This window comes from Oryza glaberrima, chromosome 8 (assembly GCF_000147395.1).
Source record: "Oryza glaberrima chromosome 8, OglaRS2, whole genome shotgun sequence".
Lineage (NCBI taxonomy): Eukaryota > Viridiplantae > Streptophyta > Magnoliopsida > Poales > Poaceae > Oryza > Oryza glaberrima.
Window position 1 is genome coordinate 17752685 of NC_068333.1, and position 121059 is coordinate 17873743.

General features: G+C 41.1%; 14 protein-coding genes and 1 pseudogene across 16 annotated transcripts; 10 read left to right on the plus strand and 5 right to left on the minus strand.

Annotated features, from left to right (window-relative positions):
- The first annotated feature begins 926 nt into the window (after window positions 1-926).
- Window positions 927-2083, plus strand: LOC127781605 (uncharacterized). The gene is made up of 3 exons (XM_052308587.1): window positions 927-1380; window positions 1496-1635; window positions 1736-2083. The coding sequence occupies exons 1-3, from the start codon at window positions 1062-1064 to the stop codon at window positions 1853-1855; spliced, it is 579 nt and encodes a 192-aa protein (XP_052164547.1). The 5' UTR covers window positions 927-1061; the 3' UTR covers window positions 1856-2083.
- An 8598-nt stretch (window positions 2084-10681) lies between these two features.
- Window positions 10682-17406, minus strand: LOC127781547 (cyclin-D1-2). Of its 2 annotated transcripts, none has more exons than XM_052308512.1 (6): window positions 16901-17401; window positions 16438-16524; window positions 12838-12933; window positions 12098-12296; window positions 11695-11828; window positions 10682-11556 (listed from the first exon to the last, which is right to left on the minus strand). In XM_052308512.1, the coding sequence occupies exons 1-6, from the start codon at window positions 17240-17242 to the stop codon at window positions 11374-11376; spliced, it is 1041 nt and encodes a 346-aa protein (XP_052164472.1). In that variant the 5' UTR covers window positions 17243-17401; the 3' UTR covers window positions 10682-11373. The 2 variants fall into 2 exon arrangements, with proteins under 2 accessions (XP_052164472.1, XP_052164473.1); XM_052308513.1 differs by having other exon boundaries at window positions 11402-11556; window positions 12120-12296; window positions 16901-17406.
- A 1347-nt stretch (window positions 17407-18753) lies between these two features.
- Window positions 18754-19599, plus strand: LOC127781068 (uncharacterized). Its single transcript, XM_052307972.1, has one exon. The coding sequence runs from the start codon at window positions 18824-18826 to the stop codon at window positions 19490-19492; it is 669 nt and encodes a 222-aa protein (XP_052163932.1). The 5' UTR covers window positions 18754-18823; the 3' UTR covers window positions 19493-19599.
- A 1017-nt stretch (window positions 19600-20616) lies between these two features.
- Window positions 20617-21704, plus strand: LOC127781391 (uncharacterized). The gene is made up of 2 exons (XM_052308336.1): window positions 20617-20694; window positions 20805-21704. The coding sequence occupies exon 2, from the start codon at window positions 20827-20829 to the stop codon at window positions 21481-21483; it is 657 nt and encodes a 218-aa protein (XP_052164296.1). The 5' UTR covers window positions 20617-20694; window positions 20805-20826; the 3' UTR covers window positions 21484-21704.
- Window positions 21705-27045: 5341 nt separating this feature from the next.
- On the plus strand, window positions 27046-27923 carry LOC127783090 (uncharacterized; the record flags this gene model as incomplete). The annotated part of the gene is made up of 1 exon (XM_052310351.1): window positions 27046-27923. A coding segment is annotated over one exon (723 nt), but the record flags the coding sequence as incomplete, so codon positions are not given.
- Window positions 27924-31781: 3858 nt separating this feature from the next.
- On the plus strand, window positions 31782-33404 carry LOC127782700 (uncharacterized; annotated as a pseudogene).
- A 429-nt stretch (window positions 33405-33833) lies between these two features.
- Window positions 33834-39327, minus strand: LOC127781079 (mitogen-activated protein kinase kinase kinase NPK1-like). Its single transcript, XM_052307987.1, has 17 exons — window positions 38649-39327; window positions 38512-38553; window positions 38321-38386; window positions 38129-38239; window positions 37961-38041; window positions 37779-37856; window positions 37426-37502; window positions 36974-37055; window positions 36803-36903; window positions 36040-36079; window positions 35862-35921; window positions 35744-35787; window positions 35537-35669; window positions 35211-35411; window positions 34795-35123; window positions 34550-34617; window positions 33834-34456 (listed from the first exon to the last, which is right to left on the minus strand). Exons 1-17 carry the CDS (start codon window positions 39123-39125, stop codon window positions 34377-34379), a joined length of 2070 nt encoding a protein of 689 aa, XP_052163947.1. The 5' UTR covers window positions 39126-39327; the 3' UTR covers window positions 33834-34376.
- Window positions 39328-42500: 3173 nt separating this feature from the next.
- On the minus strand, window positions 42501-44621 carry LOC127781146 (U-box domain-containing protein 39-like). Its single transcript, XM_052308056.1, has one exon. It carries the CDS (start codon window positions 44587-44589, stop codon window positions 42829-42831), a length of 1761 nt encoding a protein of 586 aa, XP_052164016.1. The 5' UTR covers window positions 44590-44621; the 3' UTR covers window positions 42501-42828.
- Window positions 44622-51654: 7033 nt separating this feature from the next.
- Window positions 51655-55230, plus strand: LOC127781398 (chromatin remodeling protein EBS-like). Its single transcript, XM_052308345.1, has 5 exons — window positions 51655-51870; window positions 51986-52328; window positions 52459-52527; window positions 53622-53760; window positions 54660-55230. The coding sequence occupies exons 1-5, from the start codon at window positions 51798-51800 to the stop codon at window positions 54684-54686; spliced, it is 651 nt and encodes a 216-aa protein (XP_052164305.1). The 5' UTR covers window positions 51655-51797; the 3' UTR covers window positions 54687-55230.
- A 395-nt stretch (window positions 55231-55625) lies between these two features.
- LOC127781397 (uncharacterized) lies at window positions 55626-65461 on the plus strand. Of its 2 annotated transcripts, none has more exons than XM_052308344.1 (18): window positions 55626-55991; window positions 59474-59591; window positions 60225-60406; window positions 60495-60607; window positions 60707-60771; window positions 61199-61257; window positions 61592-61675; window positions 62142-62288; window positions 62547-62675; window positions 62987-63054; window positions 63532-63565; window positions 63654-63738; window positions 64260-64327; window positions 64404-64517; window positions 64595-64630; window positions 64721-64807; window positions 64918-65009; window positions 65095-65461. In XM_052308344.1, exons 1-18 carry the CDS (start codon window positions 55779-55781, stop codon window positions 65195-65197), a joined length of 1797 nt encoding a protein of 598 aa, XP_052164304.1. In that variant the 5' UTR covers window positions 55626-55778; the 3' UTR covers window positions 65198-65461. The 2 variants fall into 2 exon arrangements, with proteins under 2 accessions (XP_052164304.1, XP_052164303.1); XM_052308343.1 differs by having other exon boundaries at window positions 60495-60602; window positions 61152-61257.
- A 599-nt stretch (window positions 65462-66060) lies between these two features.
- Window positions 66061-68494, minus strand: LOC127781396 (uncharacterized). Its single transcript, XM_052308342.1, has one exon. It carries the CDS (start codon window positions 68464-68466, stop codon window positions 66079-66081), a length of 2388 nt encoding a protein of 795 aa, XP_052164302.1. The 5' UTR covers window positions 68467-68494; the 3' UTR covers window positions 66061-66078.
- A 15703-nt stretch (window positions 68495-84197) lies between these two features.
- LOC127783359 (mediator-associated protein 2-like) lies at window positions 84198-89591 on the minus strand. Its single transcript, XM_052310615.1, has 6 exons — window positions 89281-89591; window positions 87599-87704; window positions 87428-87512; window positions 86690-86773; window positions 85844-85948; window positions 84198-85298 (listed from the first exon to the last, which is right to left on the minus strand). The coding sequence occupies exons 1-6, from the start codon at window positions 89286-89288 to the stop codon at window positions 85021-85023; spliced, it is 666 nt and encodes a 221-aa protein (XP_052166575.1). The 5' UTR covers window positions 89289-89591; the 3' UTR covers window positions 84198-85020.
- A 4000-nt stretch (window positions 89592-93591) lies between these two features.
- LOC127782674 (dioscorin DB3S-like) lies at window positions 93592-96119 on the plus strand. Its single transcript, XM_052309942.1, has 4 exons — window positions 93592-94110; window positions 94494-94664; window positions 95454-95507; window positions 95596-96119. Exons 1-4 carry the CDS (start codon window positions 93592-93594, stop codon window positions 95680-95682), a joined length of 831 nt encoding a protein of 276 aa, XP_052165902.1. The 3' UTR covers window positions 95683-96119.
- Window positions 96120-107064: 10945 nt separating this feature from the next.
- Window positions 107065-109547, plus strand: LOC127782673 (dioscorin DB3S-like). The gene is made up of 4 exons (XM_052309941.1): window positions 107065-107597; window positions 108028-108198; window positions 108734-108787; window positions 109129-109547. Exons 1-4 carry the CDS (start codon window positions 107079-107081, stop codon window positions 109213-109215), a joined length of 831 nt encoding a protein of 276 aa, XP_052165901.1. The 5' UTR covers window positions 107065-107078; the 3' UTR covers window positions 109216-109547.
- Window positions 109548-116301: 6754 nt separating this feature from the next.
- On the plus strand, window positions 116302-119273 carry LOC127783242 (alpha carbonic anhydrase 7-like). Its single transcript, XM_052310483.1, has 4 exons — window positions 116302-116823; window positions 117366-117536; window positions 118371-118424; window positions 119180-119273. Exons 1-4 carry the CDS (start codon window positions 116302-116304, stop codon window positions 119264-119266), a joined length of 834 nt encoding a protein of 277 aa, XP_052166443.1. The 3' UTR covers window positions 119267-119273.
- Window positions 119274-121059: the final 1786 nt, after the last annotated feature.

The window sequence follows — 121059 nt, forward strand, 5'->3', positions numbered from 1 at the left end:
ATCCTAAATTCATTTTTTAGAATGAGTACAATAGTAGGCTACAAGTCAGCTGCAAACACATGTAGAGGAGAGAAGAGAAGAGAGAAGAAAAGCGGGCTACAGATTTGTAGCCAGCTGCAGCACGAACTACAATACGTTGTGTGTGTGTGCGAGATGTGGGACCATATATTAATGGTTTATAGATAACTATTATATGAATGAGCTATTAAATTAGCTATAGATGATTTGGAGTTAGTAGATGGCTATACTATCAAACTTGCTCTTATGGGACGGAGGGAGTACTCCTCCTTTGTCCTTCCCAAAATAAATTCGTTTTTCATCCATTTCACACATATAAACATAAAATCAAAATAGTTAAAATACATCTGCTCTATCAAATCTAAATACAATTATTCTTTACTTTATCTACCAAAATAATACAATTATTTTCTATTTCTACAAACTTCAACGTAATGATTATTTAAAAATAAACTTATTATAGAATACACATGGAAGGAGAAAAAAAATTACTCTATCCGTTCCAAAATATAATAACTTTTAGCCCTTAGGATTTGTCCTAAAATATAACAACTTTTCTATCAACATTCTCTTCCGAATCAATCACAACCATCCACCATTCACTTTCCCACCTACCTCCACTATTTATCCAATCACAACCCTAGAACATTCACTTAACTATTTAATCGTGTCTAACCTTAAAACATCTTATATTTTGGGACGGGGACTACAACTTGTGGATGGAGAAGTACTACCCTAATTAACACGTTGACCCCTTCGTTAATCACGTCGCTAACAGCCAACCATTATGATTAAACAAAGGCTAATTTAATTTAATTACCTCCCTAATCACTCTCGCTCGCTTGCTCTGCTCCCCTACCTCCCGCCCCGATATAAACCACCCACCCCCCGTCTTCCCCGACCGCCGCAACCACAAGCTCAGCTGCAGCTCCCACGCCGCCGGCGACGACGACCTCCTCCTCCTCCTCCTCCTCTTCGTCGAAGGGAGCCATTGGTGACGCCGGCGAGGTGGTGGGCTGTGGGTACGGGCGGCGGCGGCGGCGATGGGGAATTGCCAGGCGGCGGAGGTGGCGGCGGTGGTGATCCAGCACCCGGGCGGCAAGGTGGAGCGGCTCTACTGGCCGGCCACCGCGGCGGACGTCATGCGCAGCAACCCAGGCCACTACGTCGCCCTCGTGTTGCTCCGTGTCTCCGCCTCCTCGTCCGGTGGTGGCGGTGGCGGCAAGGCCGAACACTCCGCCGTCGGAGCGGCCGTCGGCGACGAGTCCGGAGGGGCGGCGGCGAAGATCACCAAGATCAAGCTGCTCAAGCCCAAGGAGACGCTGCTCCTCGGCAAGGTCTACCGCCTCGTCACCTCCCAAGGTATCAAATCAATCAGAGATTATGTTCTTTCTTGGATTGCTCTGCTTCTTGCTCGATTTCCATCCATGGAGGCTTAGGCTAAAATCTAATCCGTGTCTGCTCCTTGTCCGCGCAGAGGTGACCAAGGCGCTGCAGGCGAGGCGGCAGGAGAAGATGCGGCGGTGCAAGGAGGTCACCGACCACCACCACCGGCAACCGCAGACCGGCGACTCCGCCGCCGCCGGAGAAGAACAGAGGCGACCCTCCGATCACCAGGTGATTACTCGCTCCGCCCAATTCTTGCTCTCTCCCTCTCTCTCTTCTTCTCCGATCAGCTGAATTTGTGTTCTGAATTCCCCTCTTCTTGGTGACTCAGGAGCGGAAGCCGGCGGAGAAAGACCGGCACCGGAGCAGCGGCGGCGGCGGCGGCGGCGGCGGCGGCAGAGGGCGGAATTGGCGGCCGTCGCTGCAGAGCATCTCGGAGTCGGCGAGCTGACATCGTACGGCCAGGATTAAACTACGATTAGTACAGGAGGGTTTGGTTTGGAAATTGGGGAGGTAGAAATCAGAAATGTAAATTAGGTGAAGAGTTCTCGGTTAGGTCAAGCGTAGCTGCTGGCTTGCACAGTGAAGAACTCGCAGCTTCAGAATTTTCAGAGTAGTTTTGCAACGAACAGCACAGGGTTGTTAATTAATAATTACTGCTATAGTTTACTGCTTGCTACTGCTAGGATGGTAGGATCATCAGTTCATCAGCTAGCTGCTTGCTGCTGATTCAAACATGAGTATAAAAAACGGGGGGGGGGGGGGGGGGGGGGGGGGGACTGTTCATAGTGTGATCTCTTTGTTGTTTGGATCCATGTGGTCTTGGGGGAAAAAAAAGGGAAAATGGTCAATCTATTATCTACTCAGAATGAAAATGGAATTTCAAGATGCTACAGGGCCATGCATCAGTTGAGCCCACAGTGGCATGTAACCATGCGAGATCTCTCTCCGAGCTAAACGGAGAGATAGCTCGGAGAGGGATCTTGCAAAACAGTGCTGCTTACGATTGCGCACCGGTCTTCTTCAGAACACATGAATCAGAATGCCTTCCGTAAATTTTCACCAAAAAACAACACTTTATGTAGAGTTCTTACGATTTTGCTGCTGGTTTCATGGATCGTTTCGAACCAATGGTTACCCCAACGATATCCATAAGGTCGCAGGCACATGTACATTGCAATTTGCAAACCAATTGGTGAACATTTCCAGTGCCATCCTAGGCCGAATTTAGTTCCAAACTTTTTTTTTCAAACTTTCAACTTTTCCATCACATCAAAACTTTGCTACACACACAAACTTTCCATATTTCCATCATATCGTTTCAATTTCAACCAAATTTTCAATTTTAGCGCGAACTAAACACATCCCTAGATCAACTCCTGCATGCTCAATGAGATGAGCTCGTCGGAGATTAGATTGGTGATGCATCCACCACAGTAAGGTGGTGTTTGGATCCAGGGACTTAACTTTAGTCTCTGTATTTAGACACTAATTTAGAGTATTAAATATAGACTACTTATAAAACTAATTACATAAATGAAAGCTAATTTGCGAGACAAATTTTTTAAGCCTAATAAATCCATAATTAGAGAATGTTTACTGTAGCATTACATAGATTAATCATGGATTAATTAGGCTCAATAGATTTGTCTCGCGAATTAGTTCAAAATTATAGATAGATTTTATTAATAATCTACATTTAATATTTATAATTACTGTACAAACATCGTCCCATCTAAACAGGATTTAGACACCCCAGCGGATTTTTCACTGCATATCCTGACGCGATGAAGTAACTGCACAGGATAGAGACGGCAAAAGAAACGGGAGAGAGATCCGGATCCAGAGGCTGTGGCAGCTGCAGAGAGGTCAGAGCGGCAGGCGATTTCATGTCATGTGGTGTGAACTGTGAACTGCTGCTCTGCATTGGGCAGAGTAAACAATTCTGATTTCTGAACACTTCGTTTTCTTTTCTCTTCTTTCTTTTCAGCAAGAGATTACGTATGCAGTAAAGTATGTGCATGCTGCAGCTAGTAATTAATTACTGCTGATGCGCATGTCTAATGTCTTGATAGTTTGGTTCTTCGGTTAATTTTACCTGCTCATATATGGCGGTGTTTAGTTTCCTCCTATTCCCAACTTTCCATCACATTATATCACATCAAAAACTTTTTTACACACATAAACTTTTAACTTTTTCTTCAAACTTTCAACTTTCTTCAAACTTTCAACTTTTTTCAGTAACTAAACAGACCTATATGTGCATATTAAGCAATCATGGGATGGCTAAAAGCCTGAAAAGACAGTGTTCATAGCTAGTGTGTTTTTTATGAAAGTAAAGTTTGAGCAATGCATCATGGTTGTGGAAAGGCTGAACTTTTCTGACCAGCAAAATCTATATAATGCAGGAATTAGGGAAAGAGGAAAAGACTGAACAAGGGAACATAGTTCATCTTCACTCCTTTTATTTTTCTTTTTGGAGAATAAGTAGGTTCCATTTTCACCTCTTTTTTTTAAAAAAAAAGTTCTGTTTTTTCACTATTGACAAACAGATGTTTGAAGGGCCTATTCATTGACGTGGAGGTTAAACCAGAAAATTTTGTTTTTATTCTTCTTTTTGGAGAATAATGGATTTCATAGTACTAGTGACTGGTCGGTTGCCACACATGCTTAATGTAGCGAAGCACCAAATCAATAATGTTCAAATGATGGGTACAACTCCAACAGTGCTTTGACTAGGCATACAGGTATGTTCAAGCAAAGACGGCATTTTTAAAAATTGTAATATAAAATGTTCTGTGGAAAAAAAGAACGCAATATAAAATGGCATCTTGCATTGATAATACATTGCATGTAGGATGTAGCATTACATGCTCCCAACAGCTCAAGACAACAACTGATTTGGCCGGCACGTTTCAAGATCATGATGAAAATGGGCAATATTTAATTCTTAACTTGGGCGGCTGATGAGTAGATGACTTGCATATATCCTGTTTATTATTTAATGGAAATTTGAGTATTTAATTGTCGAAAGACCATTTTGCCTCACTTTTTATGTATTGCACTTGTTCCCTTGAGAGGCAGAGAAAAGAAGAACAAACTCAGGGATCCTTTGGAACACAATGATTCTACGAAAATTTCATACAACTATTCCAATTTTCCGCAAGAATGCAGCAAATTTCTCAATTCCAAAGGAACCTCTAAGCACCAAAGTGGAGGTTTTCTAGTCATTTTTCTACACAATGTTCAGATAAAATTACACTTACAAAAACAATAACTATTATAACATGTATGCACCTGAGAAAGGTTGAGATGGATTGACACATCTGTTTCTGAAAGTTTGCTGATCACTGTCAGGGTTGTAGTTAGGGATGTCGACATGCAAAAAGTAAACCCTGAACTGCTGCCTGTTGGTGGTGCACAAACCACAAAGTAAACAAAAAATAATGATAAAACAGTGATAGTTCGTGTCACTAAAAAAAGTTGCTCACTTGGTGCTTCAAGAAGACCAGAGACAGAGAGATTTAATAACGTGACAATTTGCAAGATTGTGTGGTTGACTTGTGGTTAGGGCAGGTATTTTTTCTGTTGTCATGAAAGCTCTTGTTATGTACAAGGAATAAGCATCCTTACTCAATTACGTACCATCCTTGAGCCTGACGATAGTTTGATGGGAGTAATTATATCACCATAATTGATAACGATAATATCCTAGCCAAACAGAGTGAGAATTTTCAGGAAACTGATGTGTGTAAATCAAGCCAAGAGATCAACAATTTTTTTTTATTTTCTTCTTTTGCATCTGTTTGTGCAGTTCATCATCTCTTCAATGTGTTCTTAACGTTTCACTCAAATCAGCGAGGCCTCTTTCGGCAGAAAAATGAAGGCCTGAATCTGGCACAAAACAACACTGGCCCATATTGATCAAACCTATATGCATTTTGGGCTGGGCTGGCCCATAACCTAGGCTAGTCCAAGCCCACTATAACATTTTTGGGTTACGTAATGACGTGTATATGGGCTGGGACAAGAGTTGCAGAGTATTTTCGGCAAATCAGCTTATCTGCTGATTAGCTACTACTCATGTTAACAAATATACTACTCCCTCCTTCCCAAATTAATTATTATATAATGATATTTAAAATTTCTCAAATTAATCATCATATAACCGCATGGACACGGATTTTATCAGAATATAATTAATACAATATGGGAGAATATATGCATGCTAAGATGTAATTGGCATGGTGTTTTAATCGATGCATGCATTGTGAGAGAATGTGTGCATGGTATCTTGATTGATGTGATTTAAATTATTCTTGATCTTGGTATATAAACTTATATAATGATCAATTTGGTAAGGAGGGAGTACTATCGTTGTATTTAAATAGGAGTATATGATATCATTGATTTTTTGATCTTTGATGTGCGTCGTTGACCACTATTTTTTCTACTCCACATCTATAACAAGATTTTAGTATGCTATCCATATGTCTTTTATGTTTTCAAACTAAATTTTTTTAGAGTTATTGATGATCAAAGTTTTAAATTTAGTATCACATATTTAAGTACGAAGAAAGTAGCTCAGAAATCGAACTTTTAAAAGCATGGCATGAATAATCTATATGACTCGATAAGTCGATATGCTAAAAAGAACGGGGCAAGCATCCAAGAATCATATAATTTCTCAAAGATTTCACTTACTTTTTTTTTTGGAGACAGAAATACAGCATCAATTAGCAAAGCCTCTGAATGATGTAGTAGATCCAGAAAAACTGGCAAATGTCTCTTCCTGCTCGTCACACTAATCAGACCCAACCCAACAACTGCATCAGCACAGGATCGGCATTGATAACTAACTGATCATGGCATCCAAACTGGAATGTCTGCCTACTGCAACTTCCCAATCAGAGATTCAGAGGCACATGAGCCTACTAAACTGAATTACTGAAGCATACGACGCATGGTTATCATCCATGACTGCATCTCTGATTGGGATTCAGGCTATATAGCTGTCCGGGGCCATTTCACTGGAGGAGCTGAACGAAACATACATGTTGATCTTGCCGACAGCCGACATCACGGGACACCGTAGCTAGGCCGGTGTGGAATCTCTTCTTGATGAATCGGTAGACGAACCAAGAACGTAGACCAGATCATGGATTTCTTGGTCAGTCACTCTAAGTTTTTTCTTTCCTTTTTTTTAACCAACAGCACCAGACAGTGTATTGTTTCACTCTGAGTTATTCCTCCATGACATGTGTAAAGAACCAGAGATAGTGCGGGAGTCCATTCCTTTTTTTTTTGTTCTTGAAACCGGTAGGGTCCGGTTTTGTGTAGCCTTGCGGCCAACAGGAACCGGTTTTTACCTCGGAATCGGTAACCCTGGCCGCAAGGCTACGTGGCCATAGAGGATTGGAAGTGTAACACCGCACTCCATTTGAAATCTATATAGACTGCAGTAATAGTGTAGTTTAGTCCCATGTAGTTTCCAAGTGATGTAATAGTGGGTACTTAACGTGTAGAAAAGACTAGATAGTTCTTTCTTTGGTGGGTTGTTGGTAGTAACTAAAGAAGATTTTAACTCTTCCAATAATACAATTCAGCAAAGCAAACAATCAGTTCACTCCAGTGATGCAACATTGCACTTTTGGAATCATGAAAGAGCCCCAGAGGCCAAAGAGAAAAAAAAAAAGGGAAAACCTGCAATGTCAGAACACAATGCGTTTCAGATTCAGAGTTGCAGAATCAAAGAGAGGTATAGTAGGTGGTCATGCACACAAAAAAGATCAAATCAAAGCACAGCCTCACCTTTTCGTTGGTCCTGCAATACTTTGCTACGCTTTGGGGCTTACTAAAACACAAGTTCAGGCTGTCATGGCGTTGCCGGTGGTGGTGGTGGTGGCCGCCGCGTAGGTCCCCGGCCGGCTGGCTGGCTGGCGGGCCGGTGACCGGTCAAAAGATGAGATGATGGAGGAATGTGTTTGGAGCTGCGTGGTGCTCTGTTCTGCGCGCGTGGGGAGCGCCCGTGCCCCAGTTTGATCTGCAGCTCTGGCTGACAAATCAGTGTGCATCATTCTGGGACAAGAGAGTGTTTGTGTAACTTTGAGTTATGAGGCCTATTGCTGATTATAAGCCACACGGTTTATTAGCAATAAAAAAATCAAACTTTTATATATGTATTGCTATTATCGATTTAAAAGCCAATACTGGAAAATAAATTCAATAAAAAACTCCAAAAATCAAATTTTAAGACTTAAAATTTGGCACCAGCTTATAAATCAATATCCATAGCTGGATCCAAACTCGGATATGCCAAAATCCATCGAAGGGATAGGCGGCTATTGTCCCCCGGTGCACTTGTCGCCGTGTTGGGTTGCCGCCGCTTGGCAACACGGTGTCACCATGGAGCTGTCCCACGCAACCGCCGCCACCACACATCACCACCACCTTATCCTAGCGGTCGCTGGCTACCCACCTTGCCACGGCACCATGCCGCAACAACCAGCTGGCTTCACCACGACCACACGTCACCCGCGTACGAGATTAAGGGCACCACTGGTCATTCCTGTCGCCACCCTCCTTGCTCACCGCACGGTTTTTCCAGTGGCAGTAGGATAGATGGTGGGAAGGAGGCCAGGCAACGCTGGACCCGCAGTCGCCTCCGGATCGTCCACATGGAGGTTGTTACGTTTTCCTAATATAAATACCTTCATGTAATTATATTTTAATAGTTTTTGTAGATATATATTTAGAAATAGCAGTAATGAAATACCTACATTTGAGATCAGATAATAATGTGTCGTTGTCTAGAATGTCAGGTAAAAAGAACAGAACTCACAAGAAAAACAATTTTAAAGTCTCTCCATCACGGCAGATATGCAATTCATCGAAGGGAAGAAACATGCCATTCCGCCTCCCTGCTTGGCTGCCTCTGGCCCTTGTTGGGTCATGTCATCACCTTGTGAATTGGTTTGCTGCATGCTTCCTCCATTGTTCTTGAAGTACACAAGATGACACACAATACTACTAGCAATGTGACGGACCAGCAGACATGTTTCTTTGCTTTCGGCTATTCGATCCAATGATCACCAGGAGAAGTACTATTGGCATCCTCAGATTTGCAAATGTTTGAACAGTAATGCATTTGTGCGCAAATACTACGTACCCTATGGTTTAGCCACTGTTTGGTAGTGAAAATTACCAAACCCCATGCTTTAGCCACTGTTTGGTTTGGGTTGCACTTGGGATTTGGTCGTAACCAAAATCGGTATGTTAAATCTGATAGCAATCCAAACTGGTATTGTAAATTGGGAGTACTTGTCAAACTAGGGTAAATGTGGAAGGATTTTCAAAAAGTGCAAGATTAATCTTGACCTCCTTTATAAGACATGAACAAAAAGATACTTCATAAATGGTATTGTCCTCTGTTCATCAACCATTTTTTAAGTGAATTGCACATTGGTCTAGAGTACCTATTATTACCAAAGTTTTATCTTGGAGTAATCCTTTAACCAAGTTTTCTTTTTGGACTAGCTAGAATTGGACCACCCTCTCCATCCATTTCTTCTTCCCACACTTTGGCTGCTCAAATTGTTCATGCCCAACCTTTGCCTACACCACGATGTGGACACCACCAGCTCGCCAGTGAACTGCCAAAGCTCGATTTGGAGTTGTGGACACCAGCTAGCTAGAGCATGAGAAGAAGAAAGAGTTGGAGTGGGATGGGGTGGTCCAAATTGTAACAAAATGTAATTATTCCTAGTCCGAAGTGAAAACGTTGTTGAGAGGATCATCTAAGGAGAAAATTCCCTATATGCCACTAGAAATTGTCTCAGTCCCTTATATGCCACCGAAAAATGTTGTATCCCTTATATGCCAATGAGTTCAACTTTTTATCCCCTTTGTACCACTACCGTGAGCTAGCTGTTAGTTTGCTGTTAATTAGGGTAATAAAAGACAATATTGCCCTTCAAATCTCTCATGCGTTCTTTGGTTTCCTCTCCGTTATTTCTGCCTTGATGGGCATCCATTTTACCTTTGGTCTCTGTATGATTCGGCAACGATATGTATGCCCGACACGAATCCTATCAATACTTTTTCATCTCCAAATTTTGAGCTACATTACTGCTCCTGTACGAGAATAAAAAAAAATAGTTTTCAACTACTTGCATCGGATTTGTAGTTAACCGCCCTGCCCATCGTTGCTTGCTTTGCTGCCATTCATTTCATGGAAGCTTGCTGGAAATGGCTAAAGAAGGGTAGGGTGGGTATTTGGATAAAAACTTGACCAGCCAATGGATAATTTCTCCAACAGAGCTCACGGCAGTGGCACAAGAGGGATGGAAGAATTTTTTGGTTGGCATATAAGGAACTTGATGTTTTTCAGTGGCATATAAGGAACCAAGCGAATTTTCAATGGCATATAGGGAATTCTCTCTCTAAGAGAACGACCATTGATTAGAATGATCGAATTATCGTGCGTAGATCGTGTTGGGAGTCCATGTCAAATAAATCACACAATTGAAAGTAGCATACACTCTAATTTAATAATTCTGATTTGTAATTAATAAATACATTCTATATTGTATCCATCTTGGATCTCAATTTAATGCTCTATTAATTTAATTCTCAAATCTGAAATTAATAATTAGCAAGTTGTAATTGAATGGTCACATGGACTCCTTTTTTAATATAAGCACATATAATTTCAAGAGCAATTTTATAGTCGTTGAGAAGATAATATGAGGTATTACTTTTTCTATTGTAAATTTAGTACCTCTTGGTACCAACATACTAGGAGGTACAAAACTTTACTCTAAATACCTCATAATACTTAGTCAAGAACCGTAAAATTGCTCTGAGTACTTGAGTTTTCCACTCAATGAGTCCCTTAATAGGGATGGCGCCTAATCAAAATGGTGAGATGTTGTAAATTGGTGAAAAACCAAGTCTCGGAATTTTCAACAAAGAAGGTAAAACTAAAGGTCATAAGGGAGAAATGTGGTATCTGTATATCCATAAAGTAACTTCAAGATGAAACCTACTCATATTTCATAGTAAAATATAAAAACAGGAGTAAATTGCATATTCAGCTATCTATAGTTACCAAGTTTTCACTTTTCATCATGAGAGACAACATTTTTCAGTGGCATATAAGTGACTAAGACAATTTCTAGTGGCATATAGGGAATTTTCTCTTTTGTTAAAGTGAAAGCTATAGATGTAGGATTCTTATCGATGAATGTAATGATAACCAATAGAGAAAGTACAGATATCAAAAAATTATGGCAAGTCCCCCAAATGCCCTGATATCTTTGTTTGCACATAAATACACAATGAGCCAGCAGGAGATGGACAAAACCTTCTGGCTGCATGTGCCTCTCGCAGTACAGGCATTATGCCTCCCCTTTCAAGTTTGGAATCACTTGATAACACACAGGAGCAAGCCAAAAAAAAAAACTACACATCACTCATCAGGAGCAGACAAACTTTCCCTGATGAACATGAACAGATCTTGGCAGGGAGTAGCCAACAATGTAGTATCTGACCCCAAGCCTTGACTTTATGCCTGACCAGCTCAATTTCAGCTCACTCCAGTGCCCTTTCCAGAGTGCCTGATTCATTCACCAATCCATGTAAATATTCTGTGAATCAGAGCATGTCCTGCTGCACACATTGCTAGTACTACAATCCAGCAAGGACAAGCACAAATCTCTCTCATTTTGTTTCCTTCACAGACTGGCAGTTCAGAACCTGCAGCCACTGGCATGATGGCTCAACTGTACCAGTAGGGCTATCTACAAGAAGGTTAAAGGAAGGGCAAAAAAAAAAAAAAAAAGAAAAAGAAAAAGCAGGAACAGAACATCACAAAACCAAACTCTAGAAATTAAACTAGGACCCCTATGTATATCACAAACACAAATGCTGAATAATCACTGAAAATTAACAATGTTGCATCAAATTCTGTCATGTGCCTGGTGACATCTTCCTCCTCTTTGATGGGGGAGAAGAGGACACAACCTCCTCTGAGCTCACAGCAGTTGTCGCCGTCGTCGTCGTCGCCGCCATTGTTATCTCTGTCGATTCTCTCCCAACATTGTTACTAGATATCAATTGCTGCATTAGCCGGTAGCACCTGATGATTGCTTCCTACACGGACAAGACAGGCAAAAGGTTAATTTGAAGGTTATCAGGACACTACATTCCCATCTAGTGATGACCACGCGAGAATCTCACGATGATTAATTACTGAAACTCTGAAACCTCTGCAGGGGAAGCATGTACTACCTCGTCAAGGCCAATAATGCGCCAGCTAACCAGAGTTCCATGATCAATGGACACAAGTTGCATGATCTCACTGGAGGCGCATAGCACTGCTGCTGCTGCGATGGATGATGGGCAGTGATCCAAGAACTCAGTGTCTGTGACAATTTTGGATAATTAGATTTGTAGAATTCACATTGAAAACAATACTATGATCAGGGCTCATTTTGAACTAAGGGTTTTAAAATATTTTTGTAGGATTTCATATAAAGTACTTAGCTTTCGAAGAAAATTCTTGTGTTCTAAATGAGCCCTTATTTGGTACTCCCTCCGTCCCGAAAAAACCAATCTAGTACTAGATTGGTTTTTTTCGGGACGGAGGGAGTACATACATATAAGGTTGGATATACTATTTTGCACGGAATACCGTGAATTGTAGCTAATGTTACTTGAGTGGCTTGATGGATCAATTCCCTGATGTGCTTGCCATTTGGATCGACCTTGAAAGCAAACAAGTACATGAAAGTGAAGGGTGTTATCGATCGAAGCCTCCAATCTAGCGCATCAAGGACTAGAAGCTCCATCCGGAAAATTGTCCGCGGCTCAAATATGTATCTTGTATCGATCTGTAAATGTACAACAATGTGCATGTATGCATGTTGTAAGAAATAATTTTCGTAAAGGAAGTACTATCAGACCCTAGGATGAATTAATATTGACAGAAACAATGCAAATATACCATAAATGGAACAAATATTTGGTTAAGAGCACTTAGGCCACCTTTGGAACACAAGAATCGTAAACGGCAGGAATAGAAGAAAAAGGATTTTGGTAGAAATGCATATGCAAAATAGAGAAATAGAAAACACATGATGAATGGTTATTTGGAAAGACCATAAGAAATGCACAACAATTGAATGAGAGAGATAGACTCAAATGATTTTTTCATGAGGTTGAATCCCATGCTAACTTTTCTCCAACATCTTCATGCATTGAGCCATTAAAAAAAAATCATAGGTCCGGTCCTTTGTTTTGAAGGACCATTTTTGAAAAAAAAAAAAGCTATAGGATTAAAATGCTAAAAATAATTCTTCATTTTCCTTTGTTCCAAAGAGGATTTAATTGAGATCAAAACATCAATGTGATTGAGTGATTGGTTTAAATTGCCTGTAAATCTAGGATGGATGGCACTAGAGTTTCCTCCATCTTGGCGGCAAGGGAGAGGCAGGTTACTGCAAGCAGCTGCATTGCCCATCCATTACCCTGCAGTTTCACATGATAAAAACACAAAATGTACTGCATTAAAGACTAGGGCAAGGATCCAGAAATCAAGGGAATGATGTTTGTACTGTGTTCTTATAGTCATTGACACAACACCCTGCTAGCTAGCCATCTGTCAAGATGAATCATGATATATATACACTCCTATGTATATAACTGAACAAGATGAGTCATGCATCAATTGAATCATTGCATATATGGTCCTGGTGAGCACCTTTAATCTTGAAATGAAGTATGTGCAATTAATGGACCACCTTATAGCTGGGCTTTGTACTAGTGTACCATGTAGATTCAATTTCATGGATATTAATTGATTTCCACATGATCACCAGCACATATAGAATTGCATGATAGCTTCCAGAGCCTTTTTTTTTTGTTGGATTAATTGGTTTGTTATGAGAGCTAGCTTGAGAGGGTACTATCCGAGGAAATTAAGAGGGACATTAATTTGTTGCAGATCAGTTAATATTATGGTTCTGTCCTAGAAGAGCAGTTAATATTAGTGTTATGTGATCCAGGCCTTTATGATGATTAGAAAGAATGTCGCTTCGCAATATTTCATATACCACAGGGAGTGCAAGGATTTTATTAGGTTTTATATCTCTGATTAATGGTATGTCTGCTAGCATTAGTAATATTGCACTACATGGTTTTTGTTGGTTACTCCAGGTTCTCGGCTAAGAAGTTATATTCATGGGACTATATGTATTTTGGACATCAACACACAGCCTGTAAAGTGCATTTTTTGCGACATTTATATTGTAATATATTTATAAAACTTCATAATAATGCAATATTATTTATCCAAGCATAAAAATGTTCGTATGGTTATATTTTTGTTAAAGATAAAAAATAATTTATTATTATAAATCGAGTGTTGCTAGTGCAGCTAGTTGCTCTCTTGGTCCTAAAATTAGTAGGATAAAAAACTATAATGCCCCTCATTAATAGAAAAGCAATATTCATGAGTGAGTATGTGAGAGATAATTGAGGAATAAAATTTCTCGATTCATGAACCATATTTGGTAGGAATTAATTTATTTTGAGATAAAATTTAAATTCTAAAAATTAATTTATTTTGAAATGGAGGGAGTAGGATCCTTCATCCTTGTGGTTGTGGTGCATGGAACCAGTCCATCCCACAGGTTCTATCTCGTCCCTGATTCAGCATATGAATGTCCACATTTTCCTTGGGATTAAATCCTGAGAAGAAGCACATACATATGTTCGTGCATTCAATGATCAAAGTGTATGCCTGCCATGTAAACCTAAACCTCTAATTAATCAGATATTCAGAGTGCTAGAACACAACCATTTGAATTTTTAGTTTTAAAAATAAACCCATCCAAAATTTATTTTTAAAATCTGAACTTTTTGGCCACACCAGCCAAACTGGCGTGGCAAAATAATACTGACACGCTGCTCCTGCTGGCGTGATAGCGTTATTTGTCCACGGCATGGCAGCGTTATTTAGCCACGCCACTCTCGCTGACGTGGCATGACAAAAATGATATGTTCGCTGCAGGTGGCTTGCCAGTGTTGTTTTGTCGAGCTGGCGTGGCCAAAAGGTTCAAATTTATAAATAAATTTTGAAAGAGTTTAGTTTTAAAATAAAAAAAGTAAAAAGGTTCAACAAATAAAAAAATTCGTGCGTGCGCACGTGAAGTGCCCAAGTATACCTAAACTAGAAAAGAAAATGAACTCATGATTGGCCTAATCAAAGTACGGTCCGCAAGCTAATTAATCCAATTTCAATGTCCCGACTTTCGAGTGCTCACTCAACCAAAATTATCTTAACTGAGAATTGTTTAATTGACCTACCTAAGCAACTATCTCCAAACTTAAAAAGACATGCGTGGCGCGTACACATATATGAGCATGTACAACAACAAATAATAACAGGTTTTATACTCCAGTTGTTAATAAGGTAATTTGTTTTTTTTTTTGGGGAAAATAAGGTAAATTGTTGACATGAAGAGGAGAGGGAAAACGAGAGAGAAAAATCGATATTAAGCTGAACATCTTAATATGAACTTCTAACGTTTGTGAAAGAAAATTTTACTATATGGGAATAGGGAAAATGAAAGAAAGGTAATTAATACAAATTTATTTTAGTTAGAGCTTTTATCGTCTACACTAGTGTCTGAATGGAAGGCTTTACCTATGAACATGCTCTAAAGCCAATTAAACTTAGAATTTTCAGTAAAATTTATTAGTTCTTAGACCATTAAACTTAGACCAAATTTATTGCCGAACATCCTACTTCTATGACATTATATTCAACTTAATTACTTGTAGACAATAAACCACGCAAAATTGTATGTATGTATGTGTGTGTGTGTATATATATATATATATATATATATATATATATATATATATATATATATAACTTCGTTAACTTTTTTATATAATATTTGACAATTCGTCTTATTAACAAATTTAAAGTAAATTTCTATTATTTTGTTGTGGTTTGATTTATCGCTAACTGAACTTTAAGCATTATTCATATTTTTAAGATTTGCACAAAATTTTTGAATAAGACGAATGATCAAAGGCTATAACAAAATCAACGTCATATATTAAAAAAAACGGAGGGAGTATACTTTAAGATGGACGATACAGATGCAAGGTACGCACACCGCGCACGTACATACATACATATATACGACAGTCCAGCCAGGGGCGGTACCACCCATTAGGCGGGGTTGGGCAGCCGGCCCAGCTACGGCCCGTGCCGCCCCAACCCTCCATATCTTTTTTGGGCCGCCTACCACCACATCCAATTCATAATTGGCCCATAAATAAGCAGCTCAAGTATCCAATTTTAATCCTGCGTATGTGATGCTTTCCTGAGTCAATTCCTCGACACTGCTCACCCCCGTCCCCTACTATAGTTAGGTGCCTAATGTCTCTCTCTCTCTCCCTTCTAAGCAAAATAATAATCATCTTATTCTGGGTGTGCGATATCTTCTCATATATTTATTTTTTAAAAGATATCTATCAACCATTCTTTATAAATTGACTTATATTTGCAAATTGATATGTTTACTAGTATCTTTTTGAGAGAATCCATTATATGCCACTGACTTTGTCACACGTTTACGATTTTAATATCTATCTTTTTATGTATGATGAATTATGTATGGCGCAAAAATTATTACTTTATTTTAATATCATTTTTATTTTTTGTTTGCCTTAATTTATTGATTATACTATATATTTATATGATTACAACATAAATATGGTATTTTTTGCGTTTAGTTGTTCTTATGGAGACGAGCATCTTCGCCCCATCTTTATTTTAATCCTGCGTCCGCCACTGAGTCCAGCTGAACAAATCCATATGCATTTTTCTAGATAATGGATTATATTAACCCGGCCTCTACTTAGAAAGATGTACACAGCGCAAAACGAATCCATATGCATGGGTTTAAATTAATACAAAATGTACGTATATACGCACGTGGAGTATAAGATACGTACCGGGAGACGGTGGAGGGAGAGGAAGCGGTCCATGTAGCTGACGGCGAGGTAGGCCGTCACCGGAAGCATACCGTACAATTCTCTCACCTGCACACAAGTATTATTATTTTTACTGCTAATTAATATTTTCTCCTTCCCTAAATGTTTGACACCGTTGACTTTTTTAAATATGTTTGACCGTTTGTTTTATTTAAAAATTTTGTGAAATGTGTAAAACTATATTTATACATAAAAGTATATTTAATAATAAATCAAATGATAGAAAAAGAATTAATAATTATTTAAATTTTTTTGATAAAACGAACGGTCAAACACTTTTTAAAAAGTCAACAGCGGCAAATATTTTGGGATGGAAGGAGTAATTTGTGTTTTGTATTAATTAATCACCATACACTTTGTCCATTGGTTACTGAGGTTTAATTTAATTAGGATTATTAGTACTGCTAATTAGGTTTAAAATCACCTTTAGGATCCAGGCGACGGAGTCGGCGCGGGCGGCGAGGTCGGCGGGGCGGCCGGGGTAGTCCGCCCGCGGCGAGTGCGAGCGCTCGGCCTCGACGCCGATGAGCTCCGCGATGACGTCGACCGTCCACACCTCCTCCTCCTCCTCTCCGCAATCATCGCAGCTACCAGCAGCAGCCGGCGCCGTCGTCGTCGTTGACGGCGACAACGACACGGCGGGCGCCAGGCCCTGTAGCTGCTGGAAGGAGGACCCGGCCGAGGCGGCGTCCTCCTCCGTGCAAAGGAGGTACTCGAACACGACGTCTCTGTCGTCGTCGCCGCCGCCGGCGGCCGGCGCCCCCATGAGGCCGGGGCCGGCACCACCGTCGACACGCCTGACCGGACGTCGATCGATCGGTAGCTCTCTTATCTTGAATTGGTGTACGGGAAGAGAGAGTGAGAGAAGCTGGGGTATGGTTGTTAGTCCCAGTGGAGAAGGAGAAATAGCTGATAAGAATATGAAAAGCTAAGTTTTCTAGTTCTAGATTTTACAACTATATATTCTTAAAATCTAGGTAAAAATTTAGACTATTTGAGAGAGCTTCTTACAGCTGAAGATTTTAGAAGAAACTGCAGCTGCCAAAACCTCCCCCAAACAGATCCCATGTGTGCTAGCTATTCAGGGGCCAAGTAGGAAATTTATTAAGCTGGATATGAGAGTAGGGGCTCTCGATGTTATATCGATGTTTATTTATTAAGAGATGGTGATGCTTGAGCCTATACCGACTAGCCCATCAAATTACTGCCGATAGACTCGTTTGCACTGATTTTGTAAGTTTGGGGACGAATTGTATTTAGATTTTCAGTTCAAGGACAAAAATCAAACTGGGTGACAAATTGAGGGACCTAGTGTGAACTTATCCACAGTAAAAATGTTGGCCCGAAAAACTTTAAAACATTTAACTTCAATTTTGGCCCGAAAACGTAATGTCATTCCCGCCATCGTTGGGCCGGTTCCTCATTTGTGTAACCTTTTTTTTTTAGAACGCATTCGTATATAACATAAAAACCGGCAATTCTATTGGAACTTTTCATCCAAAATATTATGAAATTGTGTGAAACTTTTGCTTGAAACATTTTCAGAACTTTCACAACTCTCTCAGACCAGTTGAAATTTGCTGAAACCAGCCGCTCTGTTTCCAACATAAGCATACAACTTTGCTCATAATTATTCATTACAACAAGTTTATAATTTTGATAAATAACTAGCTGCGTTCGTTCCCCTGGGTTGGGAACCTCACCCTCCGGCACGGAAAACAGAACGGTCTATTAGCACGTAATTAATTAAGTATTTGCTAATTTTTTTTAAAAAATGAATCAATATGATTTTTTTAAGTAACTTTCACATAGAAACTTTTTGTAAAAAACGCACCGTTTAGTAGTTTGAAAAACGTGCTCGCGGAAAACGAGGAAGAGTGGTTGGAAACCTTGCGTATGGAACACAACCTTAATGAGACTATGAAAGTGCTTTTTACAAACAAATCGGCACATACCATCTTTTTTATGTTTTCCAAACTAAATATTTCAAACAAAAACTGTCACTATTTTGAACGTCCAAAATCGGCGGCGTTTTGAATCAATTTAAATCTACAATAAAATCGGCACACGATCAGTCTGGCCGAAAATTCGGCAGTGACCTGTTTTCAGAAAAAAGAACTGCCTATTTATCCCCTTCCTCCTCGCCAACAACTACGAACACACAGGTTCCCGATCAACATCGCCGTCGATCCGCATCGGAGTACAGCTCGTATGATCACCACCTGTTCGTGCAAATGCTCAAGAGGAACAAGAAACGCTTCCGCTTCGAGTCCCATGGTTTCTCTCACGCTGACGCCACGCTTGGTTTGCTCTTGTTGTCTCGTCAGGTGCGGATTTGATCGAGGCGATGGCGGCGGCGATCACCGTCAAGCCGCTGAACGGCGCCGAGGAGTACCTCCGGTGGAAGGAGTCGATGCTCCTCGTCCTCCACACCGCCGCCGTCGCCCACGTGCTCTCCGACGAGCCCCCGCCACCGCCGCCGCCGGCGGCGGCGGCCGGAGTCAAGGAGGAAGACGGCGAGGCCGAGGCCGAGGCCGAGGCCGCGGCCGCCGCGGCGAGGAGGAAGTGGGCGCGCGACGACGCGGTGTGCCGCGGCCACATCCTGGCGGCGCTCCACGACCGCATCTTCCCGGACTACGTCCGCCACGGCACGGCCAGGGCGGCGTGGGAGGCGGTGGCGCGCGCCTACGACGGCGCGGGCGCGCTCTCGGCCGGCGTGGCGCGCAGGGCGAACGCGCCGCTGCTGGAGCAGATCGCGCACGCCGAGGCGCTCAACGCCGCCACGAGGCTCCCGCTCGGCGACGAGGACCTGGCCGGCGCGCTGTGCGAGATGCTCCCGGAGAACGTGGGCGGGCCGGCCTCCGCGCGCTCCGGCGGCGGCGCCACCATGCGCGACGTCTGGCGCGTCGCCCGGCTCGTGGAGACGCGCCGCGTTTGCAGGGAAGACATGGAGCGCCATGGCAGGTGCTGGAGGTGCGGCAAGCCGGGACACCATACCAGCAACTGCATGGGTTGATCATGGTGCTTTTGGATCGATGCTGGAACGACGGCCGGCGACGAGCGACGTGGCTTCCTGATGGCTTAATTAATCTGCTGCAGTTAATTATAATTATAACTCCATTTGTTCCAGGTTTTAAGATAGTTTGATAAAGTCAAACTGCTTTAAGTTTAACTAAATTTATAGATAAATATAGTATAATTTATATTACTAAATTAGTTTTATTAAATTAATAATTAAATATATTTTTATAATAAATTTATCTTTGGTAAAAAATATTACTATTTTTTTCTATAAACTTGATTAAATTTGAAGCTCGATCAAAGTCAAAACATGTTATAACCTGAAACGGGCAGGGAGTAATAACTAGTAAAAAGGGAACTTTTATCCAAAACATAATTATGGTCAATTTATATGGAGTATATACGTTCTTTCAAAAATAAATTTGGGGTGCTCATAATTCTCTTAAAAAAAACTTTGCTATAATTATTCCCTACAACAGGTTTATCAACTTTCATGAGTTTATAAGATTACAAAAGTACTTTCACAGACAAATTGGCACGTTACATCTTTGAGCACTGCTCCGCGTAGTTAAAATTTGCTTCCAAAACTTTTACAAACAAAATTCTCAACTGTCAGATTTAGTTAGATACTCACGGAATTGTCACATCAGTGTTTGTAAATGAAAAATTTTGTACTTATAGCATTTTCCAACATCCTCGTATGTTTTCCAAACTGAACACTATACTACTCCGCACTAGCATTTGAAACAAACTGTCGCTACTCGCCCCGTCAATTTTAAGTGCAGCTGTCCTATGTTTTATTAAAAAGTTTATGAAAAGATTAAAAAATTAAGTCACACATAGAATATTATCCATTTTTTATTATCTAGTAACAATATAAAAATACTAATTATTAAAAAAATTGAAAAAGAGAACATAAACACATAAAGTACTAAGAGTACTCCCTCTATCTTAAAAAACGAGTGTCGAGATTCATAGTAATGTGTCACATTTCAATACTTTGTTTCGAATCAATCTAATCTACGATGAAGTCGGTGCTTGATCAATCTGGCAGAAAAATCGGGAGCTGCTTCTTTTTTTTGGGAGAAAAAAAGATCTCCCTATTTATCCCTTCCTCCTCGCCAACAACGCCCTCGCCCCTCGGGTTCTCAATCACCTGCACGAACATCGACGGCGATCGGTACCGGAGTCCAGCTCGTACGCGCACCACCTGTTCGTGCAAATGCTCGAGAGGAGCAAGAAGCGCCTCCGCTTCGAGTATCTCATTGTTTGCTGACGCCACGCCTGCTTTGGTTTGTCTCTGCCAGGTTCTCGGTTTGATCTAGGGCGATGGCGGCGGCGGCGACGAACGTCAACGTCAAGCCGCTCAACGGCGCCGAGGGGTACCTCCGGTGGAAGGAGTCGATGCTGCTCCGCCTCCACACCGTCGGCGTCGCCCACGTCCTCTCCGACGACCCGCCGCCGCCGGCCGGGGTCGAGGAGGAGGACGGCGATGCCGCCGCGAGGAGGAGAATGTGGGCGCGCGACGACGCGGTGTGCCGCGGCCACATCCTGGCGGCGCTCTCCGACCGCATCTTCCCGGACTACGTCCGCCACCGCACGGCCAGGGACGCGTGGGACGCCGTGGCGCGCACCTACGACAACGCGGACGCCGCCTCCGCCGTCGCGCAGAGGATGCTCTACGACGACCTCGCGCTCGACGGCGCGCCGCTGCTGGAGCGGATCGCGCGCGCGGAGGCGCTCAACGCCGCCACGAGGGTGACGCTGAGCCTGAGCGACGCCGAGCTCGCCGAGCTGCTGTGCCAGACGGTGCTCCCGGCGAACGCGGCCGCCGCCATCCGCTCGGGCGCGGCCACCATGCGCGACGTCTGGCGCGTCGCCCGGATCATGGAGGCGCAGCGCATTCGCAGAGAAGACGAGGCGCTCCATGGCAAGTGCAGGAAGTGCGGCAGGTCGAGATACCATGGCTGCAACTGCATGCGTTGAAAGTGGCACAGATGATATGCTGGAACGACGACGGCGACGAGCGGCTTGCTGGTGGCTTAATTAATTTCGTGCGGTTAATTAGTAACGTGAAGAATCTTATTTAGTTGAGTAGCAGTTATAATATGTGATATTAATCTTAATTACACGCAGTGTTAGTAGTGCTTAGTAACCTATATCAACTTAATATAAATATTTGGATTTTTCTGGTCGTCACATCTCAATTATCACGCGTTTTCGTCCGGTCATGCGTTTTCAATCCAAACACAGCCCAAACTGATTCCAATTTTATCAAAAAAAAAGGCGAAAAAAACATATAAAAAGAAAAAAAAGGCGAAAAAACATATAAAAAGAAAAAAAAAGGATAGTCCGATTCAATGACGCGGAAAAAAACCCCTCCCAGATCGCTGTGTTGCATTCAATCCGAGTCTGATTCCCCAAACACACGGAAAAATCGTAAAATCCCCCCAAATCCAATCTCAAAACACGAGACAAATCCTAAACTCCTCTCCAACAAATCCAATCCAATCTCAAAAAACAAATACTGAAATCCCATGAAAAAAAATTCAATCTCGCTGTGGGAAGCCGTCGACGCCGCCAGATCAGTTGCGTGAAGCCGCCAACGCCACCGTCGCCATCGGATCCACCGGGGGAAGCCATTGACGCCGCCGCCGCTGCCACTCGTGGTGGGAGAGGGCGCCGCCGCCGGCGCCGCTGCTCACGGTGGAGGGCGCCGTCGCTGCCCTCCCCCCTTCGGCCAGATCTGGGAGGGAGGGAGGGAAGGGAGCGCCGCCTCCGCCACTATCGCTCCTTCCTCCATCTGGATCTGGGAGCTAGGGAGGGAGGAGCGCCACCTCCGTCGCCTGCGGTGGCCGCCCCCACCATCTCTCCCCTCCTACAGCCTGATCCAGGAGCGGGGAGAAGAGAAAGGAAGGGGAGGGGAGCGCCGTCTCCACGCCGCTGCCCTCCTCTCATTCAGTCGGATCAGGGAGGGAGGGAGTGGATGGCGCCTGCAGTCGCTGGGCGAGGGAGAAGCGCGCCGTTGGGGAGTGGCGAAGGAGAGACGGGATAACGGGAAGACGGAGAGAACGACGAGAGAGAAAAGCGGCGCGGAGGATTCTAGAGAAGGAGAGAAGGTTCGAGACTCGAGAGGAGGTGGGGTCCACACTGATATTTTTCTTTACCGTGCGCTCCTGCATCGGATACGGGGTGGACACAACAAAACTCAGCTGAATGTTTAAATTTTCAAAATGTAGCTGCATCGCATTTGGTTAGCCTGTGAAACATGTGATCGATAGGTCACGGGATTCCCATCATCTTTTTGGTTTTTTTGGTGGTTATCCTCTACTGTTCTTTTCCCTTTCCTTTCCTAACCTTTTTTTTTTTGAAAAATTTCCTGCTGTATTTTTTTCAACACTTTATCACATGTTCTAATTAACAAAACCGGCACATGCTACATCTGTTTTTTAAATAGATCACGTTATTAGCCGCTAGACACACGTTTGATCATTCATCGTATTAAAAAAAATTATGTAATTATCATTTTTTAGTTGTTTTATCACTAAAAGTATTTTAAGCACGATTTATATCTTATGCATTTGCATAAATTTTTTTTGTAAGACAAATGATCAAACATGTGTCTAAAAGTCAACGACATCATGTATTATATAATATAAGCCATTTTTTTTATAAACCGGCACTTATATACTACTATAGGTGCCGATTCTTTCAGCCACGGGGCGTTCGAGTGAAAAAAAAAATGACACAAATCTAAAACCTAGCCAAACGTCGATATAACTGCACCGCAAGTGTCTCCTACGCCTCGATCTGTTTCACAAAATCGGAAGAAACTCAATTCGAGCATGCTCTGTCCAAATCATTTATTGATGCCTCAATCAATACCCACAACATGCCAGATCGATGCCTAGGTCAATAAAATCCACGACATGTTGAAGTCACAGATGCCACCGTTGCTTGCCCGAGGCCGAGGCAGCTGCACATCAGGGTCATCGCCACCTGTCCCGATGCCGTTGCCTCTCACACCGCTCGACGAGGCCGAGGTCACTACTCGCCGTGGTGAGGCCCTCTGCCGCTGCTCGACGAGGCCACTGCTTGTCGCCGGTGCGGAGGCCGTCGCTTCTCCCGCTGCTCGACGAGGCCGATGTCTCTGCTCGCCAGTCGGGGCCACCAGCGCTATTGATGTTTCTTGCTCTGTGCTGCTCGTGTGTGGATGTAGGAGAGATCGGCTGTGGGAGAGAGGAGAAAGAGATAAGAGGAGAAGTGTTGCGTGGTTGCGGGAGAGAGAAGAATAGATAAGGACGAAGAGAAAGAGATAAAGTTGGATATATCCGTCTATGACGTATGGTGCTATGACTAAATAGATATTAGTGTTACCGGATGGCTGAATGCATGGAAATCTTGAAAGCTACATAATAGAATATCTTTTACTGTTCAATCTCTTTTACCAGAATTGCTATTGTTTTATCATGCCTTGGCACCAACAAAATAAAATAATATTGAATTAATGAAGCCAGCTACTACACATATATATTGCTAGGAATATAAATAAAAAAAATCGTATTTGCCCGTATATAATTTTGAACTTTAATTTATTTTTAAAACATAATTTTGAAGTTTTCTTAATGTAGTTTGTTGTTCAGCATTGGCTTTTACATGTATATAAAAGTTTTATCCGCAAAATAAATTTTGGTCGTTAATGAGTCGTTATGGCTTATAATTAGATTTGACCAACGTCCAATGACGACCACCATGTATAGAATACAAGAAAATATAATTTCGATGTACCACGAATTAGATGTGTCGATCAGCTCAATCTCAGGCACTTTCATCATGTAGCAACGCATGAGTATAGAAAATACAATTTCTATATGTCGCGATTCAGATGTGTCGTCTGCTCAATTCGTCTTATTTTTTGTTACACTTATCTACTTTAAGAAAATATCGATTTTTTCGTTCATCACACAGATTTCCATCTGTCGTCTACTGTACAAAAGCAATCGCATTGTGCACCCATTTGTGTCATGAGCATCATCCATATCCCGTAAAATGTAAAATAAATTAACTGTTCGAGAACAAACTTGACTTTTTTGTCATTATACACATCATCGATGCTTATGATCATGCTTGGGGTGCTTCAATAAATAATTGAAATCAAACTTCAGCCACCCACCATTACCCGTGCAACGCACGGGCATTTTGCTAGTACTATAAACAAAGAGAGTTGGTTTTTTATATGCCCGGAAGAAAATGTACATGGGATGATCACATTAAGGAACTACGTATTCATCTTATGATCTCTCGACAGATTTAGAGTTTTAAATCTTGCAGAATTTTTAACCAACGAATATGGCCCGTTCAAATTAAATAAAAAAAGGACACAAGCATATCAAAAATCGTAAATCTAGAGAAAAATTGTTGTAAAAATATAATTTTCGTACACTGTAACTGAGTGTAACTTCAAACTGTAACTGAGTGTAACTTCAAGTTAGATCTAGAGAAACATAAATCCTACGGACAAAAAATTCAAAATATAGAAGCCCAAAAGATCTAGAGAAATATAAATCCTATGAAAAAAAATCGAAACATAGAAAGCCCAAAAGATCTAGAGAAATATAAATCCTATGGAAAAAAGAACCGAAACATAGAAAGCCCAAAAAAATCTGTCACAAGTGAAATAGCAAAACTGTTTGTAAAAAGAAAAAAAAACAAATCCATATTGGCCCATCACTCGATTCGGTACGAATCAAAAGTGGTACTATATCATTACCGCCTCACTTTTGTCTTCTACCCAAATTAAAGCAAACCTATAGTGCTATATCATTATTGGTTTATGTCTTAATCTGACAGTAATGTAACGCTAGCAATCTATGGCTTTAGCCACTAGTCGCCTTGCCCTCAGGTTCATCAGCGCAATACCGTGCCACCGTCGTCGTATTGGCCACCCAACAAGTGAATCTAGTTGGCTGAAATAAGATTATAGGCCGTCACTACCCTCTCTTCTCATTTCCCTCCAACATGCCACAACCTATCTCTCTTGCTCTCTTCCTTTTCAACATGCACTGATCCATTTACTCTCTACACTCTTGTGCAGCATTGAATATGGTGCCCTAGGTTGAGAGCCTATTGGAGGTGAGGGAAATTGAATCTAGCAGCGGTGGCAAAGATGGAAGTGGGGGAGGGGGGTTGGGGGTAACGATGATAACATCGGCAAAGGTACCTCGCCCACAAGAGGTGCAGTTCGGTGACAATAAAGTCCAATGTCGCCAATAACCCTGGTCCTGTGGCACGTTAGTTATAACCTTAAGAAATCAACACATACCACCAAAATATAAAAATATGTGTGGTTTAGTGGGACGTCTATTTATCACTCCTAGGTAGTTAAGATTGAATCTTCTAGATGCAATGCTCGTTTCTTTTTTTTTTTCGATAGAGCAACATAGGTTTTTCTCTAAGTGGCATTGTGACCAACAGTTAAGAGAATACTTAATAACACCGCTAATTACTAAAAATAATGTTAAGAAAATAGTTTGACCGTATGTAATGAGCTAAAGGCTACTCCCTCCGTTCCTTAATATAGGGCGTGACTGTTGTAATTGCAAAGACCAATAAAACCGTTTAAATAACAATTACAGTGATTAATTCACTCCTTTCGACGTGCGACGTTTTGGTAGATATACCGTTAAATACGCTAGCATTAACCGCCATGCGGCATGCGCTCGACTTCTGTACTTTCCGCGCGAATAGCCAGCATGTATATGCATTTTTGCTCAAGCGAACATCGATTCATCAATCTTTCTCTAGCTATGGTTTGACCGTTTGAAATGCAGATGGTTAGAGTTAGACGCAACACTAATTAAACACGGAAACACCTATATGTTACACCCCACATATAGCTTTGCTAAGAATAGTGTGCTCAGTGCTAACATATGATAGCTTCATAGCTCGCGTGCTAGGTTTTTCATGCTAGTGCTGACGACGCTGGGACGTTGAACGTCATTGCTAACATGATGCTGAGATTCAGGTCCATAAGTTTTGTTTAAAGAATATATTTACAAAATATTTCGTGAGTATTGAAAAAGGGCTAGATTATCGAAAATATATGGGCATGGGCCCATGGCAACCATGGCCGAAACCGGATGGCCAACATGCAGAAGCATATGGCCTATTCACTTTGATGCTATTTTCAACTATATCATTTTTTTATAAAATTGCTAAAATTTTGGCTACATTTTGTTTGCTGCTAAATTTTAGTAAGTAAATATAAAATTTTACCAAAATTTGGCAATCATATCAAAATTTTGACAACCTTATCAAAATTTGACAATACCAAAACTTTGTTAAGATTGAAAATGGTACCCATAACCTCCTTATTTTCACCAAGGTGAGTACCACGGTCTGACTGTTTTCACCAACGCGTGGTCAGAGTCGATCGTAAGTTGAACAGTTCGTATGCCCACAGCTGTTCGTGCAAATGCTCCCGAAGAGCAAGAAGCACCTACGCTTCGAGTCCCATAGTTTCTTTGCTAACTCCTGCTCTGGTTGTCTCGTCAGGTGCTGGTTTTGATCACGGCGACGACGGTCAGGCCGCTGAACGGCGCCGACGGGTACCTCCGGTGGAAGGAGTCGATGCTCCTCCGCCTCCACATCGTCGGCGTCGCGTACGTCCTCTTCGACGATCCCCCACCGGCACCGGCGCCGGGGCCGGCCAGCGGCGAGGAGGAAAGCGCGGCGGCGGCGTCGGTGGCAGCGGCGGCGAGGAGGAAGAGGGCGCGCGACGACGCGGTGTGCCGTGGCCACATCCTCACCGCGCTCTCTGACCGCATCTTCCCGGACTACGTCCGCCACGGCACGGCCAGGGCGGCGTGGGAGGCCGTGGCGCGCACCTACGACGGCGCGGGCGCGTCGGACGTCGCGCGCAGGATGCTCGACGACCTCGAGTTCTTCGACGACGACGGCGGCGGCGGCGGCGCGCCGGCGACGCTGCTGGAGCAGATCGCGCACGCGGAGGCCCTCGCCGCCGCCATGGACAGCCCGCCGAGCGACGGCGCACTGGCCCACGCGCTGTGCAAGAAGCTCCCGCAGGAGGTGGCCATCGCGGCCATCATGCGGTCGAGCGGCGGCGGCGGCGGCGCGACCATGGGCGACGTCTGGCACGTCGCCCGCATCATGGAGGGATTCCGCGTCTGCAGGGAGGGCATGGAGGAGCTCCACGGCAAGTGCGGCAACTGCGGCGAGCCGGGACACCACGCCGGCGACTGCATGGGTTGATCGGCTCGGCAGCGAGGCGATGGCATCCGACGGCGATGTCCGTTCTTCTGGCTTTGTGATGGCTTTCGAGCATGCAGTTAGGATAATTAAGTGCTAGTAGGAATAACGCGATGCTAATCGTTTTTAGCAGTTGTAAATGTAAACTTCATCCTAATTACTCCGTGTGGTAATTATAGTTGTGAAGTTGGATGAAGTGAGTTAAGTATGGTGTACTTCCTTAGTAAAAAAAAAAAAAAAGAAAAGACAAACCCTAGTTTCTGTGACCAACGTTTTGACCGTCCGTCTTATTTAAAAAATTTATAAAAAATTTTAAAAAGACAAGTCACACATAAAATATTAATCATGTAAAAAATTTAAAAAGACAAGTCACACATAAAATATTAATCATGTTTTACCATGTAACAACAATGAAAATATGAATTATAAAAAAATTTTATATAAGACAGACAGTCAAAGTTGGACACGGAAACCCAGGGTTTGTTTTTTTTTTTTTGGACGGAGGGAGTAGTAAATGGTGACTCCGATCAGTCACATGACTCACATCGGGTCTGTGTGATGGGATGGCGTATTGTCAGGTCAGCATGACGACTGGCGGGATGTGGGTCGGCGAGTCACGGTTTACGTGGCGACCATGCAGTGACGTGTCAGTCAGGCGTTTGCGTGGATTACGGTCTTTGCATTTGCACTGAGGTGGTGTTTGGGTTGAAGAGACTCACTAAAATATAAGGGGGTGTTTGGGTGTTAAGTCTCTCTCACTAGGGACTTACTCCTTCCGTACCACAATATAAGGGATAAGGGATTTTGAGTTTTTGCTTCTAACGTTTGATCACTCATTTTATTTAATTTTTTTTTGCAAATATAAAAAATGAAAAGTTGTGCTTAAAGTATTGTAGATATAAAGTAAGTCATAAATAAAATAAATAATAATTTCAAAAAATTTTGAATAAGACGAGTGGTCAAATGTTGCAAGCAAAAACTCAAAATCCCTTATATTATGGGACAGATGGAGTATTTACTAGAGACTTATTTTTTAGAGGGACTTTTTTTTTTGAGAGGGACTACCTAAACACCTCCTAAGTTTACGCTAAAATTGAAAGTTTGATTGAAAGTGAAACGATGTGACGGAAAAGTTGAAAGTTTATGTGTGTAGGAAAGTTTTAATGTGATGGAAAAGTTAAAAGTTTAAAGAAAAAGTTGGGAACTAAATCAGGCCTAAGTCCTATAGGGACTCCCTCCCACACAAACACCACCTGAGTCATTGATGTGGCATTTAGCTCGAGCAAGGCCTAGTTTAGTTCTTAACTTTTTCTTCAAACTTTCAACTTTTTCATCACATCAAAACTTTCCTACACACAGAAACTTCCAACTTTTTCATCACATCATTCCAATTTCAATTAAACTTCCAATTTTGGCGTGAACTAAACACACCCCAAGTCGCGTCGAATATTTCACTCAATTTCTGCCTATTCCATTGCTTCACAAGGACCGCGGAGCCAAATGTTGTCACAAGTTTTTCCCAAACAAAATTTTTCACGGTCACATCGAATGTTTGGTCACATGCATAGAGTATTAAATGTAGAAAAAAATCAATTACACAGTTCGCTAGGAAATTGTGAGACGAATCTTTGAAGCCTAATTGCACTACGGTAAACATTTGCTAATAATGGATTAATTAGGCTTAATAAATTCATCTCGTAGTTTCCTGGTGGAATCTGTAATTTGTTTTGTTATTAGACTACATTTAATATTTCAAATGTGTGTCCGTATATCCGATGTGACATGTAAGGGCAAATTTTTTTGCCAATTAAACAGGCCCTTCGTGTCCCACTGTCCATACCTTCGTGTCCCGCACCACCTACTTCACCTACAAGGGAGAGAGAGGACCGGAGGAGAGACGAGGAGGAGAACAGGAAGGGAGTGGCTAGATCTGACCGGAGGAGGCCGCATTGATCGCTGCCGAGGAGCTCAACGGCGGTGGTAGCCTCCCGCGACCCTTCCTTCGGCGCTCAATCCACCCATCGATTCCGGCGAGAGTGGAGACTGGACCAAGAAAAGCAGAGACAGGAGGAAAGGCACATGCACCGCAACCCTTGTCGGAGCTCATCTCAACCGTCGGATTTGAGACCAGGGGCGAAGGTTGTCGGCATATTAGGCCCGTGCTCGCCGCCTCCTAATGAGACACGGGCGCCACCACCCGAGGCAAACTTAGCGGTGCCGTCGTCCGCGGCTTGGGCTTGGCGGCGCCATTGTACGGAGAGGTGGTACCACCCACAGCACAGCCGCTTCATTCCCCGCCCAACACGTCACTGCTTGGGCAGCCCACTTTCTCCATCGGTGGTCGGTGGGGAAAGGCAAAGGGAAGAGAGAGAGAGGAGAAGATGAAAAGTGAGAAGGAAGAGAAGGGTGGGATCCACTATAATAAGTAAGAAAGACCTTTATTTAAGACCACATGTATTGTGGAGGATGTTTCTTACACCGTTCCTGATCTAGTTGGTGGCTTTGGTTTCTCAAATACGGTACATGCACTGCTATTGCCCTTATGCGAGGAAGGAAGCTCAACTTATGCCTATACCTTGGGCAATCATGAAACCATCTATTATTTTCATATTCTTTATATTATAAAATGTAGGCAATGTATTTTTCTATTACGGTTTGGATGTTACGTATTTCTAATTTTATATTATAATAGTTGATATTTAATTGATCATGCTCTAATAGCTCTTCTCATTTCAAACGCTAATTCAAATGAGCCATTAGATTAAGTTCTAAACTATATAGGTCCAAACTATAATTTAGCAACACGTACAACATGATAATTCGTTAATGCATGATTTTTTTAATTATTAACTATTATAAATTTAGAAAATTGATTTATTTAATTTTTTAAAGAGACTTTTCTATAGAATTTTTTTTATAAAAAGTACTCCATCTGTTACATAATATGAGGATTTTAAGGATATGCGCGGTTATTAAAAATGGCTAGAATTAAATAGAGAAATATTGTGATTGGATAAGAATTGAATGTATGTGTGGAAATTTAATGGTGAAGGATTGTAATTAGTTGGGAAGAGAATATTAGAGGAAAAATTGTTATACTTTGAGACAAATTTTGAAGGCTAAAATTGTTATATTTTGAAATGAATGGAGTACTATTTAATGGTTCGGGAAACGTGTTAATGGAAAATGAGAAATATATCGTTTAGAGTTGTAGTCCGAGTTCCTATACCACGTCAGATACATCTGTCAATAATATTATCAACATGCATAGAGGTATATATTTATAAAATTGAATTTGAATAATTTTACAGTTTAGCATGAGTAGAAATTTATGATTTGGCGATGCAGAATACAGATGAAAGTTTCTTGAATTCAATTCAACATAATATTTTTTGTAAATTTAAAATCACGGAGGTGGCCTCCCATCATCTAGTGAAGCGAGAATTTTCAGAATATAACACCTAATACACACTGCTTCCAGGATTTGTCACCCAATTCACACTACTTTCAGAATACACCACTAGAGTGCGAATTTTCTTCGTTCCGTGACACTCCGTCCCCTAGCGTCAGTCCTCCGTCCTCCCGGCGCCACCGTTGTCAGTCCGCCGCCGCTCGTGCCCGCGTCAGCTCCGCCGTCGCCGGTCCGTCGCCGCCCGCGTCAGCCCCGCCGTCGCTCGTCCGTCGTCGCCCGCGTCAGCCCCGCCGTCGCTTGTCCGTCGCCGCGAGGGCCAGAGGAGAGGGGAGCAGCGGTGGAGGGCGGAGGGCGTCGAGCTCCGGCGGCGGAGGTTGAACCGGCGCCGGCTGAGCTCGGGGACGACACGAGCTAGCTCGCCAGATGCGTGCGGGAGGAGGAGCTCGCTAGTGTGGGGAGGACGAGCTCGCCGGCGTGGGGGAGGACGAGCTCACCGGCGGCCAGATTCGTGCGGGCAAACGGCGAGAGATGGATGAACTGACAACGGGCGTCTTTGGGTGGACGGAGTGTTACGGAACGAAAAAAATTAGTGGTGTATTCTGAAAGTAGTACGAATTGGGTGATAAATCCTATAAGCAGTACGTATTGGGTGTTATATTCTGAAAAATCTCCTAGTGAAGCACGTCACATTGGCATGTGATTCTTGGAAGAGAAGCCTCCTACCACCACCGATCCACATAGGTCAAGGAAGCCGCCTCCTCCCACCGCCGCCGACGAGGAAAGCCACCTCCAACCACCGCCGATCGACGGGAAGGCCGCCGCAGCGCCGCCGATATGCGAGACCTGAGGTACGTCACCGCGCCGCACCACCGTAGCTGACGACCAACTTGCTCTTTTTCTTTCGACCACCTGTTCGCAGTTGGACTGCACGCCAACTGTTTGTGAAAATGCTCACGAAAGCAAAAGGATCCCTCCTGTCCTGCCTGCCTGTCCAGGTGTTGCTGCGAGACCGCGAGCGATGATGTCGTCGCCGACTCCAGCGCCGCTGCTCCCCGTGGCCCCGCTCGACGGCGGCGGCGGGTTCCTCCGGTGGAAGGAGTCCGTGCTGCTCCGCCTCCGCACCCTCGACTTGGCCTACGTGCTGTCCGAGCACCAGCCAGAGGACGGGAGGAGTGATTCTGCCAAGAAGAAGTGGGCGCGCGATGACGAGCTCTGCCGCGGCCACATCCTCGCCACGCTCTCCGACCGCCTCCTGCCGGACTACGCGCACCACGCCACCGCCGCGGCCGCGTGGCGCGCACCTACGACATGGACGGCAAGTTGCCCAACTTGCCGCTGGACCGCTTCTTCGCATACAGGTTCGTGGACGGCGAGCCCGTCCTGGAGCAGCTCGCGCACCTGGAGGCCATGGGCGTCGCCGGCAAGCTCGATGACCGTACAATGTACGGCCTGGTGCACCAGAAGCTCCCGCCGGCTCTGGTGAAGGCCATCGCTCTCGCGTCGCCGCCTGTACCCGGACCCTCCATCCATGGACCACATCTGGGACACGGCTCGACTTGAAGAGAGGATGCGTTTGCGCGGTGAAATTCGCCGTGGCGAGCACACTCAGGACAAGGAAGACGACGACGACCAAGGAGGAGACTACCCAGATGAAGATCACCGGAGCCCGAAACGGAAGAGGCGCGATCGCGGGCCGTGCTACAACTGCGGCAAGACGGGGCACATCGCCAGGGACTGCAGAGGATGAGCTGGATCTCCTGAACTTTGCATTACCTAACTTCAGCTTATTTTGGATGTAGAAACCACAAGGGAATGCTCAAGGCTGATAGGCATGTTGGTAACTTAGTTGCTAAGGCAAATTAGGCTTATTTTGGTTGTCTAGTTAGGTTTCTCTTTGATGGCTTCTTTAGACATAGTAGTTATGGGCCATGGGAGCTATTCTTCTCTCGATTCTTAGTATGCCTCATGCTTTTGGCAAAGACATTGCAATTGCATGTTGGTCACGCTGTTGCAACCTTGTGTTCTGGGAATCTGGGAAGATGCTGGGTGCATGGAAGATATACTTTTGTTCAGTGATCTAGTTCGTCAGTTTGCAGATACCGTTGGTCCTGCATTTTTTACATTCGGCATTCCAGATCGAATTGTGAAGCAGATCCTAGTTCTTCAGTTTTCTCAATGATCTACTTCTTCAGTTTGCAGATACTGTAGGTCCTGCATTATTCTTCAGTTTTCTCAATGATCTATGTCTTCAGTTTGCAGATACCGTTAGCCTTGCATTTTTCTCATTATGCATTCCAGATCGAAGTGTGAAGCGATGAAGCTGTCATGTTGCATCCTATGGCTGTTGGTTGCATGATGCATCTTCATTCTTCATAGTGGTAATATGTGCAAGCAAATGAATAATTAGTGGCAATTTCTTGTAGATGCGATGCCCAACGATGTGTTGTGGATAATGAACTCTGTAGCAGCTAATGAAAAACAATAGCATTAGGACCTTTCATTGTTTGGATAATCTCCACTTAAATCTCATACTGCGGTAACTTCATGTACAGTTTCGCCTAGTTTGGAAGTGTAGCATCGCTTGTCAGCTGTTTCAAATAAATGCAACAGTATGATGAATACAATGCGTGTTGTTATTGTTGGGGGGGAAAAAATCAATTGCAGCATACTGTTATGTAGGTTGAGCGAAATATAAAACCCCCACAAATTTGAGTCAAGAACTGCAAAACGCATACTACATTCTCGATGATAACACACTCAGCATTACATTGCTTATTACATGCTCGCAAACGGCAAGCTCTTGGAGTATCTTTCTTACAAAAACAACGAAAAGAAAGGAAAAAAAATAAAAGTACAACAATTCCTTCTGCGCATAAGCCATCCTGCCACACTTGGAGGGCTCCCAAAATCGCCAAGGCATCGTTAACATAAAGCTGCATATTGTAGGCGGAACAGCCACCAAACTGTTCCCCTGGGGGCAAATCGTGACAGCCTGACTTCAAATCCAAATGCCCACCTGGAATAGCCTTCATATCAGACTCAAATGAGCACCAAAAGGATTTGGCAGCTATGAAAATTTTTGTTAGGTCACACGAGTGGCGAGGCAGTGCCCTGTACTGGTATGGCCACCAATCGCTGACATTGTACAGTTGTAGTCAAGTCACCATTAGTCCTGCCGGATGACAATTCTCGTTTCCATTCAGTAGACGCGATCCCGTTTCCTGGTCATGCCTCGGCTCTTTGGTGATGGCGCTTTACCGAAGCTACCCAACCTCATCACTATTGGAGTTCACAAATGGAATGAGCAAGATAAGCATCTGTAAGTCACTGATAATTCATGTTAATATTGAGAGGAAAATGCTTTTCATTTACCTCTCCCGATCTCAAGTTCTTGGTCTAACTCTTCTTTCCACTTCTTCTGTCTTTCAGAAAAGCTAATGCTGAAAAAAAAATAACGGGTAAATAACTCACATGAGTGAAAACAACATAATTAAATTGACCAAAAGGTGAGCACTTTTGCAAGAGAATAAGTGAATTCAGTCTTTTGTAGCATAACTGTAAAGTGATAGCTGTCTCATGTATAATTTCATATCCAAAGCAATCTACTCCAAACAAACCTGGGATTTTCTTGAATATCGTGGACCTTGTCCTCAAACTTATTGAGTTGAGGCGAAGCAATTTCTCTTAAAATTCGACCATTCTCCACACCGCTTCTTGAGAAACGCCTAGTGCAGCTCTTTGGACTGGCACTCTTCAGAACATCGCTGGTTGGTCCTACTGCTGCAACTCCCTCCATCTGAATTGGAGGTGATCTTCCTTGAAGGGGCAATTGCAAATCAGTAATGTTGTCTACTTGGCAAGTTTCACCAACTCCTTGAGAAAGTCCAGCATTTACTGTGTTGTAGAACTCATACAAAGGTGTCTGTAGTTTCTTTAGATCTATGGCCTGTTAAGTGCAAAAGTAAACAATAGTAGATTAAGAACAACTGGACATGCAGCAGAAGGGATTGCTGCCTCAAAGCATGAAAAATACCTTTTCATCCAGAAATTCCTTTATTTTTGATTCTGTGAGTTCATCATCCTCTTCACAGCCTCCCTCACATGGGAAAGTAAAATCATTTTCAGACATGTTATTTTCAACATGTTTGGCTAATCCTCCGAATTCCCTTGATTGACTAGATCTTTGTTCTGGGCTTTCCCAGTCATCAAATGGTTCAGACATAGGGTTGAAGCTCTGGAAATGACATTACGTAACTATAAGTATACCATGTAGGAATACAAAATACGCATTTCTTATGTGACTTGTGTACGAACTAAAACATAAGGCTAAAGTAGTCAGGACTAGGTACGGATACTTACCGATCCAATCATTACCACGTCATTGTCAGCAAACTGACACATGTCATCACTGCTGTGCCCATCCCATATTGGTCTCACGTCTGATGACTTATAGGAATTCAAGTTACTTGGGTTGCCAGAATGATTCAAGCCCCTACAAGTTGAAGAATTTGTTCAATCAAACTGAAGATGAACGATCTGCCTGGCTCAAGATTGCAAGGTACTTACAGGTCACCAGTTAGCATATCGTATGCCGGAAGCTCAGAGGTTTCCTGTGAGTACATCATTTTGTAAGAGTAACATTTTGGGATAAATAGACAAGTAAAAGGATTTATTGTAATCCAACCTTGTGTGCTGCATGATTAACCTGGTGAAGATCTTCCAATCCTCCTGTAACAAATGGGTGCTGGAAAAAAAATGTTTTAAGGTATTACTCTTCACAAAGTACATAACATATCCTTACAGCAAGAGGACTTCCCCAACAGCTAAAATGCCGAGAGAGAGAAAGAGAGAGTTTATTATACCAGCAATAAGTCTGATGCAGTAGATCTCAGTTCTGGTTCCCTGAAAGGAGTAACAAAATGCTGAAGGCAATGAAGTAACATTTACTAATTATAATATCCAAATGCAGGAAAATGTGCCATTTGAAGCTTGATTCTCATCATTTCTATATAAACTTTACATATGATAATTGCACAACAAATGCCACTGAATTGCAGCTGTTAATTGGAAACGCATACACAAAACTACACAGACAAAAATCACGCAGTGTGAAGAAGATAGGAATCAGGCAAACAGCACAAGTTACACATACAAATCTAGAATTCGTTACTCTTATTATGTAATCAGGTAATAACAATGGAAAGAAATGAAACTATTCATACTGAAATACATGGAGCACAAAGTTGTACATAAACATGGCTCACTGGAAGTAGGCTACCACAAGAATATATAAAGCTATCGCGCTGTTAGGATGCATGTAATGCAGTTCATTATCAGATGGATGCCACCTTCAATTTTCAAAACTTCGAATACAGAGAGAGTGATTTATTTCCACATATGTAATTCTAGGTATGACTCACAGCGCATAAGAGCGCTCAATGTTTAACAACAGCTATGCAAAAAAACTGAGTTAGCACAACCAAACTATTTCTCAGTTTCTCTTACTAGATTGTCTGAATCGATTTTTCCACTTCTTTGTGGTGAAAATTCTAAACTTTTATAGGTCCCATTGTCAATTTTGCTGCAATAATCAACATCTATTCAAAAGTGTGATTGTAGTCATACTTCTGTAAGCATTTTAACAGAAAATCCTTGGCTTCTGGGGAAAGATGCTCTGGTATCGGTGGATGTGACTTTGTTGTCCCAACATAATACAGAAGAGAAACCTGAAATAGTGATTGTCAAGAATAAGCAATGCTTATAAGTTTCTTGGTAAATGCTGATGCCAAAATTTACCTCTTGAATTTCCTGATTCCATGGAGTTTTCCCAGTTGCCATTTCAATTACAGTGCATCCGACACTCCAGATATCAGCTGAACTGCAAAGATAGTTAGATGACAAGGATTAATTCAAGAAACAAAACCATCATACAGTTTCTGGATATGGTATTGAACAGCAAGCTTGGTGAAATTTTTTCACCAATGAAAAGGCAACAATAAATGGGGCATTGGGACCAGAAAAGATAATAAGCTAATTGTACCATCCCTTTTTTTTCATAGGATTTTTTTTTTGTCCTTTAAGATATTTTTCACAAAATAAGTCATTTGGTGGCATGATTAGCCAAAACATTAGTTCACAGATATTCTTATTCTTAAAGAAATAAGAGAGCCAGAGGACCACAAGCATCACTAAGGATTGAGCAACGAGCAGTTAACTATAACGATGAGATAAAGAGCTTGTCCACTTACAAGTCATGCCCACTCCCAACAATTACTTCTGGGGCCATCCAATATGGTGTCCCTTTCATTGTCTTGGCAGTGGTCACCTGAAAAGGTAATAGCGTGTGAAAGAAAAATATAAAGTAACAGTAGGGATGATCCCGCATTTAAAACACACAAGAAGCAACAGAACCCTGTCCTATGCAGTGATGAAGTAAGTTCCAGTCTTCTACCTTTTCACTTTTAAGTGAAACACTAGCATTCTATGGATAAAAGGAAATGCAAGATAAACCTGGCATCTATAAAGTTAACTTTAGAGCTAAGCTAATACATAGTTGAACAAATGATCAAACGAAATTAAAACAATTAGTTCATCTACTCACCAACTTCTCCACTTGCTTAGATGCCCCAAAGTCTGCTAACTTAATGCATCCTTTATTATCAACAAGTATATTTGCTCCCTGAATATTGAAAAAAAAAACAGTAATGCCACATTAGAAATATATAACCCACACAACAAAAGGGTTCAAGGCAACAAAATTCGAAATTCGAATACTCTTCATGCCTTTATGTCCCTGTGTATGATTCCATTGCGATGTAAATACTCCAGGCCATGCAAAATCTGTTTAGTGTATTTCCTGATGACCTGATAAATAATGCATTCAATCAACACGATTCTTTTGTGATTAACCAAACTACCGAAGACAGGATGAACATAACAGTTAGTACTTACAGCCTCAGGGAATGATCCCAGCCTCCCAAGGAGTGACTGGATCGATCCTCCTGGCACAAACTCCAGCAGAATATTTAACGAGTTCTCCTCCCGCACCGTTCCAATATATCGCTGCTCAAAGCACACCAGATAGATCAAACACCACCACCGAATTGAAGAACAAAACATATGTGGTTATTTAGCATTACTCACAACAATGTTGGGGTGTGAGAGGTTCTTGAGTAGCTTCACTTCGTCCTCAAGCTCCCTTATGTGTCCCTAACAAAAAAAAAATCCAATTACAAACACTTAGAGCTTAGAGGAGGTTAAAGAAGACTATTTCAATGGCACAATTGGTCAGGAAAATAAAGATAGTAAACAAGTAATTGAGCAAAACCACTCACTTGGGCCTTCTCCCTCGTTGCGTTGCTGCTCCCGATCAAAACCTGCAACCAGAAAGAGCAGAAGGGTGATGAAACCAGACCAAATCGGCCGTCGCTGGAAACTTGAAGCATCAGCATCTTGGAAGAGGCCTCCTGACCTGCTTTACGGCGAGGAGCTCGCCGGAATCAAGATCCATGCCGAGGAAGACCGACCCGAACGCGCCGCTCCCGAGGAGATCGCCCTTCCGCCACCGGATCGGCGGGTTCTCCTCCTCTCCTCCGACTCCACCCGCACCGTCTCCCCCTTGGGACACCACCGCAGCCGCCGCCGCAGGCTGTGGCGACAGCGACTTCGTTGGCGCGGGGGGCGGCGAAGGCGGCGGGGGAAGGAGGCGGCGGCGCGGGGGCGAGGGGCTCTTGGAGGCCACCATCCCGAGCAGCCCCATCCCCCTGGACTTGCGGAGGCACGTGCTGATCCGCCCCCTGAACCCCCCACCGCCGGAAGCCGAGGCGGGCTCGTCGAGGGTGGCGGCCGCGGCGCTGCCCCCGGGGCGGAAGGAGATGGAGCGGCGCACCGAGTCGAACAGCTCCTGGAACCCCCCGCCGCCTCCGACAGCGGCGTCGTCCCGCCGCATCGCCGGTGGTAGTAGAGCCCCCTCGCGCGCGCGCGGTCGGTGGGATGGTCGTCGTCGGCGGCGGCGGCGGCGGCGAGGAGGAGGGCGAGGGTTTGGATGCGCGATTTTGAGCGGATCGAGTTGGGGAATTGGGGAATTTTTTTTGGTCGAGCGGCGGTGGATGCGCGGTTTTGAAAATGGTCGGGGGATGGCGGTGGAGCGGGACGGAATTGCCCCTCTCGACCGTTGGGGAGAGGAGAGCACGGGATTTGGGAGGAGGGAAGTGGTGGTGTGGTTCGAGTGTTCCACGCTTGATTTGGGCCGGATGGGCTCCGCGTCAGCCTAAAAGTCAATTTGGAATTTGTTTATTTATTTAATTCAAAGGCATAATTCAAACGTATATACCATATTTTATGAGTATCTTCGGAATAAATCTATAACTTACACCTGGGTGAGCAGTTACATCACAGAAAACCTAACCAGTTAAGTTACATTCACTTCACGTCAATTTGAAATTATAGATGCTTAGGGATGATTTGGTCAAAATTTCAAAAAACCACCCCACTAGTCCTCCTCAAACCAAACACTCCTAAAAAATGAGTTTGCGTTTATCTCGTCTCTTTAGCCAAATACATGCCGGAAGTACAAGCTTGTGGTCAATTCTAGCTTACATATTTACTACCATCATAATCATGACAGAAATACAAATAAATCGACCAAGAGATATCACCGACATATGCTAGTTCATCTAGATTATAGTTTTGCACCTAATGTAGACTCGACACTATGAGAAATATACATTCAATAGAATGTTGTGGGTAAATGGGCATCCATGAGTTGGCAAATATGCATGGTATAATTCGTGAAGGGATGTAAGGTGGGACCCACTTGTGTGGTAGCAATTGGTAGAATCCACCATTGATCCTATAGATGGGCATACCTATTTTAAATGAGATTTGCTTCGATCCAATAAAAAAATCTCGAGGTACCGGTACCTCACGGTATCAAATCCTGCCCAATTAGATTGAACGATCAGAAACGATTTGGTACTGTGGGGTACCGGTACCTCGAGGTACTTTTTGTTGGACCGGAGAAAATCTCATTTTAAATTATAAAATAAAAGAGAATCGAAGATGATAAGCTGTAGGTCAAGAGTCTGAGAATTTGTTATTTGATGAGTGTGGGGTATTCTCTCTCCTTTTGTAACCTATTGCTATGCTTGATGCCTATTCTTTGGACTGGCTAGCAAAAGTTGTGTAATGTATAGGAGTGATCTCATCATCTTCTATCTCTTCCATGACCTTTTAAAAGTACTGTGCTCAGATTGTACAACTCATATACAACTAGAGAAATACACCATAGATTAATTAAATAAAAGTATGTTCATATACACTGCAACCATTTACAACCGTTGATCATACTCAGTCGCACTGAGTTGGACGGTATGCATAGCAATTTCCCCCTTAAAATCTGACGTTAGGTGTGCTCTAAGATTCGTAATTAGATTCCATGTTCTTACGGCCACACTTTATCAAACTTCGCTTCACCTTGTTTCTGAATTGTCTGCTTTCTTGCCACGGTGTTCAAGTATTTGAGGTTCGTATGTTATACGCACATATTTTTATGAAACTTTAATAATATATACAAAATTAAGCTACCGTTTTCACACTAAGAGCAAGTATAATAGTAGGCTATAAGCCGGCTAAATGCTGAGTTGGAGGAAAGAAGAGAGGAGAGAGAGAAGAAGCGGGCTGTAAACTAATAGCCGGCTTGGACATAAGAACTAAGAGAAGGCTATAAAGAACCTTATAGCCAGCAGGTCGGCTGTATTATTAGCCTTGCTCTAAGGACTGCATACGAGCCGTATCAATTTTCGAGAGGCGAAAAGGAAGAACCGACCACACACCATCAACAGTTTATAATTTGCAAAACTAATCAAATTCGCACAAAAAAAAAGTGTGGGTGTGTTTGGTTGATTGCAAAATAAACTATGCCAAAAAAAAAACAAAAGGATAATGAAAAGCATCTTAGGTTCATTTGGTTTGTACCCAAAATTTTGAAAAGGCTAAACAACAAACCTAACTTGCCAAAAACTTAGCATTGCCAAATTTTTGGTTTACCAATAGTTTGATAAGGTTAACAATAGGTATAATCTTAAAAAGCCCTATGACAATATAATTATCTAAATGTTGAATTAGCCCAGTTAGTAAGTGTGTTGAATTAGCCCACGACTTGCTAGTTCCATTGGCCTGCTAGGAAGGATAACAGTGTAACCTTGATTTAAACTGACTCCAGCTGTTCATGAAAGACCTTCCCATTTCTGATGTGTCCTATCGTCATTTTATTAAGGCATAACGTGTTCATTTCGCGTTCTGATTCCTGTAGTTACAACTCGACTTGGTACATGCACGGCGCAATCAAAATATTCATTATGGTTTATGAAGGACTGGAAGAGTAATGGAAAAAAATCTTCTTCTTCTTCTTCTTCTTCTTCTTCTTCTTCTTCTTCTTCTTTTTTGAAAAAAATCCGCAATTAAACTATGGAAGTACTGCTAGCCTCTGCATTAACAAACGGCAAAGAAACAGCTGCCCAAGAACTCCTTCCAAACGGCAAAGAAATCCAGTTTGATGCCGACTTTGCAGGAAGCTTCCCATATACACATTGTTTAGAATTTCTCTCAGTTGGCACACACAAAAACAACTAATTAAACTTTGAAAGCTTGAATAGAAAATAAATAAAAAAATCTCGAACGAATATTGTTTTTCAAAAAGAAAGATGAAAAACAGCCATGGCTGGCCAAACAGTGTTCCAGGCAGCCCATCCTCCCCCTTTACAGCTCGCATGGCCATTTCCAATTGATCCAAATGATCTGTCAATTATCACTAAGCACTTTGTACATCTATTGGACAGCTCTCTTATAATAGGACACTTTCCTCTTATCAATCCAGACTCCAATTAATTAACATAATCCTTTGCAGACATCAGTTTATCTCTTGTAGTGTCTTCACTCTTCAGGGTCATGTGTTATAAAATGATTTTTGAGCCATTGTACTCTCACTGTCACTGGAAGAAGCCAATCAAAGCAGCAGCCAAATCTTGCATCCAAAACAAAGCAATGCAATGGCACGTTTGGGTCCAGTCCAGCCACCTTACTAATAAGCAAAGCTTGTTTATGGTTGGAGTCTGCTCAGCAGACAAGCAATCTAGACAAGCACTTCCTTTTATACCAGATGATCCAGGATTCATCAACTGTCAGCTCACACCAACCTAAAAATAATCTTCTTTGGCATTCTATTACTAGGGAGGGTTTAGTCTTAAATTATGCTTATGCTTTGACATTACTACAGTATATTCACTATATACAAGAAATCAAGATTCAAGATTGCAATTATGCAGAGAAGGACATGCACAAACTTGCAAGCAACAACTAGTAAATGAACACTAGAGACATTGACACCTATGTACACATTGTCTGACATAATGGAACAAATTAGCAGTACAGAGTGCAGACACACACATACTACTCCTATATGCACCAGATTCCAACAACTCACAATCAGTCTCTAGTAAGTTTTTAAACCCAGCCATCCAAAGTGACAAATCACCAAGCAATTACGCGAAAATGAAATGAGAACACAGCATGGTTCAACACTCTGATGAGCAGACAGAAGACACCAAAAGAGAGTTTCTTTTTTTTTTCTTTTTTAGATCAAGAAGGTAATTTCAATCGATGCATACTGATCGCCATTGATGAGCATTCGGTGGCGTCGGGGCAGGAGGAGGAGCCGCCGCCCAGCTGGCGGCGCGCCGGCGATGGACCGGCACGGATGAACCGGCGATGCCGTTGACGTTGCGTTCGCTGTTCATGAAGCCCGGCAGGTCGCGCTCGCTGTCGTCGCCCAGGCCGAGCACGACGCGCAGCGCCTTCCGCGCCATCTCCTTGTGCACGCCGGCGGGCGCTCGCTCGGAGATGAGGATGAGGGGTCGGTCCGCGCCGGCCGCTCTGGCGAGCCCCCGGAACCGCGGGTTCCCCCTGCTCATGCCGAACAATGCCGCGACGCAGAGCTCCTCCAGCTCGGAGCGGTGGGTGTCGTCGGAGAGGATGGCGGAGACCGTCGCCACGGCGCCCGTGTCCATCAGCGCGGCCCGGCCTTCCGCGCACTTGGCCAGGTTGCAGACCACCATGAGCGCGAGCCGGCGGATGGGCATGGGCTCGGCTGTGGTGGAGTCCGACGCGATGGAGAGCAGGTTCTTGGCCGCGGCCGGGGCGCGGGCGAGCTTGGATTGATTCACGGCGGAGAGGGAGAGGTGATACAGCGCCATGCCGGCGTCGCGGCGCGCGCGCGGGGCGTGGTCTCGGGCTGTGAAGAGGTCGAGTAGTGGCTGGACGGCGCCGAGAACGCCGATGGCGGCGCGGTTCTCCTCGTCCAGCGCGAGGCCGAAGAGCGCGCCGGCCGCGTGCTCGCAGGCCTCCGGTGATGCGGTGCCCAAGGAGAGCACCTCGACGAGCGCCGTAACGGCGCCCGCGCGGACGATGGGGATCCTGTTCTCCGGCTCGTTGGTGAGGTTGGCCAGCGCCGCGGCGGCGTCGGCGTGCGCCTTGGGTGTGTGCCGCTTGGAGTGCAGCACGCGGCGAAGCGCGGCGAGTAGCCGCGGCACGCAGAGCGCTCGCCTCCTCTCCTCGCTCTCCCGCGTCTCCCGCAGCAGCACCGCCATGGCCGCCTCCACCTGATCCTCGTCCCCTTTCTCTACCACCTTCGCCACCACCATCACCACCTCCTCCTCCTCCTCCTTCGCTTCAGCGACCCGCAGCACCGCCACCTCCTTCTCCTCCTCCGCTTCAGCGACACGCAACACCGCCACCTCCTTCTCCTTCTCCATCTCCTCCTCCGCTTCAGCGACCCGCAACTCCGCCACCTCCTTCGCGCGCGGGACCTCCACCGTAGCCATCTCCGACGACGACCCAGACGACGACGTGGACGCGGCGGACGCCCGGGAGGAGCACGACAGGTTGGACGACGACCTCGCGGGCACCATCGCCGCCACCGTCGTTGTCCTCGCCGCAGCCGCAGGCACCGCGCGGAGGAGCGCCGCCTCCCGCGCCTCCGCGGCGGAAGGCGGCGCAGGCGGCGCGCGCCCGTGCCGCGCGCACCACGTCCGTATGGCCGCCCTGAGCGCGTCGTTGGGTATCGCGGCCGCCGCCGCCGAGGCGCCGGGCGGGCAGAGCGAGAGGCCCGCGCACGCGTCGACGCAGGCGCGCTCGTACGTCCTCCCCGGCGGCAGGATGACCGGGTCGGCCATGGGTGCCCCCGAGATCGGGCACAGGAACTCCTCCGGCACCACCTCCTCCTCCTCCTCCTCCTTCCCCGGGGCCGGAGCCACAGCCACTGGCGCCTGCGGGGGCGGCGGCAGCGGCGGCTTGCGCTTGGCGGAGTGGAAGGGCGGGAGCAGCAGCTTCCACCGCCGCGCGCGGGGAGCCCCCATGGCTGCCTCTCGATCGCCTCGACGGCGGCGGCGGGGGGTTTGTGTGGTGCGTTGGCTTGGAGGGAGTTAACTAGTTAAGTATGGGTTGGGGACTGACAGGTGGGGCCGGGAGAGAGGTGACTTAGCATGGAAGGGACGACGGGTCGGTCAATCGATCGATTGGCTAGAGTAGTTCGTTACACACAGGGTGCGGGCGGACCAGGTCGAGGGATGTTGCGGTTGGGCGCGCGCGCACGCGGCCGGGTCGGGTCGGGGTCGGGGGGCGCGGGAAAGGTGAAAAAAGGTGCGCCCGTGCAGGGGGAGTCGTTTTCGCGGGGGAGAGGGAGGAATCGTAGCGGCGCCGCACAGGAAACCAACCAGACCAGGGTGTAGTAGCGAGAGCACAACGGCGTCTACAGTGCATGTAAAGGAAACGAGTAGTACCAACGATGGAGAACGAGGGTTAGGTTTCTCTTTGTGTGTTTTTTTTTTTGTCTAAGGCAATTTGTTCTCCGAGGTAGGTAGAGAGAGGGATGATGAATTGATGATATCAAAGAAGGCGTGGCTAGCTAAATTTTGAAACACAGAAATTTTGAAGGATAATTTTTTAGACTGAATTATATGTTACGAAGATATCGTGAGATTATTGTATTCCATTCATCATTGGGTTATCTTCTTCATCTAAACCCTACTACTTCTTGTTCAAGAGAAATCCGTGATCGTCTTGTTCAGAAACAAGGGTGCAGTTTGTAGCTGCTCTAGTTGAGCCATCACATCCTATAATGTAGTAATAAAAAAAAACACATTAAAACATATGTTGTGATACCAAAAAAAAATTTCGATAAAGTGAAGTGTGGTTTGATAACCACAATAGTATTGACGAAGACATAATAGAAGAGGAGTTTGACTCTGAATGGAAGAGACGGTCAAAATTAGGCCTCATTCGGTTCTGCTAATGACTACTTGATTTTTACGTGCACGCTTCACAAACCGCTAAACTATATGTTTTTTTAAAAAAAAATTCAAGATATAAGTTTTCATAAGAAATCAAATAAATCCATTTGTTAAGTTATAATTAATATTTAATTAATCACACGCTAAAGATTCATTTCATTTTGGGTGCCGCTCTTATGCACAGCCAAAGTGCTCCACCGAACGGAGCTAAGTAGTAGCATCTTATAAAACCAATCCACAACACTAACACTATACTCCATGTCTCGAAAAGAATCTAATCCTGAGATATGTCCAAATTCATCTGTAAGATTGGGTTTTTTATAGGACGGATGGATTACACGACAAATTTTATTGCAATAATGGTGTAATGCACAATACTATTGAAGAAAGAACTATTGTAGCAATAGTGTCCGATTAGTTATTTTGTATTCCAAAATGTCGTAGTAGCATCGGTGCTATAGCAAATGTCAAAAACCATCCATCCATCTTCGCTACCGCGGATCCATTTCAACCGATAACTATTCAATTATGGCGAGATACAATTACGGTATAGGCATGATGCCATAGAAAATTCGAAGGTGTGGGCCAGGGCTACAGGCAGAAGTAAACAATCATGCACTCCACAAACATATCAGCATTTCAGTGGGAAACAAGGTGGTGCCAGCTTCAGAAAAAAATCACCGATGACAGTCTCTGACCGTAACTTATTTCCATGACTTTTGTCGGAAACATTGTACATACAAGATAGTTTAATTCATGTTACTTGGATGTAGCCGTGTTATTAGGTTGCAACTACTTACTAGTCTCACAATGGTTACTATTGGGTAAGAAGAGAACATTTATAATTTATTACCTGCTAAAATGCTACATTGTGGATGCCCTCCCGTTTACATCTAGTTCCATCCCGTTTACATCATCAGAACCTCGGATTCGGACTTGGCTAGGCAAAGGACATGCAGCACACTGCATGCACACACTATCCAGCCACACAAAGCCAGAGCAGCCAACCCCCTCTTTCGATCTCCTCCTCAACTATCTTGCTATTTGTTGCAGCATTGCTTGCCCCTTGTTGGTGAAAAACTTTGGATATCTCCAGGCGCATCATAGCTGCATGCACGTACTCATTCGGCTTGGCAGGTAGCAGGTACCCTTTTTGGCCTGGGACGGGCCATGCACTGCATTGCAGTGACCACTGATGATCAGTGAGCTGATCACATCCCAGTCCAATTTCCATGGATCTGGCATTTTCTTCTACGCCATGGCTCGTCCCTCTTGTGTAAAGCTCTCTTTACCTAACCCCCTCTTCTGCCCCCCTCACAGATCTGTCTCCATGCTTTATACATGTACGTATACAGAGTGTACAAGTACAGTCTGCTCTACGTATATCCATGTCGCTACTACGGTGGTGTTCGTTTCTACTGATGATAAAGGTTAAATAAGGACACGGGAAAAATAATTAGTGTATGATTAATTGTGCTTTAATTATTATAAACTTAAAAATAGTTTTATTTAATATTTTAAAACATTTTTTATATAAAAAGTTTTCATATAAATACATAGTTTAACAATTTAAAAAACGTGCTAATGGCAAATAAGATAAAATCTACAGTATATCTTAGTAAATGTCCCTTATTTATTCTGATCAAATTTTGCTTTGTGACATGCTCCTCCGATGCTTGCATTTCGAATTCCTTGAGTGCCTTCAATTAGAACCCGAATTGTGCACATATTCGTACTGCATCTGCATGCGCACATGTTTAATTTTGATTTATACGGTGTTCAAATTTTGTACACGTTCGGTTAGTGACCATGTTCTGGCGAAGGGGAAAAAAGCCTGACAGTTGGTTGGTATCTCACTGTCGACCCTTCGCCCACATCAGACAGCCACATGTCGACATGGACACATGGTCACTCCGATCTGCGCTGAACGTTCTGCAGATCAACAACATGCATATGCATGCGTCGGCTAGCCCAGCTCCATCTGCTCTCTCCTCCTTGGCATCTCGGAACCTCTTCTATGCATCCCATGAATTTTACAGAAAATTTTCTTTCACTCCCTCGGAAATTTGCACAGTTAACTACGGTTGTCTTATTTTAACTACAAGTTATTTTAAATATTTATATTATAATAAATTAAAATTGTATGGTTATATTTATAACACTACGCACTTCGAAAACAGAATATATTATTGAGTATTTATATTTTTTTTCTTAGAAAAGACAAGCGGTTAAATTTTAAATTTTAATAGTACAAATGTCACTTATTTAAGATCAAAGGGAGTCAAAATCTAGAGGAATCAATTTAATCTTCATAGGTGGAATGCTTATACCACATTTAATATAACCCCTCGTTTAAGGTCACTTTTTAACACCTTGGATCACATTAAAATTCGTGCATCAACAATAACCTTATCATTTTTCCTATCTTCCCTTCTCCAGCGATACATGTGAGCTCGCACTCTTGCCTGCCACCCAGCGCACCGTCTCTTCCTTGGTATTAGCATGCTGTACCTATCCTCGCTAGGGTTAGAAGCCACCAATAGACAAGGTTCGCAAAACCGTTTTGGGTGGGGTTATCGCCACCCCACGGTAAGGCGGTTATCATGGTAACCGCACCGTTACCATGGTTTCAAAAACTAAGAAGATTACTATACGTGATAACCATGTGATAACCACATGGTTTTGCAAACCCTGCCAATGGCGCTATCAAGCCCCCAAGTTGTCTTCTTATCCCTCCCTTTCCTCCCTGAGCTGGGCAACAGTGAGTGCCCCTACCCACCATCTTTTCATCTTCGATGGCTCCATTTTCATCAGTGACATCTCTGATACCTTTTCATGTTGACTGGTCAAGATCTCACGCCCCTATGTTAACACCAGCCGTCGTATGTCGATCCGTGGCTTCGCTAACTTCGCAGCCTCCTAACTTCGACCTTTGTTTCACCGTTGGGCCACCACCTCCAGCAGCCATCCATCTAAACTTGACAATCTCGCCCCTCTTCTCTCTTCTCCTACTCTAAACCCAACTCCAATCCCTAAACCCTAACTAATCATACCGTCGTCGGTCGCTGGACCTATTGTAGCTCGCTAGAGCTAGAGGAGAATAAGCTTAATACGAATCTTGGTGTCGATATGACTGGTGAATCTGAAAAAAAAACACTGCCAACGAATGTTAGCAAATCCGAAAAAGAAAAATCCTCATGTTCACAAGGTGGTTTGAAAGGCTCCAGTGTCCATGAACCGAACGGTTTCTAATTCTTCAGTAGCAGGATACATAGGGGGTGTTTAGATCCACCGGCAAATTTTTTTTCCCTGTCATATCGAACGTTTGAACACGTGTACACAGAAATATTAAAAAAAACTATTTACACAGTTTGTGTATAAATTGCGAGACGATCTTTTAAGCCTAATTGCACCATAATCTGATAATGTGGTGCTACAGTAAATATTTGCTAATTATAGATTAATTAGGCTTAATACATTCGTCTCGCAGTTTACATGCGAATTATATTATTTGTTTTATTACTAGTCTATGTTTAATATTTTAAATATGTGTCCGTATATCTAATGTGATCCAGCAAAATTTTTTACCGGTGGAATTAAACACAGCCTTACAAATAGCACTGCCAGCACTACATGCTTCTCCCACTGGGAAAAAAAAGAAGAATCCATTCATGCATGTGCCGTTCTTTTCCGATCTTTTTTTCCTAAAGAAAAGAAGATTGTACTCGGAATATCTTGTTAGATCCAGAGAATAATAAAAAAAAGGAAGATTAAGGTAGTGTGCGTTAGAGTAGTAACTGAATGTGACCACTGATCCAATTGGTCAGCTCATGAAAGTAGCTATACTGGGATACAGTAATTCTTTTTCCACGTTTAGCGCAGGAAAGGTGAATGCTTAATTAATTATTCACGTCTAAGAGCATTTTTTAACAGGTTCAGAGTTTCAGAGTTAACAGCACAGGCCACCATCATGATTACTGACATACAGATAATCACATAAAGTGGTGCCATTTCAGTGTGTCATTACAGTGAGTCAGTGACCATTTCAAGGACGATGGGATCCCAGATGCACACAAAGGGTGAAAAGCCACTGAAAGCGAGCAAAAGCAATCGACTTTAAATTCAAAAGCTAGTCTAGCTAGATGCATGCTGCACAATTTGCTTGAAGAAAAATACTATTGGTTGTTCACAATACATATGCCTTTTCCTACCTCCCAACTATTATCAGCTGTAACAGTGATTATAAAACAGTAATTTATCAGAATCTAGATCTTGTGATCTCCAATCTCTGTTGTGCACGCATGACCAGTCCGTACGGAATGGACCGAAATTCACTGTCTTCTTTTGGAAAGAGAGACTCCAAAAGGGAGATTTTCAAATCTTGATGAATTTGAAACCCCCACTCTCTAACTAGCTTTCAATGTTTTATATATATCTTCGTGTTTCTTGAAGTTAATATTTTTCTTACGATATGGCTCTAGTACCACAGATTCCACAAACACCTTTCATCTAAAAAAGTTTTACAACTTTTTCCTATGGGAACACATCCTGTGATATTCTATCTACCTCTCCCCCACTATCACTTGTAATTGTAATTGTAGATGGTGTGTTTGTGGTGGGGAAAACGTTCTGAACTCCGAAATACATGGAAGTGTTAGCAGTGGTATTTGTCTTGTCTGATTATCTCTGAATTCGACTAAGCAGCAAAATACCGTAGTTCATACTCCTCCTGTTCCGTATTGGAAGACGATAGATTTTTCCTAGATCAAAGTTCTTTAACTTTTGACCAATCCAATGACGGATTTTGATGAAATTAATTTGGTATAGTAAATATTGGTGTATTTTTCTAAAAATGGTTAAAGCATCGATGCATGGTATCAGGTACTAGGGTTGACATCTGTGTATCAGGTACCAGGTCAAGGCGGCGGGTGAAAGAGTGCGTCATCATCATCTGGTCATCGTTGCCTCATCTCCTCTTCTCCCTTCCTCTCTTCGATGCCTCACTCCTTCCTTTGTTGTTGCTACGGCCGGTGGTGTGGAAGCTTAGACATGGGTAAGGCGGAAGGTGTAGGAGATGGAGGATTAGATTCATAAAATATCCCATTTAAATGGAATTGCAAGCTCTAGTCCAAACAATCAAAGAAGCTTCAGGGTCTGTTTGGCAGTCCACCAACTGCTAAATTTAACTTCAAGAGATGGTTTTGAAGCAGAGTCGTAGAGCAGCCTAAACCTAGCTCTACTTTTACAGGTAGTCCGTTTGACACGACTCTAGCTTCATCTCTTCTGGAACTAGAGCGCAACCAAACGGTTTTAGTTTCACCCCAAAAAAGGAATAGAGTCGGCTAGAGTGCTCTCACAAAATAAATCAGAGAGGTGGAGATAGATTTAGATAGCTCCACAACTCCACTCCAGACCAAACACTTAGAGTTAAACTTAGAGGTTGGAGCCCTATCAAACAGGTCATTCATTTTGTGAGAACATTCTAACTCGCTCAACTCCATTTTTAAATGAAGCCGAAACTATATGGGCTTGTTTGTTAAAGCTCCAACTCCCAAATTTAGTTACAGGAGTTGAGTCTGGAGTGGAGTTGTGGAGTAGTCTAAGGGTATGTTTGGTAGAGCTCCAACTCCTAAATTTTGCTCCAGGAGTTGGGTCTGGGGTGGAGTTGTAGAGCTGCCTAAACCTAGCTCCACAACTCTAGTTCATTTTGTGAGAGATCTCCACCTAGCTCCACTCCCATGCTAAAATTGTTTGGCTGAGCTCCAGCTCCAAGAGAGGTGGAGCTAGAGCTATGCCAAACAGGCCCTAAACCTAGCTCCACCTCTCTAGTTCATTTTGTGAGAGTGCTCCACCCTGTTCTGCTTCTATTTTAAGTGGAGCTGAAACCGTTTATCTCAGTCCGAGCTAGCTAAACAGGCCATATGTCTCGACTCCAGCTCCAAAAAGATGGAGTTGTAACCGAAGCTGTAGCAAACAAGTTCCCAACAAGTTGTTTATTTGGCACTATTTGATTGTTCTAAATCCATAATCTGAACCGCCGACGGCTGGATCAACGGCCGGGAACGGAGATACCCCAACAGGCGACCGGTTCCCCATTTCCCTGGACCGATGTGTTGACCCCCCCTTTCCACTGCACAAGTGCAGATTTCCCCTTCCTCCAGCCGGATCGGAACGCGGCCACTTCTCCCAGCTCCCCACCCATCTCGTCGTCGTCGCCTCTAGGGTTTCTCTCCCCCCCTCCCTCCTCCACCTCCCAAAACCTCGCCCTCCTCGCCATGGCCAAGACCAAGCAGGGCAAGCGGGACGTCGACTCCTACACCATCTCCGGCACCAACAAGGTCGTCCGAGGTAACTCACTCCTCCGATCCCCCGGGCTCTTTGATTTCCCTCAGGCGAGAGAGAGAAAGAAAAAAAAAATCTGAGGGTGGGGGCAATGTGCTGTTGTTTGGTGGGATTGGAGCAGTGGGGGACTGCGTGCTGATGCGGCCGGTGGACTCGGACAACCAGCCGTACGTGGCGCGGGTGGAGAAGATGGAGCTGGACGGGCGCGGGAGCGTGCGGGTGCGGGTGCGGTGGTACTACCGGCCCGAGGAGTCCAAGGGCGGGAGGAGGCAGTTCCATGGCGCCAAGGAGCTCTTCCTCTCCGACCACTTCGACATGCAGAGCGCCAACACCATCGAGGGCAAGTGCGTCGTCCACTCCTTCAAGAACTACACCAAGCTCGACAACGTCGGCCCCGATGACTTCTTCTGCCGCTTCGAGTACAAGGCCGCCACCGGCGCCTTCACCCCCGACCGCGTCGCCGTGTATGCTTGAATGCTGATTGTTCATTTCCCGTTCCCCAGTGCAATGTTGGATTTGTTCAATTTCCATGGGATGTTAGAATGTTGATTGCTGATTCGTCTCTGCTTGTGTTTCCTTTTCGTTTTTCTGAAGATACTGCAAGTGTGAGATGCCATACAACCCGGATGATCTCATGGTGCAGTGCGATGACTGCAAGGACTGGTAAATCCATTAATAAACCGCCTCTGTTATGATGCATTTCAGTCTATATAGTGAATGTACACTGGAAAATCATGGTAACAATAATGAAATTGGCACCCATTCCAGTGCATCTAAATAGCTTGTTAGCTGTTACAGGGTCTATTACTTCTCTCCCTCTTTCGCCCCCTCTTTTTTTTTTCTTTTTTTTTTGTTGGTGTGTGACATATTAACTTCTACATAGAGGGTACTCAGGTACTGAATGAGTGAACGATACGTATGAAGGAAAGGCATATTGTCCATGGATCTGTAGGAAATGCATATTAAGGACAATTTGTGTTTTCAGTTAATAAGGGTCTTATTATCTAAAAAAGTCAAAAAAATCTTTGAAAGGTAGTTGTGGTGCGCTAAAGGGTTCCAAGGAAAGGCTTTGTTCTTGCACTAATAACACCAAACAAGAAAAGAGAATCTAATCCAAGGCAAGATAGACCTAGAAGGCCCTTTGACTCAATTAGAGCCTACATTATTCTTGGTCATTAAATCTTCGCATATGGCAAGGATTCAACAATCTAAAAGATTCTAGAAGATTGCAAAACAACATCAAGCTCTTGTACTCTGTTGAGAACACGCTTGTAAAATTTGCGTTTGATTTCACCCCCCCTTTTTGCCTAATTAAATTGTCCTAAATGTCATATATTAAAATATGGAGGTATTATATTTGTAGCAGTGTAAGTAACTATTATAGTTGCTAATATTTTTTTTATCAAGCACTCAGTTTGTCTAATGCTTTCCAAACGGTAAGCTTCATAACTAGCATGATATATAAATTTATTTGAGCTCTTGTGGAACCATGGGTCCTATGACCTTAGTAGTGCAAAATATGCATGCACACTTCTGAGACATTAGGCACTTGTTTGTCATGTCACTTGACCTCCTCAAAATAAAATTTGTAATATATCTGGCTTTCTTCCAAGTGTTTGTGGTATCAGGACTCAGGACTGGATTCAGATTGTTCACATATACATACAAAGAGATATTGTCCTTTGCATTTTAAATTTCTTTATATGCTTCAAATGTTACTTTTGGCTCCTGCCTTATTTAGATCTAACTGTATGCAGGTTTCATCCTTCATGCATGAGCATGACTATTGAGCAGGCCAAAAAACTAGATCACTTTGTGTGCTCAGATTGTGTCAAGGAAAACGGTGCAAAGAGACCTTCACATGCATATGCAGGTTCAACAAAGTATGAGCCTAAGGTGAGCCTCTTCTTTTCTATATATTATATGGGTTGATTATTTATATTTTTCTGTAGAAAGATAGCTAGTTTTCTTTTGAAATTAATATTATTATTTTGAATCTGCCTTCCAGTACCTGGCATTGCTTACTAATTGTGTGATGCTCATTTTATGGGAATGAATGCGTAAATGCTCATAATATACCATATTGCTTATTTTTTCAACAAATTTCTTTTATTTTTAGTTGATTTTCTGTATTTTTTGCAGTGGATTCAAGGTTTTAGCTTGTCAACTGGTATCAGCCTACTATTATTTCCTTTTCTTTGAAGGCCATGATTTTGTTTTCTGGCTCACTCTCAGATATATGTGTTACTATCTTCTGCCCATACGAGAGCTTTAAAAGTAAATTACTGAACATTCAAGCATCTTATTTCATGGATGAGATGAGAGCTTTACGCACTTGCTAAATTTGCCAAATGATGACTGGGCTGGAATTGTGCCTGTTCCTTGCAATATTAATACCGTTAAAATTTAACTTAGATGGATATCTTCCCTACATTGGTTTATAATGCTTGTGCATATTTTGACATATATATGGTTGTTTTCGCTTGCATATATTATTTACATATCTGTTAATGGTTTTGTTCAAATGTAACTTTCATACATTAAGATAGCAAGAGTTTATGTAAAGAAGGCAGCACATGCAATTCCACAATATCATGTGCCCTTGAGCTAACATAAAATCGAGGATTCCACATTTTAATACATAAAATCGAGGATTTTGCTGGCCATTGGATATATTATTTATAAATGTTAGCATTTCGAAGCAATTCAAGAGCCTGAACACTGAAAACTCCTATCATTTGTTGTCTAACATGCATCTATTCTTTTTTTTTTTTTTTTGGGTTTGTGAATGGTAGGCTGAGTCAAAAAGGCAGAGGAGGTGAAAACTCTTGACTGGGTAACATCTGCTGCTGAGGATACCTTGTGCTTTTCCGTGGCGAAGGTCGAGGTGTACAGTGCAAGAGAACCAAGGCGTCTGCAGAACTTGGCCTTCGCCGCCTCTTAGCCTGTCCAAAAAAAGAAAAAAAAAGAACATTATGTTGTGCTGCTGTAAGGAAAACGGTTTCGGCGCAGCTCAGCCGTCACTAGGGCCACGGCTTTGCTGCGCCGGTCGTTTGGTTAGAGGTGGGGGGAGAGAGTTGAACACCAACAACACCTGTGGTGATTGATGACTTGGTTAGCTCTGCGTGCAGTGTGTGTGTGTGTGTTAACTTAATTCCTGTCAGCAACATTTCCTTTGTGAGATGTGAGCCCTTGTGAGGCTCTGTGACTGATGATGATCGAGAATTTCTCATGTACTCCAGTAGTGTACTACTAGCTTAGCTTAGCTCCTTCAGATGAGTGTGTGTATTGCATGTAGTCTTGCAGAGCCATTGATGAGGATGTATCGTTGTTGCCTGTCGGCCGCCATTGCTGGCTGCCTCCTGCAGTTCCTGTGCTGTTCCTGCTTGAAATGTTGCTCTTGTTAATGTTTGGCTTTCTTCTTGTGCTACTGCTGCTGTTGATTCTCTGGGCAGCTTGCTTAGACCGTGTTTAGATCTAAAGTTTTTCTTCAAACTTTCAACTTTTCCATCTCATCAAAACTTTTCTACACACATAAACCTCAAACTTTTTCGTCGCATCGTTCTAATTTCAACCAAACTTTTAATTTTGGCGTGAACTGAACACAGCCTTGAACTGAGCCAAGCTTTGTACAAGTTGGTGTGAGCAGATAAGAGTAAGAGACGGCGTCTGTTTTGTGGCTGGCGACGAGGATAACCACGTCGCCGTCGCGCAACCCATCCATCCATCCATCCAAAACTCGCGCTCTCATCCACGCGGGGGGGTGGGGGGAGAAAAACGCGAGGCGTTTGGCGTGGGAGCGAAGCCCTCTCCCTCTCCCTCCCTCTCTCTCTCTCTCTCTCTCTCTCTCTCTCTCCCTCTCCCGTTGGCGGCTTGCGCGCGCGCTACGAGCCTCAGAACGCACGAGCTCTTCCATGCCGCCGCTCCCGGTTGTTCGTCTTCCGCTTCCTCCTTCCGCCGCTCATGCGGCCCCCAAGGCGCGGTGGCCGCGAGCTCTCCGCCACCGCGGTGGGGGCGGCATTGAGGCGCGGGGTGATGGCCGCGGGCGAGGGCGGCGTGGGGTAGTGTGCGCCATGGCGGCGGGGGAGGCCGGGCCCGGGCCCGGGCCGGCGCCCTCCAGGACCCAGGTGAGCCAGCGACCGGTACTCGCGTTTGCACTTGTTTTTTTAGGGGTGGGTCGCCGCCGTTTGGGAGCGGCGGCGGCGGCGGGTGGAGGGGGGGGGGGGGGGGATCGGAGCGTGTGCTTTCGGTGGCGACACGATGCGGTTATACCCTTGTGAGGACCGAGAAGTTACACGCTATGGTTTGAACTCTATTGCGTTTGTTAAAACGATATAGATGAAGAGAGGATTATACCTCTATCACCCGTCTTTCCGGGGCTAGGGGCTTTGCTGTTTATAAGCATTTCAATGGTGCATTTCCATTGTGGCATTGTGAAAGAGAGAAAAAAAAAAGTTGCCAATGCCTGTTTAGAGTCAATTTTTTTCTCATGCAATATTGTGGATGATGATTCAAGGTTATTCAGCCTAACGCAACTGACACTCTGTTTTTGTCACCTATAGGGCGTTTCAAAGTAATCAGTATCTTCAAATACAACATCTGCACGTTCTGCTTTTTATTTGTCCATTCATGTCGTTTTTTTGTTTTTTTTTACTGAAAAATTTCATGTCTGTGAGGGGATTTTAAAGTTATTTTTTTAGGTAATGGAATAGAAATCCATCTCGGCCTTTTGCTCAAACGAGGTACATCCAATTATTATACCAAATCACTCAAAACGAGTGCAACTCAAAGAGAACTTAAAAGAACTCTTCCAAACATAAAGCGAACACAAACTCATAAACGCCAACACAATTATTGAATTCTATTTGTGAATCTTTATCCGAAGTTGACAAAAAGCTGCATAATTGTCGTCTCAAGATTACGACTTGTAGACTTCAAAAGCTTGCAGTTTTCATCACACTTTTGTAGTTGTGCCTAGGACTAGAGCCAATACGTTGCCCTGAAAAGAACCCGCATATAGGACATAGATGGTGATTTGTTAAAAATAATATCATTCCTACTCAACCATAGAGCCCAACATATAAATATAGCAGAGGCTCCTATAAGAACAAGTTTACTGGTTTTTTTATCAACCCCCACAAGCCAATTTTCAACGATATGAGATATACTATGTGGAAGGTATAAACCAGATGAAAACTAAACAGTTCTTCAAAGAAATTTTGCAAAGTGACACTACATAAAAGATGTTGAATAGTCTCATTTTTCATGCAGAAACAACATCTCAAACTACCATTCCAATCTCCTAGCTAAGTTGCCCTTTGTCAACACTACCCCCTTAAACAGGTACCACATAAAAATCTTAATCTTAAGAGGCATCTTAAGTTTCCAGATAATCTTATTCTTCTCAATGTAACCATTGTTTATTAAAGCTAAGTACACTGAACGAATGGAGAATTGATCATTTTGATGAAAATTCCATCTAAAAAATCACTTTCTTCTGTCAAATGAATATGAACTATTGATGCACATAAATTATGCTAATAAGCTAGATTCTGACCTACTAAAGCTCTTCTAAAAGAAACATTCATTGGGATAGAATTCATAACATTTGCAATTGAAGAATTGTTCCTTCAAACTATAGCATATAAAGACGGGTACCTGTCTTTAAAGGAATAATTACCTATCCATCTATCCTCCGAAATTTGATTTGTTCACCGTTATTCACTATCCAGGAACCCATGTTTAAGAAAGTACTCTTAACTTTCATAAGACCCGACCAAAAATGGGAATCCCCTTGTTTCCTATCAACTTAACAAATTGATTGATTATTAAAATATTTCCTTTTCAATAAGTCCCGCCAAACACCTTGCTCATTTATAAATTTAAACAACCATTTACTCAAAAGACATTTATTCTGAACTTCCAAATTATGAATGCCAAGACCTCTTTGATCTTTGGGTTAGCGTATTATGTCCCATCTTGTAAGTCTATACTTCCTTTTATGATTATCACCTTACCAAAAGAAACGTGATCTATAATAATCAATTTTTTGAAGAACCTCTTTTGAAATCTCAAAAAAAAAAGATATCATAAACATAACTAAACATGAAAGCACAAAAATTAATCAATACCAATCTCCCTCCTACTACATATGCTTGCCTTTCCAACTACTAAGTTTCTTTTCAATTCTTTGCTCAATTATTTTCCAATCTTTGTTACTAAGTTTTCTAAAATGCATTGGAATGCCAAGATACCTAACAGGAAAAGTACCAAGCTTACATAAAAAAAAATTAGAATATTGTTATTGACAGTCCTGAGCCTGACCAAAACAAAATAATTCACTTTGTGAAAATTTATTTTTGGGCTAGATAACTTTTCAAAAACAGATAGTATCAATTTCAAATTCTTAGCCTTCTGTAAATCTTGCTCCAAAAAAATAATAGTGTCATCTGCATATTGCAAAATAGATAAACCATCATCCACCAAATGTGGAATTACCCCACTAATTTGACAACGTCTCTGGAACAACAGATAACTTCTCCACTGAACTGGCTCCACCATAGAAGTATCCTCGACTAAACCATCATATTCATCATCCGACACATTCAAACCATTAGACTTAGGCAACAACAAAATCTGAGTAGTAGGCAAAGAAGTAGCACTCCTCTGACTACACTGGCCAGCAACATTCACCTTATTACCTTTGTCAGAATTAATAAAATCTGATTCCTTACACAAACCATGCATCTTACTTCCTTCATCATTCTTTTTCCTCATCCCTATCACCATCATTTTCCATATCCATGGGTTCAGGCTCATCAGGCCCATTTTTAGGCTTCACTCTAAAAGATAGTTCGTACAAATAATCACCAATGCCCACATCAACCACATCAGGAATTAAAGATGGATCTAGCACTAAGGCTTGTAATCGAGCTATGTCATATCTTCTAGTAAAATGCATATCAACCATTTTAGTAATACCAGATAGAACCAACAACCCAGATGATTAAGTATTCCCTCAACTCAGAAGGTAACCCTTTACACTGAACCCAAACCTTTGGAATCACATATTTAACCTCATTACCAACCCCTCTTTCCACTATCTGCATTTTAATCTCACCAACTTTAGTGTGCAATATACCTCATTCCACTATGCGTTTTAGTTCAGCAGCAGAAGGAAAAATAGTGCGAAAAGTATTGTCACCGTTATCTTGAACCTCCCACTTCCATTTACCTGGAATTAACCTTTCCAACTCAGAGATAATAGAATTCACTGACATCTGTCCACCAATCACTTTGATCAAAGCCGCCTTAGGCTCATAGATCTTCTGGCTAGCTGAAAGAGGAATATGAAAAATACCCAAACCATCCACTGCATAACCACAAAGTTCAGTTGAAGGTTTATTATGTGATCGAAAGATCGGACAACGAGAACCAACATGGTCCTCACTTTCACAAACCTCACAGTAAAACTTCGAATAGCATTCCTGCAGTGTGTGCCACTTTGTATAGCATCTATAACAATAAGGATTCTTACTCAAGCCTTTACTGTCTACCTTTGATTTACCTTTGTTACTGTCAACCTAATGTTGCTAAATCATTTGTTTAGATGATAATGGATAAGATCTCCAGCGGCGAAGAAATTGGCGGTGCTGGGGGTGCGTACTCATACAACGCATTGAAAAGACTGGATCAAATATGGTCTAGCATATGTGAAGTGCAATCAGGTATGGTCCCTCAATCCTCACTCAACAATTATATAGAATAAGGTAGTCTGCGATTGGAGAAGTGAGTTGTCCTGACCAAATATGTTATTGTTTTGTTGGATACTTAATTCAGTAATTTTGAATAATTGAATTCCGGTAGCTGGTTCCTTATTTGAAACAAGAAAAGTGCTTTTGGAAGTAGGAAATCCACAATTAGAGTATCCTATAATTTAGTTTATCCATTTCATTCTTTCATTTTCACCAAACAGCAACCATGCATGAGTGACAGTCCAATTTTAGCTCACATGCGGTCAGCTTTCTTTGCACATGGAAGTACTTTGCTTCACTAAGCAAACTATTGCAGGTTTTACTCAACATCCCTCTGTGCTATGCCTAGATAAAATTCTTTTCTGTGCAAGCAAGAGATTGAAATGTGCTTTATTTGGTGAGCTCCTAGATTGACATAGTTGACAACGCTGGCCTTTGAAGATTAGCTTCTGATAGTACACCTTTCCAGTTTAATAAGACTTGCCAACTGTGTTTCGTGGATGTATTGGGCAATAGCAACTTGGCTACTTGAGGACTGAGGACTGATTGTTTTATTACATTCTCGTAGTATTATAGCATTGTGATGGAAATGTATTGCATATGCAGATTCCAAAGTCCCGGAAGTTGTTACTCGAGTCCAAGGGCCATTGGTTGATTATGATCTTGGTGATGGCTCAGAGATCTTTGATGTATTAGTGTGTGGTGGCACATTAGGTATATTTGTAGCTACTGCCCTCAGTTATAAAGGCCTTCGGGTTGGAATTATTGAAAGAAACATAATCAAAGGGGTAATTCAGCCACATATGGCTATTCCTGAGTTATCCCAATAGCACTCTACTGAATAATATGAAATGTGTACATGTATCTGCTAAACAGAGAGAACAAGAGTGGAACATTTCAAGAAAAGAGCTTATGGAACTTGTAGAAGTTGGCATCCTTTCCGAAGAGGAGATTGAACAGATAATATCAAGTGATTTCAATCCTGTAAGGTCTTTCAGATAAAACTAGCCAGGAGGTATTCTGTTTTATTCTTCATTTTAAAATAGCTCTTGTTGGCTAACTAATTGCATGTTTTTCTTACTTTGCAGAGTAGATGTGCATTTGAGAGTAAAGGTGAAATTTGGGTGGAGAACATCCTTAATCTTGGAATTTCGTAAGTTGTCACTTGATGCCATATGTAGACCAGCTTTGGCTAGTTGGCACTTGAAATTGTGATGGTTGCAAGATTTAAAAAACATACATTACGCTTGATAACCAAATTAAATCATGTGCAGGGTAACAGGGCATGTATAGGATGAAAATCGACATTTACTTTGTGTAGTGCAAAAAACATGTTCCTTAGTGTTGGACACTGGTAGGGATTTAATTAGTCTATTTGTAGTTAGTCTTATATCCATCATCACCTACTTGATGAATTGTTGTAGTGTTCACTCATCTTTTCATAAGATCTATAGAAATGTATGCGATCTGAAGAGCATCGTTTCTATAACTATAACTGTTCTGTGATTCTATTATACATTTCTACCTGTCTAGGCCTGCTAAACTTGTTGAGATCATGAAAGAACGCTTCGTTTCTTCAGGAGGAGCCATATTTGAGGGGAAAAGTTTGTCAAGCATTTCTGTTCATGATGACTTTGCTGTAAGCAAATTATTCTGTCTTCTTGCTACGATAAAAAATGTTTTGAAGTATGTTGCTAATTTTTACAAGTACACAACGGAAACTACAAAGCTTTATTCTATTTCGCATGAAGTTGCCTATGATCAATTGACTGTATTATCTGCATCTGATTTTGAAAGGATGATCTTTATTTGACCAATAAAATAAGAATAATTCTGTTTTATAAAAGAACTCATCTAGGTTGTTACTAAAGTTCCTTTACTATGTACCATTATAAGTATTAATGTGCTAATTCATTACTTCCTAGTGCACTTTGGCAAGCAAATAAGTCTCAATTTTTACTTGTGTTCGTCAGGTATTAAACTTGAGTGATGGTGGTTCTCTGCCTTGTCGACTTGTTATAGATGCTATGGGTAATTTTTCCCCAATTGTGCGACAGGTATTCCTGACTTTTAATCAAAATGACTGCATCAAGATGAAAATTTCTTACATCAGTTACTGCTGTCTGACAAACAAGGCCCCTCAATTATTTCTGTGTCTCCAATCTATGTTCTAGCAAGTTCATACCAAAAAGCTTCATTTCCATGTACGGCCCTTGTGTTTCATTTCATGTGTGCAATTGTAATCTGTAAGAGCATGTGCATAGTTGTAATCAGTAAGAGCTCTATGTCCAAACTACTTGTATGAACTGAAAACATCCATCTTATTTTGCCCAAACTATTCCATGCTTTAAGGATAATGGGGTACTGAATTGTAACTTCAATATTATAATACACATTACTTATTAGATCGTTGAACACCATGCTTATCTGTCACTTGGCATCCTTAGTGCACATAGTCACGTACAGTTGCTGACCCTTCCAGATTTCACATTTTAAAATACAACTCTTCTGTCCTTGTCTAAGATCCGGTCAGGCAGAAAACCAGATGGAGTATGCCTTGTCGTTGGTACTTGTGCTCGTGGATTTGACAGAAATACAACAAGTGACATTATTTTCAGTAGCTCATCCATAAGGAGAGCTGGAAATTCAGGAGTACAACTGTTTTGGGAGGTAATTGATTTTTTTCCCAGCATTTTGACACAAAGTTAATGCTTTGAGATGAACTGAAAAAAAATCAAAATTTTAAAAGCATTTATCTCAACATAATTTCATTAGAACAAAAATGCTTCTGGCACTGCTAACCTCATTTTTAAAATTTCTTTTGACTGCCATCCTCATTTGCAAAATCAGCTTTCCATCTATTGCATGAATAATTTCATTTTTCATGTTTTGATTTGTTTAATAGTCTATTCTCACTAATTATGTTAGGGTTTTCCTGCTGGTTCTGGTCCCACTGATCGCACTACATACATGTTCACCTATGTTGATCCACATTTTGGGGGCCCAAAGCTAGAAGAACTTTTGGAGACGTTCTGGGATCTTATGCCTGCTTACGAGGTAAACAAATGCAACCCTATGTGACAATTGTAAAAAATACAGTGTGTTATCGTGTAGACGTGTACAACTGTACATTTACACCATGGTCGATAAATTGTACAGAAAAGAGAGCTCAACTCGTGTTTATGGAAGTTCTTTTGTTTCAAGTTAGTGAACTACTTGGTTGTGTACTGTAAAATAACGTTGGTAATCTATGCACCATTGAATTAAGAGCTGAAAAATATATATGGGCATATTCTGAACTTTTGATATGTAGAGATACTTGGATAACTATGCTTTGTTCTTAATTCTTATTTTTGTGCTCATTGTAGGATGTGGTTCTTGAAAACCTGGATATAATGAGAGTCATATTTGGAATTTTCCCAACCTATCGGAATAGGTAACAGAAATTTATATTTATCATTCCCCTCATGGTTATTAGATGATAATAAAATACAAATGAACCCAACTATAGATGAATGATCTGCTGCAACTACCATTCGATGGCAGATTGTTGGCACAGAATATTTGTTCCTTCACTATTTGTTACCAGGGTTATTTTTTGCTGAAAATAATGACCCTTTGTGTTCTCTCTTAGTCACGCAAATTGCTCTACTGTAGATGCTCCTTACAGATGCTCATTTGAAACTTAAAAGAGTTAAGAGAAAGTTCATTTTGAGTCTAATCTTCACACATGGACATAAGAAAAGGTGGTAAACCGTCATATTTAGCAGTTTGTTGATGTTTTGTCTGCTTTACGCATATCTAGTGTTAGTACACTCTGCACGCTGTGTATTCATGTCTAGGTTATGGTCTCTTAGCAGTTATTTTGTTTATAAGTTTGTATGCTAACTTTGGCTCATTTCATTCATTTCAGCCCCTTGCCAGCTGCATTTGACCGTGTCTTGCAGGTATGCCATTTCTCTGTTTCGGAAGCCTGCTGGATGTACCCATTTCTCCCCCTTAACTAGTAACACCCTTCACTGCTTTGCACTTCAGGTTGGTGATGCTAGTGGAATCCAGTCACCTGTTTCTTTTGGAGGTTTTGGAAGCTTGACAAGGCATCTTGGTCGTTTGTCAAATGGTACGACTGTACGATCAATAATTTTTCCTTAACGACAAGAGTGCATGATCATAAAATGGTAACATGCATGCTCTAATATGAACAAAACCGAGTCCACAGAACTACAGAAGTAAGAAAAATAAGTCATGCTACTCCCCCCGTCTCAAAATATAATAACTTTTAGCCTTTAGAATTTGTCTAAAATATAACTTCTTCACCAACATTCTCTTCTCAACCAATCACAAGCCTCCACCATTCAATTTCTCCACCTATCTCCACTTCTCAACCAATCACAACCTTTCACCATTTAACTTTATCTACTTTCTTAATAACCGTGTTGAACTCTAAAAATTCTTATATTATAGGATGGAGTTAGTAATTGTCATGGATAGACACCCTATTCCTCAAAAAAAAAAGATTTTAAGGGGTCACATCATAGCTATGATGTTATGTTATGTTGTATCAGCAATGGAATTTCTGCACGCTGTAACTTTTCCTGTCCTTTGAGATACTTATTATCTTTATGCCCTTTGGCGCTAAAGGTATATATGAAGCAGTTTCAGGAGATCTCCTGGATGCACTTAGTTTGCAGCTGCTGAACCCTTATATGGTTAGTGTACTTATAATTTATTATAGCCCTTCATGTGTAATTTGAAGCAGAAACTTATTTTGTTTTCATTTTGCAGCCAAATTTAAGTGCATCATGGTTGTTCCAAAGAGCAATGTCAGCAAGGCCACAGATCGATGTTTCCCCAACTTTTATCAATGAGCTTCTCTTTGCTAATTTTGAGTCGATGCAGGTAACCTCAGTTATTTATGAGATATACCATCATTTCAGATTTTTTTTATCTGATTAGTTATTTCATACAATGGCCAGAAACTTGGGGATTCAGTACTTCGGCCATTTCTCCAGGTTGATACTAGACTATTGTTCTAAACCACTGTGATTCCCTGCAAAGGGAAATCTCAGCTTCCGATATTTACTTGAACTCTGTATTTGTAGGATGTAATACAATTTGGACCTCTGGTTAAAACTCTGGGTCTAGTAATGATCACTCGACCACAGATTTTGCCTTCCATTTTTAAGCAGGTAGACTCTTAAAAAACATTCAAGTTATTTTTCTAACCTTGATTTTCAGTTAAGACTTCAGATAAGCTATGCTGGTCAATGGATTTTATCTCCATCTCTTCTTGCTTTAGGCTGGACCGGGAGTCATTCTTAACTGGTCAGGCCATTTTGTGATGCTTGGTTACTATACATTCCTTTCCACCTTTATAGACCCAGTCCTCAGGTATAATTGTTGCCATCTATCTCTAACATCGTTACAATATACACAACATATCCATATGTTGATGCCGTTTTCGTAACTTTTGAAGGCCTTGGGTTGAATCCTTGCCATTGAGGAACAAATATCAATGGAAACGATATCTCGAAGCATGGAAGTATGGAGCTGGCTTAGATTATCGCCAAGGGGAATAATCAGCTTCTTTTGGAATTATTCTATATTTCATTGACAAAGAAATACATACAGATAAAGGAACAAATATACCTTTCTGTTAGGTCAAACCACTGTACAATGTATATACAAAGAAAATTTCTTTCTTTTTTCAGACCAAGACAGTGAATAACATGTTAGTTATTGAGAACAAGTAATATGCGGTTCACTTGTAAGTACATATTATTAACTGAAGTGAATATGTAATGTCCACATTTTCAAACATTGCAGAACTGAGCTTTATGGAATTCCTGGTGTCGATTGAAAACAAATGTTTGGGTTGCAAGCAAACAGTAAAAAATAAACTCTTATTCTCAAAACAATTGACACTTGCCGGTACAGGAGATTATGCGATTTGTTCATTATCAGATGGCCACACCCCTCACAAATAGCAGTAAACATGCAGCTCCAAGAGTTATGAAATTCTCTCTGCCTGACAAGTATGAATAATGTTATGAAATCCAAGAGTTATCAATAGTTGCAGCAAGGGTTACCCTCAGTTTCTAACAGAATAGTATTAACCATCAGGTATATAAATGGACCAGTGTCAGATTTAGGACTTACCAACAAAATTCGATGCAAATTACATTATCCGGATTCTGATTTTGTCAATGCACCGAAAATCATCTATTCATTTGAACTCAAAATTGCTCAACTATAAGTACACAGCACACAGAACATGTAACTCCAAAATCAATACCTGCAGATTTGTGTTTGAAATTTGACTTCCTTTTCGTGATACATTAAAAAAAATGGCTCCTGCGTTGACAACAGGAGCCATAAATATGTTTTACCTATGCCAAACCCTAAAACCATAAACATGTTCTCTATGCCAAACTCTATCACATTTATCAACAAGTGGATGCTATCTCTTGACACATTCAATCTGGATAGTCAGATCTTGAATCCCAGCCTCATGAAATATATCCGAAGCTTTTTCTCTTATAGAAGACTTGTCAGCTTCTGTCGTGATATGAAGGTGAAAAGTGCCTACAATATCTGTATTTGTTAAGTTCCAGACATGAAAATTATGGACTCCAATGACGCCCTTAATCTTCATAATATCATCCAAAGCTTCCTTTATGTCCTTCTCGAGGCTCCTTGGAACTCTTTGCAACAAAATTTCAGCAGAATTCCTCAACAGGGGAAGGACAGAAGAAACAATCATTATTGAAATAAATACTGAGCATATGGGATCTGCTATAAGCCATCCCTTGTACTTGATTAGTAAGGTTGATATCACAACACCAACGCTTCCCATTGTGTCAGCTAGCACATGCAAGAAGATTCCTTCCATGTTATGGTCAATGTGATGTCTATTTCTCGACTTATTATGGTTTTCTGATGACTGTAATCCTCCATTGCAAGAGTGAGCTTCTGAACAATGAGAATGTATAATGTTCAGAGGAATCTCAAGGATTGCTGGATCACTGCTGATATTACTAATATCTTGATAAGCATGATCTCCACTTTGTTGGTGATGTTCTGAATGGTCATGATGATGATGATGATGATCGTGGCCATGGCAGTGACTATGATTCTCCTTGCAGTTCTCCGTTAGGCTGTTGTGATGGCTCTCCTCATTGTTACTATCATGGTGGTGATCATGGTGATGGCTCTTGTTTGCATCTCCATGATGCTCACAACATGCCCCATTGTGATTTACACCCTGATGGGCATGATCATGATTGTGATGATCCTCATGCCCATGAACATGAGAATGGGAGTGCGAGTGGGAATGTGAATGGGAGTGAGAGTGAGAATGGGAGTGAGAACAGCTACCGCCGTGTGCATGGTGGTGCTCCTCATGAAAGAAAACCAGTCCAATGACATTAACAACAAGCCCACCTATTGAAACTGTTAACAGACTACTGGTTGATATCTCACGAGGTTCAAGAATCCTCTCAAAGGACTCCAACACAATCAGCGCTCCAACAAGAACCAAGAACACTGCATTGACATACCCAGACAGCACCTCGAACCTGCCCCTTCCATAGTTGTACAATCCATTTGCAGGCAGCCTTGCGATGTAGGACGCATAAAGTCCAATTGCCAATGCTGCACAATCAAACAGCATATGGCAAGCGTCGGAGATCAACCCAAGGCTATCACTCATGAACCCGCTGGTAAACTCCACAAACATGTAAGCCGTGTTGATCAGCAGAAATGCTGCAATCTTCCTCGACTTCCGTTCGCTCAGGATATGCCGGACTGGTCCCATGATTGCCTCGTACACAGACTCCGACACATCCGCGCTCCCCAGCTCCACATACCCTGATGCAGCCAGCTCCCGACTGGCGATCCACAACAACAATCCGCAAATCAAGAAGCCCGGTAAGGACAGCTTCGGGTAGTACACCAGCTCCAGCACAAGAGTGCACAAGAAAGTCATTGCGAAATCCACGCTTGGCCTGCTGCTACTGCCGTCGTAATCTGGCCGGCGTCCCAAGACCATGCCAAAGACGGCGGCATTGAGGAGCAGCCACCAGAGCTGGCTGATCGGCAGCACAGCTCCACCGTCACCATCCCCATCGCCGGCGTCACTGCCACCAACGAAGAAGAGGCCAAGAACCGCAGGCACCGAGAGGAACGCTGCGGCGAGGGCAAATACCGCGGCACGGGCATGGCGGCCGCGGGTGACATGGCGCACAGAGGGTGTTTGATCGGCGGACGAGACGAGGCCGGAGGCGAAGGGGAGGAGAACGAGGAGGTGGGAGGGGGAAGAAGAAGTGGAGGCGAAGAAGAATAGCGCGGTGGAGGCGACGGCGACGGAGACGACGCGGCGGCGGGAAGGGCGGCGGAGCGCGCGGGCGAGGAGGGCCCCCGCGGATTCCGCGAGGACGAGGGTGCCGGGGGAGGCGAGGAGGCGGAGGGAGGCGAAGCGGAGGAGGAGGGCGAGCGCGAGGAGCGCCGCGGGGCGGAGGAGGTGCGCGACGGCCGGGAAGGGGTGGTGCGCCGCCGCCGCGGCGGAGAAGGGGGGGAGGAGGAGGGAGACGGCGGCGGAGAGGAGGGCGAGGAGAGGGGGCAGGGCGGGGAAGGAGGAGGCGGGCGCGCGGGCGGCGGGGGCGAGAAGGAAGAGGGAGTGGAGGGCGAGGAGGCGGAGCAGCGCGGCGGCGTAGGGGGAGGAGGAGGGGTGGTGGAGGCGGGTCTTGGACGGGGTGGGGAGCGGGGTGGTGGGGAAGCGGAAGGAAGGGTGCGGGGAGAGGCGCGGCGGCACGGCCAGCCGGAGGTGCGGCGCGTGGCGGCCGGCCATCGTCGGCGGCGGCGGCGGCGGAGGATCCGAGGCCGGGAGGGGGGAGGTGGGGGGGTGGGGGAGGAGAAGCTCTGGTGTGGACTGGTCGGTCAGTCTCAGTCGGCCGCCGCCGGGTTTGGGTAGGAGACGACGCCAGGCGCGTTGAGGAAGGCAAGGCAAAACTCTGATTTTTGCGAATGGATTCTTTAAAAAAAAAGGTGGGTTTAGTTCACGTTAAAATTGTAAGTTTGCTTGAAATTGTAACGATGTGATGAAAAAATTAGAAATTTTTATGTGTAGGAAAGTTTTAATGTGATAGAAAAGTTAGAAGTTTAAAAAAAAACGTTTGTAACTAAACACGGTGAAAAACTCATTTCTAGGATAGTAAAATTAAGGACTAAAAACATATCCCTTCTCTTCTCTATCTCTAGTCACTATCTCTACTATTATAAAAATCGAAGATGTTTTTGTCGGTACTTTGTTACGTCAGTGGTGTTTGAGTCAGTTCTTAAGTTCATTCGCTTTTAGTAATACAGATGCATGTTTGAGTCGGTTTTTAAGTTTGTTCGTTTAAAAAAAATTACAAAAAGAGTCGTATAAGAAATTATTAAAAAAACTCGCATGCACATTGATAAGACCAGACTCCTAACTGCAACTCATGATTTTGTAAAAGAAAAAAAATACAAGCGAATTCCTAAAATAAATTTCACCTTAAGTAAAAAATATAAGAACAATAAGATTAAAATAGTCTTTACCCGTTACAACGCACGAGTATCTTTTTTATATATAGTATTATAAAAATTGAAGGTGTTTTTGCCAGTACTTTGGTACGTCATCCGTGTATGAGTCGATTTTAAAGTTTTTTCGCTTTTAGAAATACATATTCGTATTTGAATCAGTTGTTAAGTTTGTTCGCTTTTAGAAATACAAAGGGAGTTGTATAAGAATTCTCTTTTTAAAAACTTGCATGTTAACTTGAGACGATCAGACTCCTAACTGCAACGCATAATTTTAAAAGAATATATATCCAAGCGAATTCCCATGGTGAATTTCACCATAACTAAACCGTATAACAATAAAAACATTCATCCGTTGCAACACACGGACATTTTTTCTAGTAGTACATTAAATTTTGATATGAAAAGCCATATTAAGTTTTTAACGTAAGTTTGAGAACACACAGAACCATCTAAAGATCTACTCCATCTGTGCTAAAATATAACAACTTACATCACTTAGGATTTGTCTCAAAATATAACTTCTCCACTAACATTCCTTTCCTAATCAATCACAACCCTCCACCATTCAATTTTCCCACCTACCTCCACTTCTCAACCAATAACAACACCTTCCTATTTAATTTTACCTATTTTCTTGATAACCGTGTCTAACTCTAAAACTCTCTATATTATGAGACGGAGGGAGTACTCTCTCCATCCCAAAATTTTGCTATGGATAGGTAGCCTATCCAGATTTATAATACGAGGAAATATCTCATCCGGTTTTAGATTTTTTATATTTTAGGAAGGATGGAGTAGTAAAACTTGAAAGTGTTTAGTACCATATGAACCTATAAATCGGGCTATTGATGTCAATAGTTGGAGCACATAATATGTTATCACTAATCTCCAAACATCAATAATGTGATGTTTTATACCCTGATTTATATTATAAATTATTTTGACTTTTTTAAATCAAATAAGTTCAGGTTTGATCAAGTTTATACTACAATACCAAATAAATTTCATTAACATTTAATATATTTTGTTAATATGTTTATTTTATATTGAAAATATATTTATATTTTCTACGAACTTGGTATAAATTTAAAAGTTTGACTATAAAAAAATATTCAAAAGAATTGCAATACGAAACATTGGTAGTAATTGTTAAGGTAAGTCTATGGGTTTAATAACCTATTATTAAAATATCAATTTTAGAAACAAAGGAATATAAGTTCCTCTCGTACTTCATTTCATTTGCAAAATAGATTTAGAAAAGATGTACTCTATTTAAAAAAATCATTTATAAAATAAGTCATGCGAAAGGGAAGTACTCCCTCAATTAAAAAAAGAAAGACAATATAGGAGAGGATGTGATCCATTTTAGTATAATAAATCTGGATTTATTGTACTGGGAGGGGCCTGGTTAGTTTTTTCTTGGAGGGAGGGGATGCAACCCCTTCTAGTACAATAAAGAATAAAGTCCATCACCGGTCCCTAAACTTGCGTACCGCTGTGTCATCCCGGTCCCTAAACTCGCAAATCGACCGTTCAGGCCCTCAAACTTGTTCGACTGTGTCATCTCAGTCTCTAAACTTGCAGATCACTCGTTTAGGTCCTCCAACTTGTTCAGTTGTGTCACCCTGGTCCCTAAACTTGGATTTCAATATCATGAGTAAAGTCCATCACCGGTCCCTAAACTTGTATCGTTGTGTCATCCCGGTCCCTAAACTCGCAAATTGACCGTTCAGGTCCTCAAACTTGTTCGACTGTGTCATCTCGGTCCCTAAACTTGTAGATCACTCGTATAGGTCCTTCAACTTGTTCAGTTGTGTCACCCCAGTCCCTAAACTTGGATTTGAATATCATCTGGGTCAAATAGGACGGTCTAAAGACTTTATATTTAAAAATAATTCATAACTTTTTCATGTGAACTCTAATAAAGACAAACTTTATATCAAACTTGTAGCCCTCGACGCGATCTACAACTTTGTAGTTGATATTTTTTTTATTTTAAGTCATTTTTTGTCCCAAAATGTAATTTTAAAATTAAAATTACAAAATCTATAAACATGCAACAATATTTTGGGACCCTAAACAGTTTTAATTCAAAAAATTTTCAACTACAAAGTTGTAGGTCGCGTCGAGGGCTACAATTTTGATATAAAGTTTGTCTTTATTAGAGTTCACATGAAAAAGTTATGAATTATTTTTTGATATAAAGTTTTTAAACCGTCCTGTTTAGAGACCGGGGTGACACAACTGAACAAGTTGGAGGACCTAAACGAGTGATCTGCAAGTTTAGGGACCGGAAAGATACAGTCGAACAAGTTTAAGGACCTGAACGATCGATTTGCGAGTTTAGGGACCGGGATGACACAGCGGTACAAGTTTAGGGATCGGTGATGGAATTTACTCTCAATATCATCCTAGTCAAATAGGACGGTCTAAAGACTTTATATTTAAAAATAATTCATAAATTTTTCATGTGAACTCTAATGAAGACAAACTTTATATCAAACTTGTAGCCCTCGACACGATCTACAACTTTTGTAGTTGATTTTTTTTATTTTAAGTCAATTTAGTCCCAAAATGTAATTTTAAAATTAAAATTTCAAAATCTATAAACATGCAACAATATTTTGGGACCCTAAACAGTTTTAATTCAAAAACTTTTCAACTACAAAGTTGTAGGTCGCGTCGAGGGCTACAATTTTGATATAAAGTTTGTCTTCATTAGAGTTCACATGAAAAAATTATGAATCATTTTTTGATATAAAGTTTTTAGATCGTCCTGTTTAGGGACTGGGGTGATACAACTGAACAAGTTGGAGGATATAAACGAGTGATCTGCATGTTTAGGGACCGAAATGATATAGTCGAACAAGTTTGAGGACATGAATGGTCGATTTGCGAGTTTAGAAACATAAGAGACCGGTAATAGACTTTACTCTGTAATAAATTTGGATTTATTTTACTGGGAGGGCCCAGTTGATCTGTAATAAATTTGGATTCATTGGGGAGGGTTTAGTTGGTTTTTTCATGGAGGGAGGGAGTAGATGCAAACATCGGCACAAGCCGTCACGCAGATTGCATCAGATCTCAGAAGGCGCCGACGATTCTAGGGTTTTTCCCGCGCCGTCGCGGGTCTCCTCCCCGTCTCATCCTCCGCCAGTTGCCGTCCTGATCCACGCCGCCGGCCTCCTCCGCCCTCGCCGCATTCTGGGACGAGGAGTCCTCCTCCCCCTGACGCCTAGTATCCCGCCGCCGGCAGCCGCCCTGCTCCTCTCGCCAGATCCCGGCCTCCTCCCCCGCAGCAAAGGTATTCCCATTTTTCTCTCTTTTTTTTTTCTGTGACTCATATGCCTTTTTGATTACATGACTGGTTATGAATATTGTTGCTTAAAGCAATTGCAGTGTTTGTCAATTTTTTTTCTGTTGCTCCATTAGAGAGTTTACCTGTATGAATGAATCGTGTATGTTTATTGTGTGCTACTGGTACAAATGCTCCTGTGTGATTACTGGTACAGAAGCCAATTTAGATATACTCAGTTTCAGTTGATTTGCGATATTAATATTACGCAATGCAAAATGTGTTGAGTGGTATGATGACAAACCTTTGATAGTTTCTGAATTGTTTGTGGAAGTGAGGGCAGGAAGTCATAACCACAGCAATATTGAGGATTAACAAACCAGCGTATACATCAAAAGGAGCATTGTTATTAGAACATTACAAGATTGCACATGAGGCTTCTCAGGGATGATCAAGTGGGGCATGCCCTTTTTATGGACCATGTAGTATTATACCACACCTGATGTGTAAATCTCCCCCTTGCTACCGAGGAACTCCCAAAAATGAAAATCAAATGATCTTAGGCTGCCGTACGTGTTGGTTACATTGATCTTAGCCTTGGATCATGGATCTTTGCTCGATGCACCTGAACCACCAAATGGTCCTAGCCTGCCCTTTGCGTTGGTTGTGTTGATCTTATCCACAGACCATGGGTTGCTCCTCGATGCATCTGAACTGCCAAATGATCTTAGCCTGCTGTTCGTGTTGATCTCTTGATCTTAGCCTTGGACCACGGGTTGCTGCTTGATGTGTCTTAAAAAGCCAAAATGATCTTAGCCTGCTTTTTGATCAAATATTTCTTGTCATTAAGGAATTGTTGTCCTATCTTGTACTGAGGCAGCTTGCTGTTTCCTGTAACCTGTTCGATCAGTTGCTTGTAAGAAGTTAATTAGTTTCGATTTCCAGGAAGTCATACAAAGCGATGCTTACATGCTATTATTTTGCTTTGAAGTGAAAAAAGTAGCCCCAGGTGATAAACTCTGGAAAATTAATTGGGATAGCACCACACTTTGCTGCCATTGACTTTTTTCTGCTATTTATACATTGATTGACCAGAAAAATGTGAATGTATATTTAAATGGTCTGTTTAGATTAACACCATTAGATAAATCACATGGTATTCCTAAAAAATAAACATATGTTCTGTTGCTACTTGTAGTTTATGAATGTTTCAGACCACTTGTAATTAACGATGGAATTTTCTAGTAATGTTTGAAAACAGTGTCAGTGGAAATCCAATTTGTGGAAACCAAAGTAATTGAAAAAGAAGCTGGAGTTGTTAGGATGAACTCTGAAAATACAAGTGAATTTCCTTTTTATGGTAGACGCTATCCTTTTAGTAGGTGTATTTTAGAATTGTCCTGTGAAGATGTTTAACTTAGATTGTATATGGCATGCTAATTGGATAACCCAATCGACCTATTGGGTTCATATGGAGATAGACTTAGAATGGTGTGAGATCGAATAATTTTATTGGGTTCTTGCAGTTGGTTTTAAAGGGGAACTAAGATTTTGTTCCTGTAGTACCAATCATATTGCCCTGATGCTATGATTGTACAGTTGAAACCAGCACTTCCCCCTGATAACATTTATGGTATGCAGTATGCTGTTTCTTTTCGAGATTTTTCTTTGCAATTCACAGATATAGTAGGCGAAATATACAATTGCTATTATATTTAGTAAAATACTACTCGACACCAACGACAAATATATCTTCCATTTTCTATTATTTTCCTTGTTAAATTGTTTGTCTGCTCATTTATTATTGCTCTTGAGGTTCCTTCTTACTATTGTTATCAATCACATATGATGTGAAGTGCTAGAATGGGTCGGAAGGCTGGTGCGCTGTACATAAACCCAAAGAAGTTTGGTGGTGGCGCTAAACCCTGCATGATTGAGATGGTGTCCTTCCTCAACTGCTTAGCTTTGAACAAGCAGAATGATGACAAGTGTGTCAGGCAGAAGGATCTCTTGGTTGCTTGTACTCAGGCTCAGGTCATGATCCAGATTGCTATTTGATTTTCTTTTTTCATCCCTTGGAATTCTTTACTCAAACCATTAAGCTAGTCTTCTTCCGAATTCTGATGCTTGTTCGTGACTTCATCACAGAAAGGGAGGCCAAAGAATGCAACGAAGACTATCAATTACCATCTTCAGCGGCTTGCGCGAGACAAGGGCTTGTAGCTTCCCAACAATACGGAATCATTTCTTCATCATGTCTATTGCCTTGTCCTGATGTCTGCAAGACTCAAGGCGATATTTTCTTCCAAGTAGCCTTGACGAAATGAGTAGTAGGGAAATGGCTAGCATAGAAATAATTTTTACATGCCAGACTGGGAATATCAGGACAATATCAATATGATTGTCTTATTAAATTGTTATTATTTATAAGGTGGTATACCTCCATTTTGGTTGATGTGTTTGACTGCTGCATCATTTGCATCTCTGCCTATAAATTCTGCGGTTCTAACCCACTTCTGGTCCTAGACTTCTGGTTATGTGTTGAGTTTCAGCTTGTAAACTGGATAATTCTATTTCCATTGCATTGGTGCACCTCGTTTCCTGCTACTCCATCTGCAGTACTAGATATTTTAATGCTATTCTAACAATAGCAAGCATACCTGCATACCAACCATCATGCTATGGCCGTAACTTGAATGCAGCTCCGTTTGACTATAGTAATTTGGTTTTGGGCAATTAATCTACCAACTTTTTTGATTAAAAAAAGGTTTAAGGCCGCGCTTTTTCCCCTTTACACATTATGGATTGTTAAGGGTAGGGCTGTCAACGACCTCGAGCCGAGCCTATTGCACCTTTGAGCTTTTAGGCAAGCTCGGTTCGAGCGCCGAGCTCGGCTACCGAGCTCGGCCATAAGTAGTATAATATATATTTTAATGATAATATCTTGATAAGTATAATTATTTTCTAGTTAATAACACTAATAAAAGAGTAGAAAATGATTAAAATAAATATATCGTGCTAACACATGTTAATTTATTGTGTAAATAGATACTAATATATATTTATCTATTAGTTTATTATATTAATAAGATGAACATGCAACATAAACTATACACAATCAAGCTCGGTCAAGCTCGGTAAAGCTCGAGTTCGGCTCGGTAAAGCTCGCGAGCTTTTACTCAGGCACGGGTTCGGCTCGCTTGGAGCTCGAGCTGAGCTCGAATCGAGCCTAGAACGAGCCAAGCTTGAGCTACTCGTGAGCCTTGAGCTTTTTTTATAGCCCTAGTTAGTTTCAAGCTTGTGATTTTTACAAAAGTTTTTTTATACATAAGTTTCTTAGAATACATTTTTAAACAACCTTTTAACTTTGTAATAGTTAATTTATTCATTTGAAGTATTGAATATTATCATAGAATTATATATCTCATTTTTACTCTTGAATATTATTTTTTGTACTCTTGAATATTATCATAGAATCATATAATCTATCATCCACTCGCAACAAAATAACTGCCGCTCTCCATCCAACAAGCTCTCCTTCCAACAATATAAGGATTTGAATTTTATCCAAGAATATAAATATTTCTACAATACTACTTGTTTCATCGATCACCTCTTAATCAATTTTTTCCATCTTATCCCTAATGACTCTCTCGTCCCCATTCATCCTTATTTAGGGAGGGGTATTGAAGTATTTTTCTCCTCAACCTTAACAACCTATAAATGCTTACCTTGTTACTATCCCGAAATCAATAAGAGTCTTTCCTTCAAAAAGAAAATCAATAAGAGTTTGCTGCTATTCCTGTTTCTTGTCTCTTCTCTGCATGGCTTCCAACTAATCATCATATGCTTGCAATATAATCATCATAAACAGTTTTTTCTATATTTTGTAGTCTATGAGTTTGACCACAAATACATTACTCTCTCAATCCTAAAATATAAGACAACTAAAATTATTATCGCCTCCTTGTTTGGATCACTCCAATAAGATTATAAATCTTGAGAGTGGAGGATTAAAAAGACAAATTTAAGGGAGGAGAGGTAATAGTTAATTATATGCATGCACGCTTTGTATTATGAAACATTGATAAAAAATAGTTACATCTTATATTTTGAAATGCAGAGTACTTTGTTTTCCAATTTTTAGCCCATTCTTGATGTTATGTGTCGATAAATAAAATTGTTGAACGGTTTGGCAACTTTATGCATTGAGAAAAAATATTAGATGTTTTTTGAAAATAAATTGCTATATGAGATTGATATCAATGCTATCATCATCGCATCTAGAAATGTCCAAGAAATTATTTGATGGTAATGTTTGTGAAGTTGTTCATATAAGTATTGCTTTTCGATGCACATTAAATGTTTATCAACATTTAGAAATATACGTATATATTGATTATTATTAGATATAAAATTAAGGGCCCATATTGTTAGTTTTGTCATGGGCTACCAAAATCTCAGGACAGGTCCTGGAAGTATATAGTTTTTCCAGCTCACCTTTGTACAATCCTTTTTTCTTATCTGCTTTGTTGTAAATGTAAGCCGACAGCCGTTATAGCACTTAGTCACTTGTCGCTTATCTTTTTTTTGTCAAATGCCCTTGTTAATTAAATTCTACCACTCACATGAGACATCATTTCTAAAATTAACAATAGTAAATTCCGAAAACTACATAAAACTATTTTATAGATTTGATGTGGTATATCACAAAACTAATTTAACATTGAGCTTACTTTGAAACTATAAATTTATAAATTTAAGATATAGTATAACAAGAGCACACATTTAGTGTAAGTTTTATTACAAAACTTACATATAGTATGGCTGCTCCTACTGATGACGCCGATGGTGAGGGAGCAAGTCAGCCTCGTGGTGGCCCTCATTCCCATGGGAGGAGGCAAAGACTCAATAAGAGGCTAGAGTTCATGATTCCCATAAATAATGGCATTATCAAAGTGCCTTTGATGCTCGAGTGGTTCTATTATTCTATCAAGCATGACCACCCTAGCTTGCAATCTACGCAACTCAGTTATAGTTTTTGCGAGATATCTATCCGTAGCACGAACTAAGCCGGCTAAGAATAGTTGTGGGGTGTTAATCTCTCTCATGTTTCCCTCAAGACCTGGATAGTAATTGGCAGAGGTTTGGTTTGCACGAGCTGGAAATTAGTGAAAGAACCCATCCAACCCTGGTCTATGGTGTCGGTAATACACAATCGCTTGAAATGCAGCCTCCTGCATTGCTGAGGGTGCATCCCAACCACAAGCTTGAAAGTAAAGGGGTGGTTCATGGGTCCAAAGTCCCTGTATACACAGCTCAGCCATATAAGCTCGGAGAGATGAACTCCGCTCAAGAGAAAAGAAATGATACTCCGGTGGACGGTTTAGCCAAGATGTTGCAGCATAAGCCACAAAATGTGAGGCAGTGATCCTTCCTCAAAACCTCTGGAATAGCCTAATGGTTGCCACATAGTAGACATCTACAAGATTTGGAAGTATAGACCAATTAGAATTTCAATTGAAACTCATTAGGAACTTGGAAATGGTGTTATGGTTGTTATGTCAGGTTCTGTCCAGCATACTATTATGCAATAGATTAACCTTAATTCAACATGTGAATGCATAAATTTCTTGGTTAAATACATACCTAAGGATGCCCTGGTTATACCCCACATTATAACATAAGATTTACAATTTTTAGACACATATAGTTATCTGTAATGAATTTCTAAACTAGATGATACAGTTCTGAAACTACAGGTTGATCTGTACTGTTCGAATTTTTAATCCAATTTCCAGTGATGCAAATATTCTAAGAAAAATATGAGGGATTCACAATTATGTTAAGTAGCTACTGGTAAATTGGCAAACATTTAGCAACTACATACTGGTCTGTGTAAAAATGTGAAGGACGACCGCTACCTGTTCTAGAGTCTGTGCAGTTTGAAGACTTGCAATTTTTAAAATATGATGCAAGCATGTAAAATTCGCACCAAAATTAGGACAATCTAAGAACTTAATGCAGAGGCTTCGCAAACATCTTGTGGCCTTTATATGACAAGCAATCTATGGTTGAATCAAATCAATTCCATCCTGCCCCATACTACCACCTTCTAGGCCATCGATAAAAATTTAGAAATTTAGAATTCAAATTTAGAAAGGAGAAATTTAGCCTTCTATTTACTGAGAAGTTTTCAAACCATTCAAGTACTGACTTGAATCGAACATGTTTCTTTCATTCCTTATTCTTCTCTATGAGTTACTACTTCTCTATTTATGCATCTTCCGATTCTATAGAATAAGATGGGGTTTTAAAATCAAAACAAGATTGATAGAAAAGGAATTTATCCAAAGAGGGCTAAGAAGTAAGAATAGATTAGATTTTACAAATATATTTTTAATGAGGACATTTTCCTCAAAATATTTTTTTTGAAGCCTTGCTACCGCTCAGTCTTAAAAGGGTTTCTGCAGTCGGTCTTGGCTCTGATACCAATGCTGTCGGAAGCACTCCGAACCCCTTGTTATATTTGAAGGATGAATAGCTCAACACAATTCTTCCAATCAAACATATTAAGGCATTCGACGCTCCGAGAGAAAGATATATGAGACATTGCTGGGCCTTTAGCCTGCCAGTCAACTTCAGCCTGAGATGTGCCCGTCAAACCACTCGAAGGCGGCGACCAGATATGTTACACATTCAAGAGACTTGACAAAAATGGCTAAAGATCTACGACATCTCAAATATCTTTAACTCATACTCATGTTTAATATGTCCCTAACAAAAGGAACACACTAAACACTTTCATCCAAGCACATGATATCTCAACATAGGGAGTTCTAAGTTCTAAGTTTTAGATAGGTTCATACAACATAAAGCTTATATACATATGACCGACAGGCCGAATAGTTAGGTTCGCGGAAGCATCTTCTACCCAAAAGATTTTTCATGCAACCGACTAGGGTAGACCCTAGTAAAAACCATCCTGGAAGAAAGAAACATCCCCATCGAAATCATCCTGCTCAGGAGTGATATCACCTGCAATCAAATCTAAACATGCAACAATACAACAATACAAGCAAGAGTCAGTACAAATAAATTGTACTGGCAAGCACCAAGCCTAGTACTCTACATGAATGGCATATTCAAACTAAAGCTTACATTGGATAATTTTAGCGTAAAGCATATTTGGTTTGCAAAGATCATTTCAAATTCAGATTTATTTTCAATTAAATTTCAGCAAGCATACACTTAGCAAATGGGCATCTAATAGATGTTAAACACATATAACATAGCACCTTATTGCCTTCCATAGCAGCAAGGATATAATCCATAAATCACACCACATTTTGAAGTTCAAATTCAACTTTAGGAAGGATAAATCACAGGTCTATACTCATGACATATTCATACGCCGCTCATAACGTGAGCACGGCTAATCGATTAGTTTTAACTCTGCAGAATACGTACACTTTACCCACATGATGCGAAATAATAATCATGCAAGAGCATGGCACGCGATACATAAGTACCTGATTTATTACTCACAACAAAGCCCTTCAAAGATTCATGATTTAGCCTTACACCAGCACGATACGTGTTTCTCCATCCTAAGCCATACTCGATATATGACTTAGAACCGTTAAGTGGCGGGCTCACGCCTTAAACTTAACGCCGTGGTGACGGACACAACGGGAACCCACCACGTGGCACAATACCGTTGTATTGGACAGACTTTGTCACCTAAACTATCACGTCGGGGTAAATAGGAAGTTCCTCTGAGTTATCCAAACTCATACACACCGGCCTACCAGAATATAAGGCTAAATCATAAATAATTTATTAAGCTTGAGCTATCCCATACTAGCACATATGGTTGTACTGTATACGAAATGAACTGACGCTGAATGAAGTCCTTAGGTCGGTCTGGGCACACTCTCCCCCTATCGGCACACAACTAAACACCATATGTGTACCACATGAGGCCCAAACCTAAAATCCACATTTTCCAACATTTTACTTAACAAATATCACATTTTATCATTTTAATCCAGATCACAAAATAAATCATTCTATATGTGTAAAAAGTTGCTCTAAAATGGCTAAAATGGCCCCGATCTTTTCTCCAACAAGAGTTGGATGAAGATTAAGATTTCCGTGGCATGCTTTTCAAACTGCTAAACGGTGTGTTTCGTGCGAAAAATTTCTACATGAATGTTGCTCTAAAATATCATATTAATCCATTTTTTAAGTTTGTAATAATTAAAACTCAATCAATCATACGTTAATATCACTTCATTTTGCGTAAAAAACATAATCTTCATCTTCATCTTTATCTATAGGAGAAAAGAACATCACCTATATGTGTAATTGAGCCCAAATGGTAAGTAAACTCATCACTAAGCATGGCTAAGCATTTTCATAGACTTGTGACCTCAACTATCATTCTTAATGTGACGAAATAAATTGTTCCTAAGGCTTGGAATATTGGTTAAGGTCTTTTGTGTAGTTTAGGTGATAACGCAAGTTAAGGAGTTGAGCTAACAAATTTTACAAAATTTTAATGGGTTAATGTACAATTAACATGCAAGTTTTGCAATCTTTTCAAAAGGTTCAATGTGATCAAAGAGGGGAGGTGGCTTGCCTTGCTCTTCCTCTCCTTGCTCAGCTACGAAGTAGGTCTCCTCGTGACTCGGCTGCAAATCGTCTTAAACATACATATGCAAAGTCAAAATTATAAACATACATAAAAATCCAACATGCTCTAAAATGAATGATTTTTCTTAGGTTAATTGTGTTCTGTGTTAAGTTGATTTTTAGTGAAAGAGTTTTCATTTTAACAGTTTTCATTTAAAGATTACAAATTTTTAAAGTGTTTACATGATAATTATGGTCCTAAGTGCATTTCGGATTTTTGAGACATAAATCTTTATGATTCTGTTAAGTTGAACATTTTTATGATGCATATCATGAAAATATGATTCCAACAAAATTTAGTTTGCAAATTTTAGAGTAAGGATGTATTTTCTACAAATTCTTAAAGTTCTACCATTTTTCGGTTGTTTATAAACTAGCTAGTTTTACATTTTCTCTGTTTTCTTGAGTCATTTCTCTCTCTCGGGTCCACCAGTCAGTGACTATCCTTTTACGCAAAAGCCCCTGGGTTCTCGGGAAATATATCCCGCAGCCCCTAGCACGTGTTTTAGGTTTTATGCGAAAAGACACTTGAATGTTAGTTTATTTACATATTAGTACTGGTCCCACTTGTAAGTGACTGCTTGAGTTGCTAATACATCCCTGGGAGTCTTTAAATTTCACAAGCCATGCCCTTGCTCTGAACAAAGCAGAGCAGCACAGCCGCGAGTTTCACGACATCACCGGCGGCGAACGGCGACGATTCAGCCCAAGCTCCCAAAACGAAAAGTGTATAGAACAATCGTACGAACCCATTGGTGGCTGTCTTGCAAGCTTTGGTGCTCTATAGCGGTTGTTAGGGTGTTAGAAGCGGTGGTTGAGCTCAGCTTGCACACGCATGTGGGTTTTGAGGCTTGATCTAAACGTGCATGTGTTAGCTGGAGGTCCTAGGGACTCTCTAGGAAGCTCACCAAGCAGCGAACGCGGCTCGGCGAAGTCTTGGCGACGGTGTGCTGGTTCGGCGACTGCGCGACTGCTACGGTCGTCGTCGGCAGTGCTCCTCCGGCCTTGATCTGTTCAAAGCGAAGGCACACATCGATTTGAGACGACACAAGACAGCTCTAGGCGAAAAATATTGCGCCGAAGCTCACCAGAGAAAGAGGAAGAGAGAAATGGCGTCGGCGGTCGGAGTTGGGGAAGAAGAAGGGGATCTCCCACCGTGGTCCACCTCGTGCCGATTCCTTCGGGATTCTTGGTCAATGGGTGCTGGTGAAGATGATGGCGAGATGGCCTGACTAATGGTGGACTGTGGAAGCCGGGCGACGAGCAACAGCGATGCGACGGTGTCCAGAGCGCGGCGGCGTTCCGAGTTGACGCGGTCGCGTTCCCGGAGATTGGCTGCACCAAAAGAGGCGTTCTTGGTGCAGTTAGAGACGGCATTGAGAGGGGGTTACAGAACGCATATTGAACGGAAATGAAGCTCACCGGATTGCGATGGCTTCGAGGACTTCTCTCGCCGGCGCCGAAGATGGCACCTCCGTTCCCGGCGAACCCGAGAACAGATGCCTCGGTTCTTCCGCGAAACGAGACAAGGGCGAGAGAGAGAGAAGGTTGGTCGGCTGGTCGGCTTATATGGCGTCGCCGGCGGAGGAATGGAGGAGGAGCTCGCCCTCTCCCGTGCTCCCGCGCGTGGCGCGCGAGTTATGAGCCGTGGGCCTGTGTGGAGAGCGATGTGAGGCTGACAACAGGGTCCGACCATGCTGCCCTGGCCCACATGGCAGCAACTTGTGTGAGAGAAGGAGAGGAGATCTAGGGTTTTGGCCAAGTCTGGAACAGAGGTGTAATTCCAACTTTGGGCTCGGTTTAAAGTTACTTCCAGGCAGAATTTGGGTCAGTGACCAATGGCAAAGTTGTAAAGCAATGTTTATACTACAGTTTGGATCAGGTCTTACATCCTAGATGTCCATGGGAATTTTGGCAAGGTGTCAAAATGTGCTCAAGAGAATCTGTCAAATTTCTGAGTTTAGAATATTTAGAGAGTTGTTTGGTCCATCTAATGAGTTGATAAATTAGACTAAAATTAATATTTGGTTTCTAAGGTCAGAAAAGAGTTAATACAAATTTTCCCCAGATTTTTGAGTTGTCCCAAGTATTTTTCTTTGATCCATTAGTTTTACTTAAGTATGAATATGGTACTATAATGCATATGCACAACATCTCAAAATGCATAAGCAAAAGTTTTATTTATTTCACCTCTTCCACAATTTCCATGTTTTTCATACACCTAAACTTGTGGTAGGTGACATTTCCATTATCCATTGTGCAGTTTTTGGCTTGTCATTTTATAGAGTAGGAATCTAAGTGAGAATATGAACCGTTTAAAAGAGTTTAAGATGGAGGTTAAAGGTTCCCCAAATATGGCCCTAGAAGCCTTACTGAAGAAGATACCTACCAAAGCAATTTTAAGCACGGCTGTGTTCGCTCCAGCGTGCGTTAGCATCTTCTTTGACGTCGTGAAGGATCAGACCACAACGCAAGCCACTTTTCCCCTGTGAACCATGAGCGGGTTATGCACATGGTTAAAATCTTCACGTCGTTGTTACGGTGGTGTTTGAATCTCCTGAAAATAAAGGTGAAGATTAAGTGTTTTACGTAAAACGAGGTGGTAATAACGTGTGATTACTTACGTTTTAATTATTACAAACTTAAAAAATAGATTAATATGATATTTTAGAACAACTTTCATATAGAAAGTTTTCTCAGAGGAAACAAACGGGGCTACGTCATACTAATATTTACTTTGTCCAGTTTCCAGTTTGTTCCCTGAGTGACATGCATTTTTCGTTGCATCTGGATAATTTTATGTACCAAATCTTGATTTGTCAAAACTCACTATATTTCTTGAGCCCGGTTTGTTCGCCCTCAAGAACGAATGCTTAATTGTCAACAGCACAAAAAAAAAAGTTAATAATTACTTTTTTTTTAAAAAAAAAAACTGCCGCTGAATCGATTACGCCAAGAGCATCTCAAGACGAAATAAACCAAGCCAAAAAAAATAAACAGAGGTGAAGTCGAAAATTCAAAAATGTGCGGCGAATCACGCGAGAAGCGAGCGGTGCAAAGAAGCGCCCGCGCGCTGGTAGGAAGCGTGAATTGCCGGCGAAGGTTAGCTCTCGCACACCAAGGTTAGGCACCCGGGTATTCAGGATCAAGAACCCGGGGACTCTTTACATGTGCGTCGTTGTGGAAAAAAAAATCCAAATCCAAATTCATAGAACATCAAATTTGCCTATATTTGACTCTGCTGCTCAGTTCAGAGAGAAGAAAAAACAGGGAGCATCAAATCAAAAATACATATATTTTTTTCAATTTCTAATTCCTCGTTTTCCGTACACACACATCCTAAACCATTAAACGGTGCCTATTTTTTTGCAAAAAAAAAAAAATACACAGAAAAGTTACTTTAGAATTAATCATACACTGATGAGTCATCTGTTTTACATGCGAGGGGGAGTTCCCAACCTTAATCTCCCGAATACACCCAAAGCCCACCTGACATACGGCTTGACCGGCAAAACAGCTCAGGTCTCATTTGTGTGATTCATGCAAAAGATGTTACATTCCATGGCTTGCAACAAGTAGAAGGTGCTTTGTAAAGCCCTGTCGACCAAGCTTCAGGCCCGACCAAACATGTCTTCTTCAAGATACATAAACCATAACGATATAACTCCAGCATATCATGCATGGGGCTGCAGCCCTCGAGCCTCATCACAGAAATGCAATTGAATCAACCTAAATGCTCAGGAAATTCAAGACGCCTTTCCTGCAAAGCTCCGGGGGAGTGCCGACAGTTCAGGGAAAATTAACCTCTCTTCTCCTGACCCCCCGAGCTACGATGATACTGCTTTACTCTGCGATTCTAACCTTCTTGTTCTTCTTCTTGGATTTCTCCCCTGGCGTCTGAGGAACCTCCGAGGTCGTGCCACTGTCGCCACCACGAACCTGGGATCCTTCAGCCGACTTGCCCGATACATTCGAGTGCCCCAAACTGCTCTCATCCTTTCTCTTCTGATTGTGTTTGTGCGTGGGCTCGGCACTCTGTTGGCCCAGTGATAGCGCTGAGCCTTGGCTGCTGCGGTTCTTCGACCCGCTAGAGAACCGAGACCTCGTCTTCTTTGAAGAACCTGGAAGACCGGACAAATTCAGATCAGTGACGGCAACTACTGTTTACCAAAGTGTTCTATTTATGATAGAAAAAAGATAAAACACTTCAGCTGTTGGCTGGAAACCTTATTAATTGAAAGTGCATAACTTAATCAAAAGAAATAGAAACTACAGAGATGGGCTTAGTATTTCTCTCTCAGAACAGTTCTTCGATCTTATAATACAAGGGCATGCATTGCATCACTGACATGAGTCTTCATAATATAAATCAGGAATTTGGCTAATCTCAACTTTCAATGATGCCCAAAAAATCTTAAGACATATAGTATGGTCATCACCTCATTACTGTCAATGCGAAAAGATTGAACAGCAATATGCACTTACAAAGTTTAATCTGGTGATACTGGATTTCTAGTTAAAACAGGAGGCTAAACCTATACATGTCAGTTATTGACTAGTCCAACTGGAATGGCATATCATGCTTGTCAAGTCTATATAATACATTTACCATAGACAGCAGAAGAGTGGCATCCTTACAAAAAGATGCCTGAGAAAATTAACTCACCTGCAGATTTCTTACTGCTAGGAGTGAGACTCCCCAAACCTGGCTTCTCCAGTTCTTCAGGGTCAGGATAACGAACTAAGCTAACTCGACGTGCAATCTTCCCAACTGGAATTTTTTTGTTATGATTAAAAAATATGCATACAGTAAGTTAAAAGAACAAGAGTGAAGTGCATGAGAGGTCCCTAAATTTGTGCGGGTGTGCCATCTAGATCCCTAAACTCTCAAAAATGCATTTTTGGGTCCTCGAACTTGTCTTGGGTGTCATATAGGTCCAAACGAGCTCCAAACCGCTCCATGCGTTGATGTGGCAATGCCACGATAGCATCTACGTGTTAGTTGGACCCACATGTCGTTCACATAGAAAAAAAATAAGATTAAAAACATATTTTCTCCTCTCTACATTAGAATTTTTATCTTTTTTTCTGTCTACCTTAAGAGGAGAAAATATGGCTTTTAATTTTATTTTTTATATATGCTTCACATGTGGATTCCACTGAGGCGTAGGCACCACTGTGGCAATGTCACGTCAGCGCATGGAGCGGGTTAGAACCCGTTTGGACCTATGTGACACCCATGACAAGTTTAGGGATCTATAAAGTGTATTTTCGAAGTTTAAGGACCTAGATAACACCCAGACAAGTTTAGGGACAGCCCATGTACTTTACTCAAAGAACAATATTAGCTGCCTCTCAGGAAAGGAAGAAATGATAGATGACCAAAATCACAAAAATCAAATATGCCAACAAACAGCTCAATTTAACAAGACCGATAACAAGTAAAAACAGCATCCATGCAAAATAGTAAAATACTGCAGAAATAAACTGCAAAGTTGGTATTTCAGCATACCAGCTTTTGCTTCTGGTCCGGATGGAAGGAAAACAGTTGCATCTGGTTGCTGAGCAGCAAAGCTAACAAGATCATAAGATTTCCCTGCCAAATTAAGAACAAGTACAGCTCAAACTTTTGGGAGAACTTTAAATTGTTATTGCCACAATAATTTAAAAGCAACGAACTGACGATCTTAACCAATAAAAAGAAGTTAGAAAACCTAGTAGCCTACTGCTAGTAGTCTTACTGATGAATGTTATCAATCTAGCTTCAAATCACAGATAACGAGGAAGCTGCGAGCAGATTTCACTTCACCAATCAAACTTCTGAACATCCACTAAACATAAAAACTTCTATATGTAAACTAAATTATAGCACCTTAATTCCATTTTTATTGAAAAAAACATTTAATAAGTATTAATTTGTTCATTTGTTGCCTAGAGATTAGCAAGCAACTTGAGCTCTGCAAAACACTACTAGTCATCAACGAACCAGCATTGACTTCATCTTCATACAAAAATGAGAGGCAAGCTTGACCATAGAAATGCAAGCAGTTCCGTTGATAGGATTAACATTGTTTGGACATTAGTAATGAGAAGTCTAGGTGCCCTCTTTGGGAAAAACTAATCAATAAGGTAAAAGTGTGATTGCATGAGCTAATACAGGTTGCGTTCAATCCAACTGTACAGAAAGCTGAAAAACCTTCGAAAGACATAATCGATCAGGTGCAACATAATTCATCTAATATTATCTTACCTGAGGAACTCTCCAAACTGCTCAATTTTCCATCACGGTGCAACTTAAGAGTAAGCTCTTGACCATGAAAATCAGACGCATCTAACTGCATGCAACACAGAAAAACATTATATTCAAGATCCCTTGTGCAGCATGCCACATGGCACATAATGAAAATAATATCCGTATAACCTGATTTAGAGGCCACTGTATTAGCCAAAGTTCTGTTGACTCTGTTTGTGATATATCAAGCATAGCCTCTTCGCTGTTCTCCTCAAATGCCGGTCCAGGCTCATAGCTACAATGGTTGGTTGCAGCAAAGTTAAAATAAATTACACACAATACAAAAACTTACCAATAAGTGTATAAGTGAAACAAAAGAAGCTACTGAATTCAATCCAAAAATCCACAACTATAATTATCCAACCTCCCTTATCTCATATTTGAGGCATAACTGTTAATCTGTTATTCAGAGAGGAATCAGAGCTACCAAATCCACAAATTTGATATTCCCTCCGTCCCAAAATATAAGCATTTTTAGCATAGTGATAAGTCAAAAAATTTTAACTTTGACTATTAATAGCAAAATAACAAAAAAAGTAATCATGTAAAATTGATGTTACTAGATTTATCATTAAACAAACTATCAAAATATGTAAATTTTTTTATTTAAAACATTTTACTTTTATATAGATATTGTTGATCAAAGTAGCATCTCGGAGACCGTGTCAGAGTCCAAAAATGCTTATATTTTGGGACGGAGTATATCAATAAAGTTGCAAATCCACCTAATAAGTTTCGTTCTGAACAAACATTGCATAGCTTTACTGTAGATAAATGCAATGCTCAAACAAAAGCATTCCTGCTTTTAAAATTGTTATTCAGATGTGGCTTTGACTATCACCCTACCAGTCATTTAGTCCAAAGGCAACTATTTTGATTCCTCTAAATGAACAATTTTTATAGCTTTCACTCCCAAACTCATGAATGGCCTAGTTTATCCCCAAACATCCACAACCTACAGGAACGCAAGGTAATCGACTATCTATATTGGGAGGAAATGAAGGCCTTTGGCTCCTAAGACGAACCAACAACAAGGAATGGTCGAGGTTGATTATACCGGACCATGCTTCATGATCCCTTCACCATCTCCACCACCAAACGAAGCCCCATCAGCTTCTCCAGCGATCCAAGTGCCCAATGTGCTAACAAGAAGAGCAATTGCTACCACCGCCTCACACGCACCAATAAACAATGGAGCGAGGCGATGCTACGAGGGTGGCTACGGATCTCAGGCGAGGGAGGAGGAGGCTACTTCGACGCAGCAGTGGTGTGAGTCGTAACCCTAAAACCCCCTGGCTCGCGAGGTAGAAGAGGAGTGCACCGCCTGATCGAACAGCGGTAGCAGATATATGTGTCTCCTGTTGTGCCCCTTCACAGCTGCCGTGTGGGACGAAGTGAGATCGACTTTCCCGATTAGTTTATGCAGGGGTGAATTAACAAGTCTGAGACAATGGATTTCAGATTTCATGAAGGGGAGTTCGTGCCTCCAAAATGCAGTGTTAGCAGTCACCCTTTGGCACATTTGGGAGGCGAGGAACGATTCAAAGAACGACAAGTCTGCGTCTAGTGGGACAGAAGACAGTGGCATATGTCAACATGATTGTGCAGCACTGCTACAAGGTGACGACTGCCCAGGCAATTTTCCTCATAAATGTCTTTCGAGACGTAATTTTCGGAGTGTATCCGGGATGTCCTCTGTAGTCTGTACAGATGCTACTTACTTGATCAATGAAGTGCCATGATTATATTATCTCAAAATAATCACGATACTGCTACACGCGTCAGAAAATGAGAAAAAAAAACGAACAGACCTCCTCATCCTGGTCGGCGAGGCGACGTTTTTTTGAGGAGCGGTGTCGCCGGAGAGACGGAGAAGGAGCAGAGGTGGAGAGGCGAGGCGACTCGAAGCTGAGTCGCCCGGCGCCCACGCCGCGCCGCGCCGCTGAGCGCCGAGAGCAGCAGCGAGCCCGCGAAGACGAGCTGGCGACGCCGAGAGGAGGCAACGGCGCGCGCGCGGCGCGTCTGGAACAGGCGAACGGCTGGCGGTGGCGGCGTGCGGAGAGCCGGAGGAAGAGGAGAGGAACCAGTGGCGTGGGCGTGTGGCTGCGCAGCCTGCGCTCGATCTGTGGTGTGGACTGAGGTTTGACTAGGGTTTTGCTATATACCCCTATTAAACATCTAAAAAGTCTAGATACCCTACTTCAATACTATGGGCCAAAACATCTAAAAAGTCTAGAATCAGTCCTCTATACAGTAAAGTCGGGTCACCACAGGGACGGGGACGGGGCCTGTCCCTGCCATCCCCGATGGTGAATACATATTAACCATTTCATTCACCACGGTAGATATATATTAACCATCCCCGCCACGTAAATTCATCGCGGGGAAATGGTGAACGGGGGCCATTGCCATCTCTAAGCATATAGAACACCATACGAAGTGACTTATTGTGGGAGACATTATGCAAATATGGAAATTCGCTCATGGACACCGTGCTCATTAAGATATTCATTTCTGATTAAATAAGAGAAAGAAACTGCACGAAAGTTCTGAAATACCCTTGGGCCACTTGTCAATTCTCCATCACATGTCTGGTTTAATTATAGTTTGGCACTAATAGAGAAACAATTTTGCATATGGTCAAAAAGACATTTTCGCAGGCAGTCACTTTACCCGCCTGCCCTAGAGGCTAGATGTCTCTAGGTGGGTAGCCGAAACACGTGTGAAAACATGATTTTCGCATAAGGAGCACTAAGCCACCCATGTGCAAAATCAAAATTAGGCCCTGAAAAAATCCGAAAAAGAAACCCAAAAACCTAACTCCCATTCCCATCTCTCTCGAGCTCACCATCGCCCGTCATCGCCATCGCCTCTCCCAAGGCCGAGGGCAGCGCTGCCGGATCTGCTGCCCTCAAGTTTGCCAGCGCCGTCACCCTAGTCACCGTCGCCTTTCCAGGGCCCAGAGCGGCGGATCCGCCCTTCCCGAGGGTGGCATTGATAGATTTGCCTCCTGAGTCCGTCACCTCCGCCGCCGTCGCCGTCGCCTGAGCTGCCCTTACCCACTGTCCAGCCCAAGCCCACGGAGACCGGACGGGAGTAGGAGGGAGGGAGAAAGAGGAGGGGGAAGTGGGAGAAAGGAGGAGGAGGAGCGTCGATGGTGCTTCGTCGGTGTTTCCCTCGATGGTTTTGTCGTCGCCGGCCGGTAGGAGTTGAGAGGAGAGGAGATGGATGTCTCGATGGGGGAGAGAGAGGGAGTGGATGAGGATGAGGGACTTTGACTTTTACGGTGAGGGTAGTGAGAAAATCGAGGATACGTAGGGTGGCATGGTTCCAATAAACCTTTTTTTTTATGCGGATGAAAATCCACCGACTACGAAAATCCTATTTTTTATACGGGCCTCTTAATATATTCGCCCAAAAAATAAACGTATTTTTGCAGGTGGGCATGTTAAAAGGCCTGCTCTTGTAAAAATTATTTTTTGCAAGTGAATCTTTCTTGGACAACCCTAAAAAGTTACTACGTACTCTAAAATCGTGAAGTCACGATATCCTATAGCAAAACTTGCTTCAGTGTGAATCGTCAACGATCAAGTAGATTCACGCAATGATATGTATTAATACCAGTTTATGCACAACACGAGCCAACAGTGATATTCAAAGTACTAATCATGTGGTTCATAACATAAGCCGACTGTACAGTTCACTTTTAAAATTTGATTTCTTTTTTTTGGTCTAGACTGTTTTGTCATTTATTGCTGGCTCTAAAAAAAAATCATGCACGCAGTAGCACCCTTTAAATTCTAACCGATCCTTACAAAATTCATACCGAAGGATAATCATGTCACAACATATATAAAATTAAGATTTGAACATGGTTTGCAAATTATATTAAATTATGTAGCCACACTGTACCACCAAAATGGTTGAGGATTTTTCCGAAGGAAAAAAAATGATTAGCATATGCTTTCTAAGGGGGAAAATGAATAACCGACTTAATTACACTGGTGAAGAAACCATCTTTGGTCGGTTCACCAAATTCCACAATAATCCCGGTTCCATTAAAAACCGTTAAAAATTTTTTGATCTTTAGTCCCAGTTGGTAACACCAACCGGGACTAAAGATAGTCCTGGTTCAAAAAGTCACCGGGTCGAATTCAGGCCCTAATTATCTTTAGTCCCGGTTGGTATAAATAACCGGGACTAAAAATAGATTTTTAGTCCCGGTTGTTTATACCAACCGGGACAAAAAATAAAACCACCCGCGCGCGGCACAGAGTCTCGATCTTATCGTTCCATCCCCTTCCCCTCTCTCTCTACTCCCTAGCTCTCATATAAACAGCAACCTCAGAGTCTTCTCCCTCTCCCTTTTCTCCTTCCCCTCTCCTCCTCCTCCTCCTCTACCAGAGCGTGCCCGGGCGGCGGCGGCGCTGGCGGCGGGCCGTGGGTGGCGGCTGGCCGTGGGCGGCAGGGAGCGCGGCGGCGGGCGGCGGGCCATGGGCGGCAGGGAGCGCAGCCGCGGGCGGCGGCGGGCTGCGGGCAGCAGGGAGCGCGGCCGCGGGCGACGGCGGGCGGCGGCAGGGAGCGCCGCCGCGGGCAGCGGCTGGCGGCAGGCCGCGGCGGCAGGGAGCGCGGCCGCGGGCGGCGGCTGGCGGCTGGCGGCGCCCTCTCCTCTGCGGAAGCAGAATTTTCTTTTTTTTCCTGAATTTTTGATACATTTGGATCTAAGAACTTGTGATTCATTGGATCTGTGATGTTTGGATCTGTGATGTATATGATGTGTGATGTATTTGATGTTTGGATCTGTGATGTATTTCTTTAAGAATTTGAGTTGTAGTTTTTTGATAATTTGTGATGTGAATGATTCATTGATTTGGGGATGATACTTTGATTTTGGGATATTTGGGATATTTGGGGTGATTTGGGAAGCAGCAACTATTTGGAAAGAAACAATGAAAATAAAAAAAAAGAAAAAAAATGGTGACCAACAGGGACTGTGCTGCCACCAACCGGGACTAAAGATGTATCTTTAGTCCCGGTCGGTTATTTCAATCGGGACTAAAGATACAGATCTTTAGTCCCGGATTCGTAGTCCTAGTTAGAAATCCGGGACTATAAAGGGGTTGCCAACTGGGACTACAAACCATCTCTCCACCAGTGTTACCATCGATCAATCAATTATAGTCGCGGCTTTGCCCAGCGGCTGGAGCTCATTCATACGAAAACCCACTAATGCTAAATTAATTTACATAGACATGACTTAATCAAGGATGTTCCTTGCTAACTGATGATCGAGTAGCTGACTTTTTGCGATCGATTGACCAATAATCACAGCTCCAACTTGAAAATACTAATGCATGGTACGGGGTTTCATGAGGAGAAATGAACTGTTGCCGACTTGCCATCAATTGATCAATAACCACGACTTTCAACTCGAGAAGACTAAATTAAGTTATATATACCAATAATCAAAATTTAATTGTATATATTATTCTAGGAGAAATGGATGATTGTCTATATATATATATAAACAAATTATTGTATGGAAATTGCTAGTTTTGTAGTGACCGATGAGCTGGATTTCCTCAAATCTTACACAACTGTCTAGTGGACAACCGATATTTTATCGTGGTACCCAAAACATAAATATCTCGATTAGATTTACAAGCAGTATTAAAGATAATTTTGATATTTTTAGTTCAAGTCTTAAAAATATCTTTAGTTTTGGTTGGTGCAACCGATACTAATAATGCATCGATCTTTAGTCCCGGTGCACGCATTCAAGCATCCAGGCACATATCCAAGCATCCAGACACACGCACGTACTATACACCTTTGTCTAGAACTGGGCACATATCTGAAGATAATTAAGAAAACCAAATTAAGTCTTAACGCCGTGTACTTATCTGCTTAATTAATAAGAGTGATCAGAGACGCAACCAGTAAGTACGTTGTGCAGCTTGTGCTCCATCCATGCTGTACGTACGCATAGCACGTACAATAATAGTTCCAACTTGACATGCATGAACGAACACGTAGCTAGCTACCTTGCTGGCCCCTGTATAAATACCCCCATATACCCTAGCTCTATCATCCACCCATCCAGCCAGCCAAACAGTAGCAACATGAGTTCAGCTCGCCGTCTCCTCCTCCTCACCGGCGCCGCTGCCGCCATCGCACTCCTGCTCTCAGCCACCGCCCCGGTGGCTGGAGCCGAGGACGACGGCTACAGCTACATCCCTGGCTCGCCCAGGGGGCCGCAGAACTGGGGTAGCCTGAAACCGGAATGGGCCACCTGCAGCAGCGGTAAGATGCAGTCGCCGATCAACCTCGGCCTCCTCGACCTCACCTTGGCTCCCGGCCTCGGCAACCTCAACTACACCTACCAGAACGCCAACGCCTCCGTCGTCAACCGTGGCCACGACATCATGGTCAGGTTTGACGGCGACGCTGGTAGCCTAAAGATAAATGGCACGGCGTACCAGCTCCGGCAAATGCACTGGCATACGCCGTCGGAGCACACCATCGATGGCCGGAGGTATGACATGGAGCTACATATGGTGCACATCAATGCCCAGAACCAGGCCGCCGTCATTGGCATCCTCTACACCATCGGCACCACCCCGGACGAGTTTCTGCAAAAGGTCTGTTAAATATATAATTCACATAGTTTGCACACATGGCTAATGCTTCTAAGAAAAATCAACATTTGTAACCTTTTATAGTAACTAAACTAGCAATATATATTTTTATTGTCACGTATTTGTTGTCATTAGGTTCATATTTGAAATACAATATATATATGATGGTAATTTCATGGTTATCGACGATATATCATAAAATAAACTATTTGTTTTAACTTATTAGAGACCATATAGAAAACTAATATGCCTTCTATCGTAGAACAAAGGAAGCACCGATAATATCATCAATGGTTTTTCATGTCTATTTTAATGTGATAGTTTGGAGCAACTGATGAACCAAGATAGACATATTCTTGGTATGCTAAACTTCTTGTTGCATGCAGCTGGAGCCTTATATAATTGCGATATCAAACCAAGAAGGCCAAGAGAGAGTGGTCGCTGGTGGGGCAGATCCAAATGTAGCCAAGGGACAGGATACCGTGTACTATCGCTACATGGGCTCTTTTACCACACCACCTTGCACGGAGGGGGTCATCTGGACCGTTGTCAGGAAGGTACGTATGTATATACTAAGTAGGTTAATTTCACATTTTAAAACTATTTTATCATGATCTTAATTGAGTGTTATTTCTTGTCAAGAATTAATCTTTACACAGGATACCGTAAGGTACCACATCTAGTTTCTTAGTGACGATATATTAAAATCCTTAAATATAGTAGAATAATAAATATCTAAGAGAATTCTCAATAAATAGTGTTTATGGTAAGGTCTACGAGGACAAATAAGTACTCCCTCCGTTTCGAAATGTTTGACGCCGTTGACTTTTTAGCACATGTTTGACCGTTCGTCTTATTCAAAAAGTTTAAGTAATTATTAATTCTTTTCCTATCATTTGATTTATTGCTAAATATATTTTTATGTAGGCATATAATTTTACATATTTCATAAAAGTTTTTGAATAAGATGAACGGTCAAACATATGTTAAAAAGTAAACGATGTCAAACATTTCGAAACGGAGGGAGTAATAAAATTGGCATCCAAGGAACAACCTACTCAATAGTAGCTTTTACCTATCGAGCTCTCTCTCAGCGTGTACAACTTTCAAGCCCAACTCTACACAAGTTTCTTTGTTTCCTCTTCCAATGCCTTGGATAAAATTAACCCAGTTTCAATCTCTTGCCACATTTTATCCCACATATCACATTATTAAAGTTGTAAACAATCTATAACTTGAAGCACTGGGAATGTGGTAAGGCGACCACATTCAGTTTTAGTTGGTGAGGGAAGTTCTTTTAGTTATGTACTTATGTTCCTACGCTATTTGTCTTTTTTCTTCTTCAGGTGCGCACCGTGTCACTGTCCCAAATCACACTTCTCAAGGCAGCTGTGCTCACGGTAAGTGAAAAAGCCATTCATGTTTGACAGTGAACAATTATTATTTCATTTGTTCTTACTTATGATATGCATATGTGCATTCATGCAGGGTAACGAGAACAACGCGAGACCCCTTCAGGACGTGAACAACAGGGAGATTGGCCTGTTCCTTCCTCTCCCTCTGATCAACAACTGAACAGCATGCTTGACATACACAGCTGATTTACAACGCATCGCCCGACACACGCATGGAGAATCAGCAAACATATGTGTACTAATAAATACTCCCGCCTTCCCTAAATGTTTGACGCCGTTGATTTTTCTAAACATGTTTGACCGTTCGTTTTATTTAAAAACTTTTGTGAAATATGTAAAACTATATGTATACATAATAGTATATTTAATAATAAATCAAATGATATGAAAAGAATTAATAATTACTTAATTTTTTTAATAAGACGAACGGTCAAACAGTTTTAAAAAAGTCAACGGCGTCAAATATTTTGGGATGGAGGGAGTATATAGTATTACTCATGTTTGTGTAATCTTGTCATCATGGTGTCGCTTATATATATATATCGTCTTGATCACCTAGCTTCGTAAAGAGAGAAGCATATATGTTGTTCAATCACATCTGCATAGCATAATAATGCATGCATAGATTTTATATGTATCTCTTTCCAGTGCTGCTATGTGTATCTCTATACGATTAAATAAAAATAACAATGTTTTATGATTATGTAAATCATCATATTCATTTTCGTAGCATAGAAAGTATGTTGATAAGAATTTGGTTGCCGTGGAGTAGGCCAACTTAATATATAGTACTATCCAGCTGGAATTGTGCTATGGTAAACTTACAATGAGAAAACACCTGATCATATTGGGCATATCCATTTTTTAAGGGAAGGTCATATATATCCCTTTTGTACACATGGTAACCTTATCTTTAATGGGTGGTTAAATTGACCAATTAGATGGTGTTTGGAGGAATGACCTGTTAGAGATGTATGAACCCTGCACTGTCAGTCGACGTCCTGTGTTTCCATAGGATAACATCTGGAATGATTTGTTATTACGAGATACGGTGAATGACACACGTAATGTGTCATTTATTATGAACCGTTTATAGATGAGGGTCTTCATCTATAATGGCTTATAAATATGACACATTAGAGAAGAGTTCTTCTCTCTAATTGGCCTGGTTTTTAACTGTTAAATCAATGACTAATACCTGATCCCTTCAAATATTAATGTCCAGCCTGCATGGCCTGCTCTCTCTCTGTGTGTGCTGACTAGCTACATCTCAGCTAGCTATGGCATCTGCCTTGCCTTGTGCTTAGTTACATTTCTAGGTGCACAATTGGCTCCAATATTGTCCTTTTTTTTTTTTGACTTTGTTCATGTCTACAACTTAACCATTTTGCCCTGGTTGTGCTCTCTGATTGGTCTCACCCTTTGGTCGTCCTATACATGCCTTCCTAAAAGGTAAGCTTGTATGTAGGCCACCTTGTTCACGAGATCACTTACTTGATCCTAGTACAATCGTCTAATCTTTCTTATTACCTCTTATCTCTTTTGTCAATATTGTTGATCTTTCTAAAAACTATGTTGCCAATCTTTCTAATGTTCGATCATCAATATATTTGGAGCTACCTTGATTTAGTTCATGAAAACACATAATTAGATTTTTCACTCAAAAATCAGGTTTCATAAAATTACAAGCTTATATGAAAAATGTCAATGTTACGGATCAGGTATACATCCTATACTTAGATTCATAGCTACCATAAAATATAGAAAATTATATTTAAATATGGTACATAACTAGATAAGAATGAAAACTCCTTCCACGTGAATAGATGTTGTCGGAGTCCGACCTGAAAAAGGCAAGGTCTTATCTACCCGCATTCTACAAGGGCTCTCTGACTTTAACTTGGAGAGGAAGTTGCCTACCCATATAAATACAATGTTCCCTAGAAGGGGAGGGCATGGAATCACAAGCCATAGCTACAAGCCACAAAGCAAATTCGTCCGGAGGAAGTAAATATAGCTAGCCCCCAACTACAAGTCATCGGATAGTTCTCGACGACTAACAGTTGGTAGGCTAATATTAGCTAGCTTACTCCACCATTGTCATGGGCCACCAAAATCTCAGGACAGGTTCGTGAAATATATAGTTTTTCCATCTCACCTTTGTACGGTCTTCTTTTCTTATCTGCTTTGTTGTAAATGTAAGCCGTTATAGCACTTAGTCACTTGTCGCTTATCTTTTTTTTTTTTGTCAAATGCCCTTGTTAATTAAATTCTACCACTCATACGAGACATCATTTCTATAGAGGAGAATATTGGAGACATTGTTAGGCCTTTAGCCTGCTAGTCAACTTCAGCCTGAGATGTGCCCGTCAAACAACTCGAAGGCGGCGACCAAATGTGTTACACATTCAGGAGACTTGACAAAATGGCTAAAGATCTACAACATCTCAAATATTCTTAACTCGTACTCATGTGAATCTAGTTCCCAGGATATGCACTAGATTCACACTTTCATCTTAAACATGGTTATACATAGCAAGCACAAATAAGATGAAAGCGATTAAAATTTGCAACGACTCTAGAAATACATAGGCCGACCAGCCAAATAAATATATGAGAGAACAACGGAAGCTTGACTACCCAATCCTCAAGCACACCGACTAGGGTTTACCCCATTAAGTTCAAGTCCTAGAAGAAGCAGACGAAGCCTAATTTATAGATTTGATTGAGCTATCATAAACCTAATTTATAGATTTGATGTGGTATATCACAAAGCTAATTTAACATTTAACTTACCTTGAAACTATAAATTTAAGATATACTATAACAAGAGCACACATTTAGTGTAAGTTTTATCACAAAACTACAACGCTTAATTATATTTTGAGCTGAACACTAGAGGTCTAAACTCTATAGATTTATGGTAACTTTGTCAGTAAATCTGTATTTGTGTGATATTTCACCTTAAAAATATAGTTTCATCATAAATTTGCTACAAAATATATACTTGTGCAATATGATGCCCTTTTATCTATTTTACAGATTTATTCTATTAAATATGTACGTAAGAGAGAACACATGAAACTCTTCTAATATCACTTTTAGTGTATATGAGAATGATTTGACATCATTTTGAGGAGTTTTGGTTTGGTTATTGTTCTTTCTTGGTGCCATGTTGCAAAATTATGATTTGAGGGGGTTATAGTACATATGAAAAGCGGTTACCCACTTGAACAATTGGCTTTCTTCTCACTATTTGATGAGTCTATTCCTCTCCACCCCTCAATCTATTGGTGCCATGCAGGCTATCCTAATTTAATTGGTCTTCCTCCATAGCTGTCCTATCCACGCCTTCATAATAGATAGGCCTATATGCAGTCATCGTGTTTGGGTGGTCACTCACATGCTCATATGGTACAATAGTCCGATCTTTCCCACTTCTGACTACTCTTGCCCGTGTTTCCAATCTTTCTAAAATTTCTGTCACCAATCTTGTAAAGTTCATGTATTGGCTTAGCTTCGTTTTAGGTGGAAGGGTTTCTTGGAGATTTTCCTCGTGGCTTGTTGGCACATTTGGAAACTGCGTATTGGAAAGATTTTTCAGAATATTGATATTTGATGCTTGGTGGACTGCCTTCAGACATAAGATTCTCCTACATATCTGTAGGATGAATAACCCCCTACGACAAATAGTTGTTGATTGGTTACAGCTTTTGTAGTTCTTTGATCTTTATTTTTGCCTTTTATGTACGTATCTCTGTCAAACTGTTTTATTCCCTTCAGTTATAAAAATCACACTGTTAGGAAAGGCGCCTGGCAGTTTTCCCTTTTTTTTTTTTTCTAAAGTTCATGCTTTATTAATATACTTAGAATCAGCTAGATTTATTTTATGAAAAACACAAAATTAGATTTGTCACTGAACAAGCGGTTTCATAATATTACAAGCTTAATTATTATATTAAACATCAATATGAATCTATATGAAAAATAATAGCTAAAGTCACACCCATGAAAAGTCAAAAACATCCAAAGATTTTGTATATGGTACCGTGATCAAATAGCCTAATATGTACAATGGAGATTTTGGATATGGTACTGTGATCAAATTGCCTAATACATATATGGAGCGAGTAATGATTAATTGCCACTACTCTAGGTAATGTTCATTTCTGACTAAGATATGGATTTTACCCCGTTTATGTTAGAATGTTTTTTTTCAAACTGATAAATATGGTGTATTTCGTGTGAAAACTTCCTATATAAAAATTGTTTTAAAATATCAGATATATATTTTTTCAAGTTAAAAATAATTATAACTTAATTAACCATGTGATAATAGTTTTCTCATTTTATATACCCGTAGTTAATCTTCATCCATCACCTGTTCAATCCGATGGCTCGTATATTTTTGTGCTCGTCCTTACCGTAAACCTTTTCCTTTTCCTTTTTCCATATAATCTTGACCTATAATCTATATATGTACATCGAGTATATTTACATAAAATAATAGCCCCCCTAAGAAATATAAAATAATAATGAGAGCTTAAATATATGTTTGGTTGTCAGGTCTCGCCAGAGCTACCTAGCGAAGAATCCAATTAAGGCCTCGTTTAGTTTTCACACAAAAATTTTACACACTATCATATTAAATGTTTGAATAGATGTATAAAATATTAAATATAGACTAAAAAACAACTAATTGCACATATTGTGACTAATTTGCAAGACGAATCTTTTAAGCCTAATTGCTCTATGATTTGATAATGTGGTGCTACAGTAAACATTTACTAATGGCGGATTAATTAGGCTTAATAAATTCGTCTCGCTGTTTACTGACGGATTCTATAATTATTTTTTTATTAGTGCCCGAATACCCCACGCGATACCCTATATAATACCCGATGTGACACGCAAAAATTTTACACCCCTGGATCTGAACACCCCCTAAGTTTTCTTTTTACTGGATAAACACCCTCTAAGTTGATGATTAATTTATTATCCATATGCATGTTACCACATATAGATAGGTCAGCACAACTGGCCTTAATTAACCTTTTTTATTTGTTGTTGTCGACACAAGCAGTCCCCTACATATATAATTTGGCCATTAGATTTCTACTTATATTTTTATGAAAACTAAGAAAACATGCAGTAACCTTCTTTTATTTGAAAGCATTTCACATGATAAATCAAAAATATTTTTAACTACGCCTACACGCGTTTGGCATTCTAGCTAAAACTATATCCATTCAAGATGGGCATTCGAATGTGCCATAGTACAGCATGAATGGATGGAATCAATTTCTGATACTTTTTCCGTTCCAATATAAGTATGCAACCTAGTACGGATGAAACATACTACCTCCATATTTTAATGTATGACACCGTTGGCTTTTTGTCCAACGTTTAACCATTCATTTTATTAAAAAAAATTTATGTAATTATCATTTATTTTATTATGACTTGATTCGTCATCAATTATTCTTTAAGCATGACATAAATATTTTCATATTTGCTCAAAAATTTTGAATAAAACGAATGGTCAAACATTGGTCGAAAAGTCAACGGCATAATACATGGAGGGATTATTATGCAACTATATTGGAACAGGGGTGCAAACCATATTGGGATGAAGGGAGTATATATCATTCTGTGTGAAAATGCATGAAATCTGCAAACCATTTTTCTTTCAATCAACAAGATTCTTATCGATCGAGTACTACGTGCGTAAGGTACGTACATTTTGCTGAAGTACTCTCGTGGAAGAGCTAGCTAGCTCACTTTTCATGCAACAATTCATTAACGGCCATATTACAGTGGTCAACAATTCATTAATATGCCTTGCAGAGGCTTACTCCAAGTTGCTCTGCATAGGAAGGCCAATAATTTCTTTGGTACCTAAAGTGGTGGCGTGAGGTACATTACATTGTCGACAAATCGTAAATACGTACGTAACCCACTATCTTAAATAAGTAAATTTTGTCCTAAATAGTACTATGAGTTCCAGGCAATGGTGCCGTCTTATGTGATGGTCATACAGGACACACTAACTATCTCGATCTTATCTTATCCTATATGGCTAGATAACGTCGCACATTTCAATTTTGGAACAATAACTGATAAATCTTAAAAAATATTTGCAATTTAATTAGGTGGTCGAACCAAATATATATATACACGGTCGCATCTCACAAACTAGACACAAGTCGAGTGTTTTCTTTCGCAAAATACATTTGCATATACTGTATATATGAGACTCAAACTAGGGATGATAATTTTGCCCATGGGTTCGGGTATCCGCGGATACCTGACCCAATGGGCATGGGTGTGGGTGTGATTTTTACCTATGGGTAACCCATGCCCAACCCACCGATACATATGTATTAGTTAATTTCAACTTATCTCTTAACTTATACCCCTTTCTCTTGGTTCTTTTTTTATATAAGTTGTGATGTAATTCAAATTATAGTTGATAACTGATAATTTGGTAAATTATTAATTTTACTTCTCTTTGTTAAATTATCTATCTTTCGAGTTATTATTCATGTGAGATCCATTGGATACCCGTCGAGCATTTCCGTGCCCATCGGGTATGGGTACGTGCACAAAGTTTTGCTAGCTAACCCTAGTGGGTAGGGTTCAGGAGGGCGACGATAGGCATGCGGTCGGGCATTGTTTTGTTCTACCCATGTCCGACCCGACCCGTTGCTATCCCTAACTCAAACCTGGAACTCCCTCATCACACGTCATCTTGCCATATTATGTATAGAGCAAAGTTAGCATGAAATAATTTATTTTGCTTCCGCGATCTTTTTTTCCGAAACTCTTTTTGTCCGAAACTTGTGACAATAGGGAGGCATCTAAATGACTTTACAAAAAAAAATGGTAAATATAAAAATTATAAATTTTATCTCCATCAAAATTAAGATAAATACTTGGAGGCAAATTCTACTACATGATAGAGTGACTTCACGGTTTAGTTGTAGGACACCACACGAAGTGACTTCTTGTGGGAATCTGGAAGACACTATGTAAGTGTGAAAATTAGCTAATGGATAGCATGCTCATTGAGATATTCATTTCTGGTTAAATAAGGGAAAGAAAGCTGCACGAAAGTTTGGAGATACCCTTGGGCCACTTGTCAATTCTCCCATCATCACATATCTAGTTTAATTATAGTTTGGCATTAGTAGAGAAATAAATTTTGCATATGGTCAAAAGGCATTTTCACAGGTGGACGCTTGACTCCCCTGCCCCAGATGTATATGTAGCCACACTGTACCACCACAATTACTGAGGATTTTTCCGAAAGAAAAAAAATGAATAGAAGACGCTCTCTAAGGGGTAAAAAAAAATGAATAACCGACTTAATTAATTACCATCGATATATCAGCAATAATAGTCGCAGCTTTGACCAGTGACTGGAGCTCATTCATATGGAAACCCATGAATGCTAAATTAAGTTACATAGACATGACTTAATACCCACTAAATCAAGGATGTTTCCTTGCTAATGGAAATGATCGAGTAGCTGACTTTGCTATACATTGACCAATAATCACAGCTCCAACTTGAAAAGGCTCATGCATGGTACAGTGTTTCTTGAGGAGAAATGAACAGTTGCCGACTTGCCATCAATTGATCAATAACCACGACATTCAACTGAGTTGAAAAGACTAAATTAAGTTATATATACCAATAATCAAAATTGAATTGAATGCATTATTCTAGGAGAAATGGATGATTGTATATTTACACAAATTATTGTATGGAAATTGTTAGTTTTCTAGTGACCGTGATGATGAGCTGGATTTCCTCAAATCTTAGCCACCTGAATCTAATGACCAGGGAGTCATCTTTAAGCTTCGGATGAGAAGGAGACGAAATGGAGGAGGAGAGTAATACAAGTCACCAGCGACGACTTCCTAGTAGCAACAACAGTGCCGGAAGTATATATATGGTAGAGGACTTACAGTTTAGGGTTTCGGGGTGTTTTTGCCGCCCAAGGGGAGGGGAGGAGAATTTCTCTAGGCTTAGATCGATGTCCGTAGGCTTAGATCGATGTCCGTTAGTCGTATTCCTTATGTATCTACTATGTTATAAAGATAACTAGCTCTTCAATGATATGAGCCACAAATTAAGTTCACCCGAGAGATTAGAAAATCTCATATTAATTAACTTAAGAATGATTTTTTTTACCATTAAATCATAGTGGGCCTAAATTATTGAGGTGTAGATTGGTCGATAATTGTATACCATCCAACAATTTTATTTTTAAATATATTGTAGACACAAATTACCACTGTACGCATAGAAACATAAAGAGCCTTCTATTTTTAAAATATATAATATTGTGTACAAATTAAATTGTATGCATGGAAAAAAAATTAAGATTCCAACACTATTCAGTTTCATATAAAAACCATAATTTTATTTATAGAAAAAAAGGAGTTATGAATAAAATCTAATTTCTACCTTTTATCAAGCTCTGCTAATCCTATCTTCCTATATAGTTGGCACCCACTAAAGGGCATTTACTCCTATAAAATAAACCATGCAAGAAGCCACATCATCAATAATTCTAAGCCATCGGATCGTATCCTATCTTACTATAAAATTATCCCACACTAACTCCTTAAACTTAATATGCAAAGATGCCACATCATCATCGCCACATCATCATCCACTAATTAACAAGATGCCACATCATCATCCACTAACAATCATCACATTTAAACATCATGCAAGCATGCTATATCTTTATAGTTTTTATAATTTAAGAGCTTTTCAAATACAAACATATGAAATTATCATCCAACATAATTCACATAATGTTTCAATGTATATTTTTATTATGCTTTATGATATCCTATATACTTATATAGTTCATCCTCACATAGTTAGTGCTTAAATGATTAATCTATGGTCCAAATTTTCTTTCTCCTTTTTTCCTCTAATTAAGTCATATCACATCAATTGTTTTTAGCCTTTAGATGATTAATCTACGGTCCAAACTATCTCCCTACTTTTCTTCTTCCATAAAGTCATACCACCTTACTTTTTACGTTTGAATCACCATTCTACATACTATTTATATTTAAATTATCATAAACCACATTAATTTACTTAATCTGATGTTATCTAGCTATCTTACACGTTATTTTTTTTATTGTTATCGTACTAAATTCCCGCAGCAATGCACGGGGTTTCACCTAGTTAGTACATAGTTATCAGCCGTTGGATAAAGAAGCTACTCATCCATCTAATTTAATCATTGATTACTCATCCAGTCACCTCCCTTTAGCTCATAATCGCGCGTGACATTGTTATCCATTTTGCGCATAATACTATGTTTTCTCATCCCAAGTCCTCCGAGATAATGCAAATTAACTTATCTTTTTTAATACAACTCAAATTATTGTATAAGATATGAGTTTTGTTTTGTTATAAACAATTGGATAACATAAGGTAATTAGACATCATTAACCTAAACCTATTTTTGAAACAACCTTGAGATAAAGCAAAGAGGTGCAGACTACTCTAATTATGACGATATCCAAATTGTGCATGAAAATAACTTTCGTGCATCATAAAAAAACACAATGACATTTAAAAAAATAAAACATAAATTGCATTGTAATAGCAGAGGCGGCTATATATGAAGCCACATTATCATTTATTTTGTATATATACAGAGTTACATCTAATCATTTAAAACAAACTAGCAAATCCCGCGGCAAGGCACAGGGTGCCAACTAGTTATTGTATATAATTAAACAATTAATGGTTGCGGCATTCGGCAGGCACACAACAGGCCATCTGGGGAGGGCTACTTGAGGTGATGAATGATCTTAGCTACAAATGCACTTACCATCATTCCTATTTGGTTTAGGACTGCAAGCATCAATCATTTATGTATTTTTATTCGAAACAAAAACCATTTCATAATCTTCAAGAGAGATGTAATGGATTAATACGATTGATGCAAAACAAACTGATTTCAAAGATTGCTACCTTAAGAAATAGCCTGTGAAAAACGTATTTTAATGTGCATCCAGCTTCTTAATCCGCATGTGTAAAAAATTTTCACGGGCATTTTGTTTGGTCGTTCTGTAAAAATATCTGAACTCTCAACTAGAATTGAAGCAGATCAGAAAGCGCTCATACAAACAGGTTAATTATCAGCCGTCTGTAAAAAATAATTACCAGCGAGCTAGCGGCCGGATCCACGGCAGATTGATCCACTGCCTCGCAAACTTCGGTCGTCGGGATCTAAGAAGACGAGGGAGAGAGGGAGGAGAAGCGGCGGGATCCGCGAGTAGACCGCAGCCACCAACGTCCCCATCGCTGCAGTCACGCCACGCCATCACCGTAGCCGTAGCCATAGCCGTTACTGAGGGCGGTGGATCCAGCACTCCCGAGGGCGGCGCCACCGGATCCGCTGCCCGCCGTCGCCGCTCAATCCCACCACCACCACCTGCCGCTTCCAAGGTCGAGGGCGGCGGATCCGCAAGCTGCCGCCACTAGCTCCAGAGGTCGGTGGCGGGTGCATCCGCCCGCTGCCCGCCACCGCCCGCCGCCGCCGCTCCTGAGGTCGGGGTCGGTGGATCCGCACGTCAATGTCACCACCGAGGACGGAGGCGGCGCAGTGGGGGGAGAGAGGCGGTGCGGTGGGGGGAGAGAGAAGGCACGGATGATTGGAAAGCGGAGGCAGCGCGGTGGGGAGAGAGGCGGCGGCAGCGCAGTGAATGGGAGCGAGGCGACGCGCGTGGTCTAGGGTTAGGGTCTAGGCGCGGTGAATTGAAGTGCGAGGCGAGGCTTTTTTCCTTGGATATTTTCCAGCATTTTTCTTTTCGTTTGTAGGTACAAAACATTGCTGACAGATAATCAATCACTAAGTTTTGCTGACAGATTGGTTTCTACTTATAATATTGCTGATAGATATTTTGATCAAAAAATATTTAGATTTGCTGACATATAACATGTCATATTACATAGTATTGCCAACATATAATTTACCAAAAACCTTTACTACTAAATAGTCTAACAATAATTATTTATTTTTACCGACAGAAGTCTGTTGGCAATCTTGTGTCATGGTGTAGTGTAGCTAGTTGTATACATACAAAGCTTTACTTTGCTATATATCGATCGATCAACAGTTGCGGCTTAACACATTCAAGCATCCAGGCACCCGCACGTACGTACTATACACACGGACACACCTCTGTCTAGCACTGGGCACACATATCTGAAGATAATTGAGAAAAACCAATTAAATTAAGTACACCTAGTTCTGTCTATCTTAACGCCGTGTACGTACGTATCTGCTTAATTATAATAAGAGATTAAGAGTGATCAGAGACGCAACCAGTAAGTACGTTGTGCAGCTTGTGCTCCATCCATGCTGTACGTACGCATAGCACGTACAATAATAGTTCCAACTTGACATGCATGAACGAACACGTAGCTAGCTACCTTGCTGGCCACTGTATAAATACCCCTATATACCCTAGCTCTATCATCCACCCATCCAGCCAGCCAAACAGTAGCAACATGAGTTCAGCTCGCCGCCTCCTCCTCCTCGCCGGCGCCGCTGCCGCCATCGCACTCCTGCTCTCGGCCCCCGCCCCGGTGGCCGGAGCTGAGGACGACGGCTACAGCTACATCCCTGGCTCGTCCAGGGGGCCGCAGAACTGGGGCAGCCTGAAACCGGAATGGGCCACCTGCAGCAGCGGTAAGATGCAGTCGCCGATCAACCTCGGCCTCCTCGACCTCACCTTGGCTCCCGGCCTCGGCAACCTCAACTACACCTACCAGAACGCCAACGCCTCCGTCGTCAACCGTGGCCACGACATCATGGTCAGGTTTGACGGCGACGCTGGTAGCCTAAAGATAAATGGCACGGCGTACCAGCTCCGGCAAATGCACTGGCATACGCCGTCGGAGCACACCATCGATGGCCGGAGGTATGACATGGAGCTACATATGGTGCACATCAATGCCCAGAACCAGGCCGCCGTCATTGGCATCCTCTACACCATCGGCACCACCCCGGACGAGTTTCTGCAAAAGGTCTGTTAAATATATAATTCACATAGTTTGCACACATGGCTAATGCTTCTAAGAAAAATCAACATTTGTAACTTTTTATACTAACTAAACTAGCAATATATATTTTTATTGTCAAGCTAGTATTTGTTGTCATTAGGTTCATATTTGAAGAACTACACATGATGTTGAATAATTCACCGTTATTGATGATATACCATAAAATAGACTAATTGTTTTAACTTATTAGAGACGACATAGAAAACTAATATGTCTTATATTGTAGAACAAAGGAAGCACTGATAATATCATCAATGGTTTGTCATGTCTATTTTAATGTGATAGTTTGGAGCAACTGATGACCAAGATAGATATATTGTTTCTTTAACCATCACAAACAGATTATTACACATGTATATTCTTGCTATGCTGAACTTCTTCTTGTTGCATGCAGATGGAGCCTTATATAATTGCGATATCAAACCAAGAAGGTAAAGAGAAGATGGTCGTTGGTGGGGCGGATCCAAATATAGCCAAGGGAAAGGATACCGTGTACTATCGCTACATGGGCTCCTTTACCACACCACCTTGCACGGAGGGGGTCATCTGGACCGTTGTCAGGAAGGTACGTATGTATATCATAAGTAGGTTAATTTCACATTTTAAAACTATTTTGTTGTTTTTTTTTGTCAAGAATTAATCTTTAAACAGGATACTATAAGTTACCATATTTAGTTTCTTAGTGACGACTTACTAAAATCTTAAATATAGGAGAAATACTAAATATCTAATAGCATTCTAAATAAATAGTGTTTATGGTAAGGTCTACGAGCACAAATAAGTAATAAATTGGTATCCAAGGAACAACCTACTCAACGGTAGCTTCTACCTGTCTAGCTCTCAGCGAGTACAACTTTCAAGCCCAACTCTACACAAGTTTTTTGGTTTCATCTGCCAAGGCCTAGCTTGTATAAATTTAACCCAGTTTCAATCTCTTGCCACCTTTAATCCTACATATCACCCTATTAAAGCTGTAAACAATCTATAACATGAAGCACTAGGAATGTGGTAAGGCGACCACATTCAGTTTTAGTTGGTGAGGGAAGTTCTTTTAGTTATGTACTTATGTTCCTACGCTATTTGTCTTTTTTCTTCTTCAGGTGCACACCGTGTCACTGTCCCAAATCACACTTCTCAAGGCAGCTGTGCTCATGGTAAGTGAAAAAGTCGTTCATGTTTAATACTCTCTTCGTCTCTAAATATTTGATACCGTTGATTTTTTAAAACATATTTGATTATTCGTCCTATTCAAAAACTTTTGTAAAATATGTAAAATTATATGTATACATAAAAGTATATTTAACAATGAATCAAATGATAGGAAAAGAATTATTAATTACTTAAATTTGTTGAATTAGACGAACGGTCAAACATGTTTAAAAAAAGTCAATAGCGTTAAATATTTAGAGACGGAGGGAGTATCTATTAATAGATGACAATGAACAATTATTTCGTTTGTTCTTACTTGATGATCTGCCTATGTGCATACATGCAGGGTAATGAGAACAACGCGAGACCCCTCCAGGATGTGAACAACAGGGAGATTGACCTGTTCTTTCCTCTTCCTCTGATCAATAACTGAACGACATGCTTGACCTACACAGTTGATTTACAACGTATCGCCTGACACACGCGCATGGAGAATCATCAAACATATATGTACTTATAAATATATAGTATTACTCATGTTTGTGTAAATCTCATCATCATGGTGTCACTTATATATATATGTGTGTAAGTCCATCGTTAGTCTTGATCACCTAGCTTCGTAAAGAGAGGAGCATATATATGTCGTTCAATCATATTTGCATAGCATAATAATGCATGCATAGTTTTTATATGTATCTCTTTCCGGTGCTGCTATGTATCTCTATACGATTAAATAAAAATACCAATGTTTTATAATTATGTAAATCATCATATTCATCTTCATAGCATAAAAAGTATGTTGATAAGGATTTGGCCATGGCCCATGGAGTAGGCCAACTTAATATATAGTACTATCCAACTGGAATTGTGCTATGGTAAACTTAAAATTAGAAAAATTATTTGTGTATACCTGATCGTATTGGCCATATCTTTTTTTTTCAGGGAATGTCATATCCCTTTTTCACACATGATAACCTTATCTTTAATGAGTGATTAAATTAACCATACTTCATGGTGTTTGGAGGAATGAGCTGTTAGAGATGTATAAACCCTGCCCCGTCAGTCATGTGTTTCCATAGCATAACATCTGGAATGATTCGTTATTGCGAGATCTGGTGAATGGCATATGTAATGTGTCATTTATTATGAACCGTTTATAGATGAGAGTCTTCATCTATAATAGCTTATAAATATGACATGTTAGAGATGAGTTCTTCTCTCTAATTGGCCTGGTTTTTAACCGTTACATCAATGATTAATACCTGATCCGTTCAAATGTTAATGTCCAGCCCACATGGCCTTCTCTCTCTCTCTCTCTCTGCGGACTAGCTACATCTCAGCTAGCTATGGCCGCCGCCTTGCGTTGTGCTTAGTTACATTTCTAAGTGCACAATTGACTCCAATATTGTCCTCACTTTTTGTTGACTTTGTTCATGCCTACAACTTAACCCTTTTACTATGTGCGTGCTCTCTTATTGGTCTCACCCTTTGAATGTCCTATACGTGCCTTCCTAAAAGGTAAGCTTGTATGTAGGCCACCTCGTCCACAAGATCACTTAATTGATCCTAGTACAATTGTCTAGTATTTCTTATTACCTCTTATCTCTTTTGTCAATATCGTTGATCTTTCTAAATATTATGTTGCCATTCTTTCTAATGATCTTGATTTAGTTTATGAAAACACATAATTAGATTTTTCACTCAAAAATCTGGTTTCATAAAACTACAAGCTTATATAAAAAATGTCAATGTTACGAATTAGGTATATATCCTATACTTAGATTCGTAGCTACCATAAATACCGCATACCGAATATCAAACAGAAAAGTATATTTAAATATGGTATAAGAATGAAAACTCCTTCCACAGGAATAGAGGTTGTCGGAGTCTGATACGGAAAAGGCAAGGTCTTATCTACCTGCATTCTACAAGGGCTCTCCGACTTCTACTTGGAGAGGAAGTTGCCTACCTGCATAAATACAATGTTCCCTAGAAGAGGAGGGCATGGAATCACAAGCCATAGCTACAAGCCACAAAGCAGATCCGTCCAGAGAAAGTCAATAGCCTAGCCCCTGACTACAAGTCATCGGATAGTTCTCGGCAAAGATCAATTGGTAGGCTAGATTAGCTAACTTAGTCCACTATTGTTATATGTGAGAGACATTTCATAACTATACATATAAATTGGATTAGTGCTATTACCCATGTCGGGGGCCTGAACCAGTATAAAAATCGATTATCTTCCATCTTCTTTACCGCAATCTCGCGTATATCTACGTACCAACGATCCCCATACTCTACATTTAAATACCGCAGGCGGCTATAGCCCATCGACAAAAAAGTCAACCTCAAAGTCACATCTCAAACCATGAAAAGTCAAAACATTGCAAATTTTTTGGTATATTAGTCACATAGCCTAATTAATGTATTTTTGGAGTGAGTAATGATTACTTGCCACTGTTAGCAACTTAGCATCTTAATTATCTCCATGTACAATGATCAAATGGTTCGTGTATTTTCATGGTTAGCCTTACTATAACTTTTTCCTTCTGCCATCTAATTTTGACCGACACCGACGTATCCATATATGTGCATCCTATCTCTACTATTAGAAAAATTGAAGTTGTTTTTCTGATATTTTGGTACGTCATCCGTGTTTGAGTCGGTTTCTAAGTTCGTTTGCTTTTGGAAATACAAATTTGTATTTGGGTCGGTTTTTAAGATCGTTCAATTTTAGTAATACAGAAGGAATTATATAAGATATCTGTCAAAAAAACTGGCATGCTAACTAGACGATCGGACTTCTAACTATAGCTCACGATTTTTCTATATATATATATATATATATATATATATATATATATATATATATATATATATATATATATATATATATATATATATATATATATATAGACACACACATACATATACATATACATATATATACATATATACATATACATATACACATATACATATACATATATATATATACATAGATACATACATACATACATATATACATACATACATACATACATACATACATACATACATATATATATATATATATATATATATATATATCCAAGCGAACCCCCACAATTAATTTCATCTTAACTAGACTTCACCCGTTGTAACGCACGGGCATTTTTTCAGTATATTTAAATATATTAAATGTTGTATTGAAAACTAAAGTATATGGTTTGATATATGTTGTCTGGCCGCCAAGTGACAGGTAGCGAAGAATCCAACTAAGTTGAGTATTATCCTTGCATGTTACCGCTTCCTAACCTTTTTTTACATCCAAACATAACCTTTTTTTTGCTTGTTGTTATCAATACCCGTTACTTATATATTTTGTTAGATTTTTCTTCTTATATGTTTAGGAGAACTAGTAAAACTATATATGGTTCAATACCATTTCTTCATATGAAAAAAATATTAATATCATTTTCACATGATAGATCATAATATTTTTATTATTTACACCATTATACGCTCATTCTAGAGTTATGTCTAGTAAGAAGACCGACATACGAATGTACCAAGCATGTATGCATGGTCTGATCTCTCGTCTCTTCCTGTGTGCATTAGCATGCATGATCCACAACCTTTTTTCTATCAATAGGATGCATGCGGCTAAAAACCGCTAAGTACTCTTGTTGAATAGCTAGCTCACGTTTATGCAACTTCATTAACGATCGTGCAATAATGATCAGTTAAAACTTATTGTATTGCAAAGTACATGGCTTAGTCCAAATTGCTCGCGATGGATAGGCCAATATTTTCTATATATATATGGTACTTTTGAAGTGGTGGTGTGAGGTAAGTCGTCGCCTTTTTTTGAAAGTAAAGACTATGTACATTATTGAAAAGTCGTAAATATGTCATTTTTTAAAGCTATCATAATAAATAAATATAATTTATCGTAAATGCAGATGTTTAAGAATAGTGCCAATACATATTACCTTCGTATAACACTGTATTAGTGTATGGTTATAACTACCTGTTCATAACATGAACCAACACTGATATACAAATTATCATTAAATTGTAGCTGGTTTATAATGTGAACCAACTATACCTTTGTTTGTTTTTTTTTTTACAAATTTGGGTCTGTGCTCTCGACTACTGGACAGGCACTTTAAAATGATGCCGCTGTGCCCGCAGTCCAATGATCCACCTATGTTTGTCTCGGATCTTACCCATGTTGCAACCAGGCTATGGAATATGGAGGTGGTCAGAGATCATATGTATGAGATGGGACGCAGAAGCAGTAGCTACTCTAAATAAAAAAAAAAATCATGTAAGCAATAGTACCCTTAAAATTCTAGGCCGAGTTTAGTTCCAAACTTTTTTTTTCAAGCTTCCAACTTTTCCATCACATCAAAATTTTCTTACACATACAAACTTTCAACTTTTCCGTCATATCGTTTTAATTTCAACCAAACTTTCAATTTTAACGTGAACTAAACACACCATAGTTGAATGACCCTTAATCGTACAAAATTCTTACTGAAAGTCAACCATGTGAACACGATAGATATTCATATTTGAACCTTGGGAGTGAAATTATACTTAGCTATGTATAACCACAATTGTACCACCACAATGGGGATATTTTCTAAGGGGAAATTAATGCATAATTGATTACTTGCCATGGATCGTTGAAAAAATTGTGGCTTTAACCGATGGCTGGAGCTCATCATGGTTATAGGACAACTCGAGAATGTTAAATTAGGTTGTGTATGTAGCCACAACTCTATCACTATATTAATGATATATTTTGTGAGGATAGATGAATAGCCGACTTGGCGACTTGCCATCGCGATATTTATAGACCGATCAGTCTATAAATAATCACGGCTTCAACTCGAAAATGATAAACACACTGAGAATAAATCCTAAGATCAGAAATGAATGATTATATACAAGCCAACTTGGTATTGATCACCAATAGTTGCGGCTTTCCACTGGTGACTGAAAAACACATCCATGCAAACAACTGGAGAAGGCTAGCACGTACCATGCAAACTACGTACTGTTGTACGTAAGTACCCACACCTCTATCGTGTTATATATGTCCATATATCTGAACTAGGGAATAGACGTGACCAGATAGGTACACATGATGAATAAAGTTGGCCAAAAGGCCCAAGGCCCGCTGGCCCGGTCTATAGCACGAGATTTTGGCCCGGCCTAGGCACAGCACAGCACGACCGTGGGCCCGTGCCTGGGACTCTGCCTCGGCACGGTCCAAAGATTAGGGAGCCAAATAGCTGAGGGAGCCAAACTAGACTTATTCCATCCATATAAAGGTATGACCCAAAGAGATGAATGATGCAAAATAGACTTATTCCAGCAATTTCGAGACGGCCAAAGATGAGGGAGGCACAATAGACTTTTTCCAAGAAGGAGCACAATAGGCTTTTGTTCCTCGAGCCAGCTTGGCACAGCCCAAGTATTATTAGACCGTGCCTGGACCATTGGTCCAGCAAGTGGGTGAGCTCGGCCCGGCCCGGCATGTAGGATGGGCCAAGCCCAGTCGTGCCCGGGCCGTGCGTGGCCAAACGACCCGTTTGGCCATCTATAATCAATGGATCATCTTACTTTTGATATCAGAAAGTCATCAATAATGGTACACATTTACCCAAGGCATATGTGCGGTCACGGGTCATCAGGGGCAGAGCTAGAGTATTGAGGGGGTGCCCAGGAACCCGGTAAAGAAAAAATTGTAGCTATACCTGACATATTTTCACCATGTGTGTATCCCCCTCAATACAAATTTAGACACCCGCATTAGCTTAAATTTAATATAAAGCAGAGTAAATTAAACAAGTGGCACCCTCCCTCCATCTCGCTCCAGCTCCGATCCGCCTTGAGTCGTAGTTCCGTACCAGTGCTTTGGAGTGACATGCATGTCATTGCCACATGACTTGCCAGCGTTCGATCAGTACGTAGTTGCCGGAACATACGCATCCATGCACTGATGCACACAACTGGAGAAGGCTAGCTGTATCGTACCTTTGCACCACTGTCACTACTATAGAAACAATTTTTTCATTTATACGGTCAAAATCGATTTTTACGAGCACTTGGATGGTCTGTCTGTACCCAAGTGTCTTCTAAAATCAGTACTTCTATATGTGGGTAGAACAACCGCATGCGAAACTTCATGTGGGTGCTTAAGCCGTCTGACTGCAAAAAAAAAATCCCACAAAAAAATAATCCAAAATCCTAGCAGCTCCCGTGCCGGTGGCTGTCACCGCTCTCGTGCTCAGGGTTTGTCCTCCGTCGCAAATGCCCTCCCCCACTCCCATCGCCGCCTCTGATCCATGCGTATGGGAGGGGGAGAGCCCATCGGATCCACCTCCACTGAGCTCCCCATCACCGGATCCACTGCTGATGTGCTCCCCATCGGGGCTCGTTGGTGGTGAGCTCTGGTTTGATGTGTTGGATGTATACTCCAAGCCTCAGCTCGTTTTGCACGTGAGCCAGCTTAAGCTAGCTTGTTATTTCGAACAAGCTAAAACACCAACTCGGCTTGTTAGAAAAACACAACGAGCCAAGTCGAGCCTAGTCGAGTTGGTCACGAGTCAAGCCAAGTCAAGTTGGTCACGAGTCGAGTGAGCTAACAAGCCACGAGTTTTTCGTCCACCCCTACCCATCGTTGGATCCACCGCGGCAGCCGCCGCTCCCCACTGCCGGATCCGTTGCCGCTGTGCTCCCCACCACTGGATCCCCCATCTCCAAGCAACCTTTTGTCAGATCCTCCGCCACCAAGCTCATGCCCGTTCCCGTTCCTGCCTACTGTCAGATGAAGTGGTCACCGGCTGCTCCCATCCACCGCCGGATCCCTCCAGCATTGATCGCACTCGCATGCCACCGGCGGAGAGGAGGAGGAGAGGAGAGGTGGAGAGTAAGTGGAGGATGGAGAGAATGAGGAGAGAGAGGGGAGACTTGATAATTTAAGGATGAGCTTGATCTTGTGGGCCGGTGGCATATGGACCTCTTACTAAGAAGTCATCTTAAGAGACCTACAATGTAATTCTTGAACCGCGTTCGGGAAAGTGATTTTTCACGTGAGAGCAATTTTGACTTGCCTACACCTTAAAGGGGTCTTGTCTGAGAATTTTGATTTTGTAGTAGTGTGCTATAAGTACATGTGTCTAGCTTTTTCGTTCCAAAATAAATAAACTTAGTATGGATATATCACATCTTAATTTTTTTTAAAAACGGATGAAGTAGTCTGTACTCTGTACTCTGTACACCTACTTCTATCAGCTGATCAGAGTCGATCAGAGAGACAACGCAACCAAAATTCCAACTTGTCATCCATGCATGCATCCTCCACGTAGCTAGCCCTATACTCTACCTTAAACTCTCCACTGGATAAATACCCCTACAAGCCTAAGCTGCCATGGCCAACCCCAGAGAGATCAGCTAGCTAGCTAGCTCTATATATATCATCCATCCATCCAGCACTCTGCACAGCACATAACGAAACGCAAACATGCATCGCGCACGCCTCCTCGTCGTCGTCGTCACCGCCGTCGTCGCCCTCCTGCTCCCGACGCCGGCCGCCGGAGCTGAGGAAGACGATCAGTTCGGCTACATCCCCGGCACACCGAGGGGGCCGGAGAACTGGGGCAGCCTAAAGCCGGAATGGGCCACCTGCAGCAGCGGCGAGATGCAGTCGCCGATCAACCTCGGCCTCCTCGACCTCACCCTCGCCCCTAGCCTCGGCGACCTCAACTACACCTACCGAAACGCCAACGCCACCGTCGTCAACCGCGGCCACGACATCATGGTCAGGTTCGACGGCGGCGATGACGCCGCCGCCGCCGGCGGGCTGGTGATTAACGGCACGGCGTACCGGCTCCGGCAGGTGCACTGGCACGCGCCGTCGGAGCACGCCGTCGATGGCCGGAGGTACGACATGGAGCTGCACATGGTGCATCTCAACACCCAGAACCAGACCGCCGTCGTCGGCGTCCTCTACGCCATCGGCGCCCAGGATGAGTTCCTGCACAAGGTTAATTATCTCTGTTTGATGGATCGATTTAATTTCTTTGGGAAAAAAAGATGTTTAATTAGTGATTCGCTTGATTAGTTGCATGCATGACCAAGCTTTTTAGTTATCGTTAACTACAACATCATTCTTGCTTCTTGACGCCATGTGTTAGCTGTGATGGTTAGCAGGTCAGGGGGTGGTTTTCATTAAATCGTCACCGATAAATTTCCACAAATGTATATTTTTATGCGTAGTGTCCAACTCATCATATTAGTATACTCCATCCATTCCGAAATACAAGAATAATCACTCTTAATCCAAAAACCAAAAAACAATTATTATCGTCTAATTGTTTAAATTATTCTAATAAATATAATACATGCACCCAATAGAATTAGAAACTTTAAAAGTGAAAGTTAAAAAATTAATTTAGTAGAGAAGAGACGCTAGTTAATTGATTGCATGCATGCACATTTTATATTATTAAATATATAAGAAAAATAGATGTACCTTTTTTTTTGGAATAGAGAAAGTATAAACTTATGAACTAATGTTGTATGCAGTTGGAGCCATATATTATTGAAGTTGCAGACCAAAAAGATAAGGAGAAGATTGTCAATGGTGGGGTGGATCCAAACGTGGCCAAAGAGCATGATATCGTGTATTACCGCTACATGGGCTCCTTAACCACACCACCTTGCACCGAGGGAGTTATCTGGACCATTGTCAGGAAGGTATACATAGATGTATATGTAGTTGGCTTAACATTTCGCAATTTGTTCATATACCTTGCAATCTCAATCTCTGAGATTCCTTGTGAAAATTTTTCTTTTTTGTATTTTCTTTAATTTGGTTAAGATGAAGAGGTTCTAAAAATTTTAACGTTGGCATGTATATACCACAAAGGTATGATACTACCTCCATACTAAAATAACTTCATCTTTTGATCTTGGTTGTGAAAAACAAGGTGAAAGAAGAAAGACCAAAGTGCTTCTTACTGATAAAAATTTAGTATTGGCGGGTGATTAAATAAGGGGTATTAAAAGAATAAAAGCTCATCGATTTACGAACCGAGGATAGGTAAGAGAATAGAAATAAAGTTATTTATGGACAAATGGAAGAGGCTAAAAGTGAAGTTTGGAACGGGATACTTTTTAATTTTAATTCATGGAAGGTGCTAGACACCATAAATCAACGTTAAAATGTCGCTCTGTCCGGTCATAAATATTTAACGATTACAACAACAAATATTTGTTAAGTTTTTAAAACTTTAACATCAATAAATTTCTTAAATGCTTAGTTAAAAAAAGGAAAAAGAGGGTATACCTAGACTTGCCTATAAAAAGTATTATCAGGAGATTTTATAAACTTATCCTATAAAATACAAGTATTATCAGATAAACTTATCCTAATATACATTGATGGTCAAACTTTTAAAAATTTAATTAAATCTTATCCAAAGCATCAAATATAGAAATGTATATATATCTGCCTTGTGTTCAGTTTTGATACGTGAGCTAGCGAGGGATGTTCTCTGAAATATATGTTCTTTTTATCTATTTTTTCAGGTGCATACTGTGTCGCTGTCTCAGCTTGCACTTCTCAAGGCAGCTGTGGTTAATGTAAGTTCACGAAAACTTCTCAGTTCTCCACATTTCTCCCCCCAAGAAACAGAGCTCATATAATTTGATTTCCGATGAAACAATTGTCAAGAGCAAAATGCAATATATATATATATATATATATATATATATATATATATTAAATTTGTTTGGTGCTCCATGGTGCCCGGGCACCATTGTTGAAATTGAGTATATACCCAATTCAAATGAGTATGAAACTTTTTTAATTACTTAGGTATTAACATTAACTACTTTACTAACTAGTTTAAAGCAAGTTTGAACTGAATTTGAACTTGTTTTTGTTAGATTTTGATTCTAGGTATATAGCATCCATACATATAATTAGTTAGGTATGTAATCATGGATTGTGAAATAAAGTTAAATTTGAGTTGTTTTGTTGATAAGTATAGGTATGAATCAAATTATTATAACTAGGTATATACTCACAATTTGAAAATTTTGAAAAATTTGAATGATTTTGTGCATTAGATACCATGGTGCCCGGGCACATGGTGCCCCATATGAGTGTCCTATATATATATATATATATATATATATATATATATATATATATATATATATAAACGTCCATTAATATGCCCAGTTCAACTACAGGTTCAACCTCACTCTTCAAGGCTAACCGAATCAATTCGGATATATCAATCTTTTATATATATATTTTTTGAAAATGGAAGAGATATATATAAATGATGATTGGGTCTTAATTAATTATGCCTTAATTACTCGATATGCAGGGTAATGAGAAGAATGCGAGGCCCCTCCAGGACGTGAACAATAGGAACATCAGCTTGTTCATTCCTCTCCCTCTGATGAACGTATAAATTAAACACGCATGCATGACGAACGTTACAGATGATTCCTGAAGTCAGATACTCATACATCACTCGTTTGTGTGTTGCTGTTGTCGTCATTGTCTTACTAAATAAATATATATCCACTGTCAATTTAGATTTAGCTAGCTTAATTCGAAAGAGATGTATATATATGGTTTAATCACACATTTGCATACATAGCATAATGCATATTGAATGCACATGCTCAATCATACATCAAGATATATATATATATATATATATATATATATATATATATATATATATATATATATATATGTATGTCAGTATGATTATACTATGGACTAAATATAATACTATCTCTGTTAAACGTCGTTGATTTTTTAATAACGTTTGATCGTTCATTTTATTAAAAATTATAAATATACTAAAGTAAAGCCATACTTAAAACTTCTACTAAACGATATATCTATTATTATATACTAAAAGTCCACTAAACATCCTATAAACGCTCTCAAGCCGCCACGTGCCACTCCTACAAATGCTCCTAAGTCACTACATGGCACTATCTAATCTCACCGTTGATTTTCACTTAAATTGGTGGACCCGTTATTTTACACCATTAGATTATATCTATTATTAGAAAATAATAACTTTCTCATATTTATAACATACAAGCGCTACAGTCCGTACGTATGAGTTTGTACGTTACAAATGCCACTGCTGTACTTTCTGTACGTACAAACGTATATGATTGAAAACAAAACTTTCCTAATCTTCGCTAGAAGAAAAACAAATACACATATACATAAAAAAGACAGAAAAAACGTACATTCATAAAAATCAACGGTATTTAAAATATGACTTTCTACAATATAAAGATAAAATATATTACTTCACAAATATAAATATATTTAGTTAAATTAAGATCTATAATAAATATCCAATCAATGTTCTTTCAAAGCATCTTCTAAATCTATCTATTATATACTAAAAGTATATTAAACTTTCTACAAACGCTTTTACACCGCTACGTGGCTCTCCAATAATTTAGAGAAATCATAGAAATCTATTATATACTAAAAGTCTACTAAATGTCATGCAAACACTCCTACATTATCACGTGACGCTCTAATAAAATTAGAGAAATCCTAGAAATTTAGAGTAAAAAAAGAAAACCATCCAACCTTCAATTTTCACTTAAATTAGTGGACCAGTTATTTTAAACATTGGATTAGAGCTTAAAAAAAACGGATTTCTCAAAAAAAAGGATTATGCTACTAATCTCTATCCCGGTAAAAAAAAGTGATGTGCTTAAGTAATACGATCGTCTCCTTCCCAAGAAAAAAACAAAATTTAAATACCTACACCATATATGATCGAAAAAAGATAAAGCCAAAAAAATAAAAAGAAAGCACACACACATACATAGTAGTATCGGAAAGAAATACTGATCAGGAAAAATCATCAGTTCAGCACTAATTTGTTGTCAACAACCTTTAATCTACGATTTTATTAAAAATAATACTACACAGATATGCACAGTTAAACTTAATCGTAAACTTATTGTAGTGATAAATATATCATGGCAAATGATGCCAACATGTAATAGTTAATGCGATAATAATGTTTCAAATAATTTCATATGATATTTTATGGTTTCAAATATCACTTGACAAATATATAACGTTAATTTGAATCTACATATGTAAAAAATTAAAATAACAAAACCTAGCACTGTTTTTTAAGTACATCTATTTAGGTTTATTTAATTTTGGGAGAAATTGAGATTCTCAAAGTATTTAGAATTTTTCAAAACT

Coding starts and splice junctions, on each gene's coding strand:
- LOC127781605 (XM_052308587.1), top strand. CDS start 1,062: ATGGGGAATTGCCAGGCGGCGGAGGTGGCGGCGGTGGTGATCCAGCAC. Junction 1,381..1,495: donor CCGCCTCGTCACCTCCCAAG/GTATCAAATCAA, acceptor TTGTCCGCGCAG/AGGTGACCAAGGCGCTGCAG. Junction 1,636..1,735: donor GGCGACCCTCCGATCACCAG/GTGATTACTCGC, acceptor TTGGTGACTCAG/GAGCGGAAGCCGGCGGAGAA.
- LOC127781547 (XM_052308512.1), bottom strand. CDS start 17,242: ATGGGGGCGCCGGCCGCCGGCGGCGGCGACGACGACAGAGACGTCGTG. Junction 16,525..16,900: donor CCGTCGCCTGGATCCTAAAG/GTGATTTTAAAC, acceptor ACTTGTGTGCAG/GTGAGAGAATTGTACGGTAT. Junction 12,297..12,837: donor CATCCATCCTAGATTTACAG/GCAATTTAAACC, acceptor GTACATTTACAG/ATCGATACAAGATACATATT.
- LOC127781068 (XM_052307972.1), top strand. CDS start 18,824: ATGGCGGCGGCGATCACCGTCAAGCCGCTGAACGGCGCCGAGGAGTAC.
- LOC127781391 (XM_052308336.1), top strand. CDS start 20,827: ATGGCGGCGGCGGCGACGAACGTCAACGTCAAGCCGCTCAACGGCGCC.
- LOC127781079 (XM_052307987.1), bottom strand. CDS start 39,125: ATGCGGCGGGACGACGCCGCTGTCGGAGGCGGCGGGGGGTTCCAGGAG. Junction 38,387..38,511: donor CAACGAGGGAGAAGGCCCAA/GTGAGTGGTTTT, acceptor TTTTTTTGTTAG/GGACACATAAGGGAGCTTGA. Junction 35,124..35,210: donor AGGAATTTCTGGATGAAAAG/GTATTTTTCATG, acceptor TGCACTTAACAG/GCCATAGATCTAAAGAAACT.
- LOC127781146 (XM_052308056.1), bottom strand. CDS start 44,589: ATGGGGGCTCCCCGCGCGCGGCGGTGGAAGCTGCTGCTCCCGCCCTTC.
- LOC127781398 (XM_052308345.1), top strand. CDS start 51,798: ATGGCCAAGACCAAGCAGGGCAAGCGGGACGTCGACTCCTACACCATC. Junction 52,329..52,458: donor ACCCCCGACCGCGTCGCCGT/GTATGCTTGAAT, acceptor GTTTTTCTGAAG/ATACTGCAAGTGTGAGATGC. Junction 53,761..54,659: donor CAACAAAGTATGAGCCTAAG/GTGAGCCTCTTC, acceptor TGTGAATGGTAG/GCTGAGTCAAAAAGGCAGAG.
- LOC127781397 (XM_052308343.1), top strand. CDS start 55,779: ATGCCGCCGCTCCCGGTTGTTCGTCTTCCGCTTCCTCCTTCCGCCGCT. Junction 61,676..62,141: donor TTTCCCCAATTGTGCGACAG/GTATTCCTGACT, acceptor TCCTTGTCTAAG/ATCCGGTCAGGCAGAAAACC. Junction 63,055..63,531: donor TTCCCAACCTATCGGAATAG/GTAACAGAAATT, acceptor CATTCATTTCAG/CCCCTTGCCAGCTGCATTTG.
- LOC127781396 (XM_052308342.1), bottom strand. CDS start 68,466: ATGGCCGGCCGCCACGCGCCGCACCTCCGGCTGGCCGTGCCGCCGCGC.
- LOC127783359 (XM_052310615.1), bottom strand. Junction 86,774..87,427: donor CAGTTTGGAGAGTTCCTCAG/GTAAGATAATAT, acceptor TTAATTTGGCAG/GGAAATCTTATGATCTTGTT. Junction 85,299..85,843: donor TAGCAGTAAGAAATCTGCAG/GTGAGTTAATTT, acceptor CCGGTCTTCCAG/GTTCTTCAAAGAAGACGAGG.
- LOC127782674 (XM_052309942.1), top strand. CDS start 93,592: ATGAGTTCAGCTCGCCGTCTCCTCCTCCTCACCGGCGCCGCTGCCGCC. Junction 94,111..94,493: donor CGGACGAGTTTCTGCAAAAG/GTCTGTTAAATA, acceptor TGTTGCATGCAG/CTGGAGCCTTATATAATTGC. Junction 95,508..95,595: donor TCAAGGCAGCTGTGCTCACG/GTAAGTGAAAAA, acceptor GCATTCATGCAG/GGTAACGAGAACAACGCGAG.
- LOC127782673 (XM_052309941.1), top strand. CDS start 107,079: ATGAGTTCAGCTCGCCGCCTCCTCCTCCTCGCCGGCGCCGCTGCCGCC. Junction 107,598..108,027: donor CGGACGAGTTTCTGCAAAAG/GTCTGTTAAATA, acceptor TGTTGCATGCAG/ATGGAGCCTTATATAATTGC. Junction 108,199..108,733: donor TCTGGACCGTTGTCAGGAAG/GTACGTATGTAT, acceptor TTTCTTCTTCAG/GTGCACACCGTGTCACTGTC.
- LOC127783242 (XM_052310483.1), top strand. CDS start 116,302: ATGCATCGCGCACGCCTCCTCGTCGTCGTCGTCACCGCCGTCGTCGCC. Junction 116,824..117,365: donor AGGATGAGTTCCTGCACAAG/GTTAATTATCTC, acceptor TGTTGTATGCAG/TTGGAGCCATATATTATTGA. Junction 117,537..118,370: donor TCTGGACCATTGTCAGGAAG/GTATACATAGAT, acceptor CTATTTTTTCAG/GTGCATACTGTGTCGCTGTC.